The 137,858-nt window shown below is 33.2% G+C and overlaps 5 protein-coding genes and 1 long non-coding RNA gene across 15 annotated transcripts; 3 read left to right on the top strand and 3 right to left on the bottom strand.

Annotated features, from left to right (window-relative positions):
• Window positions 1-8,355: 8,355 nt before the first annotated feature.
• LOC126703258 (G-type lectin S-receptor-like serine/threonine-protein kinase LECRK4) lies at window positions 8,356-10,028 on the bottom strand. The gene has a single exon (XM_050402221.1). The coding sequence runs from the start codon at window positions 9,997-9,999 to the stop codon at window positions 8,635-8,637; it is 1,365 nt and encodes a 454-aa protein (XP_050258178.1). The 5' UTR covers window positions 10,000-10,028; the 3' UTR covers window positions 8,356-8,634.
• A 9,197-nt stretch (window positions 10,029-19,225) lies between these two features.
• Window positions 19,226-29,128, bottom strand: LOC126701581 (protein FAR1-RELATED SEQUENCE 5). 2 transcript variants are annotated; one of them, XM_050399780.1, is made up of 3 exons: window positions 28,995-29,128; window positions 27,047-27,609; window positions 19,226-19,434 (listed from the first exon to the last, which is right to left on the bottom strand). In XM_050399780.1, coding segments are annotated over exons 1-3 (642 nt in total). In that variant the 5' UTR covers window positions 28,996-29,128; the 3' UTR covers window positions 19,226-19,356. The 2 variants fall into 2 exon arrangements, with proteins under 2 accessions (XP_050255737.1, XP_050255736.1); XM_050399779.1 differs by lacking the exon at window positions 19,226-19,434 and adding an exon at window positions 19,685-20,321.
• A 153-nt stretch (window positions 29,129-29,281) lies between these two features.
• LOC126701580 (uncharacterized CRM domain-containing protein At3g25440, chloroplastic) lies at window positions 29,282-36,958 on the top strand. The gene is made up of 4 exons (XM_050399778.1): window positions 29,282-29,435; window positions 30,418-30,751; window positions 34,415-34,816; window positions 36,475-36,958. Exons 1-4 carry the CDS (start codon window positions 29,368-29,370, stop codon window positions 36,943-36,945), a joined length of 1,275 nt encoding a protein of 424 aa, XP_050255735.1. The 5' UTR covers window positions 29,282-29,367; the 3' UTR covers window positions 36,946-36,958.
• A 20,598-nt stretch (window positions 36,959-57,556) lies between these two features.
• LOC126701379 (fructokinase-2) lies at window positions 57,557-62,677 on the top strand. The gene is made up of 4 exons (XM_050399433.1): window positions 57,557-58,046; window positions 60,316-60,648; window positions 61,976-62,092; window positions 62,335-62,677. Exons 1-4 carry the CDS (start codon window positions 57,633-57,635, stop codon window positions 62,464-62,466), a joined length of 996 nt encoding a protein of 331 aa, XP_050255390.1. The 5' UTR covers window positions 57,557-57,632; the 3' UTR covers window positions 62,467-62,677.
• Window positions 62,678-64,271: 1,594 nt separating this feature from the next.
• On the bottom strand, window positions 64,272-137,044 carry LOC126701766 (uncharacterized). 9 transcript variants are annotated; one of them, XM_050400122.1, is made up of 7 exons: window positions 136,821-137,044; window positions 135,899-136,008; window positions 134,199-134,345; window positions 133,821-134,059; window positions 65,500-65,610; window positions 64,937-64,981; window positions 64,272-64,623 (listed from the first exon to the last, which is right to left on the bottom strand). In XM_050400122.1, exons 1-7 carry the CDS (start codon window positions 136,921-136,923, stop codon window positions 64,464-64,466), a joined length of 915 nt encoding a protein of 304 aa, XP_050256079.1. In that variant the 5' UTR covers window positions 136,924-137,044; the 3' UTR covers window positions 64,272-64,463. The 9 variants fall into 9 exon arrangements, with proteins under 9 accessions (XP_050256079.1, XP_050256076.1, XP_050256078.1 ...); XM_050400119.1 differs by having other exon boundaries at window positions 134,199-134,348; window positions 136,821-137,042; XM_050400121.1 differs by lacking the exons at window positions 133,821-134,059; window positions 134,199-134,345 and adding exons at window positions 67,662-67,900; window positions 68,006-68,152 and having other exon boundaries at window positions 136,821-137,023.
• LOC126701767 (uncharacterized) lies at window positions 118,766-121,911 on the top strand. Its single transcript, XR_007647481.1, has 4 exons — window positions 118,766-119,064; window positions 119,183-119,313; window positions 119,650-121,334; window positions 121,679-121,911. It is a non-coding gene; the product is annotated as an uncharacterized LOC126701767 (long non-coding RNA).
• Window positions 137,045-137,858: the final 814 nt, after the last annotated feature.

The following is a 137,858-nucleotide window of genomic DNA, read 5'->3' as shown; positions in this document are numbered from 1 at the left end:
ATTACCGTTCAAGTATTTTGACAAGAAAATTCATATCTTGATATTAACTTTAGTGAGAATTTTTCTAGTTTATTAAACCCTATGATGAACACACAAACTTGTTTTTCTTTTATAAACTCCTTCAATTAAAGAATTTGTTATTAATAGTTATTTGATGTGAATTTTCACAAAAGAAATGTTCGCCACATGATACAAACTCTATATTAGCACTTCATGAGCTATTAATTTTTATAAATAGATTATCAATTCAAAACACATTCTGTATATGTTTGTTAAGTCATTATTTCTTTCTGAATTGTGTCAAATGGTTGTTGGCAAGAATTAAAATAACAATGACCTACTATTTTGATGGTAAACCTCCATGAAAAGACTCTTCCAATGAACAAGAAGTTCAATGATCAACACGTCCTGTCATTAAAATAACGACTCCCAAGCTTGCCCTTATACAATACTACCAAGGTCCCTGGTTCTGATGACTTTTTTACGGGGGAGGGGGGGATTAGCTCTTTGAGACTGATCACCTCCCCACAATTGTGTTTTTTTTTTTTTTTTTTTTTCCTTTTATTTCTCATTAGCCAATTAGTGATATCAGGGCTGGAATGGTTTTTAGACTTTGATGGTGACAACATAGAGTGAGGAACTGACAACAGAGGTTGGATTGTGGAGGATAGTTTTTAAAATAAAAATAGACAAAAATTATCCAATGATGTGAAAATTATATATATATATATATATATATATGAAAAAAGCTACGTTTATAACATTTTCACAACAAATTCTAAGTAGTAAGTTATTACTAGTTCTAATTTAAACTCACCACTAAATTGTTGTGAACATAATATTTATCATATATATATATATATATATATATAAAAGAGGTCATTTTCAAGCTTAAATGTAAAATTTAAGAAAATGGACGGAAAAACTATTTTTAAAATGGCCTCAAACATGAGGGACAACAATGAAATGCTTTATACATGAGGAACCAAATGAAAGCACCCAAAAATTAAGGATCAAAAGTGTCATTGAGTATATAATTTAAAATTTAGCATTAATCATATGTGGGTTGTATTAAGTCTCCTAATAGAGATATTCTTTTGTTGTGCCCCCCCCCCCCCCCCCCCCTTTTGGTTTTGTACGTTTTAATCTTTTGATAATTCTGGTCTGTATTGTAACCGTGATTGTAATATTGGTACTTCTAATTTCTAATTTAACTTAAAGTAAATGAAAAATTCTAGCTAAGGTGATAGAGCTAAACTAAGGTGAACCTGATTCAAGCTATGAGTGGAAAGGGAAGAAAAAAGTGGTTGAACTTCTTAAATCTCTCATAAAATTTTTATTTTTTATGTGCACAACCAATAAATGGGAAAATTTTGTCATGTCAAAATTGAAGGATGTTACAATTGATTTTGTCAAGGTGAGTATTAATTTTAATTTATTTTCTTACAATGCTGCAACATAACCACATATAAAGTGAAGAGTTCAAGTGAATTTGTATTTGATTCCTAGAAATTTTGATGTTGTTGTTAACTCAAAGTTGCTTATTGGAAATTAAGATCATCTTATTGTAAATTTAATCATAATTCTAATACTTAGTTAATGGATACCAATTCAACATACAAGTATTCTCACAACAGAAATTTTTTTTTTTTTTTTTCTAAATTCATTTATGTTTTATTATAAACTTCAAAACTAACTATATTTATAAGATGGCCAATAGAAGTAGTCATAAACACTTCAAGTGTTTTGAGTTTATTTTATTTTTCTTAGTGCTTACAAATATTTATAAATAAATAAGAAACATTACTGTGTGCATAACATATGGCACTAACCATTTCTTCGGTTAGGGGAAGTACAGATAAATTACAAGAGAGAACATAAGTAAACAAAAAGTAACCCAAAAAAAAGGTGGAAAATGCAACATTTGATAACACACATACAATGTACTATGAAAGTGAAGCGCACATGAAACTTGACTACATTCATACCAAATATAAGGCTTTTACTTTGCTCAATTTTCCAAACCATTACTCTTTCTTCTCAAAACCTAAATCATAATAATTAAGAGTAGAACTAGGATTAGGAGGGATTGGAATTTCTCTAGTCCCTTCCAACATTAGTACAACTCTCTTCATTAGATGACGAAATGATGGCTCATCTAGAATGCACCAAAGTGTCACTTTAATCATTTTCTCCAATTGTCTCATTTCGACCCCTTTATCTTAGACAACTTTACCTAACTCACCACACTCAAAGCATCTATAAGCCTATTCTTTAAGAATAGCCTCTTCCTTAGGAAGATTACTATCCACACTCTTTTGGCAACATATAATCTCCAATAGGACTATTCCAAAGCCGTAGACATCTATTTTGACTGTCACAGAAGAGTTTCGACAATGCCATTCTGGTGCAACATATCCCCTTGTACCACTGAAGTCAGTGAAGGTTTTGCTTTGGTCTGGCTTAAAGAACTTTGCCAGTCCAAAATCAAAGATTTTTGCACACCTATTCTCATCCATTAGTATGTTTTGAGATAGGGGTGTGCAAAAAAATTGATAAACTGAAAAAACCAGCCGAAACTGACCGAACTGAGTCCAATTTTTTGGTTCGATTCAGTTCAGTTTGAATTTCTTGAAACAAAAATATTTTGGTTTCGTTTTCGATGCTAGATTTTTTCACCCAGAAATTGACCAAACTGACCCATATATATATATATATATATATATATATATATTTTTTTTTTTTTTTTTATTAGTGTAGTGACACGCGTGTTTCAGCCTTTTAATCTCAAGTTTGAGCCTTTGCGCTACCCTTTTTGAGTTTTTAAAATTTTTTTAAACCCTAGCATCTTATAAACTTATAACCCTAATAGTCATTCCAGCCGCCTCTCATTCCAGCCACCCTTCCTCAATTTTCTCTCCCTCTCACAAACATATACCTTGCATCTTTTTCTTTTTTTGATATCCACTGATCTTATTTTTCTTATTTCTTCCAACACCAATTCTCTCTCTTGGTTTCTTGCTACGGGTATGTCTTCTTGATTTTGTTTCTTCCAGCACCGATTCTCTCTCTTGGTTGCTTGCTGTGGGTATATCTTCTTGATTTTTTTTTTAAAGAAACTTTGTAGCTGCTACCTTTTGTTGGGGATGGTAGCTTAATTTTAGTTTGTGTTTTATGTTTTTAGCTGTGTTGCTCTGTATTTTGTGTTGAAAACAGGGTTTGTGTTGGTTTTGCTTTTCTTGTTAGTGTTGTACTATGATTGTGTTTCAATTATATCTCTATTTGATGAAAAAAAAAAATCTTCTTTTTTTTTTCAATTGCTTTTGTTTCACATCCCAAACACCAAAACCCGATCGAATGGAACCGAAACCAAATGCAATCAGTTGGTTTGGCATCCCTTCCTTACAAATCAATTTCATTGCTCAAAAATTCAAACCGAAATTTTCGATTCGGTGCAAAAATTGCATTCAACACCGACTGAAATTGTGAATGATTTGTGACATACACTCTTCATGGAGATAAAAAAATTCCTCTTGCAATGTTGCAAAGCAATTCCCATTCTTTCATTCTAAGAAAGTATTTTTTTCAAATGTGAAGAGTATATTTGCAAGTAACCCATTGCACATGTACTCATATACTAAAAGCCTATTCTGTCCATCGTGGCAATACCCGAGAAGAAAAATTAAATTTTTATGATGTGTCTTCCCAATAACTTTCATCTCAACTTGAAACTCTCTTTCTCGATCAACTAACAATTTCTCTAGTCTTTTCACAGCTACAATCTTCTAGTCATTGCCTATTGTCCCCTTATAAAATATGCGAAATGATCCTCTACCAAATTCTTCCTTGAAACCGTTCAGTGATTTTTTCAAGTTCTACATAAGTAAATGATTGTGGATGAACATCCTTATCGCTTAAGACAATTTTTCCCTTATTAGATATATTTTCATATGCAAAAATTGTTGGATAAAGCCTTGACTTAAAATTCAACAAAGTACTCACAAGAAAGTGAGGAATGAAAATTTTATTAGAGTACTTCAAACTCACAAACAAAGAGATTAGGCTACTGCCTTGAGAGCTCACTACAACTTTTTCTCTCACACACTTTCACATCATACATCCATCCCTTTTTATAGGGTGAAGTTACAAAAGCTGTCATTATTGCCATGACTCTTTGTTTCATAACAGAAAATTCTAGAATGTGGAAAACTCAAAGACACAAATGTTATGGAATGACAATAGACACAAATAGTTATGGCAAAAAAAAAGACACAAACAGTTATGAAATATCAAGAAGCACCTTTTGGTTTACCACTTCCAACACTCCCCCTTAAACCAAAAGCATCTTCACACCAAGTACTGTCCTCAATCTTCTGAATCTATCAACTAGTAAGGCTTTGGTAAAAATGTCTGCTACTTGCTCTTTTGTATTGCAATACTGGAGCTTCACAACTTTCTGTTTCACATAATCTCTTAAGAAATAATACTTCATGTCAATATATTTGCTCCTTCCATGTTGAACTGGATTTTTAGAAATTTTTATGGTAGATTTGTTATCCACATAAATAATTATGGATTCTTCTTGTGGATGATCAAATTCTTTTAATAAATTCTTCAACCATATTGTTTCACGAAGAGGATGCTGCCACATATTCAACTTCACATGTTGACAAAGCTACAATACTCTGCTTTTCGGACATCCAAGTGAAAGCTATTGATCCAAGATAGAAAACATATCCAGTAGTGTTTTTCCTTTCATCTTGATCACCTCCCCAATCACTATCTGAATATCCATATAATGCGGCATCATTATTATATGAATATAAAAGACCAAAATCCATGGTGCCTTTCATATATCTTAGGATCCTTTTTGCTGCAAGCCAATGAGATTCCTTTAGTTTCTCCATATATCTGCTCAGTTGACCAACACTATAAACAATGTCTAGCCTTGTGATTGAGAGTTACCTTAAACTTCCAATCAAACTCCTAAATAGAGTTGGATATAATTTTCCCTTCTCCTTCTCTTTTCAATTTTAGATCCACTGCAATAGGTGTATTGATAGCATTGCAATTTTTCATATTAAATTTGTCAAGCAATTCCTTTGCATATTTTTTCTGACATATGAAAATGTCATCTAGTTGCTGTCATACCTCAATCCCAAGGAAAAATGACATAAGTCCAAAGTTGGTCATCTCGAACTCCTTAAACATAGCTTGTTTAAACTCATGGAACATTTGCTGATTGTTTCCTATGAATAACAAATCATCAACATAAAGGCAAGCTATAAGAATTTCACCATGGGCATTCTTCTTAATGTAGATTGCGTGCTCATAAGGACACTTGACAAAACCACTTCCTTGAAAATAGCTGTCAATACAAGAATTCTAAGCTTGAGGAGCTTGCTTTAAACCATATAAAGCTTTCTTCAAACGATACACCTTGTCTTCTTCTCCTTCAACCACAAAACCTTCAAGCTGCTCTACATACACCTCTTCTTCAAGTTTGCCATTTAAAAATGTCGATTTGACATCTAGTTGGTATATTTTCCAACTATGATGTGCTGCAAGAGAAATCAACATCCTCACTGTGTGAAGTCTTGCTACTAGAGCAAAGACTTCTTCATAGTCTACCCCGTACTTTTGCTTGTAACCTTTAGCTACAAGTCTTACATTATAGCGCTCAATTCTCCTATTAGCTGTGTGTTTAATCTTATACACCCATTTCACACCAATGGTTCTTTGACCTAGAAGAAGTGGAGTCAATTCCCATGTGTTGTTTTTCTCAATGGCATAAATTTCTTCTTGCATTGCATTCCTCTAACAATTCTCTTTCACAACTTATTTGAAAGTAAAAGGCTCATAGTTTACATACAAACAAAAGAGATTTGTCTCTTTAGTTTGTGCATAGATATCTTCTAGGCCACTCATTTTGATTAATGTTGGAGATGGAGAAATGCTACCTGGGCTTCAGATTGATGAAGTGTTGATGATGCATAGTGGTGGGGTGTTGAGGAAGGTCTTTCTAAACCTTCATAATTCACATCTTCTTCTTGCCCTTCTAAATCAAGTGGCTTCTCTTTACTTGTGAGGTCATCATTCCATCCCCATGACTCTTCTTCACTAAAAATGACATCTCTACTCACCACTATTTTGTTGGTAAATGGATTGTAGAGTTTGTAAGCTTTCGACTCCTCACTATACCCAATGAAGATGCATTTCTCCCCATGATCATCCAACTTCTTTCTCTTAGTCTCAGGCACTTAAGCATATGCAATACACCAAAAAATTCTTAAGTGTGACACACTTGGTTTGTAGCCACTCCACGCCTCTTGTGGTGTCATAATCTCGACACTTTTTGAAGGGCATCAACTGAGTAAATAGGTTGTGCATGCTATTGCTTCTGCCCAAAAATTCTTTGGCAAACATTTTTCTTTAAACATGATCCTTGCCACATCAAGGATCGTTCGATTTTTCCTTTTTGCAATGCCATTTTGTTGTGGTGTGTATGCAATTGTAAACTATTGCTTGATGCCATTTTCCTGTAATAATCTCGAAATTCATTTGAGGTGTACTCACCACCTCTGTCAGATCTAAGTATTTTGATCTTACAACCACCTTCCAATTCAACGTGTGCCTTGAAACTTTTGAATATAGTGAAAGCTCCAATAGAAATTGGATCAAATGGACAGCAAATATCTGTGTGCACCAACTCTAATGGCTTAGGTGCTCTCCATGATCTCCCACTTGGAAAAGGACTTCTTTGTTGCTTGCTAAGAGTGCATACCTCACATACATATTCTGGCTTTTTAATATTAGGCAATCCATGCATCATGCTTGATGTGGATAATAGTTTGAAGCCCACTGAAGTTGAGATTCCCAAGGCGAAGATGCCACTTCTATGACTCATTTTTTACAAGCCCATGGAAACATTTCTCCATTGTTGAGTTAAGATGGAGTGGAAACATATGATTGTGACCCATTTGAACTTTTGCAACAAGCCTTCCTTCAGCATCCTTCAAAACGAGAGAGTTTCTCCATGTGTATAATATACCCGTTTTCTAGGAGTTGCCAAATACTAAGAATATTGTTTTTCATGTTGGGCACATAGTACACATTGCAGATAAATTGCAAAACACCATCTTTTGACATATTCTAATTTTTCCTTTACCTTTTATGGCCAATTTGGATGAGTCTCCCAAACAGACATCGCCTTGAACACCTTCAACAAGCTCAACAAAGAGCTCCTTTTTTCCATTCATGTGGTTGCTAGCTCTAGAATCAAAATACCACACCTCTTGCAAATTATTTGCCTCCTCTTGTGCAAAAAGAAGTGTACATTCTTCTTTTTCAATATTTGATGCCTCAACAAGATTAGATTGCTCATTGTGCTCCTCAAATTTATTGTACCGACAATCTAATGCATAATGTCCAAATTTGTTGCAATTGAAACATTGGACATTTCTATTACCTCCACATCCGCGAGCAGATCTACCTCTGAATGTTCCTCTTCCACGACCCTTGCCACAGTTGCTATTGGTATATCCTCCACGAAAGCCATTAGGCTTCTCCCCTCTTAGAGTCAATTTTGACTCTAATGCTTGCTCAATAATGACAACAGAGCTAGAATTCTTTTCCATACGCTGCTCATGCACTTAAAGAGATCCCATTAATTCATCAATTGAGAGAATCTCCAAATTTTTGGACTCTTCAATAACCACCACGACATGATCAAATTTATTTGCAAGAGATCTTAATATTTTCTCCACCACATGAACATCTTGAATACTCTCTCCATTACTTTTCAAATGATTAACAATTACAAGTAATTGTGAAAAATAATCAAAAATAGTTTCACCATCTTTCATGTGAGCAACTTCAAACTCAGCACAAACAGTTTGCAAACAAACTCTTTTCACACTATCGACACCCTTAAAAAAAAATGCCAAGAATCTCTCATGCTTCTTTACTTGATTATGCTTTGGAAATTTTCTAAAAAGTTGACTCATCCACCCCTTGATAGAGTAGAAACAATACCTTCTTGTCTTTCTTCCTCTGATCCTTGAGCAAATTTTTTTGCTTTGCGTTGTAGGTGTCTTCTTTCTCACTTGTGGGTTCTACATACAAACCAGTGACAAGCTCCTATAGCTCTTGTGATCCAAATAACACTTTCATTTGAATCTGCCAGCTCTCATAATTTTCTTTCGTCAATTTAGGAATTTGTGGTTGCACCATATTAGAAGACAGCTTCACTAATGGCGTACACAAAGAATCTAGGCTCTAAGAACTTGGCTCTAATACCACTTTGTTGGCTTTATAAAGCCTTGACTTAAAATTCAACAAAGTACTCACAAGAAAGAGAGGAATGAAAATTTTATTAGAGTACTTCAAACTTACAAACAAATAGATTAGGTTACTGCATGAAGCTCACTACAACTTATTCTCTCACACACTTTCACATCATACATCCATCCCCTTTTATAGGGTGAAGTTACAAGAGTTGTCATTATTGTCATGACGCTTTGTTTCATAACAGAAAATTCTAGAATGTGGAAGACTAAAAGACACAAATGTTATGGAATGACAATATACACAAACAATTATGGAAAAACAAAAGACACAAACTGTTATGAAATATCAAGAGGCAACTTTTGGTTTACCACAAAGACGGGATCTGTAAATGGCAATTCCAGAAATGGCCAACACAATGAATGCAAAACCAACTAATGAAATACTAATAATTAGGATGTCCACACGTACTTCTTTCTTCCTTTCTTTTGGCACAATTTTATCCGTAGAGGGTGTAGATGTAGGCAACTTAATGAGGGCTATGTTTGAGTCAGTTTGTTGTCTTCTCCCAAATCTCAAAGGAGGCCTTTGTTTGCTGCATGCCCCGTCTTTGAAGAGCGCAGCTTCGCAGTTACAGTCCTGCAAACATGCATTTTTGCACTCCTCTTTGGTTGGTAATAATAGTGGAAGAGAATAACTAACATTTTCCCACATGGTATTAGGCACTTCTTTCATGGTATTTATGCCTTCTTTGCAACGTTCCGTGGTGAAATTCCTTTCACAGCCCAAAGACCTTTTGCTCTCATCAATAAATGCAAATCCAGGAAGACATGTGCAATGAAAATCTTTACCATCATCTTCACAGAATGCATTGAGGCCACATAAACCCTTCGGTTCACACTTGTCAATGGCAGGTGACCATATAATTGACCAATTACCATTCTGATCCAGATCGTATGAGTATAGCCGCAAGAATCCATCATCATCCATTCTCAAACGGTAAATTGAACCTTTGGTAGAGTTTCCTGCTTCAGATATAGTCACTATGCCACTGCCATTGGCCAAGTAAAGATGACCATCATCATCAAGGTTTAGAGTGGCATTAAGTGGTGGTGCATTTATACCCATTGACCAATAACCATATTCAATAGAGTATGGGGTTCCAAGTGGGTAAAGCGCTAGATATCCATCTTGTTGCATAATGGCACGAAATCTACCCGTTGATTGGTTAGACTCTGACACACTAGAATCCAACACATCATCATAAAAGAGACGCTGAGTTGGTAAAAGAGTGTCTGTTGGATTTTGGAAACTCTCCCATATTGTATTGTTGGTTGAATTATAGACAACAAAGTTGCCTGTATCAAGCATGGAAGCTGAACTTGCAGAACTAAAATTTGCCACGCTTGTCTCTGCTCCTTGTGCTGATTGCAGAACCAATCGTCCATCACTTGTGAAACTCAATGTGGCTTCAGCAGAAACTGGAGGATTGTCTCGATTGGCTGTCCAAACTACAGTCTTTTGAGAAATCCTAGCAAGAAAAACTCCTACAGCAAAGCCACTGCCTTGCTTGTAGAATCCAAAGGCATATAGACCAGAAGGTGATGGCCATGAAGAGTTAGTGGTAGGTGTTAAAATAGAGCCTGGCTTCACAATGGATTGCCCTACTGTGAAAATGGCTGAGAGGAGAGAAAAAAGGAAGATAGGTGTCATCCTTGAAGAAGAGAAAAGATCTCAGTCTCTGTTTATCTTCCGTGAAGAATTAAGAAATCCAAATTCGCATATATAGTCAACAAAACAAGCAATGAAATTTTTTTTTTTTTTTTTTTTTTTTAGTCATTACAAAATAGTAACCATTACGCCAATTGCTTTCGTTCCAAAAAAAAAAAAAAAAAAAAAAGATAGGCCAATTTCTTTCTCAGGGTAAGAAGACAAGTCAGTGCTGACTAGTGGGGCTAAAATTTATTCTCAGTAACCAAAAGTTTTTAATTTGTTTTAGATTTGAATACTTTTTTTGGGGGTTTTAATAGAAGTCATTAATAACTTTTCTTTCTTTTTTTTTTTGATAGGAAGAAGTCATTAATAACTTGAATACTAATTAGAAATTTAGTGTCCAATTTAAGATTTGTAATGTAAACTGACAGTGCATTATGATTTTACAAATTTTTGATCAATATATACCATAATTATATATTAGTGTCTAAGGTTAGCATTAATTAAGTGCTTCGAAATTGGTTTCCTCTTTAAAAAAAAAAAAAGTATTCATAAACGAACCCAAAACAATAACTTAATCAATCTCAACATCTTTACGTTCCCTCAAAGAAATCTTGCACTACATGTTTTTACATTCTAGATTTTCCTCATGGAGTTGGTAGTAGTAGTGGTGGCAGGCTGGTGGCGTTTTTATGAAGAGTATTTATGAATTATGAAATTTAAACTTAAGATTTGGATGCTCTAGTGATCATGGACTCACTCCTAAGGGTTTGGGAGATGGAGGTCCAAGGTTTGAATCCTAGAATGGGAAGCGCCTGGAAAATAACTTTATGCTCTCGGTTCATGCTTACTAGCATTCTCGATGCGGTTGAGTGTACAACTATGACTCATTTAAATCCCCTACTCCCGTAAGGCCGAGCCTAGCAAGTAGAGTATCACTATGGTCATGCCTAAGTAGAAGAAACTAACTCAGGTCCCCCCACCCACCCTCTATCCATTTTTCTCCCATCAAAAAAGTGTAGGAAAATTAATATTGAGATAACATTTTTTTTTTTAAGAAACACACACACCAGGGAGAGTGTGAATAAGGTTCTGATATAAAGACACACTACTAAACATTTTAACCTAACCATTTTAATCAAACTTAATGTACTACACATAAGGAATTTATCCTAAATTTTTTCTTAACCAAAAGCAATAAAATTCCATAAATATAGATGCACATAGACATATGATTCTAAACACGTGTCAGTATCCTAACATGCCCAGTACACTGATGCATTGGACAAAGAAACACTTCTTACTATAATGAACTTATATGTGCAAACCAATGAATTATTTCATCAATTGTGTGTGTGTATTGAAATTTATGCATAATTATTGGTGATGACAATTTAAACCCGGCCCCATAGGTACTAGCCTCATCTGCCCTTCATAGTAGGTGGGACAGGGATAGGACTTAAATTTTTCCCTTGCACCCGTCTCATTTATGTTTTAAAAAAAATTATAGTATTTCTATAGATGTTTTATAAGGCTTAAATATATGTAATGTATTATTTTAGCTTTTTTTTTTTTTTTTTTTTTAAAAAGAAACTTATATTTTTTATGTTTTAAGACTCTTTTTTTTTTTTTTTAAATGTGAAAAATATAGGCTGACTCAACCTGACCCGCAATCCGATTAGCCTGATCAATTTTCAACCTGTTTAAAATATGGCCCTTTTTTACCCGGAATGTTCTAGCCCGCAACCTAATTGACCCGACCCAACCCAATTGTTTGCTATGTTTAGTTGTATTGTTAATTTTTTTTTTTTTTTGTGTTTTTGATACTTGGAAAGTTGGAATTATTGTATATATTGTTATGTTTTGTGATGTTAGAAGTTATTTTTTGATGTTTTATAAGTTTTAAATTTGTGATTGAGATTCGTACTGGGTACCCGCTAGAATGGGGCGGAGGAAAAAACTGCCCTCATTATTGAGTATTTATATTTATTACTCCTTAACATGTACTCTTAGTACACTTGTTAAAAATATTGCCTCATATGTTCTAAAAGAAAGAAAAAAAAAATTCCCCACATAAATTTACAGCATTTATTGAGAGCTTTTAATTTCTTTGTTGTCACCTGTCCCTACTTTTCTTCGAGACTTCAATTCATTTCTTAATTCTTATGTATAGAAAGTCTCTGGTGAAGCCATGAAGGTGAATTTTCTAGCAACTAACATTAAGCATAATGGCCCTTGATTGAAGGCCAAGACCGCCATTAATGGGAAGAACTTTCATTATAATGGGTCAAAAATGCCGGAAGGAACACATCTATCACCGTAAAGAGCACTAGCAATAGTGATACTAAATTGCTATATAGCTATTTTTAGCACCACTAAAACTCAAAATGTACCCTGCAATAGTGGAGCCAAAGCAATATTTTTTTGCTCATAGCTACAATATGCACAACTATAAGGTAAAAATAAAATAAAAAATAAAATTATTTTACGTTCACACTACTTTTCATATTTTTTATTCTTTCTTCTGCCTTTTATTTTGCGTTCACAATACTTTTCATATTTTTTATTCTTTCTTCTGTCTTTCATTTTGCATTCACACTACTTTTCCTCTCATATGTGGAGTGATTTCTATGCATTTTATTTTGCATTCACACTACTTTTTCTCTTTCCGTGTATCTGTGCAGTGATTTCAATGGCTTTGATAGTGGTTGTGGTTGTGGTTGTGTTTTGGTGATTGAATGAAATATTATTTTATTATAGTATTTATATTATTTTATTGTGTTAAAAATTAAAATAAAATCACTGCTGTGAAAATATAAAATAGATAAAATAACTTTTATAATACTAAAAAACTAAAAATTTGACTCTACTGTTGTAGATACTCTAAACACAGAAAGAGAATATTGATGTAGATACTCTAAACACAGAAAGAGAATACGACTATCCAAACTTATCCTAGGTCTGTAACACGCGTACAAAAAGTATAGTCCATGCATGAACCTTTACAGACGCTGGAACTTGGTGTCTGTCTTCAAAGTCTCTTACGAGTTCTGACAAGGTCTTTCATGTATATTCAGTGGGCATTACTCTGACAAGGTCAATGCATCTCTCTAACTTAACTTTCACGCTCAAAACTTTGACACCAAGGCAGTACTTTTTTTTTTTTTCTCTTTTTAACAAGTGGGGGACTATCCTCGAGTACAGAATCGAACAATGCCACTAATTCATAAAATTCTTAGCTATTCAAAGCAAAATTATTGGTCCATATTAAAAAATTCATATGGAATTTACACAACAGAATAAATTGATCATACCTTTAGTCATTATCATTCAAGTATTTTGACAAGAAAATCCATATCTTAATATTAACTTTAGTGAGAATTTTGACAAGAAAATCCATGTCTAGAAGTATTGTTATGTTTTTTTTTTTTTTTTTTTTTTGGTGTTTTTAATAATTGGAAAGTTGGAATTGTTGTTGTAAGGGCTCGATTTGTAACGACCCCAAACTGGTATTGGGTTCGTACGTTAAAAGCCCAAACAATAAAATTTGTAGAGCGTGGGCTTAAAGACTAGGCCTTGGTCACCGGACAGTGGATGGTCATGATGTTCATACAGAGGTGAACCATGTTTGCCCAAGAAGTCTTTCTCCTCGACACGGCCTGGGAGGCTCTGGTTCTTGGCCTTTTTTCCCAGCCACCTTTCTGGATTGCTTACTTCCCTTTTTATACTAGCCTTTACCCTCCCTCCAACGTCCACGTGTAGGCTCAACTTTCTAGGGCTAATACTTATCCTATCAGCCCATACCCAAAGTAGTTGGGGTGGTTGTAAAAGCTAAAAAGTATTGCTCTGTCAGGAGCAGAGTATTTAATTGCAGTAATGATAGTCTTTCCTTTGTCTTTTGTCACCATACTGTTTAGGGGTCCTTTCTCCATCAATGTGGAGGTGTTCAGCTTTTCCTTAAATTGTTCCTATACTGTACTTGCCCTTTCTTTCAGGAGCGTTTTAGGATGCCGAGGACAGAATCATCATCGGCTATATATCTCTAGGCCATTTGGACTTTCGCTGTATGTCCTCGGCAATGTCCCTCCTTGGCTCGGGCCTTGGGCCCTAACCTAAAGTGGGCCAGGGTCACAAGTTCTCTGGCCCCACAGTTGTATATATGGTTATGTTTTGTAATGTTAGAAGTTATTTTTTTGATGTTTTATAAGTTTTAAATTTGTGAATGACAAGAATGGGGTGGGAAAAAACTGCCCTCATTATTGAGTATTTATATTTATTACTCCTTAACATGTGCTATTATTACACTTGTTAAAAAGAAAGCCCTCATATGTCCTAAAAAGAAAGAGAGATACTACGTTTACAACATTTTCTTAATATTTTCACAATAAATCATAAATGGTCAGTTGTTATTGATACTCAGTTGTATTTTATTGGTGATTTCTATGCTTTTAATTTCTTTGTTGTCACCTGTCCCTACTTTTCTTCAAACTTCAATTCATTTCTTAATTCTTATGTATAGAAAGTTTCTGGTAGAGCCATGAAGGCATCTGCTGCTCCACATGCAAGTCAGGGTGGTCACAAAGGGAAATTATTATATACTCTCGGAGTACCATAAATGCATATTTATTCCTCTCACATGAATGGTGAGTTCCACTAATTAAATTCATGATGGGACCCACCTTTCATGTGAGAGGAGGAAGTACACATTTATGGTACTCTAGGAGTACCTAATAATTTTCTGATCACGTAACCATCCTGACTTGCAAAAAAAATGTATAAAGACATTTCTAAAAAAAATATTTTATGCTAAACTGACCTATTATGACTACTCTAATAAAAATGTTGAACACCCTGACTTGAAATTTACAAAAATTTGGGTTAAACAAAAATAATAGTAATGCTACATTCACAATAATTTCACAACAAATCCAATGTGGTAAATTGTTACTGATTCTAATTTGGGCCCAATACTGATATTATTTTTTTACCCACCAATAATAGTTTTTTGCATAAAATTTATTGTAAAAATATTATAGATGTAGCATTACTCCAAAATTAATTGTACCCCCAAAATAATCCTTAATCTCTTTTATAAAAAAAAAAATTTTAAAAAACTTAAATAACAATAATAAATATTAGCGGACAAAGTTAAGCTACAAAATTAATTGTAACCTTAGGCTACAACCTTACTCAATATTTTTTTATTGGAGATGAATTTTGACAAATCCATCATTGGATTACATCTAATTCTTATATTCTCCATGCTTGTAAAATTTCAAGAAATCAAAGATTAATAGCTATGTCATCAATAAATTGTTTAAATTGCAAATTTTTGTACTTTAAAATTATGCATGAAATATAAGCTTATTAATTATATACTAAATAATATCTGATTGACACAAAATTTGACGTGTATTAAGAGCGTAAAGAACATACAATTCAACGGTTAGATTTTCAAAATATGTAGTAATATATATTTTATTGAGTAAGGTTGTAACCTTAAACTACAACTAATTTTGTAGCTAAATTTTATCCAATATTAGCCCAAATAACAACAAACATAAACCCCAAAAAAAACAAAAAAGACCAAACAGCAAGTGAACAAATTATTCAATAAAAAGCCTATTATAAAACAAAAAGATAAAAATTGCTAATCATTCAAATTTTGTAACTCATTCAACCTATTCAATAAAAATAATCTTTAATTTCATTTTTTTTCTTAAAAAATTGTACCAAGAAAAATATTATGGTTATGAGTTTTCCTTGATGGTGACAACTATTATAATTTTTTTGGCTTTGCAGTCGCAACAATTTTACTTTCCTTAGTGACTCGCAATTGTAACAAATATTCAAGTTATCGTTTTATTAAATTTTGTATAATTTAAATTTCTTAGTGACCACCCTAAAAAACATTCCTAGAGCTGCCACTGCATGAAGGTGAATTTTCTAGCAACTAACATTAAAACATAATGGCTCTTGATTGAAGGCCAAGACCGCCATTAATGGGAAGACAGCAAGAAGCAAAGCCAATGAGCATAACTTCTTTGACAAGGTCCATGCATCTTTCTAACTTAACTTTCACGCTCAAAACTTTGACACCAAGGCAGTACCCCCTTTTTTTTTCTCTTTTTAACAAGTGAGGGACGATCCTCGAGTACAGAATTGAACAATGCCACTAAATCATAAAACTCTTAGCTATAAAAAGCAAAATTATTGGTCCATATTACAAAATTCATATGGAGTTTACACAACAGAATATTTTGATCATAGAAAATCCATAACTTAATATTAACTTTAGTGAGAATTTTTCTAGCTAGTTTATTAGGAGAAAATGGGCAAATGCTCCTTTCAAAAAAAAATCCAGCATTTTGCCCCCTTTTCCAAATTAATTAGGGAAATGCATTTCTTTTGAAACTCAATTTTCTCAAAATCGAGTTATAAAAAAATAAATAAATAAATAAAATAAAATAAAAATCTGGAACTCTATAGTGGCGTTTTAAAGAATCTATAGTAACATTTTAAGGACCTATAGTAGCGCTTTGTAACTCGATCTGCATGAAGTCGAGTTACATGCAATTTTTTTTCTTTTTTTTACCTATAACTCGAGTTCAAAGAGCTCGAGTTTCAAAACGCCCCTATATGTCCTTAAAACGTCACTATAGGCTCATTAAAAACGCCACTATAGTGTTTAACTTGATTTTGAGAAAATCGAATTTCAAAAAATGGACATTTCCCTAATTAGTTTGGAAAATGGGGTAAAATACTGAATTTTTTTTTTAAAAAGAGCAAAGGCCAATTTTTTCCTAGTTTATTAAACCCCCTATGACGAATACACAAACTTATTTAACAGCGAAGCAAGGGACCATCTCTGCTTGTTTTAATGTTTTTCTTTAATAAACTCCTTCGATTGAAGAATAAGTTATTAATAGTTATTGGATGTGAATTTTCACAAAAGAATTGTACGCCACATGATGTTCACAATTAGAATCATAAATCATTTTATGTGGAACTCATGTAAAGACCTATTTGATATGATGCATGAGATATATTGATGCTGGAAAATCTAACTCTTTTTGGGTTTCTCTCATAATCTTATATGACTCAATATTATTAAGCCTATATGTTAGAAAATCTAAGAATCGTGTTCGAGGCCAAAATGGCCCATTAGCATTATTTTTTGAAATATTTAGCAACAGAGCACTGTTTCGGAAATAATTAGGGAAATACCACTTTTTCTGGTACTCGAGCTTGGTGAGCTCGAGTACCATGTTTTTTTAATCCACTGTCGCCCCATATTCAAGGAGCCCTATAATGGCGTTTTTAAGCCCTATAGTGACGTTTTCGGGCCCTATAGCGGCGTTTTTAAACCCCCATACCAGGTTAAAGGGCCCTATAGTGACATTTTCGGGCCCTATAGCGGCGTTTTCCTGCAAAATTTTTTATAAGTCCCCATACAGGTTAAGGGGCCCTATAGTGGCGTTTTTAAGCCCTATAGTGACGTTTTCGGACCCTATAGCGGCGTTTTTTTTTTTTTTTGAGAAGATGTTTGACCAATGAAAAGATGGTACTCGAGCTCACCATGCTCGAGTACCAGAAAAAGTGGTATTTCCCTAATTATTTCCGAAACAGTGCTCTGTTGCTAAATATTTCAAAAATTAATGCTAATGGGCCATTTTGGCCCGTGTTCGAAGTTCAAACAGGGACAGGCCCAGGTTGGGACTGGAGGGGGCCAGCCTTTGATTAGTTCAAACTTCAAACGCTTCAGAAAAAAAATAATAAAAAATAAAATTGTGAGTTAATCTATAACTTGTAACTCTATGATCTAAATATGAAATCTTTTTAACATAAAACATTTTTTAAAAATCGTATTCTACGTTATTTGGTATTTTAAGTGACTATATTCCTTTAGGGAAAAAAATTAAATAAAAAATTTCTTAATAAAAAATTAAGGAATAAACCAAAAAATAAGAGACTATTCTTTAAGCAAACTTACTCTTTTATTTTTATCTTAAATTAGTTTCTTGCCTTATGTATGTGTGGATGCACGCACGTTTTCAAAACACATACTGTATATGGTTTTTAAATCATCATTTCTTTCTCAATTGTCAAATGGTTGGCAAGAATTAAAACAACAATAACCTACCATTTTGAGGGTGAACCTCCATGAAAACACTCTTCCAATGAGCAAGAATTTCAATGATCAACACGTCCTCACCTTAAAATAGCGACTCACAAGCCTCTTTAACAGAGTTTGCGCCCTTATCCTATACTACCAAGGTCCTTGGATCTCCTTGATTCTGATTCCTTTTGTACCGGGGGCAGGGGATTAGCTCTTTGAGAGTAATCACCTCCCCACAAATTTTTTTTTTTTTTCTCCCTTCATTTCTCGTTGGCCGATTAGTAATATCAGGGTTGGAATGATTTTTAGACTTTAATGGTGACAACATAGAGTGAGGAACTGACTATAGAGGTTGGATTGTGGAGGATAGTTTTTAAAATAAAAATAAACAAAAATTAGACAATGATGTGAAAATTTTATATAGAACATTGGCATGAAAATTGGCAAACATGTTAAGAACATATAGAACATGTAATTCAACTGTTGGATTTTTAAAATATGAATTTAATTACAAATAATTGGGTGATGTAACATTACTTAGAGTTACACCAAATATAACTTAAACCCAACCCCCACATATATATATATATATATATATAAGGTCATTTCCAAGCTTGCATGCAAGATTTGAGAAGATGGACGGAAAAACAACTTTTAAAATGGCATCAAACATGAGGGACAAAAATGAAAAGCTTTAAACATGAGGAACCAAATAAAAGCACTCCAAACATTAAGGATCAAAAGTGTAATTTAGTATATAATTTAAAATTTAGCATTAATCATAAATGGGTTGCATTAAGTCTCCTAATAGAGATATACTTCTGATGTCCTCCCCCCCCCCCCCCCCTCTCCTCATTTTTTTTCTCTTTTTTATCTTTTGATAATTTTGGTTAACTTTTTTGTTTTCTCTTTTTTATCTTTTGATAATTTTGGCCTGTGTTGTGACCGGGTTTGTAATATTGGTACTTCTAATTTCTAATTTTTAATGCTATCTAGCTTACCCATAAATAAATAAAAGATATATCTTACTCATCCCTACAATTTGGTGAGATTAACTCATTAAGGTGGTGTGTGCACGTGCTTGAGATGAATACATGTAGAATGGAATAAATGAACAACAATACTTCAGATGCAAGATTTTTTACAACTTGTTAGTTGGTAGATTGTGATTAGTACATCACTTTCATTGTATTAGGTTATATAATCATAGTAATGATCCAACAACCTACTAGTTCTTTTTATGAGGCACCCGCAGGAGAATTTATCTTGGAAGCGAGAATCATCATTAACCAGCTGTTTTCGCATAGCCTGCATACCTAGTTCATCACACAATCACAATAAGGGTCACTTGCTTCCAAGAAAATTAACATCATTTGAATCATTCATTTTGTTTCACGCTTATTGAAATAAGAGAAGGTGTTGGGAGCATTGAGTCTTTATTCAAAATTTGGCATGAATCCATTGATTCATTCTACCAAAAGATCAAAAAGAAGGTGAAAAAAAACCTTAACCCGACCTCCACCATAAAAGGAAACAAGAAAAGGGATATCAAAGATTGGAAAATCATTAACATAATACAATCCTTTGAATTGCTATACAAACATATCAAGTTCTACATGAAACACAATGGAAAAAAATTAACTTCCTAGGAATACCCTAACGCCCCAGTGAGTCGTTATATTGTAAGCACAACTTCACTAGGACGGGTTTCAAGGACTGTACATTGACTCACCTAGTTTCTCCTACCAATAATTTGCTCCAAACAACAATCGTACTACACAAATTATCCAATGAATTCCAATGAGCAGAATATTCCAAGATATAAAACTAACTAGATACCTAAAAACTGGAATGAAGCTCATAACTATGTATGCCAACATTAAAATCAAGACAATGCATATTTTCATCCAGCAATAACCTCCAAGCTATTTCTTGATTTTGTTTTGTCCCCCCCCCAAAAAAAAAAAAAAAAAAAGAGAGAAACAAAAACGAGCTTAAATTGCTTAAACTATCTTTGGTTTTGCTGTTCTTTGGTTTCCATCTCCTTGACATTGTCTACTATGTATTGGATCTTCTTTGATAGGCTCTCATTGTGCTCGTCAATGTGCTCAAATATCATTTCTAGATGCCTTTTATAGGTTGCAGCTCGCTTTTTCTCTATAGCCAGCTGCTGGGATAGTTCCCGAATCTTATCATGTTCGTTCTATAAAAGCAAAATATGAAAAAGGTTAGTTACAATAAATTAAACACTTGTGACATTAAGGAGAGAGATGAGATGCTTGGACATGACATGGAAATAGAAATTTCACCAAGTAAATAGCATTCAATGCATTTCACTCAAAATGAGTAACATGCATTCATGTTTTAATGGTTGTAACTGTTAAACTTCAACGTTAATATGAACTCAAATTTCTTATTCCCAATTGGGGAAACAACTTCATTTCAGGCATGGATTTGTACATTAAGAAGTTGAAATACCAACAAATGTTACAGAACACCATATGTAATAATATTTATTTAATTAAGGTTAAAGCCTTAGGCTACAACCAATTTTGTAACTATAGTTTGTCCTTTTAACATGATTCAACATATGTCATTGTTTCATATATGGTAAAATCTACAGCAAACTAATCTTTCTATGATATATATTGCCCTCACTTAAGAAACCCTAACCCAGTACATTGAAATTCCAAATATGCCCTTACTGAACTGCAGGGGCCTTCTCTCCCTGCACCCTCCAACCTATTAGTTGACCTTGGCATAAGAGACTTAAATTTAGCTGCAGTCATGGGTTGAGACAGTAACACCGGTCTCTCATATAGACACCTCATGAACAGAGAGAAGCCGCCATCTCTAACACTCCACAATTCAACAAAATAGGAATATGATCAAATGTAAATCAAGGAAATTAACAATGTACCGCATTAGAAGATAATTCCTCTCACCACACTAAAGCTAGAAAATGATCTAAGACAACAATGGAGGGTCTTGATTATTTGACCAAGTATATACAGTACCCTCTAAAAGAAAATCCACCCGATTTAAGTTTGCAATAAACTCCAAAAAATCCATCATCCTTCCACAGAATACATTGCAGTGCAACCTTTCTAAAGGAAATAGAAAAACATTGAAATCTCTAACCTAACACCAGGTTACCTCACTTAAAATAATCATTTTTTGCCAATTAATCTTACTTCAAATGGCACTTCCTCATCTCACACGTGTGGCTAAATTGTGAGGTTGTAGCTTCAAAATTCATTCTAGATGTTTAATTTCATCCCAAAGAGCATGTGAATCCCCATCCTTATTTGAAGTATACACTCCAATAAAAGCCTAAATGAATCTTTCCCTTACTTTTTTTTTTGGATAGATGAAAGGATGGAATAGTCTGTCAGAAGGTATCTTTCTCTATGTTGAAAAGACAAGAAACAGAATAATGACCAATATCCACATCAATCTTTTTCACAACCCACCATCCAACATGAGATGAACAGCCTAAGTAACACCATCATTTAACAAAATAGCCCAATCAATAAAAGCCTCTACCCCACCCAAAAAAAAAAAAAACAAAACTCCTAACAAGCTCCTTAGTCAAAGCTTTTTTTCATTTCTTGAAAAGCATACCACATCTCCCTTTGAATTACACATATAAATCCTCAAAATAGACCATTTTCAAAGATCATTCAAACCCCAGATATTTCAAGAAAAATCTTCATATTCATAACAAATGCTGAAGAACCTCAATGCTAGTCCTCCCTTCCCTTCTACCTAAACCATCCTTCTCTATATCAAAATCAATGGAAGAAGCCAAATTTTTTAACTACAGAAATCCTTTACTGCTATTATTACCCAGAACTCTGGACCTACCTGCAGAGGTTACACGTCCTTTTATTTTCTTTAATAGCAAAGAGCTTTACAACTAGCTCTTCAAAATCATTGATTCCTACACAGAAGAACTTACTAAAATTCTTCACCCCAAACTTACCAAAACTCTTTCATAATTAAACTCCTCACCACAACACACACCCCCCCCCCCCCCCCAAAAAAAAAAAAAAAAAAAAAAAGAAAAAAAAAATTACCCCAAGCCCCTTAACCTCTCAAGACTCCTTCAAGTTGAGTTGCTAGGTCGATTTAAATGAGTGGTTCATAGCTTATGCGGTTCAAGTATAGAGCATCATCATAAAGAACCATCTCCACTCTCAACCAAATATTCCACTATTCGACCCTCACTAAGCGACTAACAATTCAGGTTGCCCATCCTAATCCTCACTAAACCCCACACTCCCCAAATATACCAAAAGCCCCCCATATTTGTCTGCTCCACAATCAAAGGATTACTCAGACCCATATGATCCTTCTCTGCTCACAACATCAAGATACCAATAAAGAAAAAGGAGGGGAAGAATCTAGACTGTCACCTAGCACTAAGGAATAATTACCTTCTTTCAAAGAAAAAAACCACTGGATATCCCTCATTAACTCAATACCTTGCTGTACCAATTGCTACAAATTGAGGATTCGCCAATTTCAGAGTTCTTCTCTGGAAAGTTCAACATTTTTGAAAATATCACTCTTTTCTTTGACATTTTGGACCATTTAAAATTCAAGCTAGTTTGATGTGCCTTAGATGGACCAACTATTTCTCCCTTTGGAACCCAGACCCACAATTTTTTTAAATATATTTTATCAACCCAACATACATGCTGAACTAACTAGGCACAAAAATACCACAAGGTTTTTTTTTTGTGTGACATTTGAATGTTGTTGGTAATTAGAGACAATTCTTCTTCTATTATGCTTTTCCCCCCAATGCATGATCTGGTTCTTCCTAATATATCCTACTGGTGCATGAGAAGTGAGAACCACGCATCTCCAATCTTAGCTTGTTGGTCCAAAGTATAAACTCCACCCTTATGCATCATTTGAGATCCTATCTCCCCCGCTTGATATAAACCCTCCACATTGATAACCCTGCTGGTCAGCAAAAGCCACCAGCTAATACTGTAGTGTCAGCAACTCGAGACAACAGACCCTCAATGTTATTGCCAAGAATCTCCAGTCATCTTCCAATGGGATTGGTGACTCTACTTTGGAAGAATCTTATCCATGATTTTGACAAGGATTCATTGATTTCATTAGCTGTGTCCCCACAAAATTTTGCCCCAGAAATAGCCCTAAACTTCAAATTCAAAGACCTCACATCCATACAAATTTCTCCATTCTAGTATGCAAATAACCCCCTTCCTCACCCTAATATGAAATTCTAAAATCTCTATGAATCTTTCACTGCTTTTCTTTCTACAAACCATTTCAATAACCCAATCCTAGAAATGGTTGAAAAAAAATGTCTTCTATGATCTGATCTCACCTTCTCTAGTCAGCCCTCATTGATTTCAACCCTTCCAAACCCATATCGAAACCAAATAACCATGAAACCTTTCCTAGATACAAATCAAATCTAACATCATAAGCAAAGACAATAGTTTTTGAATCTATCCATAGCCCACCACTACCATTTACTCGGTTGCCTTGCTGGTTCATTCCTTCTTGGTGTCTTCTGGTTGGTAACTCAGATAGTAAAAATTTAGAGATTCCTGCAAGTTTTCCAACAAGGTTTGAGCTCCGGCAAGGCTGCAGAGAAGAATTAGGCTCAACATGGAACAGCACAGTGAACTATTGAAAAAAAAAATTTTTAAAAAAATTATAAAAAAAAAAAACCATTAAACTACAAATCCTTAGTGTTTCCCTAATCTCCAACCATTTCTTTCACTACATTATAGACTATGCTGTTCTCACATCTCACATCTCCAACTCAAATTCCCTTTTCTTTTTCTTTTTTTAAAATATCTCCAACCCAAATTCTTTTGACCTTCCTTTGGTCCATGCAGCCAAAGATCTTAACCTAGACTACTCCAACTAGTGAAATGTTAGGTAACACTTAAAAAGGCACCTTCACCAAATAGCCCCATATACACCATAAAAAGCCAAAATATTGTTCACAACCCTGAACAGCAACCAAATCCTTGATTTATTCCCTTTGTTTCATCTCCAAATCCTACTATTCATTTTCACCATTAGAAACCCTATATTTCTTTTTCTTTATCTTTTTCCAGCTTTTTTCCCACCAAACCCTTGCACTAATTCCTCAAAAAACAAAAAGTTATCCAAGAACTGCTAGACTTGACCCAGGAATTCCAAATCCAATTTGGTTTTCTTCCCTTCGTCCTACGTCACCCTATGGTAGTGGTTATATTGAATATTGATGTATTACAAATTTATAAAAATTTCAGTTTTCTACCTCTGAAATGATCTCCCATTCATATGTATTTCTTCCATTCCATCTGCTCAATTAATTTGTATTTCTTCATGTCATACTAAACAACTTCCTGCCTAAAATAGTAATCAACAACACCACCAAGTATGTGGAGTAAGAACACTCTCATTCTTAACTACAAGGAAATGTAGGATAAAAAATAGCCTCTTGAATTAAAATTCTGGATAGTAACACTCATATTTAGATATTTGTCGAATCCACCCTACACAGACTTTGTTACATCTTTTGAGAGAATGTGATTATAGTCAAAAGTGAATTATTAATAACTCTAGAATCGATAATGCACCCATGTCGTGATGATTATGGTCAAATGTGACTTATTGTTTCTATCATTTATATGTCGAAATAAAAACTGATCATATAATCCAACCAAATACTCATGGAAAAATTTAAACAAAAGAGTTCAAAAGCTTGCACTATATGGATCCAATCTCAAGTTATTAAAAGAAACAGAGTCAGATGATTAGAGATAGGGGGAAATGCTTAAGGCAGTTAGCTTTAATCTGAATCATTCTAAAACGCCTTTTGTAGCTATAATGTGTGATAATAAAAAAGAATATAAAAAGAAAAATTCATAGAGAATTTCTCGAATAAGTTTTTTTATAAATTTTGACATCATTTTGATTCTACTATTTGCAGACGATACTATCCTATTTTGTAGGCGGTAACAGGTTTGAAGGTTAATGTGCATAAGAGTGAAATGGTTCCAATAGGGGTGGTTGATGATGTGCATGCCCTTGCTGAAATTTTGGGTTGCAAAGTCAGAAAGTTACCTATGTCTTATCTTGGCATGCCTTTAGGGGCTTCACATAATTCCCCTTCAATTTGGAATCCTATTTTGGAAAAATTTGAGCAGAGATTAGCCGGGTGGAAGAAGCTGTATTTGTCTAAGGGGGGTCGATTGATGTTACTCAAGAGTACCTTATCTAGTCTTCCTACCTATTTTCTATCGCTATTCACAATTCCTACTCATGTGGCTAATAGAATTGAAAAGCTACAAAGGGATTTTCTTTGGGGTGATAGCAGAACTCATCTAGTAGGATGGGACAAAGTTTGTGCGCCTATAGCTAATGGTGGTTTGGGGATAAGGAAACTTACTACTTTCAATAAGGCCTTATTGGGGAAATGGTTGTGGCGGTTTGGGAAGGAATAGGATCGGCTATGGAGGAGGGTGGTGGCTTCAAAATATGGGGAAGAGTGGGGGGGTTGGACCTCAAAACTGGGTAGGGAAGTTCATGGGTGTGGTTTGTGGAGAGGCATTCGCATGGGATGGGAGGATTTTAGTAAAAATTGTCAATTTGTTGTTGGGTTGGGGAATAGAGTGAGGTTTTGGCGGGATGGGTGGTGTGGGGGTCAACCTTTTCACTTGGCCTTCCCAAGGTTGTATGGTATTGCTATTGATAAGGAGATATCTGTTGAAGCCTCCTTGTCAAGGCAAGGGGAGGAGGATAGACGAACTTGGGATGTTCGTTTTATTCAAGAATTTAATGATTGGGAGATGGAGGAAGGGCTGCATTTTCTTTGTATGTTGGGAGCTAATACTCCTCCTATGGATGTGGGAGACCGGATGAGGTGGAAGTTGAAGGTTAATGGGGATTTTGATATCCGGTCATATTATAACAAATTAAGGAATTCTCCTTCAATTGTTTTTCCGTGGAAAGCTATTTAGAAAGTAAAGGCCCCTAGGCGAGTCTCCTTTTTTGTTTGGTGTGTAGCTTGGAATAAGATCCTAACGGGTGATAACCTAAGATTGAGGAGACTGGTGCATTTTGTGGACTGGTGCATTATGTGTAGACATTGTGGAGAGTCGGTAGATCATTTACTTCTTCATTGTGAGATGGTTTATCGGTTATGGAGCTTTGTCTTTATAACTTTTGGCTTGTCTTGGGTTGTACCTAGTTCGATCCCAGATTTGCTTTTTGGCTGGTGGAATTGGTTGGGGAAACACTCGTCTCAGATATGGAATTTAGTTCCATTGTGCATCTTTTGGTGTATTTGGAAGGAACGGAATCGGCGGACTTTTGAGGATTTGATTAACTCCGGTGATCAAATGCTGGCTTCTTTTAGTGGGACTCTTTTTGATTGGTCTCAAGCTTGGGGACTCACGACTAGTGATTCTCTCCCTTCTTTCATTATCTCTCTTTCTCTTTGTAATTAATTTGTGGTTTGGTTTTCTTTTTTGCTTTTTCGTTGTTTCCTCCTTGTACTTTCTGGGTTTGCTCTATGTTTTTTTATGCATAGAGTAGCCATTCGTATATATAACATTCTTACTTATCAAAAAAAAAAAAAAAAGGTAAAAGGCAGAACAGTTCACAACTTTATGCAATCCTCTACTGAAAACTTGGCTCAATGTATAAGACCAAGACATCTCAAGAAAATCCAGTCATGCACTTACAATCCCCCAAAATTTCCATCTATGTCATCAAAAGCGTAATCAATTTAGAATACCCTTAAAAATAGTATATGCAAATGATTACAAAAGTTGGTCTCTCTATATATCAAGCATATGATTAAAATAACATCGGAGCATAGAAATGTCAATTATAAATAATGAAGGAACAAGAGCTATAAATAACGAAGGAAAAAGAGCTGACCGGATATTGATCATAAATGCAATCCCTTCGACCTTTTCCAGGTGTCAATGGATGAGTATGCTCCTTTACAAATTTTGTAACAACCCATTTACCAGAATTTACTTTCCTCACCAAAATCATTGCCCTACAACCAACTCTTGTCTCCGCCCTTTGCCTCACAATTTTTTCACGCTTATCAGGCATTCTATAGCCCTCCTTGTTACAAACTAGTGCCCGGCCAATAGCAGATCCATCACGCCTTGATCGTGAAAGTTTGCTTACACGGATGATGAAACCCACACGCGTGGCATATGCATTATAAAATGCATGTGCAGATGCTTCAGATTCGAACTCCTGACCCACATAGGGCTCATCTGATGGAATCATTGATACTGAAGGAATTGCATTAGGAACTATATCCATTCCAGAAAAATCTTGATTCATTTTATCATCCTGATCCTGTTGAAATGCCCCTTCAACAGAACTTCCACCAGTTTCATTTTCATCATTGACCCTATGATCCTCCACCTCAGCAGAATTTCCATCCACCTCGCCATTAAGATTGCCATCAACACTAAACTCCACTGCATAGGAAAACCTTATATGATTTTTCTACACAGATGATATTTCACAAACCAATAGAGAAAGCAGCTCCCACTCATGCATTTTCCGCAGTTTATGTTTCACCCCAAACAATAAAGGAAAAAAATAAATAAATAAATAAACTACTGTATTCATCTAAAGCAGAGCCTAGTAAATTTACAGGAATAAACAGATTTCTCTATTCAGATTTATTTTCCTTTGTGGCTGTTTGACTAGAGATATTTAAAGAGAAGGATTTGGATTTCAACTTTTAGTTCAAATGACTTGAATAGAACATAAAATGACAATTTATTGTTCCTATTGATAAAATTTATGGAGAGATTTGAGCTTTATCAAAGAGCAAATATTATTGTCCTTGTTTGATTGGATGCATGCTCTAGGCAACATCCCTTTGATGTCTCTTGCTGATTTTATTGACTCTCTTTTGAAGCAAGTTGTATTCTTTGAAAAGGGTTTGTGCACACATTATTATTTGACATCCTCTCTTTCATTTCTAATAAAACTTTTACTTACAAAAAAATGATTAGGTGCAATACATCATTTCAAATTCATAACATCACGAGCATTTTTTTTTTTTTTGGGGTAAAATCTCCAAAGTGTGAAATCATTATGAGTTGTTAAATTTATAACTGGCAATTTATACCAACAATTGTTCTTCAAACTCCCTTAATTTTAAATCCTCAAATTCAAACACAACTTTCAGATATTTACATTCAATAATTAAAGATACATAATTTGTACTCTCTTCTTTTCCTTTTTCTTTCTGATTACTTGAAAACAAATCCAAGTGTTTAATTCACAATATATGAGCCACCATATAAACAGGGGGGAAAAAAAAAACACAATGATATCTTATACATACAAAACCCTAATCACTAACTGATGATTGATAAAATCAAATTCGATATTAAATAAACACTATAAGTAGAAAACTTCAAATTTTAAGCCACAAAATTGAAAATTTCTATCAACATTTCTTTCCCTAAATTTTCTCAGCCACCAAACAGAGCATAAATTCAACTTTCCTGTAGACCCCACTTGTATTATACAATCCAAAACACCAAAAAACTGATCATACTTTAATATGAAAATTTGCCACCAAAAAAAAAAAAAAGGGAAACTATTTCAAGTTTTAGCCAGCTTTTCATTTCTTAAATTTTCTTGGCAAACAAACAGAGCATTAATTAAAAAAATTGGAAATTAAAAAACTGAATTAAACAATTGTGCCAATTTTCTCTGTAATTAGAACCAATTAAAACGAAAAAAATTTCAAAAAATAATTATAAAAAACAAAAGCAAAAACAAAATATGAACATATTGAATATAAACTATACAAAATTAATAATTAAATAAATTAAAAACTTACTGCAAGTTCTTGACGATTCGATGAGAGACAGAGAGAGAGCTTCGAAAGCCACACAGAGAGAGAGAGAGAGAGAGAGAAACAGAGAAAGGAAAGGTTCAGGTTTGTAAAATATGGGGGCTCAGGAGCCGATGACGTGGCGCAAAACGATTGGCTAGCATAGATAATAAAGAGTCAATGATTTAAGTCAAGACAATGATATTTCGACGGGTGGCAATTCGTGTGGACCTCGGCTCCTTAAGATCATAGCTCCGACCCTTTTAACCAAACCCGGTCCACCCACCCGTGTTTTTTTAAAACCCGGTTGTTTTTTTGTTTTTTTTCTAAACTCAAACAAAGTACTAGGTTCTTTTTCTCTGTGTCTCTCTCACTGTAAATGGCAAAGGTTTTGTTTCGTAATCTTCGTAGAGCTTCTTCACTTCTCAGATTCTCACTTCCTCTCAGGTACTCTTTCTCTCTCTTTTTGTTTTGTTTATGTATTTATGGTTTTTTTTTTTACTATTTCCACGCCATTTTTTTCTTCAACACCCAGGAATCAGGTTTTCTCAAAGAATCAAATTTTGTTTTTTGTTTCTTTGTTTTCTCATTCCAAATGCTGTATCTAGTTGTGCCCTTTGATGGGTTTTTGGAGAAAATTGATTTTTGGCTTGTGGGAAAGTTCACTTGGAAGATGGGAGGAATGGTGAGCAAAGAAATAGGGGAAATTTATGATGAGAATGAAAGATTACTATTATTAGTTTTCAATGCAATGCACACACATGCATAAACCCATTTGTATCCTAAACAAATATCATGTTTTATTACTATTGTTTCCCACTATTTTTACTATATTCCATGAATTTTCTCTCCATCCAAATGATTAATTCTAGCAACCCCCATCAATTAAATTTAGTTTTTAGTCCCTAAACTTTAGCCCATGAGCTCCAGATCGCATTTAGTCCCTTGGATGACATGGCCAAACAAAATATTGATCAAGGACCTCATCAAATTGAGCTCCTAATAAACTTAAAGTGATTGCTTTTATTCTGGCAAACTTAAAGTGAACTGTTTTTGTTTAAAAACTAAAAGAGTAAAAGTGATCACTTTAAGTTTATTAGGGACTAAAAATGATCACTTTAAAGTTCAAGAACTAAAATCGCTAATTAACTAAAGTTTAGGGACCAACAATGTGTTTTGGCCTTAAATTTAAAATCCATTAATGGATTATCCACAATGTGTGTGTGTGTGTTTATCAATCTGTATGAACCTCTGGGTTGTGAATGTTGGCCTGGAAAATAGGAATATGGTGGGGAACTTAGTAAAAAACAGAATTGTAACGAGGGAAGCTAAAAGAAAAGGGAAGACTTATTATATGAAGATATGAACACCTATTTCCTATGTACATAATAGTTTTACTCTTCCATGTTGATTTTTGTCTATTTTACAGGTCAAATTTCAAAGCCCAGGAATCGATTTTCACAATAACCAAGCACTTTCTACCACTCAACCAAACAAGCCCTTCGTGGGCTTTCAGAAACTTGAGCCATGGTTCGGTGAATCTTGTGATATCACAAGGAAAGCCTAAGTTTGAAACACATGAGGTGGATCCTCCCAAGAAGCACAAATGGCAGACCAAGAAGAGGCTGAAGATGCAGAGGAAGAAGGAGAAGCAGAAGAGAAAATCAGCCAATAAGAGGGACCCACGTTATCTTGGTGTCAAGGGGAAGAAGAAGCAGAAGTTTGCAAATGCCGAGGAGAGAATTAAGTACAAGCTTGAAAAGGTGATATATTGATAATTAAATAGTAATTTTTTGCTGCAAAAGCTTGTTTGATAAATTTTGGTTATATCAGTAGTAGATAAGGAAACCTACTTATCAAAAAAAAAAGATAAGGAAACCTGAATCATATGCTTGTGGTAACATTATAATTTTATATAATGTTGAATTTCTCTGCAAAATTGGTCCTTTCTTTACTTGATGTTATTCTTTTTAGTTCATGATTTTGCTTATAGACATGTCATGACTTTAGGGGGAAAGTGATAATGGCTTAGCCAAAATGTTGTGAGCAAGAATAATGGGGAAAGTGTGGAGTGCTCACTTTGCCTCGTCCTATAATAAGGAACTGTAAAATATAAAAATTTTAAAAAAATTATAAGTAGTTTCTGCGGTGAAGTTGGTGATGCCAAAGACGGTGAAAGACATGCTTCAATGTTGGCATTGCATTTCCAAGACCTTCCAGAACAGAGTTTGGAATGTTGCTCCCTCCTGTTTAATGTTACATGTTTGTAGAGAGAAAGGAATAGGAGGACTTTTGAGTATCAGGAACTGTCTGTAGGGAGATTTGAATCTTAGTTCCTGGGGGCATTATTCTATTAGCTGTCTTTGGACGCGAGTAGATCATCAACATTGCATGATGTTATTGACATATCATATTTTTAACTGTTTTTAAGGAAACATGGTTGTACGACCTGTAAACTCCATTAGTTTCCCATGTTCATTTTTTATTTTTAATAAAAATATTATTTCCTATCAAAATATGACATCTCAATTAAGAAATATAATAGAACTTTTTCTATGATAAGTTGTTTTCCAACACTTAGCAAAGGAGGTTAGGATAAGTATGTAGATGTAGGGTATTTGCATCCAAGAAAATAGAGATTATGTTTGGTGTAGGGCAAATTAGGGAATTTGTCTCCCCTTGATTAACACATTGGAGGCCCCTTCAAGATAAGAGCAATAAAAGTGGCATATAAAAAAATTTTGAACATACCTTGTTTATGAAGTGATGAAAAACAGGTATGATGTCTTCTTTCACAATATATCAACCAGCTTGGAGAGAAGGTCAATGAAAAGACATCTGGGTCAGTTGCTTTGTCCCCATTCATACTTTTAATTGCTGCCAATACTTCCCTTTCTTCACTCCCTTTCCAATCAACCTCGTCGTTTGCAAGATCTCTCATCTGAAGACCATCCAATAAACAATGTCATTCCATTATAAGTACAAGTCTTTGTAGTATTGGATGATACCTTCCTTGATTTCCTCCTGATACTCCATACCTCTGTAATAGCTCCCCCAAAGATAAGCTCCCAATGTAATCATTACATTGTTGTGAACTGGCCAATCAATGAAAAAACTTAGTATTTTTGCCTCCCTCCCTCAGCCAAAAATCCTTCTATTTCTATCTCTTGACTTCCTCCATTAGCATAAATTTTGCTGGTTCTTCTCTTTCCTCTTTTCTTCTGCATCTAGCCTCAGTAGATAAAACACTAGTTCCTCTCTGGATTTAGCCCCTGAATTTTCCGCACAAGTTTTTTTTTCTAGTTCTGACATCGCCAAACTCTTCTTTGGGTCCTCCTTCAATGCTCTCAAATTGTTGGCCAAAACAAAGTTTGGGTCCCCATCAAAATGATAGGATTCCCACCATTGCCTCACCTTCTCCCCAAAGCTATCTAGCTCCAACCAATATTCTCAAATTTGAAATGAACCATGAGCCTTGTAATTCAACTAGAAGGCATCCAGGGTTCAAATCCCTCCTCCCCCAACTATTGAATTATCAAAAATATATATAAATATATATATATATATATATATATATATTTTTTTTTTTTTTTTAATTTCAAATTTGCAATGGGTTTTTGTCTCCCTAGAGAATGGTCTGAATTGGTGCAAGGAAGCAAACTCTGAAGTTCATTGGGAAATTATTTCTCTCGCCCATGTGAAACAAGAAACTGATCCAGTCTTGAAATAATGACAACTCTTGATTGTTAGAGCAAGTAAATTTTCCTCCCCTTTGGGGCAGATCTATAAGGCTATTCTCCTAGATAAAATCCAAAAAATCCCACTTGGCTGGGGAAGTTCTCCCCACACCACTATTAGTCTTTCACTAGGAAAGCTGACTTCATTTAGTCTCCCACTATGCACTAAGGCAATCCCACCAGCTGTAAAATGACTAAATGCCCATCAGTTCTTCACACAGTAAACCTTTGTCATGATCTGAGTTGGAGCCATACATCCCCCAAGAAAAAACCCAATCAAAATTCCCAACCACACAACTAAACTTACATTTAATGGAGAATCCACCCTTTGCCACCTCAGTCTTCTCCACCACTCTTCTATCCCATAACAGCAGGATGCCACCCGATGCTCCTTTTGTCTACATGTGTTGTGGTAGGTTAAAGTTTAGCAGGATTTGTGAGTTGGAGTTTAGAGTTGTAGAAGAAAGGGTTAGTGCTCAAAATTGACTAGGGTTTGATGACTTTTTATGGCTATTTTGATAGAGAAAGTATATGGGTTCTTGTGGTTTTGATAGGCAAGAGGAAGGGCACTTGGGGTTGCAAGGAAAAAGAAAAAAGAGAAGGGAAAGAGCGAGAAAGAATGATAAGGATTAAGGTCAGCAAGCCTCAATACTAAAAAAAACACTCAATAATTATATTATTCAACCCCATCTTATTTGAGTATAATAAGACACTTACATAGTTCATACATCTAACCTTTTCTCATTGAACTGGCACTCCTCCTTTGACTAGTAAACCAAACAAGAGAGATCAAAAAATTCTAACAAGTTTGAAAAAGAAATAACAGCCACTAGCAACTATTCAATCTTAAAGGGTCTTCATTGGTAGTAGATTTAACTCTGAAGTTGTTTTTCACAATCTTTGAAACTCCATGCATTTGATGCTGTCTTAAACTCAATTATTAAGGTTAATTTCCAATTCTGAAAAATAAGTAACCAATTTAAATTGTTATAGTCTGTTTCTGGATTTCTATGTGTAAAATTGCATGCTAAATACATTTCCCCAGTTTTCAATTTTTTCCAGACACTGAAAATGTTGAAATCTTATCCACAAAGCATTTTATGACTAAAGGTTTCGGCTTAAATAAATAAGTATTTGAATTCTCTGAATCTGAGGATGTTTTGTTTGTATGGACTTTTAGGATGGCTAATACAAAGGTTGATATCCTAGCTTAGCAGAGAACTTCTTCCATAGGTATGTTTTTTGGGGAGATTTATCCTGTTTTAGCAGAAGCTTGTGCTATGTCTTCTGTCTCTGTCTTCTCTCTTTCAGCTCTTTCTTGGTTTTTCCATGTAAGGCGATCTCTTCCCCCCACTCATGCTGCCTCTTCTCTTAAGTGTCTTCTTTCTTATGAATAAAGAAAGAATAGGGAAATTCATTGGAAACTAAGTCGATTAGTTAAGGCAAAGATAATAATACCATCTTTTGTCAAATGGAAAATGCAAGGAGAAGAGGCAATATTGTCTCTGTTCATTGTGATTGCAAGAGATTGAAGACAAAGAAAGCATTACAGTTTAGAAATTCCAGGAACAACAACAGTTAGTAAGGGTATAAAATGATTCCTGATTTTCTTGCATGCTGTTTAAGCATTAAGCCTTGCTCTTTTCATTAGTCTTAATGTTATCCTTGGTTGATATCTTCTCACTTCAGGCCAAAATTAAGGAAGCTATGCTGATTGAAAGACTGAAGCGTTATGAAGTTCCCCAAGCTCAGGGTCCAGTGGTAAAGCCCCATGAGCTGACTGGGGAGGAGCGGTTTTATTTGAAAAAAATGGCCCAAAAGAGGTCTAATTATGCGCCAATCGGTAGAAGAGGAATATTTGGAGGTGTTATTCTTAATATGCATATGCATTGGAAGAAACATGAAACTGTTAAGGTCATTTGCAATTCTTGTAAACCTGGGCAAGCGCAGGAGTATGCACAAGAAATTGCTAGATTGAGCGGTGGGATCCCTATTCAGATTATTGGAGATGACGTCATAATATTTTATCGAGGAAAAGACTATGTCCAGCCAGAAGTTATGTCGCCTATAGATACATTATCCAAGAAAAGGGTGTGTTTTCCAACTTTCAATCTTTTCAGATAATTTATATTTTTATTTTCGTAAGTATATACTGTAGCACACTTTTAACTCTTATCCCTTGTAGTTCCAATCTGTGACCAGGAAACCCTGTTATAGTCAGTGGCAAAGCCACCAAAAATAAAAAGAGTTCAATGTTGCCAAGGTTATATGGTAATAATGAAAAATTTTAGAGTCATTAACTTATCTGAATAATAATATATCATGACAATTCACACTCTACTGACAAGACAATAAAAGTCACAAGTTGATTTGGCTCTATGTTTTTTTATAAGTACTTTGACTCTATGTATATATCATAAGGATGGAAAATTAATCAATACTGTCTTAATTAGTGTAGCTCACTAAGTAAGATCTACCATCGACATACATAAAGTATAAGTATACCATTGTCATTAATGTTACATTCACAAACTTTTTAAATAGCCTTGATCTCACTTTTATTGATATCTGTATTTTTAAAGGAAATGAATGATAAAAAAAGGAATTGTTAAAGGTATGTGAAGACGATATTTGGAGCTATAGAATTATAATTAAGTGGCTCTATGTCTATAAATTGATAGTCATATGACATAAATGACAAATTATGAACTATTAGTTTTATTAAAATTTTAGTTATAAATGACCAATACAAAATATAAGATATTATTAAACATTCAAGGGTGTCCCAAAAAAGACATTTTTTCCCCTAAATGGAGGTAGCCTTGAGAGAAAAAACACACAAACAAATTAACAGAAATTTTCATATTTATTTTTTAATTTAATTATAGAATGGAGGTAGTGCAAAATGATCTCAATATTAATTCATTGGAACTCAGCATTCATGAAAAGGAGATGATTGCTGCTGAAATGATGGTAATATGACTTGCACCATTCCTTGGTACCAATGAGCTAGTGTCTTGAATTGAGATTATGGACCCACTTGATGCATATATAACTTACCAATAAAAAAAAAAAAAAATATATATATATATATATATTCTTGGCTCATAACCTGTTATAACACTAGAAATATGTAGATACAAGTATAAGAAATCTTCCAAATTTTACATTGATATGAGCAGGCTTATTCTGGAGGCTTCAGAGAAATTCATTTGTGATTCATCTATACACTAAAATACAAGTTTATCAATCCATGGAAAAATGATTGATCTAATTTATAAAGCGTTCCCTTGCATTAGACACTCTCAGTGTCAGAAATCAGGTGGTGGCCACGAATCAATTCCTGCTGTAAGATGATGTCTAATACTGACCTAGAATTGAAACTACAGTATGTATTGTGGTGGTAATTTGAAATTATTTCAAATAAACCCTAATGCATAATATGTTGAAAGAACATAATGAATTGAAGATGAAAGTGAGTTTTAAGCTTTTTGGCCTTTGGATTGACTTTTGACTCTCTTTTTGGGCTATAGTCTTCCAAGATTCTATTGACAGATAAAATTAGCTACCACACATCAACATTAACAGGCTCTATCCCACTTCATTTTGGTGGTCTCATAATGTTACCAACTCTATTAACTTTTGTCCTGTTAATTTTCTGTTTGCTGTAAGGGCTTTTGTTATGAAGCATGTAAAAGTTATGGCTGATCCCAGATAGGCTGATTAAGTCTGTTTTCTCCCATTTACAGGCACTTGAAAAATCCAAGTATGAGCAATCACTTGAATCCGTGCGGCGCTTCATTGCTATTGCTGACAAGGAATTAGAGCTCTACTACAGGCACATTGCACTTTATGGTGACCCAAATGATAGGAATCCCATTTCCATCTTGGACGAGCCAAGAAAAGACTATAAGAAATCAGGGAAATATGAAAAGAAAAGCCTTGATTCAACTAGTGATTGCTTTCACACAGCCCTTTCAGATACAGAAGCAGATTCCACAGAGGTATCAGAAAGTGAAGATGAGGATTTATCTACAAGTGAATCATATTCTAATAATGACAGCATATTTTATTCTAATGATGAAGAAAAAGAACCAAGCTCTTCTATGTTGGAAGAGAGCTCCAATACAATATTAGGTTTGCCACCAATGTTTGAGAATAAATATGATTCTGATAATCAAAATTTCCTAAGAGAACACATTATAGACATGAAAAATTAAATTGAATTTCTTATTTCTCTCTCCCATTTTATGCAAAAAGCTGAGGCATACTTGGCTTGATAAGCATCAATATCATTTTTTAAAATTATCTTGTGGAAGATGCTTACTTTCCTAGCTTGTAAATATCATTTTTTTTTTTAATAATAATAATAATAATAATAATCTTGTGGAAGATGCTTACTAACTTAACTATAGATACAGGTTTTTATTTCAGTCATCTATTGGTATGGCATGGCTTAAAATGGGTAATTAGCCCTATTGTTAGCGTTGGAGTGGGCTAGTTGCATTAGATCAATTTTTGCAATGATATGAACCTGTAAAAATTATGTAGTACTCCCATTTTGTCTGGGACAGAGTGACTACTGACTAGTCTATCTTTAAGCCTTATGATCTTAATTGAAGGATTGAATAGACTTCTATCTTTAACGAGGACAAACTAATAACATAGGAGCATCTGCAATCTCCACTAGAAATCCTTTGCGCCATGTGTGTACTAGGCACCACTTTGGTTTTCTCCTTCCAAGGACTCTTAACCATTTTGTCTTGAGTGGTCCAGAAAAGGAGGCTCCTAGCTCAAGGCGCATGGGCTCAACATGTTCATCTTTACTACAATATTATGTTCTGTGGTAAAATCCATTCCAGCATGCTATGTGACATTTTTTGTAGTTTGGTTTGTTTCCATTCAACAATGGCCAAGGCTTCTACTTGAGCCAAACGTCATTCCACACCTTCAATGTATGTCCCATACAATCCTACTTTCTATATGAGAATGTGATTCGCCAATTAGGTGAGAATTCACATTTAATCCATATAAGATTTTGTATAAATTATATATTTGGTTCTCAATCTTTAACTTTTGTTTCAAAATTATCCTTGCACATTAAAATGTTTCACTAACTTTTGTTTCAAAATTATCCTTGCACATTAAAATGTTTCACTAACTTTTGTTTCAAAATTTTCCTTATACTTATCGCCTTTTACCTCAAAAAATAAAAAATAAAAATTTCTTATACTTTAAAATGTCTAACCACAATTTTTATACTTTCAAAATTACCTTATTATGGTAAACAGAATTTATGTCACATCATAGGCTTCACGTCATCAAAGTGATCTTAGGTTAGAACTCCATTTGTTATGTCAACATCTTTCTTTCATCAAACGTAAGACCCTTTGAAACATTTTTTGATTTTCAATAGTTAATTACCAAATATGTAATTTAATTTAAGATTGTAAATTTAATTGGTAAAGTCATTTGATATCATAGCAAAGATATAACATTTTTAGATCTTTAACTTAGTAAGTCCTTTCATACCTAAAAATTTTGAGATCGAATCTTATCCATTTTAAAAATGAAAATTTAAGAAATGATAGAGATAACCATTAAAAATAATAAATTAAAAAAAAAATGGGACTTCAAAAAATATGATGAACCTAACAATATAATTCAGGGTATATGTTCTCGAAAGAGATATATGTAATTGGGTTTGGGATGTACATGAGTACATCTTTTCTTTGTGCGATGGACTTGTCCACTAATTATGCAATCATGGAATCTGGTCCCTCTCACCATGTCAACGTCCTATTGCAGTTTGCAAGCAACTAAAACTCTTTTGACATCCATATGCATATGGTACATGAAAATGAATTCACGGAATTCCTTTTCTTCATCATAAAAAGGCTTTACTTCTTCCACCAAGTTACACTATCTAATTGGAATCAGTAGGAAAAAATGTTCTTTTGCACTTTGCTATTAAGATTGATATCTTGTCTTGTTTATAATATAGACTTCTTGGTACCTGGCTAGCCCTCCTTTTTAGCAGCTAAAAATCCTAGTAAACATCATTTCTCAACTTTAACGTGTAAACATCATTTCTCAACTTGATGAAGCGTGTCCAGCATCCAAGAACGAGAACTTCATAATTTCTGGGAATCAAGATTCTCCAAACTACTTTTCCCCCAAAGTTCAATCAATAATTGATAACACCTGTGTTGCATCATTTTCAAATCCTCAGTAGTACTCTCCAATTTGGTCACATATAACAGCTGTTAGTTGAGTAAGGGAACGCATTATTGTGTGCTATAGTACTTGTTTAGATGAGCTGCATAGTGAAATTAAGCTGCTTGTACAACTCTTTCAAAATTTTACTTCTTTTTTTTTTTTTTTTAATGTATAATTGTATTTTTATCCTGTTCATTTTTTTAAGCTCAATAAACCAACAAAAATTATCTCTTTCAAATAAATACAAAATAGTATGTACACAAGTGCACAAATTTCTAGCATAGATGCCTCTATTGGTGTTTTAGGTGTAGGTAGGAATTGAACAGTAATTATCTTATCCGACAACAAAAAATTTTACCAATTGAACTAACTAAAACCCGTTTGACAATATATACACAAGTGCACAAATTTCTAACATAAATGTCTCTGTTGGTATTTTTGGTGTAAATAAATAAAATAATGATTAAATCTCAAATATTTTATTGAACAACAAAAATTTTTATTAATTGAGCTAACTGAAACCCCATTTGATAATTTCTACACTAAAGTTGGGTAACAATGTGCAAGTGATTAGTGTCATGCAAATGTCCCCTAATTCTAGAGTTGTAAAATCCCATTCCAAGTTCAAGTTCCTAAAACAGTTCTTTGAAAGGCTAATAAAAGTTGTTGTCTCATACTCTCATTGAACCAAACAAAAGTACCAATAAATTTGGGCCCAAGTCACGTGCGTCCCAGCTGAGGCACGTGAAGTAGCTCCTGGACCCCTCACTTAGCACACAATTTGACATGATTATCCTTTGTTTTTTTCAAGGTCCTAATATTATATATATAATGGTGTCCTAATTCCAAGGATTTCTACACATTATTTTGTTGTCCTTACTTTAAGTTGAGTGGATTATAATTAAAAAATTTGTTTGTCGTTTCTCAACCAATGGAAATTATAATTATATGCACGGAACTGTTTCTCACCTTCTTTATTTTTATTTTTTTGGTTAATTTATATTGTTCTGAGTTCTTTTATTTGACTGGTGGCGCCACTGTTTTTTCTTAAGCTATATACGGCCCACAGCTAAAAATGATTAAAAGTTGCGGATATAAATTACAATTTTTATTTATTTTTTTATAAAAGTTACACTTTTGTTGACCAGTAATGAAAACCTTATTTTATTTCATTTTTCTTTTTGCTTAAAAGGAATTCGTCAATCTCTAACTATTCTCTTGGATTTATGTAATTTTTCATCCTATGTGTATTACATAATTATGTAAAAAAATACTTTGAAGTTGATGACTTTAAGATATTAATTAGAGATTATTTCAAACTCAATGCATCATAGATCTTATAAGGTCTTAGAAATCATTAAGTCAACCTTTATCTTCTTAAAACAAATATTTAAAAACAAAAAAAAGTAAGTCAAGCCCTTGGGATTGAAAATTTAATTTTATTTAGAAAGTGATGCTGCTAATTTATTTTGATCATATAATTCCATGGATGATGATAGCATTGAAGCTAATCTTATTGTATACTACGTAGAAATTACTATAATAATCAGTCATTTATTTACTTTCACCTTAATATGAATATATTCATAAAGTTTCTTTAAAAAAAACCTTAATATTCATAATAGAATTATCGTTTATGTTCATATCCAAATCATATCACTTTTTTTTTTTTTTATAAATTTGGAATATCATGTTAGTTATATTAATTCCAATAATATCTAACAATTACTTGTTTTTTTTTATGAGAACAATTACTTGTTTAATCATAATATTGCTGAAGACTTGAAGTACATACATTGGTTTGCTACAAGTCACCATTATAGAAAGTTAGATGTGATTTGTTTTTATTATCTTAGAGTAACCAACTAGTGGTTCACTAAAAGTAATTAATAATTTTTTGATGAGAAGAGTTTCTTTATCCCTAGTTAAAAATAAAATTAAGTTTCTTTCTCGCCAAAATCAAATAAAAATTCAACTTAAAAACCATATTATGATTGATCAAGCCCAGAGGTGGCCATAGCATGCCTTGGGGGGCCATGCTCCTCCCCAATTTTTTTTGTTCTAAATTTTCTAATTTTTTGTTTTTTTACAGTTTTTAAAATATTAAACCCAAAAATTAAGAGCCCCCAAAGAAAAAAAAGAATTGAAAAGCTAATAAATGGTCTAAAAACAATAGTTGTTAATTGCAACAAACTGTCTATTTTATAACCAAAAAGATAAAATTACTGCTAAAATAATGTTTCTCCTTTTTATTTTATTTTTTCCCTCTTATTTGATGAATTTTAGTTGTTGAGTTCAAATAGTGAGTATTTAATAAAAGTAATTTTCTCTTGAAGATTTTTTATTTATTTTTATTTTGGAGTAAGCTTTTAGTTTGTTGTTGTTGTAAATTAGACTCAAAATGTTAAATGAAAAAAAAGTCAAAAACTACCATAGGAGATTTAATTTTATGGCTGGGTGTGATATTACTCAAAATGGTCCGTGCTTTATTTTGATTTTTAAAAAAAAAATTAGAGGAGATTTAATGTCAGGAAGTTGTTTCAAAAAAAAAAATATTAGGAAGTGATAGTAGCCATAGGACTCAAAAAATGAAAATAAAATAATGGTGACTTTTTTTTTTTTTTTTTTGTAGATAGTAATTGCAAAGTAGGCAATTTGTGTACATTAAAATTAATAAAGACAATAAGTTCTCTTTCTATATATATAAATAAAAATTCTCCAAAATAATGCATTTATTTAGGAAGAAGTTCTCTCTATGGCAATGGAGGAGGAAGAGCAATGTAGGAGAAAGAGAGAGAAAAAATGTCAACTTTATGAATATATTCATATTAAGGTGAAGGTAAATAAATGAGTGATTATTATAGTAATTTCTATGTAGTATACAATAAGGTTATTATGAATATATTCATATTAAGGTGAAAGTAAATAAATGAGTGATTATATATTCATAATCACTCATTTATTTACTTTCACCTTAATATGAATATATTCATTTATTATCCCCTTTGCAAATGTATCTATATGTAATTCGGTCTTCCAAATCAAAATTTCTGACACCACCCTAATCAAAGTATCAAACCAACAACCATTGGAATAGATATCTAGCGCAGATAAGCTAGAGTACGGTTCTTCTATTGTATAACTAAAATAAAATATAAAACTGCCTTAGTTATTGACGCTGTTTTATTATTTTACTATTATAGTTATTTTGTAGATGCATTCATACATCTAGATTTGTTTATCAGTTGTTTTCATTAATGCAAACATTTATTCTAGCACCAACCCTATACATGAAGGTCCCAAGTAGTGGTTTTTTTTTTTTTGCCGCAAGGTCCCAAGTAGTGGTTAAACGTGCATATCTTCCATTCAAAGGCAAGCTATCCAGTACCATCAATCAGGCTCTTCTAATTAACTCCACATGCCCTTATCAATGGTTAGCTTTTTGTAGAACAATACTTCATTAGTTCATCATCTTAATACGTTCATCCCTTATGTTACTTAAAATGTTAATGCTCTTGTTTTAACTTTCACTAAATTTTTTCTTTTTTAACATTAGCTTGTCCATTGAATTTTTTAAAATTGTAGGAGTATTTATATTTTTTTTCAAGCTGGGAAAGTAGATTTTATCAAATTAGATGGTGAATACTAGTCAACCATTAATTTCTTAGCTTCCTTAATCCGTCGGTGACCCAAAAGACATTAATTATGGTAGAGGCTGGAGTGCTGACCCATTAATTGAAGGTGGGGCACCAAATTTCTAGCTAGACTTATAAAAAATTCTCAACTTAATTTATACTCAAAGGAAATTGAGCAACTTTTCCCCAAAAAAAAAAGGAAATTGAGCAAGACAGGCAAAGGAGAGCACTTTTTGTTTGAGAATACATCCTTAAGAATTGAGATTAAGGTTCCACAAATAATATATAATCTGTATTATTAGAATTTAGGAAGGTGTTCTTCTCAAAAAAAAAAAAAAATTAGGAAGGTGTCATGTTATTGAAGTAGGGAAAATACTCTTTATAAGATCTCAATATCCTATTTATTAGAATTTACTATTTACAATAGGTAAGATATAAGGCTGAGGCTGGGATATTGTTTACTCTATGTATATACTCTATCAGTCTATTATACTTGATTTCAAGTTTAATAAAGTTTCTCTTTGCTAAAAAAAATGAAAGAAAATATTGAGGCAATATTGTGAAAAAGAGAAAGGAGAAAATTATCTTAAAGTTTGGCAAGTTCTTGGCTCAATGTCACTTCTCAATTATAGTATCCTTTTAGCCACTAACTCATATTTATATGTCTCTATCTTTTTTTTAGTTTAATTGAATCTTTTAATTTGGTTAAAACAACCAACAATAAAAGGTTTTATTTATATATAAAATCGATAGTTATAATAAGAAAAGAAGATTTGAATCCTAGAAAACACTTTAAAATGTCAATTGAATTACAACTCTATTACAAAAATAAAAGATTTTTAAGAAAGCAAAAATGTAGGAAAGAGAAGGCATATTTGCAGGGCTAGGCTAGTATGTATTATTGAGGCAGTAAAGTTTTTTTTTTTTTTGAGAAAAGTAAAGTTGAATTGCCAATTTATATATAATAATAACAGTGTAAATGATTACACTAACATTGGTGGGTCATATTCTATCCAAAATAAATAAATAAATAAATCGGTGGGTCATTTGGTAGGCTAAATCAAATCTGAATGCCAACCCACCAGCTTGTAAAGTGACTTGACAGAGAAAAGAGATCGGTGGGGAAGAGAGGATAGGATAGAGGAATTTGATAGTTAGGTGGTTTTAGGTGGAAGGTATTGGGATTAAGATTTCAGATAATTTGATAACATTATTTTTTGATTTATCATTAATAATCTGTTACATCGCTAAATCCCAAAAAAAATTGTCAAATTCTTTAGACATTCACCTAAAATTTTTAAACCCTAATAAATATATGATTATATAGTACTTGGTGGATTCTCAAAAGAAAAAAAAAATAATACTTAGTTAATAAGTGTTGAAATGTGAAATTTTCAACCAAAAAAAAAAAAACAAATAAAATAAAATAAATGGTTACATAAAAAAAGTCCAAGCAAGATTTATCAAAGAATATAAGTTTTGAACAAATTTGTGGGTGACTCATTGGAGGACAAAGAATACGTGTTCTCTCCAAAATTAAAAAAGTTAATTGTTAAAAAAAGAACAGAAAAAAAAAAGTGTAAATAAAAATAGGCGTGAAATATTAAAAAAAAATTAAAAAGGAAAAAGAAAAAGAAAAAAGATAGATAAATACATCAACGAATCTACCAAACACCAAGCAACGTGTGAACAGTAAAAATCCTTACTGTAAACGTTGCTTGATATTTTGATGAATACACGTTGCCTTTCTTCTTTTTTTGATGAATACACGTTGCTTGATTTAAAGGGATTTTACGGTCCCTAAAATAGTGGTCGGTTGTTGCATTAAGGATTTGTTTGGATAGAACTTATTTTGCTGAAATTGAAAACTGAAAACTGAAAATACTGTAACAAAATAATTTTTAAATGTGTGAATAGTACCGTGAGACCCATTTTTAATGAAAAAGTTGCTGAAAAGTGTAATTTATGGGTCCATAAACAGTGCATACATGCACTGTTCACTGTAGAAAGTCAACATTTGCTGTTACTCCAAAACGTGCAATGTTCAGTGCATACAGTATATACATGCACTGTTCACTCCAAAAAGCGTGAAAAAAAAAAAAAAAAAAAAAAAAAAAAACAAAACGCAACGGAACTTATAAGTGAACCCAAACACACACTAAGGATCCCATAAGCAAACGTGATAAGGTTAACAAAAAATATATATAGGGCTTAAAGAAATTCTGATGCCACAAATCATCTCACTTCTGTTATCCAAAAATAATATATATATATATATATTGAAAACGTGAAAAGAGCAATAGAGCGAAGCAGCAAGTCGGTAAGAAAAGAAAGCTAGTGAAAATAGTTTTGTATGTGAGACTCCACCGGTCCTTTTTTTCACTAAATCTCTTTATCCTCTTCTCAAAAATGAAATTTTGTTTAGTAAAACAAATAAGATCGGTTTTCATGAGGAGTTCCCAACTTCATACATGGAATTTGAAGTCCAATTTTTCTCCAATGTCTTCTCAAAATTTAATGGAGTTTTTGACTCTACCATTTTAATTAATTCAATAATAATGTTAGAGACACAAATTATTTTACAAAATTTTTTTACAAATTGCTGATATGGTGAATAATTATTGGTAAATGAAAAAGTGATATTAATGGTGAGTTTAGATAAAAACCAATAAAAAGTTGGTCACGTCAACATTTTGTAAAATTGTTGTAAAATAGTTTGTGGCTGTAGAGACGCTGACACTACCAATTTAAACAAATTAATGGAGTTATTGACTCTACCACTATGAATGAATTCGATAGAGTCCTTAAATCTACCAATTTAAATATTAGAATTTTCACTACCATGCACTCTTGGTGTGTTAATCACTCGATAAATATAAGTGTTTGTGGAGTATGGAGGGTAAAGACCGGGATTCAAATATCTAGGAGAAAATTTCATACACATATACGCCTAAATTAGGCTGGAATAGAATTTCTGTCTTTAATCAATATATTAAGCCGTCTACTTTAAATAAAACTTCTAAATTTTAGCTAAATTTAAAAAAAAAAAAATAATAGTTTCTTTTTCACCACATTTCTCCACATCCTATAATATTAGGCACCACCTCTCATTATAGTTTCTCATAAAAATAACAAATAAAAAAAATGGAAATAAGGGATAGGGATAATGATATGTATTTTTTTAAATAAAATAAGGGATAAGGATAAAGATACCTATTTTTTTAATGTGAAAGACTTAGGTACAGTACTTAGGTACTATTCCTTAGGTTCCCTTCTTAAAATTTTGCTATGTGGATTTTCTCTCATGGGATGAAAGTGTATTTTTTAATTAAGTAGCTACATGGCTGAATTTTAAGAGGATAACCTAAGGAACAATACTTAAAGTACTATACCTAAGTTTTGTCATTTTTTAATTAATGTGGATTATATATATATATATATATATAGGAATCTGGGTTTTATTTATTTTGTTAGAAAATTGAAATGATCTTTTTTTCCCCCTTTTTAGGCTAGATATAGATTAAAAAATCGCAGGTTTACTTCTTTCTAAAATAAAATTCTTTTCATGTTGTTTTTTTCTTTTTTTATGGCTTATCTATCTAATCTATATCTATCATACTTCCTACTCACACGGTTGCTCAAAAAACTATTAACCTTTAAAAAAAAACAAAAACAAATACAACAACAACAACAAAAAGTCTCAGAGCATGCACATGAGCATGTACTCAAAGGCCAGTTTCTATGTGTGTATATATATATAAGATGAGTTCAAGTTACACTTAGTATAACTCTAAAGAGTTGCACATTTTTTAAGCCATTGGATTTAAGTAGATCCAACGATAAAAAAAAGACACTCATTAATGTTGATATTTTGATTAGGATTTCATTTATTATCCCTTATTTATAACATTCTATACTTATCTCTAAACCAAAAAAATGGTCTACATTTCTCTCTCTCTCTCTCTCTCTCTCTCTCTCTCCTCCATAATTCATGTTTTTCTCTGCTCTCTCTTTCTCCTCCATCGATTTTCCCCAAATCAATTCAATTTCCTTTCTCTTAATTCCATCTCACCACCATGCTCCTTGCCTTATTATTAAATGTATTTTGTGGTCCATCTAATAAAAAATTAAACCTTTTTATTAAATGTATTTTTCCCCAAAAGGTTTTGTTCTTATATTTATTTGTTCAAAGTTTAGACTTTGGCAACCCAAAAAATAAAAATAAAAAGGTTGGGAAAGTGTGACATATAGTATAACAACTCAAATAACGACTTAATTAGATGAGACACATAGCACAAAATTAAACTCCAATTGAAATCCAATTTGGAATTTAATTGGATTTAGACTCTTCGATTTTTCCACTTAATAATTCAATTAACACAAAATTTAAAAATTAGATGGGACACATAGCACAAAATTGGACTCCAATTTAGAATCTAATTGGATTTTCTTTCAGTTTTGGTTTTAATCTATACCATCTATAAGAGGATTTCTCTTTTTGAATTAGACTTTTATGTGATTCAAAAATATTCTCATTAATTAAGGGTAACTTCTCTTAGGAATAAGGTCATAAATGTTAAATACCAAATTTCATTTTGAATTCAAAAGGAGAATTCCTAAAATTTAAGATTTATTTTCCTTCGCATTCATCTTTTTAATCCTAATAAAAATAAAATGCCTCCAATTTAAAAATTAAAAAAAAAAATTAAGAGAACTCTTAAAATTTAGCCTTCTTTTTCCTCACGTTCTTCTTATTTTTCCTACTACATAAAATTTTCTCTCTATATCACTATATCACTGTACCACTTTCAAACACTAGTTCAAAAAAGAAATTATAGCTTATCTTTAAAATTTATCCTTTTTATTTGTTTATAAAAAAAATTATATATATATATATATATACATATTTCCAAATTATAATATATACAAATTATTAACCTTTATCCAAAAAAATAAAAGAGCGCCTCTGAGCATGCGCAACACACATGCTTAGAGGCTAGTTATATATATAGATTTAATGGAGTTCTTAACTCTACCAAATTAAATATTAATATCCTTGACTTTGCCATTATCCATTAATTTAATGAAACCCTTGACTCTACTAATTTAAATATTATAGTTCTTGACTCTACAAATCAATCTACCATTATGAATTAATTTAATGGAGTCATTGACTCTACCCATTTAAACATAAGAGTCTTTGACTCTATAAATCAAATAAATCCATGGAGTCCTTGACTCCACCATTATAATTTATTTTTAATGGAGGAAGTTTCTAATTGCTTCAAATTAATTCAAAGGGAGTCATTGACTCCACCAATTAAACAATTTGGAGTTTTTGACTTCACTAATTTAAAATAATATAATTCAATGGAGCCTTTGAGTCTTTGACCCCCCAAAATTATTTTAAATAGAGTGGAGTTCTAATTCTTTCAAACTAATTTAATGGAGTATTTAATTCCAATATGATTAATTCATTGGAATTCCTAATTCCTCAATCAAAATTGGAGTTTCTAATTCCCAAAATAAAATGATCACAAAATTGGTTTGAGAGAAATTTCAAATTCCTAATCTCTAAAATTGATCATAAAAATAAAATTGCTTCAAAGGAATTTCCAATACCTCAATTAATTTTAGAGACTTCAATCAAAACATCATTACTTGTTAAAATTCTTACAAAGAAGCAAATGAAAGAAAGAGAAATTTGTTTGGACATTCAATTCCTTAAAAAGAGCCTTTGGTTCAATTTCTATAAAAACATAGGTCCTTGACTCATCCTTGAGATTAAAATAAATTATCTCACCAAAAACAAAATGAAGTCAATGCTTAATTAAATACCAAGTATTTGACTTCAATTTCCATGATTTAATTAAAAGTCCTTAAGAAAGTATGACATAAACAAATTTGAGGAGTTTAATTAAATTTAAAACCTCAACTTAAGAACTATGATCCCCGCCAAGGGTACACATAGGCAACCTAAATACATTATTAGGTGCAACCACTAATAAATAAAAACACTTAGGGCCGTTTGGTAACATTGTTCTAGTAACATTATTTGTATTTTTTGAAAATATGTGTGGCTGAAAAAATATGTCGAAATGCGTGTAATGTTGATTAAAAACTGAAAACATATTGTTAAACTCCTCTACTAAATAGCCCTTATCCCCTTAAACACACAAAATAAATAATAATAATAAATAAATAAATAAATAAAATTTGTACAAAGGTGACATTGTTGGAATAAAAGAGTCTTCTCTTGAAATAAGGGATTGTTATTAAGGGATATGTTAACTTGAATGGACACTACTCACATCAATAAAAACTCATATGCCTAAATGCTTATGAGTGAAATTATGTTTGATGGATTTTACTCCAACTCAACAATTTTTGTCCAACAATAAGAAAGTAAAAAAATTGTAGTAGTTGTTGTGAATTGTGTCATCATTGTCCAGACCTGACAAATGGGTCGGAACTCGAAACGATCAAGCTCATGTTCGATTAAGTCATGTTTGGGTCAAGAATTTATTTGACTACAACAAATTATTATTCTCATGACCCTTACCCAGACTTTGTTGATCAGGTTAAACCAAAATGACCCATATAAAAAAATAAAATACAAAAGCCTTTAACATGCTTTCTAATATTATTATTTTTTAGTATTTCTTTCAATAAAAATAAAAGAATTTTAAAAAAATACACTCAAAGATAAATTTGAATAACAATAAATCATTAAGTTAGCACCTAGTAATTAATTCTAATAGGCTACGAGTCTAATAATTAACTCTAAAAAAGAATATAAAAAAGTGTGTATAAGTCCAGTTTTTTGTAGTGATATATGTTATACATGAAATATGAAATAAAATTAAAATCACCTATAAACTAAGTATTCCTTTTCATTAACTTCTTACTTAAAAATTATTTGTTTATTTGTTGAAAATCGGCAAAATAATAGCATACTTTTAAATTTTGATATTTTTGAAAACTTGTAAATAAGCAACTGATATCTTTGCTTAATAATAAAGAATAATATCATAAACTAGGCACTATAGATTCAAATTTATCATCAATAAAAAAAAAAATAATAAGGATAAGAAATGAGATAAATATCTCACCTCAGAAAGTATAGAGTTGCAACTTACAATTATGCCTTCATTTTTAATTTCTCTTCTAGACATTTTTAATTTCTCTTGGGGCATTTTTTTAGCCGCGTTTACTAAAAACGTTGCTATAGATGCCTTATAGCCGCATATTTCAAAAACGTTACCACAACAATAGAACTATAGCCGCGTTTATTAAACGCGGCTATAGATGAGATCTGTGGTTGCTTTTTTTTGGTTTTTTGAGGAACTAAAAGGAATTTGTATCATTTTATTTCTATTTTCTTTTTAATATTTCATTTATTTTGACATTAAGGTGTGACGAAATTAACTGCAACAAACATCATAACTCATAAGCGTCACAATCTTTTTTATTAAGAAAAAATCCCTATTTTAAAGGTAAATTACTGGAAAGGTGTCTTAAATTTCTCTAGAAAGATAAAACTATACTACCTATAAAAAAAAAAAAACAGTGACTAATATTTCAGTATTTATCAATAAAATTGCAAGCCATGCCATAAACCTATATTGCAAATTGTGGGGAAAAAGGGATGTGAAAGAGATGACTGTGAACCGTCATAATTTCTTGTTTTCTCGCCTATAGAATTATAAGGAAACCTGTCTAAAAAATCAAGAGGTATTTATTAATGGCCAAAATGCAAAAACATCCCTTGGGGTTTGAGTCAATTGCACAATGAAAAAATAACGTGATTATCACGTGTTTACGTTAAAAAGACTCAATTGATTATGCATCTTATGACATATTTCTGATTATTACATCCTTCTTAATCATGTTTTTAACGGATGTGACATTCTACCTAATTAGTTGTATTATGAGGCATTTCCAAACAAATCTTAAAAATTTCCGCTTAAGGGACATGTCACATCTTATTTAATGCAAAGTGATGTAATTGGAGGTAAAAAGGGTTCCCCTAGATTTTCCAAAAACTTTAATATTGAGGGTTTTTTGTTTGTTTTTTTTTTTTTTTTCATATATAAGTCATTAATTTTAGGAGCATTTAAAGCATAAGTTGTAAAAATATATAAGTAAATCTTTCTAGCAGAATATTTTTGTTGTTTTCCAAAAAAAATATTCATATGCATTTATATATATATATACATTGAGAATAACATATGTATTTATATTGAGAGAATTAAAACTATTAGAATATAATAATACTCTACGGTGCTTGACCCCTCTTGAGAAAATTTTCTAGATCCGTCACTCGTTGGAGGCACTAGTAACTAACCATATCTAATTATTCGTTCACCTTTTATTTTGAAGGGCAGTTTTGGGTAACAAACTTTCTATATAGGAGCGAGCAGATAATTCCGTTTTGACCTCCCACGAGGTATCAAATGTTGCAATGCACCCAAGAATTTCATTTGTTGTGACTTGTGAGACACTCCATTTCCATTCCATTGCCATAGATAATTTCCTCCACCACTATATGTAACTTTCGTTGTCACAATCGGGCTTTCCATTCATAGCGTATGCAGAAATTTTATACTTGCCACTTGCAAACTATTTCTTGTATTTATTTTGTATAAAATGGACAGAAAATACCATGCCCCCCTCAACTATTAGTTAAAAAAAAAAAAAAAAAAAAAAACATATCTATTAGTCATCTTATTCTTAATATTATATTTATTTATTTAATAGATGCAAAATCCACAACATTTTTGTATTTATTTTGTATAAAATGGACAGAAAGTACCATGCCCCCTCAACTATTAGTAAATATATATATATATATATTAGTCATCTTATTCTTAACATTATATTTATTTATTTAATAGATGCAAAATCTACAACATTTTTTTATGAGCAAGACTTAAGTACAATACTATTCTTTAGGTTCCTCTCTTAAGATTCTGTCATATGATTTTTTTTCTCATGAATGGAAGTATATTTTTTAAGTTAAATAGCAATATGACAGAATTTTAAAAGAAGAACTTAAGAAACAACACATGAGGTACTATACGTAAGTTTTGTTCATATAAATAAGCCTAGTGGATCTGTCATCTGTGTCATTACTCAAAAAAATTTCCCACCATATGGTTGTTGTCACTCTGTGATAGTGAGTTATGATGTTGGTTTTAAGCGTATTAATTTCAAGTAATGTTGTGGATTTAAATAAATAAAATATTTATAAGAAGTTAACTAAAAGATATGTTTTTTTTTTCCTTTCATTTTTTTACTAATAATTAAGGGGGCATGGTACTTTTTGTCCAGTTTATAAAAATAAATATAAAAATGTTGTGGATTTTGTATCTATTAAATAAATAAATAAAATATGAAGAATAAGATGACTAATAAATATATATATATATATATATATATATATTTATATTTATATTTTTTATTTTTACTAATAGTTGAGGGGGCATGGTACTTTTTGTCCATTTTATACAAAATAAATAGAAAAATGTCAAAATTTATTTCCAGTATCTTAGGTGCTATTTCTTAGAGTCCCTTTTTTTAGATTTTGCCATGTGGCTACTTGACTTAAAAAATACACTTCAATCCATAAGAAAAAAGTCACATGACAGATTTTGAAGAGAAAAACATAAGAAACATTACCTAAATATCGTACCTAAACCTTACTTTATTTATATTATACACTACTGCTCCAAGTATGAAACCTGTTCAATTTAGGGTGAGTTTGATTAAGCTTTTTGTAAAAGTGCATAATGAAAAAGTGAAGTTTTGTTAAAAGTGCATAATGAAAAAGTGGAGTTTCAAAAAACTGAGTGTTTGGTAAAAACTGTTAAAAAGTGCATAATGAAAAAGCTAAGTGTTTGGCTAACACTTATAAAAGTGGCAGTTTGAGGGATAAATTACTAAAAATGACAATGTATATCTAAGGGAATTTATTTCATACTTTTTTTTTTTTTTTTTTATGTGAGTTTGTTTCATACTTAAATCAATTACTTCATCATACTTAAATCAATTTTTCTCTTTCTAAAAAAATTATTTTTTTTCTCACCAATATTAGCTAATAATAATCTACCACTTAAGATTTATTATGAAAGTATTGTGAAAATATTGTGATACAAATTGATACTAATTTTAATTTTAACATACTATTAAAATTCAATTTTTCTCTTTCTAAAAAAATTATTTTTTTCTCACCAATATTAGCTAATAATAACCTACCTTAAGATTTATTGTGAAAATATTGTGATATAATTTCTTTTTTTTTTTCTCTCTTTTTTTCTCTCCACACACATGGGCTCTCCTTCCTTTTTTTTCTTTTTTTTTTCCCTCTTTTTTTCTCCTTCACACACGTACCCACACTCTTTTCTTTTCTTTTTTCCTTCTTTCCTCTTTTATTCCCTACCATACCACTTCCTCAGTCCAGAACATTCCACAAACAGCTCTCCTTCTTTTTTTTTTTTTTCCTCTTAGCACTTCAGTCCAGAACATTCCACAGACAGCTCTCCTTCTTCTTTTTTTTTTTTTTCCTCTTTGCACTTCAGTCCAGAACATTCCACAGACAGCTCTCCTTCTTTTTTTTTTTTTTTCCTCTTAGCACTTCAGTCCAGAACATTCCACAAACAGCTCTCCTTCTTCTTTTTTTTTTTTTCCTCTTAGCACTTCAAAACGAACAAAGGAATTTTTTTTTCCTCAGTCCTTTTCTTTCCAGAATTTTTTTTTCCTTCATTTGTTCCACAGTGAATTGAACCAAACTCAACCAACTCATCCAACTCCAGAACGTACCCTTAAGTGCTTGGATCGGGAAGATTGGATGATCAGAACCAACTCTAGAACTCATCCTTCTTCTTTTTCTATTTTTTTTTCTTGTTCTTGATTAGTTGTTGTTTCTGATTTTAGATTTGTCAGATCGGCTTCTATTTTTTTTTTCTCGATCTTTTGAAGCGAAGGCATTATTGAACGAAAGAGATGCCGGGTCGGTAAATCTGTATCCCATTCTTCAGGTATAGTCTTGTTTGATCACAGATCGGCAGATGATTCGTCCTTTCTCCCCCCCCCCCCCTTTTTTTTCGTCAGTCTTCTTGATTCGCCAGAGGGTCTTGATCTGCTGTTGTTCTAATTTTCTTGTTGTTGTTGTTGATCTGCTGTTGATCCGAAAGAGTTGTTGTTCTAATTTTTTTTTTCTGTTCTTGATCTGCTGTTGTTGTTGTTTTGATTTTAGATTTGTTGTTTAATAGAGGGTAATTTGGTAATTTCTTGTGAGCCCAACGGATATATCAAAACGCCCAATTCACGTTTTGATTTATGGACCTCAGGAGATCCATAAATTTTGCGCGTTTTGGACGCTATTTTTGCCTAAGTCCAAAACGCAGCTTTTATCAAAAAGTTGCGTTTTGGGCTGAGCCAAACACAATTTTTCTTCAACTTTTTCTAATATGCGCGTTTTCAGCTCCTAAAAGTGCAAACAAACGCACACTTAGTAAAAGTCGTCAATATATTCTAGCTTAGTACTAAAAGTTACCTGTTGTAAATGAAAGTGTAATAAATCTCTAAGCATTCTTTTTCAAAAGTAAAATGTCTAATCACTCTCTAATCCTGTGGCTCTTTATCACTCCAAAAAACAAAATAAAAAACCAAAAAAAAAAAAAAATCGCATTGTATTTTGGCTAAAATATCATCATCATCCCTCTAGTTTATACTAAGTTCTTTTTTTTTTTTTTTTTTTTTCGTCCCTAAACTTTAAAAGTTCGTCACTTTCTATCCTTGAATATATTTTAAAATTTTTCTTTTTTACAATTTCATTTTAATAAAGTTTAGGAACAAAAATAATATTTCTACCTTAAATTATTCAATAATATATGATACTGTAACATTTTTCCATCAATTTGAATAAAATGTATTTTCACTTTAACTCTCTATATAATATTTACATGCCATGGCTAAATAAATATTTATATTCATATAATATTTTGTAATAAACCGTAATCTATTACCTATCTATAACCTGAAATATATAAATTTAGTGAACTTTAAAATATTTTTCCACATAAACTTTTGAAGTCTCACAATTTACTCATTGTTACTCATTATTTTAATATATATTTTTAAATTAAATTTAGATTATAATCTATATTTAAACCTTCAAATTTTTTTAGAAGAATTTAAAGCCTCAATTAAAACTTGACCTATCATACTTTTTTTAAATTGTTTGATATATATATATATATATAATCGTAATAAATGTCTATCAATAATTTTCATAATTATTAATTTTATATTTAATTAGACAAAAATAAAAGAGAGAAAAATCATATTTGTTTAAACTTTTTTGTGCATTGCACTAATTGCACAAATTAATATAAAAAAACATATAAATTAATCAAAAGAACCAAGAGGATTTCTTTCTACTACATGCATTGCATATATAAATAAACAAAAAAACGTATATAAATTGTGAAATATATGAATATTATAATTGGAATTGAACAGTAAAATAGATAATAAAAATTAAAGAAAAAAAAACTTCAAAGTTAAAAGACTAAAAGCATATCATGCACAAACAAATTTTTATCAAATTAAAAAATTGTATTATATTATTAAAAATTTTAAAATTAAATAATGAATTTCATATTAACTTTTATTACACCCCCTCTTAATTTTGAGGTTTGAAGAAATTAATACTCCCCTCTTTTTTATTTATATTTGTAATGAAACATTATAAATTTTTACTAGAATCTCTTTATAAAAATTTAATCATTATTAGTAAAAAAAATAACTAATAAATTTAGAATAAAAATGCAAAATTTATCAATTACCAAAACACTTGCAATGACGAATCTCTCCATAATCTGTTGGAAAAAGAAAAAGAAAAAGAAAATTCATAGTTAATGTTTTAAAATACAATTTAATTAAAATTTTAAACTAATGGATTTTACTTAAGAAATAAGATCATTTTAGAAATTTGACATTAAGCAAAGGGCATATTAGTACACAATATTTTTAATATTAATTTAACAAAACTTAGTCAATCGGATATTAAGAGAAGAAAATGTTTTTTCCCTTATATTTTGAGGTAGAGTGTCATTTTTCCAAACCTCAAGGGAGAGGAGTGTAATTACTCCTAGTATTTTTTTATAAATTTATCAATATATTTTAATTATAACAACTAAGTTGCTCTTTATAATTTACTTATAAGGTGTCATATGAGACCAAAAAAAAAAAAAAAAAAAAGGTGTCATATGACAAAAGAAGAAAATTCCAATTGAGAGAGTGATTGCATAATTCCATAATTTAGGCAACGAATTAAATTAAAAATATACTTTAAGGTGCATGTAAGAAAAAACATTATATTATATTATTATAATGCCCTTATAAATTAAAGGCAAACATGTGTTCATTGGGCAAGAATTTAAAATAGAAAATTTAAAGAAATTTTCTTGAATTACCAAAATTATAGGTTTTCTATTGACTAATATAATTAGAGTATTAAAATCAGTGTATTGCACATTATTGGAATTGTAATTAATCGTGTAGATTCTAGTCAGCACAATTGGTAAATTTTCTTGTATTGAATTCATAGATATAAGGTAATATTGTTATTTACACCAAAATTAATTATTGTATTCACTATATTGTCCTGAATAAAATAGGATATGTTTGAAATAATATCTTATCTATATATAAAAAAAAAAGTAATAAATTATGTTTAAAACTAGTTAACCATCTTTATTAGGTCTTACTTACGGCCAAACAGATTTTTTCTCTCCCCATTCAAAATTTCTAAAACTAGTTTCTTAAAACCTATGGAATATTGGAAGACTAAAAATCTAATCTCTCTAGAATTTAACAACCAAGAATTTGAATTCATCACAAAAATCATAAAATTATAGTAATTAAAAATCTTACCAGATGGGTAAGTTTGGGTGGAAACACTACCTACTCTTATGGTCAATAAGAGAAATAAATTAAACGAAAGGGGTTAAATATTATTGGGCCATAAGGTTATTGTTGTGTTCTTAAAATGACTCAAAATCATATTTTGTTGAAAAGTGCATTGCACCCGTTATTGACTAATTTAATAAATACTCAAATAGATAGGATTTTTAAAAAAATTGTAATTTCAAAAACTTAAAAATGGAGATATCTAGATAACATTTAATAAAAATAATAATTAAATTACCTAAAAAGCCCAGAGGATATTAAGCTCACTAGAGCAACTCCAATCAATCTCTAACTATCTTCTTAGATATTTTGTTATAGATAAAGTTCATTGATTTTATTAAAGATAAGGATAAAGTGTTTTTATCCATAGTAGATAAAAAGTTGTTGTTTACAACTTAAACTCATCAACCAATTTTACCAATATCTGTAACCCATATTTGATAAAATAAAAGTTCCGATACATTGTAGACAAGACGTTATAAACTCATCAACTAATTTTACTAATTTCCGTAACTCATATATGAATACATTTCCCATCTAAATTTATCTTTACCTAATTCCTTTTTCTTTTTTTTTCTTTTTTTTTTTTGGTTATACAATAAAACACTTTTAAAAAAAATTTAATTTTCTTACACATTGTAGATAAGTTCAGTGAAATTATTATGGATAAGTATAAAGTTTTCTTTTCCAATTTGAAATATACTTTTGTAGATAAAATTTCACTGATTTCCATAACTCATTTTTCCAATAATTTATCTTCATTTAATTTAATTTTTTAACTTTTTTGATAAAGTAAAATATCCAATGAGTTGGCAGTGGGCCCTACATCAAGCCCACTGTTTTCACATTACCAAATACAATAGCCACGTCAGAAAATAGTAAAATAAATAAAAAAATCTATAAAAAAAATTAATTAAGATTTTATTATTTAATTTTATTAATTAATTTAATACACAAGCTCTTTTCTCCTTCTATAAATACGACCCTCCGTCTCTTTAATTTTCCTCTCTCATTCTCTCTCTCTCTAAAAGATATTTTTCCTTCACTTTCTCTCTCTAAAAAAAAGTCTCTCAGCGATGGCTCCCAATGGCGTTATTGAAAAGACCGGAGCCGGCTTGATCGTCTCGTTCGGCGAGATGCTCATCGACTTCGTCCCGACCGTGTCCGGCGTGTCGCTCGCCGAGGCTCCGGGATTCCTCAAGGCTCCCGGCGGCGCTCCGGCCAACGTGGCGATCGCCGTCTCGAGGCTCGGAGGGAAAGCGGCGTTCGTCGGGAAACTCGGCGACGACGAGTTCGGGCACATGCTGGCCGGAATTCTGAGGGAAAACGGCGTCGTCGACGAAGGGATCAACTTCGACAAGGGCGCGCGCACGGCGCTCGCGTTCGTGACTCTACGCGCCGACGGAGAGCGCGAGTTCATGTTTTACAGAAACCCTAGCGCCGATATGCTCCTCACTCCCGACGAACTCAATCTTGATCTCATTCGATCCGTAAGCTTCTCTCTCTAACTATTATCTTTCTCTCTGTGTTTTTTTTTTTTTTTTTTTTTTTTTTTTTTTGTGTGCGCTAATTTTGGGAATGGGGGAGCGAAGATCACGCGCGGTCAAGGGGTTGTGGGTTTTGGAAAATTCTACATTTGGGATCTGCCAGGTCAGCAAAAGTATATAATAGTGGCTACGGTGGGTCCCACGAGTAGATGTAGGCGGGGATCTCTTTTTTTCTTCCACTGTTTCTAGATTCTCGCTCCGTTCTCACGTGTTGTCGCGTGTAAAACGTGTCATCAATGGCGACCCAAGTGGGTCCTACTCGTGTTTGGAAATCTCCGCAGACCCAACAACAATTTTCTAAACCGTTGAATTACTCAATTTTTATTGGTTCATGTGCTGAAACTCTCTAAAAAATATAAATATATAAATATACCCAATTTTACAATTTGGATTTGTTGACTCGTGATGAAATATAAGGACCCAATACATTTTGTTAGATATATGCATACTATTGTTAGCCAATTGTGAAATATTCTCGACTTTTAGTAAAAAAAAAAAAAACCTAGGTAATAGTAAATAAAGGATATTTTTTTTAGAATAGTAAATAAAGGAGTTAGTAGTAGTAAAAAATCAAAATTTGATATTTTTTTTTCTTTCAAATGAGTCTAGTCAAACAATAAAGTTACAAATTTTTTTGGAGATGTGATGATGATGAGATGTGATATTGTGTAGTGTAGTAAGATGGATGTGACATTGTATGTCGTACCTTTTTCTTTTTTAGATTATCAAACATTTGTTTTGTTTTGTTGAAAAAATAAGAAATACTAACATAATGGGTGACTTTAAATACAAAATAAAATAATTTTTATGAATTTTTTTTATTATGGGGATAATGTGAAAATTTTGAACATTTATTAATAAAATATATAATAATTTTAGCATATTTTTAATGCTTTATTTTTTTTTTAATATTTCAAGATGACTTAATGTTATAGTGGAAGTCACGCGTTGTAAGGAAGAGTGGATTTGTTGGACTCTGGAACACTGTGACGTGTCGTGCATAGTATATCCATCTTTGACTTATAGTGCTTTTGTGAACTTCGTGAGAACATGACTTTTGACTGACAATCCACGCGCAGTGCCCACTCTCACGTTATCACACGCGCTTTCTTTCTTATTATTTGGGTTTCTTTCTTTAATTTGTGGGCTAAGTTCATGTCTCTCTTATTGGTCACGCAATTTTTGTTTTGACTTTTGAGGATATATTTTGGATCTGTGATCGTGTTTGATTGTGTTCCAGATTGAATTGCCTCTTGGGTCTAATTTTGGAAAATAAAATAAAATAAAATATTTAGTTTCCACTTTCCATGTGAACTTACGGCATGCTAAATTAATATGATCACATGTGTCCAAAAGGTAAGATTATACGTTTTTGGAAAAAATAAACAAACTTTTGAAAAATCAGACAAAAAGAGAAAGATTATAAATTTTTGAAAAATCAAACTTTTGGGTCTTTTTATTTTCTTCTGAAATTAAGTTAATTAGCAAGATTATTTTTTGCCTGTCACGCATTACAAAGATCTGAACTTTTTGTTATATAAGGATATAAATATATTGTGGGACCCATGTAGGTGGCTGGTTTGGTGGGAACATATTTTATGCAATTTTCACGATACAATGTGAGGAATATACGGTCCTCTATTTTTGCTTGTCTTTTAATCCTTTCCTTTCGTTCCATGTTTTTTTTGGCAATTTCATTTTTTAGAAAGGCAGTATTCTTTTACCTTGCTTTCTATATGTGTACAATTGGGGAGTATGATAAAATATTTAATGAATTATAATTTTTTTTATTTATGAAAAAAAGTTAATTAATGTTCTAAGAGTATTATTTTATAAAATATTTTTAAAAATTTTGTATAGAAAAAAAAAGGTAATTGATTTTTTTAAAATATTTTTCATAAAAGTAATATTAAAATTTTGTTAAAATGGATGTTAATAGGCACCCGTTAACTACCGACCATTTGTCAATTGGTAGGGGATACAAGCACCAGATATTGACTCACTACCTGCCCTTCAATTTTATTTTTTATTTTTCCAATAAAATATGTAGAACAAGCAGTTTTTGTTATCAGGGTTTACTTTGTTGAGTCCAATTATATTTGTACGTATCTACAGGCTGACGTTTTATAAATGATTATGGTTGGAGTTGATCAAGTCTTTTTTTGGTTGAGAAAAGTCCAATTAATATTAAATTTCTTATTATTTTATATAGGCCAAAGTTTTTCACTATGGATCCATAAGCTTGATTGTGGAGCCATGCAGAACAGCACACCTAAAGGCAATGGAGGTGGCCAAAGATGCTGGTCTCCTGCTCTCCTATGACCCCAACCTCCGGCTACCACTGTGGCCATCGCCGGAGGAGGCCCGTGTGCAGATTAAGAGCATTTGGGATAAGGCTGATTTGATCAAAGTTAGTGATGTGGAGCTTGAGTTCCTCACAGGGAGTAATAAGATTGATGACGAATCTGCAATGTCACTGTGGCACCCCAACTTGAAGCTCCTCCTTGTCACTCTTGGTGACTTGGGCTGCAGATACTATACCAAGGTATGTCGGTGTTGGGGGCTAACTTCATTTAATTTACTGCTTTATCTATTTTGTTCCTATTGAACTTTGACTGTTAGCTAGTGTCCAAAAAAAAAGTTAAATGGACTTTCTAGCTTGTTAGCTCTAATAATGGGTTGGTGATACCTTAATGGACGAAGTCATGAAACTTCCACGCGCAAATTGGCGTGTTGGTGGGGACATGGGAAACTCCGCCTTTAGGTGGAGCTTGTGAATTCTAACTGACTTGGGGTTCAGAGTCTTCAGACACCGTAAATTTTTTTTTTTTTTGTTTTTGTGGATCACACCCTACATAATTATTTGTGTTCAAAGTGCATCATATAAATTTCCGTTTGGTTTAACTTGAATTATCAGAACTCTAGTAATACAATACAATGTACACAGGCCCCTCATTTTTTAGGTCTTTGTTAGACTTAGATTTTAGTGCTGGTGGTTGGTTTTTGACCAAGCCTTTACAGCATATGAACTCTTGTAATCATGTTACATGTTTCTGTCTTCCCCATGTCATTCCAAATGCTGATCTGATTTTTGCTTTTTTTATAAGATGTCATTTAGCTACAACATTATAAAAATAGTAATGATAACTTTACTGGGTGGTATTTTTTTGGGGGTGGTATTTTGTAGACTAGCGGTTGTTAGAATAAATTAAAAAAGGTGACTAGATAAGCTTTACCAGTTTATACAAAAATTAAACACTAGATAAAATCTAGAGTTGGTTCAACCACTACCTGAATTTCTTCTAATCAATTCAACTTATTTTCTCTCATTTTGGCGAAGATTATAGACAGTCAATCATGGCCTCGGGCCTGGCCACTGCAAATTGCTTTCGTTCTTATCCTTTTCTGTCAGCTTTGTTTCCCTTTGTTGTACTGCAAGTGGGGATGGATGTTTATGATAGTGTCATCTAAAGCTCTTGAAAAATAATGTTACTGTGACCTAACTTTTTTTTTTTTGGTGCAAGTTACCTAACTATTTTATTCATAGGCCAACCCCTAACTTGTGAGTTTGACTCTTATTTTCCATCTGTGGGGGTCTAGCTGAATTCTTGATTTCTAATAATGGGGCTTTGCACTATTTAAATCAAAGCATGAAGGCTTCTGCGGTCATTATGCAGAATTTTTTTAAAATATTTTAATCAAAGTTTTATGTGTTATTTTAATGAACATAAGATAGGGGGCAATCAACTTTGATACTCACCTGAGCGTTAATATGAATTTTTATTGGAAGATTGAAATTGTACTAGATTGCTGAACCTGAAACTTATATTTGTCTTTAACACTTGGTGATATCTTTACTTGTTTGAACATAGAACTTCCATGGAGAGGTAGAGGCTTTCCGTGTCAACACAGTGGATACAACTGGTGCTGGAGATTCATTTGTTGGTGCCCTACTCTGCAAGATCGTTGATGACCAATCCATACTAGAAGTAAGTACTCGCTTGTTCAGTAATTGTACATTCAGATGGTGTTTAGCTCCCCATTTATTTTTTTTTTATGGTGTTACAAATTTGCATTCCTTAGATTTGAATTAAATATTTGATGTTTATGCATGCTTTCTTAAAATTCTAAATTAAAGGATCATCTTTAAAATTAGATTTTGTTTTTCTTTATACCTGTTTATTATAATCAAACCCACCCTTAATGTCTGTTTTCCATGCGTTGGTTGCAGGATGAACCAAGATTGAGGGCCGTTCTCAAATTTGCAAATGCATGTGGAGCCATTACAACTACCAAAAAGGGAGCAATCCCTGCCCTTCCAACCGAGTCTGATGCCCTCAGCCTGATTAAAGGAGGAGCTTAAAAGACTTGGTTGTGCTTCATTGTTCCAACCACTTTTTTCTTTGGAGCACTTTTTTTTTAATGCTTTTGTAATTTTTGCATAGGATTTGCTTTTTTCTGTTCAACTAAAAAGGGTTTGAAGTTTGAACCCGCTCATTTTTACTCCTTTTTCCCTGCCTGTAATGACGGGAAGGCTTGTGTTTCGAGGCATTAATAATAAACCTTTTTTTAAAGTTCTCTCTTTTGCTAGTCTTTGCATTGTTTTATTAGTTTATTCATCCAAAAGATGGGATCAAGCGTGGTTGACATGCCAGTCATTGCAAATGGCTTATTTTCTATGGACTTTCTAAGCAACCTGTTAGGAAAAAAAAAAAAAAAAAAAAAAAAAAAAATTCTAGGTTCGAGGTTAAAAAAGGTTGATTACAATGGGTGAAGGTTTCTCAGGGATATAAGGAGACAGGAGACCCGTGTGTGGCCTCATGAGATGAGTAGAATCTGGGGGCAGATGATATATATTCAAGAAGGACAGGGAATTTCTAAGAGCACTCAAGCGGTAAAGCTAAATAACTATATAACTATTTTAGTTTCACCAAAATACAAAAATAGCTCTACAGCAGTGAAAGATATAGCAAAAAATTTTAGTTTCAGAGCTACAGTACACAGCATACTGTAGCTTGAAGCTAAATTTTATTTTATTCTATTTATTACACTTCTCTCTTCTCTCATTAAACAAACATTTCCTATTCTCTCTCTCTCTCCGGCTTCTCTTCTTTCTTTCTCAATTTTTCTCTCTAGCTCACCGGCCAGCTCCCTCATCGCCAATCTGTTCTGCACCCACCCCAAGCCCCATCATCGATCTATTCCACCAACCTAGCTCGCTGACCCACCTCAAGCCCCATCGCCAATCTCCCCAAGCCTTATCATTGATATGTCCTGCCGATGTGTATTGTGTTGATTTTTGATTTTGTTTGTGATGGTGATTTTGTTTGCTCTAGGTTGAGGAAAAAGTTTAAGGATTTGGGTTGGTGGTTTTTTCTTTCCTGTGGTGGTGGTGGTGGTGGTGGTGGATGTTTGTGCTGTGCTGGTGTGTGTGTGTGTTTTTTTTTTTTTTAATTATTATTTTAATGAGTTATTTGTATTATTTTAATCAAATAACTAAAAATATAGCTTCATTGCTATTGGGTGTGAAAAAGTAAAATAAATAAAATGACTTTTGTAGTACCATTCATTGCTTCCTTTTTTTTCTAAATCAGATACCACTGGTTTGAGATGTTTGAGTCTGACTTGACGGCAAAGACATTGGAAGGACAGCAAATTGCTTTGCAACTTGCAATTCTTGAGATGGACACTATTATTAGATACAAGAAATAATATCTTCTCAATGAAAATCTGAACCTGACTGGATTTGTTTGACTGAGGATAAAATCTTCTCAAGGAAGATGTGACAATTCAAAAAGAAGCTGATTTCTCAACTTCAATGTCAAACATTTCGTGCCTGGAGCGTGCAATTTTTTTATTATATATTTAAAGGGAAAGGTGCTACATGAAAACTTGGTCGATAATCTTCTAGAATTAAGGTGGTAAGTTGTGATCAGTGAAAATAAAAGTTGTCAGCGAGTCCATGTGAAAGTGGTATTAGACTTGTCACCCACTGATGAGCTACTTCAATCAGTTGTGAAAAAGTGTGTACATACATAGTCTAACATTGAAACTTGTTCCATAATGTCTCGGATCAAATGAATAGGTCTTCTTAGAAAATTGAAGCCCTTCTCATAAATGAAATGATGGTGAAAAAAAAATGGATAAAGATGTACACTTCAAAGAAAATTGACAAATCAAATGCTATAAAACTCAAATTTCTTAATATCATGTTAGCCCCTCCACCAAAAAAATCAATACTTGAAGCAAGATTGATTTTTACATGGTCATTTAGTATTTCATAAATTACATTCTAAATCGGATTCCCTTCTTTATTTGAACTTTAGGGATGTTGGAAGGAGTGCAGGGTAGGGTATTTTATTACAAAACAATGGCTTGTGGATAGCATTCACTAACCTCCATCTGCAAAGAACTCCAAGCTGGCCTACATCTTTCCCACTTTTCCTGCATATGAGCCAGAAATGCCTCTGCCCATTGTTCCTTGCTCCCACCCATGCTTAGATCATAAGGCACCGAAAAACTATTCCAACAAATTACAGAAAAGCCAAAGGATCAACGTGTTGCTTATGAATGCATCATAATAGTAGCTATTACTATCATAATCATCATTAAGAACTATCACCTCGATGTATCTACCTAACATTAACCAACCCCAAAGTTTGAACTGCAAATCATTATCATCATAGTCATATTTACACTATACATGCACTAACTAAACATTACTCTCTCTCCCTAAACCTATAACTTGCCTTTCAGCCATAGACATTTTCCATTCTAGTTAGATCAGATTTCTACCAACTAAAATGATTAGCAAAAATCTAGTGGACTTTTACCTCAGCAGTTCTTCCAGCTGAGATCCTTTACTGTGGGCAGCATTCCTGCAAAAATTTAAACTTCAACATCAACACAACTTATGTCTCCTTCAATTAAATTAAACTGTACTTTTTTGGTTTTGTAGGAATAAAGAAAAATTATACAGCAGATGTAATAATGCACTTGACAGGAACTCTTTTTTTGGTTTTGTGATGATGCATTGCCCGATTCTCCCCATGGGGAGAAACTTGGGTGCCAGGAATTTATTTTCTCCAACTTAGACTCCCAAGTACTACCTTTACTTTCTCTCTTAGAGTGAACTCCTTGAAAATAATTTAAGATAATTTTTTGGGATTGTTGCAAAAAAAACTGTTTTACCGTGCAGCATGCAATGTTAATAGTACCAAGACTAACCAAAGAGAAAGAAAGAAAGGAAAAAAAGAATATGTATGCAATCCATCAACTATCTAATTGTGACCAGTAGAAATCATCCATCAAGTTGCAGCAGGACACAATATTAGACTCGTTTTTTTTATTATTTATTTTAGTAATAAATATGAGACTTGAATTGGGAACAACAAACCTGCAGACTAATATTTTGAAGATACGAAGAGACTTGGTGGAAAGATTATATATAGCATCGGCAATGTGCTCTGTGCTGAACAAGTACACTACTGGATAACCAAGAAGCCATCTGAAGCAAATCAGTTACCAGGGTTACTTTATATAAGAAGATGGAACTAACCAAAACGCCAATGAAATGATACTAGCATGTAGCATATATTACGATTAATCCTCAAGGAGAAAGACAATCATATGAGTTTATCTTTTGAGGATATAAGAATTTAGCTAACAGCTCTTACAAAGTGTTTTTTGAAAATTAATAAGTTTATTATAAGTCTATTCTTTGGAACATTCCCTAGTGTTAGTAATTTCAGTCACTTTCTCAACATTTGAAAGGGATAATTACTTCATAGACATTTAATGATGCAGCTATTTCAACCTAAAGAAGCACAAAAACTTTTAGTGTACAAAGTTGCACTAGCAATACATATGCATATAATATATTAGATCAAGAAACTAACTCAGAATAAAAACAAAAGAGCAATTTTGCTTGAAAAGACCCTTGATCTCTTATATCTTAGTTTGCCTTTAATTTTCTACTGATTACAAAAAGATTTATTATTTTTTTACTAAATAATTTTAGCTACATAAAACACACACACACACCAAAAATAAATAAATAAAAAAAGAAGTAAAATATAATTCAGCCACTGGTTAATGCATTTACTTCTTATGCCTTTACAAGATATCCAGATTTGCATTCTGGACAGAAATCCATTTTTTAGCAACTTGTACATAATTCTGAGGAAAAAATCTTACACCAATGATCCTAAATGTTGAAATTACAAGCAGAAACAGTGGGATGAAGGTTTCCCTGAACCATCGATCTTTAACTTCTTGCTTGTTTGTCATATTTCTCATGTCCTTTTGAAAATTAAAGAAACGTTTCAGAGAGTGATTAATAGTTAGAGCCAAACTTCTAAATTTCTAGATTCATAAGGTCTTCTCTCCATATAAACTTGCATTCATCCCAACAGATAAGTTGAAAAAATATAATGTTGTGAACTAACAGCATGTTTTAAGGTATGTCCACTTGATTCAAGCAAACACTTCTCCCAATGAGTAGAAAGCAAAGTTAAATGGTGTATTTGAGGCTCATGCCCGATTTAAGCATTCTTGAAAATAACAGCACGTATGGGGTAGTCCAACAATATTAAGACCAACTTTTCAAGCCAAATTAACTATTCAACTAGGAAGCACGGGCACCTCATTTGGGCTGCTGTGTCCAACACCTCTGAGACAAGCGGACTCCTCTGGGACACAGCTGCAATCATGTCCCAGCCCCTTTTTTTTTAAAAATATGATGGGACACAGCTGGGGTGTATTTTGGTTTTTGGATTTTTTTTTTTTTTATAGTATTATATCCATTATAGCCCTTAAATTGATATATGATTAACAATATATGAAAATTAATGCTTAACAAATAAAATATATATATATAAATAAAAACATCTTTAATAATTAATTAATTAATATGTATCCCTGTCATGTCCGAATTTTTCAGAAATTGTTGTATTTCCGTGTCATATCCATGTCTGTGCTTCCTAGCTATTCAACCACAAAGGGACCAGCAATTCAACTGTCTGGGCAGTTTAGGTAACACAGTCTGTACAATTTATATAAGAATTTGGTGAAGATTCACTTGACATTTAGAATTCCCCAAACATCACAAGCAATTCCTACTGTCAATGAAACTAAACCCACCCAGTTGCTTCCTAAAGCTGGGAAAATCAATTCTTTTCAAGAGGACATTACTAGATTAGGGGCCACTGCACAATTCATGTATATCACACGTGCATAAATGCCAAGGCAGGTGATGGCCCACAAAGATTTCCAAAATAACATAATTTTTTTTTTCTTTGCAATAAGAATCTCCTGATTCTCCACTGCAAATCAAATTATGCCACTTATACATACTATATTATTCAAATTGAGAGTTGGAGTTAACTTTTACTTGGGCCAAAGCCCAAAAATTTAATTGATCAACCAATGTGGGTAAAAATATTTTTAACACATTTGTAAAATATTCGTACGAAGCTGAGTTAGAAATATGTAGTTCCACCCATCTTCGTCACAAGAAGGATTTATGCATGTATTATAAAAGTGAGTTTAAAAAGTTACCCATTTAAAGTTGGCACAGTGACCAGTGTATCATGCATGCAGCTACTAAGATCAATAAATTCAGAAGACTGAGAAGTGACAAGCTCATGGGTAGAAGATGTGGCATCACCCATAGATTCTGTCCTGTGACATGACAAGAGATCATCTTTTATTCCATCTTGAGGAAATAGAGTAGAGAAAAACTTCTGAATTGATATAAGCTGCATTCCTACTGGGCTATTTTCTGCTTGTGTTATCATCTGTAACAAAGATGAGAAGAGGGCCTTCACCAAAGAGGAAAAGGAGAGAATGTCTGATATTGAACGTAAAGATTATGAAACATGTACCCTACAACAGGAACCAACCTTGGGAGGGTCATGTTCAAGGTCCACAAAAAGCAGAGGTGCTTCTAAGCTCAAGCTTGACCTAACATACTCAGAAAGCCCTTTCACATGAATTAGATATATCATATCTTCTATAACCATTACTTTCAGATGCTCAAAAATGGGTGACTGCTGCATATGTATATTCAAAATAAAGTATATTAATTATTAACAAACAAGATCCTCCTACTAAATAAAAGGAAAGAAGAACATGATCATTGCATCTAACAAAATTCCACCTATCTGAACTATGTTATGCTTAAAGAAAAAGTTTTCCAACCAGAACTGTGACTCCATTCTGATACAAATTTTATGGGGCAGAAAGAGAGTTAAAAGAGGCATTTCTTATTGGTAAATTATACAGGCATTCAATGGGTTTTGAATCCACAATCTCACTCCTGCCATTTGAACCAAAGCTCAATGGCAGTATGAACTTGTTTTTGATTGACTGCCCTTTTTTTTTTTGGATACGCAGAGAGGGGTTAAGTTCAAACCCCAGTACCCAGGCACCACACGAGATGCAGGAACCATAGGGTTATCCCCCAAATCCTTATTGGTTGCCACATTTTCCTTAAAGAAGCACATTCCCCTTCCTCCTGTGACAAGGGAAAATAACAAAGAAAAACTTGAGAATGTCCTTTTTGTCCTCTAGCATCTTAAAGATCTTTGTAGCTAATAACAAGGATTTTATAGGTAGCATCCCTTATGACACCAATCAGATATCATAGGTTACAGGTGTAACACGCTGAAGAATTACCTGAATATACTATATGCTCTCATTTATGATTACATGTTATTTAGTGAGTTTTCACTGCAAGCTGAGAACAAGAGATCCATAGAAAAGGGAAAAAAAAGTTTGAAAGATGACTCAGCAGAGTCAGCACTTGCTTCTGAACAGTGACAAAAAAGATTTGAAAGTATGCAAAATGGTATCACCAGGAGTCCTCTGTGTAAGTGGCTGTAGAAAAGGACCATTTTCCTTAAGTTCTGACTAGTTAAGAAATTTGAGGGGGCTCCGATCACTATTGTTTACTTTGAGATAGGATCCAGTCTTGTATGTGTGACATTTTTCTAAATCATATTTTCTTCTTTCCATGTTGACAAATCATCCCCATATGTGTACCTCCATACAAACAACTCAAATAAAAATAGTACTGCTTCAATATGCTGGTTCTTGATTCAGCACAGCACCAAAATTGATTTCAGAGTGCACAAATGAAAAGATGTCCAAAGCAAGGAAACACAATCAGTTTATGTTAGATCTAAGACATCAGATTACAACACAGAACTTTGAGATATAATGGCATATAACTCATAAAATTAAACTAATATTCAAACAAAAAATTGTAAGTTCTGCAGTTGATGATTAATTGAGAAAGAATTACAAATGAATCGAAGAAATTCAAAGCAGTGGCAGTAACTAGCAACACCAAGGCAGAATTTACCAACAAAAATTATTGAGTAAAACCTTTTGAATAAGTTTAATAAGTGCACATAGTCGTTCCTGCAGTTCAGGCATCTTTCCACCATAGTCTATCATTACAACCGGCCTCATTCCTGTACATAATGCCTGTATGTCTGCAAGAAAATATTCCAAAATCACAATTCAAACGGCACAAAAATAAATCACTCAAAATTGCATTTACCCTCTAATTAAAACCAAACAAGAAAAATAAATGTAAGGAAAGGAGCAAGTTCTACATGCTTCAGCAATAACAGCATACAAGAAAATGAGTCATAAGCTTCTAACACAAGAAAATTATCAGTGTATCAAACGTAATAGCATCGCAGACTCGCTGCACACCATATTGACTTGATCACAAATAACAATTCACCTTAATGGGACATAAGTCACATAACATCCATCAAAAAGGAAAAGAAACTAAAATTTTGGATCATAAGTCATGTTTAAGAAACCAACCACACATTTTCACATTAATTTTCCATTTCATTTCCCAATAAATGATAGCAGAAACTACAAATATATTCAATAACCAAACACAGCCTAGAGTTTTTCCAACAACTTGAACTATTAGGAAAAAGGTCACACCACAACATAGTTTAGTAAGAATCAACTAAAATGCCATATGGGTTAAATGGGGTTCCATGTTTTTCAAGCTAAAACAAAATAAGGTGTGAATTTCACTATTCAAACAAATAATATCAAAACCCAAAACCGAAATTGAGCCTCAAATTTGGAAAAGACACAAGATTAATAAAAACCCAGAAAGCAAAACAATATAATAACTAAGAAAAATGAATGTCTTAGGTGAAATAGAACGAAAAAGAAATTTTCAAAGTAATGAGGAATTTGAAGAAAAACACAAAGAGGGAAGTGAATAGAAAACGGACCTATTTCAAGTCGGCGCTTAGATTGAGATTTGAGGCGCCATTTGATGAGAGAAAGAGAAGAGTCCAACACTTTGAGTGCTTCATCCAATTCTGCTACCTCCATTCTCTACTCTCTCTCTCTCAGCTAAGAACACAATAAACAATAAAAATTCTGTCTTTCGTTTTTGTTTTCTTGAGAGCAATGATATCAAACTTTGTTTTATTTTTGTTTTCTTCAAATCACGAGCAATTTTTTATTTTTGTATGTTAATCCGAGATTAATTTACAGTGGCCATTTTTCTTAGTGAAATTGGTTTCTAAATTACCAAAAAAATACGTTTTTTTTTTTTTTGAGAAGCAATTAAATTTTAATTTTAGATATTGATGGTAGAGTTTTTTTTTTTTTTTTTTTTTTTTTTTTTTTTTTTTTTTTTTTTTTTAAGTACTTTATGAGTCCATGTGATATACTGATATCCCGTAATTTTCTATTGATTATTCGTTAACTGTGAGATAAAATAATAAAAATTATTGGGAAAATTAAAGCCTATTTGGTATGGCTGAAATTTAAATTGCTTACTTGTGGGTTAAAATTTGATATTTTATTTACATGAGTTTTGACTAAAATTTAAGTTGTCTACCTATGATTTGAAATCCCATAATGCAAGGTTCCTATAGAATTTTTTTTTTTTTTTTTATCTTATTTGATTTTGTATTTTTATGTTTTTTTGTATTTTTTGAGGAAAGAAACATAAAAATGAAATAAATTCATATATTTAGCCATGTTTTTAAGAGTTTTTTTTTTTTGAAAATCTTGTTTTTAAGAGGTTGGTTAAGGAAAACTAACTAAACTACCCTTAGATGGGTAAAATGTCAAAATTTAAATTATAAGTAGACAATTTAAATTTCGGTCAAATCAAATATGAATAAGTTATAATTTGCTCAAAATTATTTTATATTAAAAAAAGAAAAAGTAAAAAGCTTAGCCAAATGTGGAGGTATAAATGTATAATCCAAGAGTCTTTAAAGCATCTGTTCTAAACTATATTTAATTAAAATATCAAATTTTCTAAAAAAAATTTAATTGTTTATCTTTACTCACACACAACCACTACTATTTACTCTTTTTATTTATCTTGAGAATATGTAAAGAAAGAATAAAAAACTAAATACAAAATAAATAGTGCTCATGTGAATTTCCATAATTACCATAGCTTTGGATGGGTTTTACACAATTTTATCTATGTTGATAGGGATGATTAATGATTTTATGGTTAGTTGGGCACTATTGGAAAAAGATTTGTTGCAAACAAGTTACAGCAACTCTTGCAAAAATACATACATGTCAATACCTTAAATAGATACTTGTCTAGACTTATATTTAAATAAAAACTTCCTTGTCAAGATTGAATTTTTCATCAAATGACTACTTGACATGTGTGCAATTTAGTTTGTAGCAAATCCTTGCTCTTTGCACAAATTAATACAAATACTCTTATAGCTCAACTAGAGCATTTACAGCAAGAGAGCTAATAAATTTAGTTTTTAACATCTTAAAATTCTACTTTATCTATTTTAAGACTTTACTTTATAATATATATATATATATATATTTTTTACCACTTCATTTAAATATTCTTTTTTATTGTCCCTCTATATTGTTTTCTTTTTTCCCATTTGTGTCTCTCTCTTCTCCGAAGTAATCCAACCAACAAACTCACATATTTCTTCTCAACCCAGCAAACCCACACCCATACCCACTCCTACTGTCAAATGCCGCCAGCCACCAAAAAAAGAACCACCACCACCCACCATACCCCACTAGCTATAAAACCCACTCAACCACCACCACAGCCACGACAACCACTGTCGGTGTCGCCACCACCCATAATTACAATCCCTAATCACCAAAATCACAAACTCAAACCCACAATCGCATCACCACCAACAGTCGAAAAAAGAAAAAGAAAAAGAAAAACAACTGCCATAAAACACCACACGGCCAAAGAGAAAGAGAAAGACAATAGATCTAGAAAAAAAAAAAATTGATCTAAAAAACCCATCAAATTTAAGATCTTAAAAGAGAGAAAATCAAAGTTTGATCTCAAAAACCCAAACCACATCAGTGACTGAAGCTTGAGGAAGACAAAGATCCTCATTAGAGCTAATTGAAACAATGATTGGAATGAGAATGATGTGAGGGTGTCGTCCACCAAACCTTGCGTCGTTAGCAAGTACAAAGATGAGCTTGAACTGCCCTTGCCAAAGAAGGGGGGGGGGGGGGGGGGAGAGTGCAGGGGGAGGTCGACCAAAGAAGAGAGAGAGATGTTTGAAGAAAGAGAGAAGGTTTGGCTTACCTCTGGTACTTTTTTAACTAGAGGTCTCATTTTGTTTTAAATACATAATGGTAAGTAGTAGAAAAATTTAATCGACACATTTTATTTAGTTAATGGGTGATGTGATAGTTTTTCATTAAAATAAAAAAAGATTCCAGTTAAAAAAATACTAAAGATAAGCCAAACTATGATAAAATTGTTTAGATTTAGCAACTTTGATGTAGTGAGTTTTTTAGTGTTTTTGGTGCTAAAATAGCAATTCTCTCAAGTGTTCAAAACCCTCTTGTTAGACTTTAGTGGATGGAAGCCTTGGATTTGAACTTGAAATTTGTCTCAATTACAAACTTTGGCCGACTTTCCCCTCCAATATGGCAATTTCAGTGAGCAATTCTTGAACTACTTTCTTTGCCTTTTAGGTTTTAACATAACTTTACACGTGGGACTATGTCAGCAGCTTTCAGCTAGGCCTCACGAGCCGAGCTCATATCTTTTTTTTTTTTTTTTTTAACTTATTTTCTTTACTTATGGGCTGCTCAAAAAATAGACCGAAAAACTTCTTGTCCCTCTTTACTTGAATGTTGGCCCAATTAGTTCCATTATCCAAATTTGAACTAATTCAACCCTGAGAATTGTTTTAACCATTGGTATGGGTTACAGGCTTTGATAATTTGAGGGCTTTGTTTTGTGAATGGGCTTGGGCTGAAATTTGGGTTTTATTTTAATTTATACAATTTATGGGATTTAGTGGGCCTGATTTTAGTAAGAAGTGGTATCATTATGATTGCTAAGAAATTATAAGGTAACAGTTAATTTGGTTTCTATATTTTGGTAACAGTCAATTTGATCCTTGCTATTTTTAACTTACAATCAATTTGATCCTACCATTAAATCATTAACGAAAAATGTCCACGCGGCAAATGGTTTACACTTGACACTAATAAAAAAATAATAATAATAATGGTCATATCATATCATTAAATCATTGACTTGGGTTTTATGTTGTAAATTGCAAAAACCATGTCACTGTGAAAGATTGGAACCTTAATTATTTGATAAGAATGTAAGAACTGGGATTACTCAAGAAAGAATTAACGTTGCTTTGCACTTGTTAGAAATTTTTAATGGGTAGAAATCAAATCTTTATGATTGAAGCTTTGAGATACCAAATCAAATGCAACCATAGTTTTCAGAACCGGACCAGACTGGGAGGTTGGACCTTGAAAACCGGGAACCGGGATAAAAACCGGTTTTTAAGCCTAAAGAACCGGATTTTTTGTTAATTCCGTGAACCGCTAAAACCGGGGTTAGACCGCACGAACCGGTGAGAACTGTGTGGTCCAACCCCTTTGCAATTTTTTTTTTCAATTTTATTTTACTTAATTAAATTATTCATCTCTTACAATGAATAAAAAAAAATTATAATTAAAATCCTTCAAAGATATTCAAATTTACTTTAAAAATTAATCATAAATTTTAATGTTTTCATAGTTATTATTTTATTTTATTAACTTTCTTATTTAATTATTAAATATATGCTTGAAAATCATTAAATTTCCCTCACATATATCGATATATTGTCAATTTTGCTAGTTTTATAAATTTAATATCTATATTTAGGCTTTAATTGATTATTAAATTAATTATGACGTCATCACGGTTTGACCCTGGTTCAACCTCGGTTCGACCTCAAAAACCTTGAACCTCTCCCTTTTACGGTTCAATGAACGGTCCGGGTCTGAAAACCTTAAATGCAACATCAAAATTAAAACCTTATATCTTCTCTATTTACTTCTTTCTCACCACCCAAATATAAAATTTATCATAAAACTAAAATCCATCCCAACCCAAAGCAAACCCAGCAACCCAAATCCATCGCAACCCAGATCCACTCATGGTGCTATTGAGCCGAAACCCATACAACAAACCTCATCACTCCTAATCGTAACCTTCAGAACAAAACTGAAGCAATCTACCCACCTCCATTTCTTAAAGGGAGAGCACATATGAGAGAAACCAAAAATAGGAGGCTTAGTATAAGTTTGTGTCCCTGTAATAGCTGCGTTTTTTTCCCCCTGTTCTACCTATGTTTGAGCAGGGTAATACTTGGTTGTATATTGTTGGTTATATCAATTAAATCCTATCTTTTATCTCAAAAAACAAAAAAAAAAAACAAAAAAAAAAAAAAAGAAGAGAAAAGAAGAAAGAAATTAACTGAGAAATTTTGTGGTGTGGGTTGAAGATTAAAGGGTAGAAAAGATCAGACCATTATTGTTTTGTATGATTTGATTTTTGGGGATTTGGGTTGGAAAGAGATAATTGATTTACAGACCTATCTTGTTGAGGAAGGACCAATCAAAATAAGCAAACTGAGAGATGGTCATGGAGGTGGTGATCGGCAGGTCACAAAAGTTCAAGATTTTTTTTTTTTTTTTTTTATGTGTCTCGCTGTTTGATTACCAAGAAAGTTGGGAAAAAAAATTTCTTTACATTCATCCAAAAATTTAATTTTAATTTTAATTTTTTTTGACATGGATTTTTTATTGTTAAAGTAGCTTATGTGGCCTTTTTTTTATAACAATTAAATATTTTCTTATTATTTTATTAGTCACATGTGTGCCAGTGCAAACCGTTTGTTACGTAAATATTTTCTGTTAATGACTTAATGGTAGGAACTAAATTAATTGTAAGTTAAAAATAACAGAAATCAAATTACCTATTACTAAAATATAAAAACCAAATTGAATATAACTCCAAAATATAAAAACCAAAATAGTTTCTCACTTATATTTTGCTGAGAATAAGGAATAAATTAAAAGTGAAGCCAAAATAGTAATTTAACCTTTATTGATATGCAAAGGCCCTCATGCCAGAGCTATTCTTTTCTATCATAAATGCAGTACGAGAGTTTTGCCAGAGACAGCTAGCTAGCCGTTGTGCTTTCCATAGATGCAAAGGTGAATATAATGCCAGGAAGGACACATCTTTTTCCACGATCATATATATATATATATATATATATATACACATATAAACAAATTGTGAAAATGAGGGTGTCCCTAGCTTAACTTGCCTGGGAACGAGCTATTCTTTTCAGTAATAAATGCAATATTATATTTTCGCCTTTTATGGCTAGTTAATGCAATATTCCCCATTAACCAAAAAAAAAAAATGCAATATTATATTTTCTTTCAAAGATAGTTGGTTGTTGAACCTCACAAATACAATATAATTGTTTCTTTCAAAGGTTTATGTGTGAAAATGAGGGTGTCCCTAGCTTAACTTGCCTGGGAACGAGCTATTCTTTTCGGTGGTTGTTGCACTATCGTGCTTTGATACCTCAAAAATAAAACTAAAGCTATCATAACTAAATGTAGAAAAATATCTCGATCGATATCAATTTTCATGGAGTAATTATTGTGTAGTCAGAGCATTGCTCCCTCCTCTCAACATGGAGCCCAACCTTTTTATGTGTGAGGTGGGAGTAATGCTCCCGAACTACTTAATAAATTTCCATAATATCATTGGATGGATTCAAAACTAGACCACCTTTACCCAAACGACCAAGAGAATTCTAATTTTTATTGCAACTTCTTAACCCAACCTACTTCATAAAGTTTATATGTACAAATTAATTACAGTGATAGGAAAAGATATGATGTAAGGCTATTGAAGAAATAAAGCCTATTTGGTAGCGATGTTCAAACAACAGTTTTCAATATTTAAACAATAAAAATTGTAAGCAAAAAAAAAAAAAAAAAAAAAAATCTTGTTTGTAGTGATGTTTTATTTTGGGTGTTTGAGTTACAATTCTCAAATTAGAATACTTAAAACATGTACTTTGAAAACTCACCCATACTAGTTTTTAATTTTCAAGTAACGTGATTCTCAAAAAAAAAAAAAAAAAAAAAAAAAATTTCAAGTAACGTTATTGATTGGTCTTTTTGTAAATAAGATGAAAATCATGGGGTCCATTGACAAAACCAAACTTTTTTCTCTCTCTCTCTTTCTCCCACTAGCCTGCCTCTTTGTCATTCTCTCTTCTTTCTTTTTTTTTTTTTTTTCTTTTTCTCTCTCCTTAAATAAAATAGTATTCTTTTACTATACAATCATCACTTAAAAAAAAAAACACATACATATATTGAATATACAATTACGTTTCTTTTTTTTTTTTTTTTTTTTTTTTTACAGTTTAAAATATGTTATTTGAAATTCAGTGCTAATGATGCACAAAAATTGTCAATGAGTTAATCATCCACATGCGAACTAATTAGGGTACCTGAAGAACAAAGAACCAACAGAAAGCACCGGTGGGGTGCCGCTCAAAGACCCTCTAAAGGTTAAGTTAGCAATAGAAGAATCTCCCAGAACTCCAAAGTATGAGAGCTAGGAAATTTTACGTACCTTGGGGGAGAAGAGGTTTGATGCTTATATAGTGAGGTGGATTTAGTCGAGATCCCTTGAAACGCGAGGTCTTTCCTTGTAGAGAAGATCTTGGAGTTGAGGCTCTGAGATTCTAGGGATTTCCTTTTCATATCGGGAAGATACGAACGTGAATAGGGTCTTTGGATGTGGTGTGTAAGTTATTTCCATGTAGGGGTTTATGAGTGGAGAACCCGTAACGGTTTGTAGGGCCTAACATATTCAACCGTCGGGTTCATATAAATCCATCCATCGGTTTTGGCATCATCCCTCTATCATGCTATACTTTAAACCTTTAAACCTATCCGGACAAGTATTAGCCCTAAAAAGATGAACCTACACGTGAACGTTTGTGGGAGGGGAAAAAGCTAGTATAAAAGAAGGAAGAAGCAGTCCAGAAGGGGTGAACGGGGCCAAGTCCAAGAACTGGAGCCACCCAGGCCGTGCTGAGGAGAAAGTCTTCTTGGAAAGGCTTAGTTCATCTCTGTGCGATCATCTTGAACACCATGACTAACGACTGTCCGTTCACCAAGACCAGTCTTTTAGCCCACTCTCTACGAATTTATTGTTTGGGCCTTTAACGTTCGAACCCAATAAGAATTTGGGATCGTTACAAATTGAGTCCTTATAAATATTGTCTACAAAATTTAAAAATAAAAAATCAATAAGAAAAATATTAATTATATGGCTAATGACATGGTGGATGATGTGGCGCAACATGAGCTTAGCAACAATAAATACTACGCTTCAACTTTTAAATATATCCTATACTATATAATAAAAATTAGGCTTAAAAGTCATGGTTGCGCCAAGTGGGTATACTAAATTGCAAAAAAAAAAAAAAAAAAGATGTTAAGAAAAATAGGTATAATTTTTCTTCTTCTATAATTTCTAAGTTGATAAAAATATTAATTTGATTACAATCCAAATTCTTCGTCTAATCCTTTATTAAAAATCTTAATACTACACATTTTAGATTTAGATTTTAAAAAATAGATATAATTTTTTGTTCTTATCTTCTTCTCCTATAATTTTTAAATTGATAAAAATCTTAAATTGAGAATAAAAATACTAAAAAAAATGTACAAATAAATTCACAATAATTATGTTGAATCCACATACTAAATAATTGTGGAATTTCCATTTAGTGATTTATTAGATAAACATGTATAACTATACATTAAAAGAAAACAGCAAAAAAATATATATATATATATATATATTTATATATATATATATATATAAATAATACTACACGTAAAAAGAAACTTGCAAAAAAATAGCAATATAGTACATTTTAAAAAGGTCTTTTATAAAATTCTATTCAACTAACATTAGACTTTTTGTTCATATCAACTTTTTCAATGTGAAGTGTATATAAATCTCAAATAATTCATAATGAATACCTACAATATTGTTCTTTTTCTCTATTCATCTTTTTTTCTACCTACAACATTGAAAGTATGTATTTGTTTACTCTAATTTTTTCCCATCAAATCCTCATATAAATTTGATGATATATAAATTGTTCATAACAATTTGATTTTTTTTTTTTATCAATCATTAATTTTTCTATTAGAGAATTGTTACGGGTTGCAAACTTTTATTTTTGTTTGTATTTATTTTTTTACTATTAAGATATTAGTTTGATTGTTGAGAAAATATATAAGAAATTGACTAAGATTATGATTAGTCATAGTAATTGGCTAAGATTATGGACCATTCGAAAGTTCTTAATGTTTGAAACGTTAATTATGAAATAACTAAAGTAAATCTTGCATTACAAAGAAATTTTTTCTATGCTTTCGTATTGTATAATATGTATGATATTATTTATTTCAGTTTTTTAATTGCTTGTATGTATTATTTTTTTAATCTATTTTTCTAATACAATTTATTCATTTTTTTAAGTATAATAATTATTTATGTCGTTATTGTTTATCAAATAGAATATATATTATTTAAGTTTATGATAAAACTATGCATGACACCTGCCTTTAACTAGTATAGATATAAATTTGCTTTGGACATATGTTTTCTACGCTTCAGAGACAGCTGGCCGTTGTGACTTTCTATATGCAAAGGTGAATGGCCCGCCACTAATAACCCAATGCAAAGGTACCACCGAGCTATTGTTTTCAGTCAGAATTCATAAATGTAATATGAGATTCTTTTAGAGACAACTGACTGTTCTACCTTATACCAAAAAAAAAAAAAAAAAAATAGGTATTACAACTTTTACTGCAATTTTTTTTTTTTATTGAGAGTCCGTTTAGATATAACTTATTTTTGTTGAAATTGCAAACTGAAAACTGAAAATATTATAGTAAAATAATTTTTTAATGTATGAATAGTGCTGTGAGACACATGAACATAAACAGTAAATTTTGTCTTTGCACAATAAACCCATGTGATGTTACTATTCACGCATTGAGAAAAAAAAAAAGGTCAGAAAATGCAAACTTTAAACGCAAACGTATATCCAAACCCTCACTTAGCTAACTATGATCGGTAGAGAAAAATTATTTAGTTAAAAAAAATGTAATAAATAACTAATCTCAATTTATCAAATAAAATATTTACGGTAAATTTTATAGCAAAAATTGTGATTTATAATTATTGAAAAAAAAAAAAAAAACACAAAAGCTGTCAAAACCAACGGAAGAAAAATATTCAGAACTTGACAACCTTTACCCAAACGACCAAGAAAAGAGCATTCCATTTCCACCTTTTTAACCTAAAACGTGTTTCATGAAGTTTATATACGTAATATATGACGTAATGTTACTGAGAAATAGTGATGTAATATTTATGAGATATAGTTGTTGGCTTGTTGCCTTTTCTATATATACCCTCTTGGGTTTCGTTTGATTACCGTGAGAAGTGAGAACTTAGAAACAAAGATGATAGATCGCATGAGCTGTTGATCGTTAAGTTGTACTAAAAGCTTCGTTCTTTCAGCTGCCATTCATCAATAACTGAGGTAGGCTTTCGTAACATTTCCTACTCAAGTTCCTTTGTCTATTAATCTATTTATTTATTTATTTTCTCATTATTATCTTACGGAAATAACATTGCACATTGTCTACAACATTTAAAATTATATATAAACTAGATTGTAATTTATGTTTATGCACAAAAACGTTTACCAATAGTGATAAAGATGTGGTTTTATCTAGAAATTTGTTTGGAAGGAGAGAGGAGTAGAGGTTTAATGAACCTTGTTTTTATGTTTTTTAAGGTGGGAGGAGGAGGGATTTGGTGGGATGCATTTATAAGCCAACTTTTTTTTTTCCTATTATTTGCGAGTTTCATGAGAGCCACATATTCATTTTATTTAACTTTTATATTTTATTTACTGTATTTTTAGCAAAAAATTAAATATATTGTTCCCAATTGGACACTTATACGAATTTAAAGAGAGTATAAAGGAGGGGTTTCACTTATATTAAACAAATTTAATTCTCGATTATAATCTAATGAAGTCAATTTATATTTAATTTCTTAAAATGTGCTAGGACATGTCATTATATTATATAAATCTAAATTGTTAATTTATATCATATAAATTCCTTTAATATAAATAATTAATGCACAACTATAGATATTTAATATTGCATTTATGCCACTAATTAATCCAATGAACTAATACTTTTATATAAGTGTAAATTTTGTTGCAGTAGAAGCCTAAATAAGGAAAATCTTTAAAAATGCGCCTTGTGGCAAAACTCTACGCCCACTCGCATGAGATCTCTACTTATGTCCAATTTCTTCTCAAGCCTAAACCCACTTTATTTCCAACTCTTCTTGTATGTCGAAATGCAGCCTGCGAATCTGTTGTAGATGCTGTAATGATGTTTGCAATAGCAGATGAGGCCTCAGAGTCCCCTCGTAGAGCCAAGCAAACCATTAATTTTTTTCTATAGATTCAGGCAATGAATGTCGTCGTTGTCTTGTACAATACTATTTGTCTTTGGGAAACTAACTACATAAAATAAAAATTACGTTACATGAACCTTAGAATCTATCCGAGGAGAACTCTCCATTAACAATTGGATTAATTCCTAAACTGCATAGATTCCCAAGTCTGCTCTCAGATCCTTAGTACCAAAGGGATTGATGCAATATATAGCAATATGTTACCAAAAACATAATCGGAGTCCCTTTCTGCTCGGTTACCCCCTCGGATGAATTATTTAGAGTTTATCGTTCTCGGACGGTCTCCTCGCACTTATTACGGAATATTCAGCTGTTATCTCGGTTTCCTGCTCTAAGTATCATTGAAGAGAAACACATGGAGCACACCCATTCACAAAGTAGTTGTTGCAGAAAAAAGAAAAATATTCAGAACAAGTAAATAAATTCTTCTTTTATTAAGACAAAGAAATAGTACAGCGTACAATGAAAAGCTGGAATAAACTTATATTAAAGCTAACTACATAAGCGAAAAGAAAGATACAAGAGAATAAAGAGAGCCGATGAGGTAATACAGAGGAGAGGTTGGCTGCTGTTTCAAGACGTTATTCAAGGAAAACCATTCTTCAACACTTTTACATGCCTATAACTCAGGCAGCCAAAGAACCCAACTCGGGGCCTGCACCGTTGAAGAAAAGGCGTAGAGAGCCCGACTCCGGGCTAGCGGAGCTGAAAAAAAGGTGCAGGGAACCCAACTTGAGGCCAGCACCGTTGAAGAAAAGGTGCAGAGAGCCGGAAGTTGATGGGCCTCCACGGAACCACGCCTGCGGTATCGCAGACGGCGCTGATGGCGGAAAACCTTTCTTCTGACACACCAAAAATCTGGTGTGACTAGAACCTGCTCGGATTTTGACTGAAAGAGGGGAGGATACTGTTCCCCCCATATCCAAGCGGGAGGACACCTTGAATTTGTGCCTCCCCTGCCCAGACCACATCACTTTAAGTCTTGGAAGGGTCCGGTGCCTCTGCGGCGGGTGAAGTTCCTCCACCTCCACCCAAGCCTCAAACATGTGGCACTAAGGGAAGATGACACTGGAGGTGGGAACTGGTTAGGGACAAAGGGTTATGATTCTGAAGAGAGCAGAAGGGTTTATGTGCCAGGCGAACAACCACCTGCCCGACTTATATAAAGGGTAAGGAGGTGTCATTTAATTTAATTTGAGCAGATTCCCAAGACACGCTGCAGACAAGGCAGCTCTGGCACAATTTCCAACGCTATCCACCACCACAAGATTTAAAGGTCCTCGTGAAGGCGCGTCTCGAAGACTGAAATGACAAAGGGCACTGCGCGGATGAAGAATAAAGTAGTGCCTCTTAATTCGGCACATCTCCCATGCAAATGGAAGGACACAAGAAGCAATGAGGCACGGAACTTGAACAAGTCACGAGGTGGGCTCAGCATCACCAAAACCCTCATTCCCAACTAAAAAGTCGGGAAGCAGGATTTCGAGGGGCTATTGTGGGGCCTGAAATTTGGAATCCCGGCCCACTTCACATTAATGGCTCAAAGCCCAAGCCGAGGAGCTCTACTACCGAGGACGCGCGATGAAAGCTCCTTGAAGGCCGAAGGATGTGGCTGAGGACAATCTCACGCTCAACACCTCATAAAAACGCCTGAAGAAAAGGACAAACTCAGTACAAGAGCATTACAAGCTAGAAAGCTGCCAACACCATAACGTGGAGCCCAGCACCTGACAAGCCCATACCCCATACTATACTATCTAGCTTTTCCCAACCATTCTGACGTGAAGATTGATAGGACGAGTAACTGCCCCAAACAAGGAGAAACTGACGCGTAGAAGAAGAAGGAAAATCGAATATTAGTATAAAAGGGAGAGGCCCCGGGAAAAGAAAGGGGGAGAAGGAGGAATGGTGAGAATGTGATGCTCCTCGGACTAATTCCGAGGAGTCAAACCTTCCAAACTACACTGATGCAAGGCTCAGCTATACAGTCCAAACTCATCTTTGTATGATCGTTCACGAAACCAGGACCAAACCGAAACCCAGCGCCTAAAGGCAGGCCTTTCCAAACCCACTCTTTACAAATCATATTGTTCGGGCCCTTTACACACGAGCCCAACGTCAGCCTTGGGTCGTTAAAAATCGTGTCCCTACAATATATATATATATATATATATATATTTTTTTTTTTTTCAAATGGGGCATTCTTTTATTTGGAGGTCTTAGACAATTGCATTTATGGTTCAGTCGGCAATTGCATCTATTGCATCATTCTTGTGTTAATATGGACTTACTCAGGATTGTTTAATTCATTCATATTTTTTAGAAAATGATCCATGTATCTTAGGAATTCTCTTGACTTATTTAACGTATGTTGCTTCTGAACTGGTAGCAACAGTAAGGGATAAATCCGCCCAAAATCACCTCCCTTAGTCAAACCCAAATTGCAAACCCAAAATTACCGCTTTTTCTACCCAAAATCACCGCTTTAAAATGTGGTCATAATGCAAAAAATGTAGTTGGTACTATATTTCTAATAACATTTTTTCTAAAAGTGAAAAAATATATATAATTGTGCGATTGATTTGTGTATGTGTTTTTTTTTTTATTTTTTTTTTTTAAAGTGAGTTGTCATTTGACATATTCAATAGAATTGTTAATATTTTATTTGATGTGAGAGAAATTTTCTCACCTATTTGAAAGTTTTAATAGAGGGAATGGAAAGTCTATTCTCTTGTTTGAGAGTTTAAGTGGTAGAGAATGAAATGGATAAGAATGAATACACATTCTTCTCTATTTCCTTAAAATCTTAAATTTTCATTCCCCCGAAATTGTGAGAAATTTGTAAGAATGAAATTAGATTTAATGAATTTTTTTACTAAAACTTTCGAAATACCCTTATATATTCAACCATTTATTTTAAAATAGGGTCTAATAGTAATATTGTCATAAAATAATTCCACTCATTTCCCTTTATGTTACTCTTAAATAAGGTTACGTACATTCCATTCATTTGCATTCTTTTTCATTTTTTATTTAAAAATATCCAAATAAGATTAGTCAATTCCATTTCATTTATTTCTCTTACTTAAATACATTCCATTTCGTTGATTTCCTTTCCATAAGGTTTGTGATATCTCCATACTCTTTCTTTTCTTTTTAAATAGATTTCACATTTGGATCTATCGATATTATGAGAAGGGTTTTGTGAAATTTGTACAAAAATTCTAAACTCCAAGGGAAATTGCAACATGCATCATTGATAGTGTGTGATTGTAATTTACTTTAAAATATCGGATTATTATGATTTCTGATAAGACTCCACGATCTATCCCACCACAATCATTTTCATGGTTCTCACTCTTTAGGTTCATAATATCATACAGGGCCCTTTGTTATCATCTTAAAATCTAAGGATTTAAAGGTGATGCTCATAACAAAGTGCTTCCCACAAGATACAAAGAAGAGAGAGACCTGTATGGTTGTAGGTGTGAAAGAAAAAGGAAAGAGGGGAAAAGGAACAGGGGAAGAAAGAGAAAGAGAAAGAGAAGAGTCCCCCACTTAATAGTGTTTGGTCAAATCATCTTAGTCCCACAATTTTTAATATATTTACAACAATGTTATTTAGAATGATACTTAAAAATTAAAAACGGGTAGTTCTCAAATTACGGTGTTTAAGGGGTGTTTGACAGAATAATTTGAAAATTGTTGTTTAGAGTTTTTTGAAATACGTGTAAATGAAAAATTATATGAAAATATGTGTAATATTGTTTAAAATATGAAAATTGTTGTTTGAACTTGGTAGCCAAAACAGACCCTAAATATCCTAAATTAAAAACAGTAATTCAAACACTTTCAATCAAACTATTATCTGGGATCACATACCAACCAGGACACCGCCCATAATCAAACCAAATTGCAAAGAGGATGTTTAGAGAAAATAGAGAGAGTGTGTGTTAGGTGGACAGGTGTGAAATAATAATAAAAAGTGAGTAAAATATTATTTAAATAAAAGACAATATATAATAGATAATCTGATATTGGTGTTTTTGTAAAGTATATATGTAAAATATAAAAAATAAGTTGAATAACTAAAATTTGCCTCATCACACGCGCTTTGCGCCTTTGAGAAGACTCTTTTTTATTTTTTATTTTGGGTTTAATGGCATAATGTTTAAAAGTAAGATTGAGATAGTGTCACAATTTTTAGGATCTTTCTCTACGTAAGTTTCTTTTTTTCCTAATTAGTTATTTGTCTAAAAAAATGTATAATATAACCAAGATTTTTTTTTTTTAATTTTTTTAATTTATAAATTTAAGAAAGAGATAAGGTAATGTGGAATAATGTTTAAAAGTGAGATAAAGATAATGTCATAATTTTTAGGATCTTTCTCTACATGAGAGTTGATAAATGTTTGAAAATTTGAATTTAAAATAAAAGGTGGTAATTCAAATTGGAGAGGAGAAATAAAAAAGCCTAAAACTTAGGAACTTTTGTAAAAAATAGTAAATTACTCTTTTAATCTATTTATTTTTTTTTAATTTAAAATTATATAACTAAAAGATAAAGGTATTCTAGAGAGTTTAAGAATTTGTTTAATGATATTTTTGTAAGCAAAATTTTAAAACTCAAATAGAGAATCATGTTATTAATAATATAGATAGACAAAAAAATGTAGACAAATTAATGCGAATGCTTTCATAAATGCAATACAAGAAATTTTTTTTCGTACTATTCTCAAATCTAAATCCACACTATAAACCTATTGATTAGATTTTGGTACTTCTATATAAAGTCAATGAAGATTTTAAATCCTCATTCAGATTTAACATTTAAATAAAGTGTGAATTTAAATATGAAAATAAATGGTGTTAGACTGAAAACTCGTAGTGATCAGCTTTCTTTGTCTACCACGCTTGGGATGGACGAACCTTGCAACAAATAGCATTTAAAAGGTTATGGCTGAATATCGGTGGGGTGTTGGCCAAGAACTTTCCGTTGATTTTGCCAGTATTGATGAGACTAAGATATAGATTTAAAAGTACTCGAGTTGTCACAATATGGAGTGATGTTTTTTTTTTTTTTTTTTTTTTAGTTGAGTCTTTGTAGCTGATGGCTGCTAATCCCAGTGTGCATTTATGGGATTAGCCCAATGTTGAAATATATGAAGCTGCATTGGAGAGGTTATTGAGATCACGCACAGACAGACTGCAATACTGGAAATCAACACAGGCTTCGAATGCTCTTATGTTACAAGTTGTAAAGTATAAGTTGTGCATAAACTAGTTGTCGTTTAGTCTGTATTTAATTTTTTTTATTTGAGAAGAATAGTCTGTACTTAATTAGCAGTGCAGTTAGTGGTTAGTAACACGTGTCCTTAGTTGATTAGTCCTTGTTAGTTGGAAGTTAGTTTTATAACTCAGTTGTTCTTTCCTTATTTCCGCTTTCTAACCTGTCATATAAACAGTGTGTTTGTAATCAATTTATTCAATGAAGCATTTTCTTCACCATCACAAAAAGCTCTCTCTCTCTCTGTGAAACTCTTCCTCTTAGTTTTGCACCTCCATTGTTAAAGCTTTGAGCTTTGTTGATTTTGCGCATCTAACTCATTTACTACGGTAACAGTTATTCATCCATTAATCATTGTTGGTCTCTGGCCATTATTTTTTTTATTTTTTGATCAGAAACCAGTGAAATCATTTCATTTCTAATTCTCAAAGCTGGTTTACATCTGACATAACCTCAGAATATATCATATGTGGAGTTTCCTCCATCCTTGTGACAAAATCATTAATACATTGACCATATTTAGCTAGTCCATATGCTGCTTTATTTCCAACTCTTCTTGTATGTCGAAATGCAGCCTGGCGAATATGTTGTAGATGCTGTAAAGTGCCTGCAGCGATGTTTGCAATAGCAGGTGAGGCCTCAGAGTCCCCTCGTAAAGCCGAGCAAAAAAAGATAGTTCTGAAACCGATGATTATTTGAGAGAGAATTACAAATTTATCAATAAAATTTGAAACAGTGGCGGTAAACAACACCAAAGAGTATTGAGTAAAACCAACGCAAATAGTCGTTCCTGCAGTTCAGGCATCTTTCGTATGTCTATTATTACAACTGGCCTTAATTTCGTACGTAACGCTACTATGTCTGCAAGAAAATATTTCAATATGATGCGGAAGCAATAGCTGCTGTCCGAACCATCACTTTTGCCTCTGATCTGGGTTTCTCTAACATTATTGCATAACGGACTCAATAACTTAATAAGAGGCATTAGGCGAAAATTGTGTGTATAATCTTTTATATATTTAATTAGTAATTAAATAATATTAATTAGTTTTTTTATTTTTATTTAAAATTTATTTTTTATTTATTTCATAATTTAATAAATTAATATAAATAAGTTGATAGAATGTACATCAAATTATTAATTGATATAATAATTAATAATAACCAATAAAGTAAAATTTTGCACTAAAAATATATATATTAATTTGAGTGGGTATGTATTGGATTGGCCCGTGTGGGTGAATGGGGAAGTTTTTTTCTTTTCTCTTTGGGGAAGGGGATGGGTGAGGGAGTTTGTAGCCGTGTTGGTGGGACCTAAAATTGTTATTTACCTTTTTATATTACATATAAGGTGTGTTAACAGGTACAGTAAAATGTCTGTTAACAATAATATTTTTTATTTTTTCGGACAAAATTTTATGTCTTTACTTTACCTTTATGTCAAATTTTCAACTTTTTCTTTCTTTTGTTAGTACTACAGGGTGTTCATTTTGACGTTTTGACCAGTTTTTTTTTTTTTTTTTGTCTTTTTTCACTTTAACAAGTACCAGACCGGCGCTTGATAACAAATCCCTATAAAATATTATATACTCAACAACTGTGCAGTGTTAAGTCCTGTCGTTTTATCAAGCTTTGTGCAGTGTGTATTATACCCGTGCACTGACAACAATGCTATGGGGGTGTGAGCAGACTGTGCAAGTCTAAGAATAAACTCAACGTGTTGTCCTTGTCCTGTCAATCAAGTAGTTTTAAAAATATAACTTAAAATGATTGACTGAACTTATAGAAAAAGAACAAGAAACAAGACTCAGCGTGTTGTCTTTATCCTATCAATCAAGTAGATTAAAAAACATAACTTAAAATGAATAACTGAACTTATATAAAAAGATCAAAAATCAATATAAAGAAAGGATATGGATAAAGAGGCAAAGAGATAGAAAGATGAGAGATTTGTCCAGATAATTATGTTGTATTATTAATAAATTTGTCTAATATAAATTTTGATTTTAATATATTTTCAAAATGAGTTACTAAATTTGTCTTTTAAAATTTAATTTTGTTAGTTTAGATTTTTCTATTTTTGTTTTTTTTCCTATTTAATTTTATGATACAATGGAACTGTTTTAATACATTTTACTGACTAATAAAATAGTTAAAATATTTTTTTAATTAAAATATATAACTAAATATTACAAGCGCGCACACACACATATATATATATATATATATTTTTTTTTCAAATGGGGTCTTCTTTTATTTGGAGACCTTAGGCAATTGTATTTATGGTTCAGCTGGCAATTGCATCTATTGCATCATCCTAGTGTTAATATGGATTACCTCAGGATTGTTTAATTCATTCTTATATTTTAGAAAATGATCCATGTATCTTAGGAATGCTCTTGACTTATTTAACGTATGTTGCTTCTGAATTGGTAGCAACAGTAGGGGATAAATCTGCCCAAAATCACCTCCCTTAGTCAAACCCAAATTGCAAAGCTAAAATTACCGCTTTTTCTGCCCAAAATCACCACTTTTAAAAAGTGGTCATAATGCAAAAAATGTAGTCTTTGTATCTGTTGGCTGCTAATCCCTGTGTGCATTTATGGGATTAGCCCAATGTTGAAATATATGAAGCTGCATTGGAGAGGTTATTGAGATCAAGCACAGACAGACTGCAATACTGGAAATCAACATAGGCTTCTAATGTCTTATGTTACAAGTCGTAAAGTATAAGTTGTGCAAAAACTAGTTGTCGTTTAGTCTGTATTTAATTTTTTTTTATTTTTTACTGTATTTGAGAAGAATAGTCTGTGTTTAATTAGCAGTGTAGTTAGTGGTTAGTAACACGTGTCCTTAGTTGATTAGTTCCTTGTTAGTGGGAAGTTAGTTTTATAAATCAGTTGTTCTTTCCTTATTTCCGCTTTCTAACCTGATATATAAACAGTGTGTTTGTAATCAATTTATTCAATGAAGCATTTTCTTCACCATCACAAAAAGCTCTCTCTCTCTCTGAAACTCTTCCTCTTAGTTTTGCACCTTCATTGTTTTAAAGCTTTGAGCTTTGTTGATTTTTGCGCATCTAACTCATTTAGTACGGTAACAGTTATTCATCCGTTAATCAATGTTGGTCTCTGGCCATTATTTTTGGAGAATGTTAACCAGCACAGCTTGGCGGTGGTTAAGGACAGAAAAAAAAACAAAAAATATTTGTCAGAAAAAATAAAAAATATCTTAAAATAATACCTGTAAAATAAAAAAATAACATAAATTAAAAAAAAAAGATATAATTTTTTTTTTAGAAAAATGGGTGTTTAACGGGCACCGTGGGGTACCCGTTAAAAAAACTTTTTTTTTTTTTTTTTTTTTTTTTTTAATTTTTTGATCAGAAACCAGTAAAATCATTTCATTCCTAATTCTCAAAACTGGTTTACATCTGACATAACCTCAGAATATATCATATGTGGAGTTTCCTCCATCCATATGATAAAATCATTAATACATTGACCATATTCAGCTAGTCCACGTACTGCTTTATTTCCAACTCGTCTTGTATGTCGAAATGCAGCCTGGCGAATCTGTTGTAGATGCTGTAATGATGTTTGCAATAGCAGGCGAGGCCTCAGAGTCCCCTCGTAGAGCCGAGCAAATCATTATTTTTTGTCTATAAATTCAGGCAATGAATGTAGTCGTTGTCTTGAACCTATTTTGTCTTTGGACAGATATATTTTTAACACTTCAGAGACAGCTGACCGTTGCGCCTTTCTATGCAAAGGTAAATGGCCCGCCACTAATAATGCAAACGTGAATGGCTGGCCCGTGACTAAATAATGCAAAGTACCGAGCTATTCTTTTCAGAGACAGCTGGCTGTTAAACCTTCCAAAAACATAAAAAACAAAAAACAAAAGCTGTCAGAACCAACGGAAGAAACATATATCAGATTTTTTATTGCATTCCTTTCCACCTTCTTAACCCAAAACGTGTTTCATGAAGTTTGTATACGTACAAATTATTATTGTGACAAGAAAATATATGACGTAATGCCAATGAGAAATAGTGACGTAATAATTGTGAGAATCTCGTTGTAGTCTTTTTTTATATATACTCTCCTTTGGTTGCTGTGAGCAGTGAGAACTTAGAAACAAAGTAAATTGCATGAGCTGTTGATAGTTAAGTTGAACCTTTTTTTGACTGAAAGTCGAGTTGAACTTTTAAAGCGTCGTTCTTTCAGCTGCTACACATTAATAACTGAGGTAGGTTTTGGTAACCTTTCCTACTCAAGTCCCTTTGTCTATCAAATTTATTTATAGTTTCTCAAAAAAAAAAAATCAATTTATTTTTTTTTCATAATATTATTTTACCGAAATAACACTGTCTACAAATATAAAATTATGGGATTAAATTTTATAAACACTTGGTGTAAAATTTTTAGTTTACATCTTACAATAAAGACATGCTAGTATATACGTGTATATATACATACACACTTTTTTTCTTTTCTTTTTGAGAACTCTCTCTCTCCCTCTCCCCAATTTCATTCTAACAAATTTTACTGCACCTTTAGAGAATTCATATTGGTATGGATATAATAGAAAAAATGTGTTAAATTTACACTTAAAAGTTTAAAATTACTAACATCAGTTAAGTTAAAATGGTGTAAATATCTATAGTTGTTACAATACCCATGTATATTTACACAGTGGCTATTCATTTGTATATTACATTTTTCAAAGACTTGATTTATCACTTTTCAAAGATGTAACCCCTAATTTGAGTATGTTTGTTTGTGTTATTATTTTTCGAAGACTTGAGTTATCACTTTTCTGAGCGTGCTTTGTGTTTATTTTTATTATACTCTTTACAAACAGGCATTATAGTTAGTTTGATTCATTATTTTAGTGTGCTCTAAGTGTGATTTGTATCTACCCTGTTCTATTCATTGTTTTGTTTGTTTGTTTGTTTTTTTTGTTTGTTTTTTTTTTTATGTTTTTATTTTTATTTTTATTTTTTTATGATTAATATACTTGTATCTTCACTGTAAAAAAAAAGAATATGAACTCCTATTTTAACAAGATGAAATCCAAACACATTTTTATTTTCTTATCTGCCTGTCTTATTCCTTGATTTTTTTTTCTATGATCTATATACTTGTATCCATACCACTTTTTTTCTTTTCTTTTTGAGAACTCTCTCTCTCCCTCTCCCCAATTTCATTCTAACAAATTTTACTGCACCTTTAGAGAATTCATATTGGTATGGATATAATAGAAAAAATGTGTTAAATTTACACTTAAAAGTTTAAAATTACTAACATCAGTTAAGTTAAAATGGTGTAAATATCTATAGTTGTTACAATACCCATGTATATTTACACAGTGGCTATTCATTTGTATATTACATTTTTCAAAGACTTGATTTATCACTTTTCAAAGATGTAACCCCTAATTTGAGTATGTTTGTTTGTGTTATTATTTTTCGAAGACTTGAGTTATCACTTTTCTGAGCGTGCTTTGTGTTTATTTTTATTATACTCTTTACAAACAGGCATTATAGTTAGTTTGATTCATTATTTTAGTGTGCTCTAAGTGTGATTTGTATCTACCCTGTTCTATTCATTGTTTTGTTTGTTTGTTTGTTTTTTTTGTTTGTTTTTTTTTTTTTTATGTTTTTATTTTTATTTTTATTTTTTTATGATTAATATACTTGTATCTTCACTGTAAAAAAAAAGAATATGAACTCCTATTTTAACAAGATGAAATCCAAACACATTTTTATTTTCTTATCTGCCTGTCTTATTCCTTGATTTTTTTTTCTATGATCTATATACTTGTATCTTCACTATAAAAAGAAGAAGAAGATGAACCCCTATTTTAAAAAGATTAAATCCAAACACGTTCTTATTTTCCTATCTAATTGTATTTTATTGCTCATTTGATTGATTCATTTTGCTTTCCTAACTTAAAATTTTGAAATCCTAATTTTATACAGGAGTTGAGAGTTGTTCAAGTAGGCTTTTTGCTTCATTTTTAAGGTTGAATCCCTAACAGCTAAGTGTTCTCTGAGGTATCATATCTCTCTTTTAACTTCTTGTTATTGTTTGTATGTTACTTTTGTCGTTGTTTTTGTTGTCGCTTTGACTTGTTGTTGTTGATTTTTCGTTCTTTTAAAATAAAATACTTAGATAAAATTTCATTAATTACTAGTGAATATGGTGATCTTATATTTACATGTTTTCCCTAGCTTAGCTAGAATATTATACGTTGAAAAATTTTATAATGTACTGCACAATAACTAATACAAGATCAATGATTAATATGGATCCCTTCTCAATCAAAGTTCTTTACTGCATTAGGAAAGCTATTTTTTGGAAATACTTATATTATTTCATAATTGTAACTAATTATATATATTGCTGGGAATATTGCCTACTGCCTTGGTGGTTTACTGTCTTATTGACTTGTGCAGTAACTGCCTTCTTTGCTGCCTCCATGGCTTACTATATATATATATATATATATTTATGTATGGAATTATGAAGATGCTATAGTATTTGTAGCAATGCTTGCTGCTGTGTGGTTTTGGAACCTTACTTGATGTGTGGAATGGTTGACAGGTTTAACATGTTTAGAATCTAAACTTTAAATTGACTTTTATATGCTTGAGTTTTTTTGGGGCAATTTTGAGGTACTGCCCAATGCCCAGGCCTTTAGGCTTAGGCAATTTGGAAAATATTTGTCGTAATGTATGAATGATTAACAGGTGATAAAAAAAGGGAGTTTTTGCATTTTTATTTGTTGGATTAATGCCTAGGTTTTACATGCTATTGATGTTTAGCATGTGGTAAAAAATGGTATTTTGTGTGTTATTATTTGTTTGCTATTGTGTCCAGGTTTTACTTTGTATTTTTTTTGTTCCCAAATGTCAATATGTGGGATCTGGGAAGTATAGATTTGGACTGATTATGTTCAAGCAGACCTTGAAGGCCTATTTTAAAGGGTATTGGCCCATTTTAAAAGAAATGATGTAAAAGAGGCCCAATCTGATATGACAAAATTTAGAAAGCCCAATAATTTTAGTCAAAAAGGCCCAAAAAAATTAAATCCATGAAAATCTACAAATTTGGTCCAAACCTGCCAAACCGTTTAATCCGACCTGCCCCAACCGATGACCCTACTTGGTGGATTCGACCCGTATTTCGGGTGAGTGCGGGTCAATTTTTCAGTGACCTGATCCAATCGGGTCAAGTGCGGGTTTGGCCTACACCTGGGCCGACCTGACCCGTGGACAACCCTATCAGAGACTACTAGCTGTTGCACCTTCCTGCTTTAGTACTTCAGATATGACAGTACTTCAAATATTATGATAATTATCTATTATTTACTATTCAATTAATAAACTTAATTTTTATACATAATTTTAAACTACAAAACTTGAAATCATGATTTTTAGACTCAGACTGTTTAAAGAATCGGTAAAGGAAGAGGTTCAAAGTTTTTAAGGTTGGACAGAGGTTCGATCGAGGTCGTATGGTGATGATGTCATAATTAATTTAGTAATTAATAAAAATAAAAATAATTGTACTAAATTTGTAAATATTGACAAGATTGACTAAAAATATCTAAACAAAATTGAAACAGAATTTCAAAAAAAAATCTATGATTTTATAAGGTTAGTAGAAAATAATACAACATAATAAGCATGGAAATAATTTTGTGTAATTATACTTCAAGTATAAATCATTTTGATTATGAAAGTTCAAATAGTGTAAAAACACCCTTGAACGTTTAGACCCCCAATTTACAAATTAACCAATTCAAGTTTTATGTCAAACAACTAGTGTGCGGAAAATGAGCAAAAGCTATAATATAGAATTGAAAAAACTATCTAAGCCAAATTAAAATCACAACCCACAACAGATAATAAAGAGGCAAAGATAAAAGGGAAGAAAGATGCAAACACAAAGACAATACGCGATGTGTTATCGAAGAGGAAACCGAAACCCTCGGTGTAAAATCTCTCCGCTGCCCTCCAAGCGGTAAACAATCCATTAGAAAATGTAGTTGGGATACATGGACAGCAATAGACCCTCAAAGCCTAATCTACCCAGTGCACCTAAGCCCTCCAAGTTTCTTGCTCCAACGAGGTTGCGCTAAACCTTTTTCTTTTCTAGATTCCCAGATTCCGCTACTAGATCGTAGCATCAACCAATGTAGAATGGTTCCTTCTTAACTGCTTCCCAGAACACCAAACAACCCTCTCACAGTGATGAATATGGTGAGAACAAGGTTTTGGTAAAATGCCTCTCAAGGGTTTGACAATGGAGAGGAAGAGAGTTGAGGAATTTGAAGAGACTTTAATGTATAGATTGTAGGTGAATCAATCATGTTTTACTCTAAGGTTTCTCTCTCAAAATTCTCTTTGGAAGCTCTCATTCATTTGTGGGTATAAGGGGTATATATACTAGGATGAGAGAGGAATGTGAAACGTCAGGTTTTTCAAAACAGGGCTGGCTCGCAGCTTGACCTCGCGACTTGACTGAGTCGTGAGATCCAGTCGCGAGATAACCGTATGGCCAGTTGTACTATTTTGTCCTGTTGTGCTCCATCTAGCATGACTGTTCACCTTCTGGCATGCTTGGCACGTGTGGTGCATCTGGCGGCTTGCAACCGCGAGTCACACGCGAGATCCAGCCGCGAGACTCTGTTTTCTTGCACACTCTTGAGCATTCTATACTCTATCTTACTCACTACCCTTACAACAAACCCACCTAAATACAGGGTTACTAAATGCTGAAATATAAACAAATTTGGCACGGAATAAAATCAATAAGATGGTTGATTAAATTCAACCTTACAGATTAAATAAAAAAATCAATTTTAATTAATTTAGTAAATTTCCATGCAAATGAATTATTATTAAATCACAAGTAAATTTATCAAAGAAAAAAAATTAGTAATATTTAATATATTGAGAGAGAGGTGATATAATAAGTTGAAAAATTATAAATCATGTAAGTATAAAATAAATATAATAATAGATTACGTTTAAATGCAAGGAGTCCAAGTGCTCTGATGGTTAAATTTTATCTTTATGTTAATTTATATGACCATTTTCCTCCCATGCCCTTTTCCTTATTTAATTTTTAAACAATTGTCAAATGGTTGGGATATATTCATATATCTTTTCCTTTTTTTTCCATAATTAAAAAAAAAAAAAAAATTCAAACAAGGTGATTGAATAACAATTCCCCTCCTATCTCTTCTCATTTCCCCTTACTTTTTACATTACTATCCCTCCAAACTTCCAAAAACAAAAATGTGGGTGAAGCCTTAGCTTTTACGCTAAATATTATGAATGAGTCACTTGACGCTAAATATTATACACTAAGATTTTTTTTTGAGAGATAATTACAATATACTGCTAACCCCGCAGCTCGAATCCTTTCCCCCCTAAACCCCCAAGTACTTTGTGTATGGGGAGGTGTCAATTCAGATATAAGGTCTTTAGCTATTATACACTAAGATTAATAAAATTCAAACTGACACTTTGCTTGAAATTATAATACAATTAGAAACTAATTTGGATTCTTGTTATACTTCAACTTCAATAAGTAATGGATTGTACATATTTATAGTATTATATAAACGTATAATTAATTCAAATTGAGTCTTCTTATATTCTTTAAGTTTAGATACATGAATTTGCATATTAATATAATTAACACATAATTAGAATTATATTGAAAATGACACTTAGTATGAAATCAAAGTCCATTTAATATCTAGAGAGACATTTGGATAAAATAATAAGACAATTAGAATTGACACTTGGCATCATAGTTTTTTGTATCGTACAATACGCAATACATATCGTATTGTGTACAAAAAGTTCTGTATCATAAGTACTTATGAATTATTTGATACATAAGTATATATCGTATAAGTCATATTGTATTGTACATATTGTACGATACATAAACATGTGGATTTTTTAATAAGTTTATTTTTGGGTTAAAATTTGTGGTTTTATTTTATTTAAACAAGTTCTTAGACATTTTTTTAACATAATATTATTGAAAAAATAATTAAGTCCAATAAAATTACACGTCCATGTGTTTTGTCCTACTCTTTTATTTCTCCTACAAAATTTGGACTACACACTTGCCATAATTAGAATCTAATTTAGAGTCTTTATTGAATTTTCTATGTTGCAAATGTGTTAAATCACCAATTATAGATTAATCTCCCATAATAGTTTGAGATTTTAATATTTATAAACCGATATCTTACAAAGTCACACACCAAATAATATGTCTCTCTCTCTCAAAAACAAATAATAAAATTAAAAATTAGATTACAACTTTACTTAACTATGCATTGTCATATACCCAAAATAAAGTATCTTTTTAATCATAAAATATTTTTATTTCTTTTTATTAAAATATATGATTCGACAATGATATTCAATTCTCTATATGAAATTAACATTAGTTAAGTTGGTATTATTCATCAAATTATGTAATTAATTTATCAAATTAACCTAAATTTGATTAGAATTAAATAATTTTATTTAATTAATATCTACATAAATAAAAGGTCCCACGTGAATTCTAGCCCCAAATTATGTTAAGCTGCCATTGGCATTATGAGTACTCACCTAGCTAGTTTATCCACATTTTTTAAATATTTTTTTACAAGTATCACCTAATATTTCTAATGCTAGTGGGTTTTGTGTTTGTCCTAAGGAAATTTGAGGAAGACAATTGGGAGACGGAAGAATCAGCTAGCACGAAAATTCAACTAGCAATTGCTTCAATGAATGACAAAGATCAAAATACTCGAAAGGAAGCAAACATTTTAGGTGGAAATAGAAATAAAAATGACGAGTTGGTAATTGAAATTAAAAAAATCCTCAAAAGGCCGGAGATTCAGTCATCAACTCAGTGTCTTATCTACAAGGTTCCACGCCACATTCGAAAATGGAAGGAAGAAGCCTACACTCCTCAGGTAGTTTCAATTGGCCCGCTTCACCATAAAAACAAAAGATTGAAAGCCATGGAAGAGTATAAAGAGGGATACTTCACGAGTTTCGTGCAAAAGAATATGATGGACTCGGAGTTCTTAGTAGGCACTATAAGGAATATGGAAGAAAGCATTCGTGCGTGTTATGCGGAGACTATTGACCTTTCCAGTGATAGGTTTGTGAAAATGATATTGGTGGATGCGTGCTTCATTCTTGAGCTTTTAATCAGAGTTCGTTCAAGAAGGAAAAGAAATGATCCTGTGTTTGTGAAACCAAGGTATAGTGCTCTAAGGCATGACTTGCTATTACTTGAAAATCAGCTTCCATTCTTTGTAATTGAGGAACTATTCCACCTTGCATTTCCATCTCCCTCAGATTATAATTTATTTACGCTTTTGCATTCCTACTTTGGGTGCTTCAAGATGGAGTCCGCACAGGCCCATCCCAATGTGAAAATAGAACACTTCACCGATCTTATTAGAACCTTCCAGATACCTCCACTAGAGAAGCGACCAAGAAGAGGTAAACAAGAGAATGACCTTTTGTACACTGCAACACAACTCCACGAGGCAGGAGTAACGTTCGAGGTTGTTGAAAGTGAATGCCGTTTTGACGTAAAATTTGAAGAAAAAGGAGTGTTGAAAATCCCCAAGTTAAAATTAGACGATTGGACTGAAATTGTTACTCGAAACATTATGGCATTGGAGCAAATTCGCTATACACAAGATACATATTTTACTGATTACTTTTTTTTGATGGATTCACTTATAAATACTAAAAAAGATGTGGATTTTCTTTGTGAAAAAAAAATCTTGGTCAATTACCTTGGCGACAACAATGCACCAAATTCTATGATTAACAATCTTAACAAAGGAATCCAATGGACAACGGTAAGAGGTGATTACATTGATCTCTATTATAAATTGAATGGTTTCTATGAGAATCGTTGGCACAGATGGAAGGCAACATTAAAACGTGAATATTTTAGCACCCCTTGGAGAGGCACTTCAACAGTGGCTGCTATTCTTCTTCTGGTACTTACTTTTATACAAACAGTATGTTCTATCTTCAAGTAGCATGGGTTCAAAGGCTATATAATTTAGATGGCTGTTCCTTAATTGTTGGATGGAAAATGATCTTGCCTATGTAAAATAAACAAATTATGTATTTCTTTCTTTGTTATTATTGTTAATGTAATTGATATTGCCTGTGTAAAATACACGATTGTTGTGTTTCAGCATCCTTTGTAGAGTACTAGTTTTGTATCTGCACTCTAAAATTTATTGTACAAAATGCTTGGAAGTTTGTAAACCAGCCATCAATAAATATATATTTCATTGGACGTGTTGAAAAATACGTAAGTCTGATAGAGTACTAATTGGTGTGGAAGCTTATCAATCTTTAAAAAGCATTCTATACTAGTTATGATGATCAAGATTGTGTTAATACTCATGCTAAACAGAGATTGTAAACTCCCTTGGGTGATAAAATGGATGTTATGAAAGAATATTTCTTCAGTAGTGCACTGATGATTTCTTACACAATTTTGTACTTATATGACTAGGCAATTTTATCATTAATATACACATGTAACACACTGATTTTTATGTGTAAAAGCTTGCAGAATGATCATGACGTCGTTCCATATGGACTTTTTGGGTAATTGGTTACTTGATTAGCATGTATATATAACATTTTCTTGCCCTTCGTTTTTTGTCAATTAGCCAGTTGGTCATGAGGCTTTCCTCGCTAGAATAAGGCAAAAGGGATAACGCATGGATTTGGAAGAGGCCAGACGTAGTTGCCATCTATGTAACAATACTTTATGTGAACTTAAAAAGTATAATCATGGAACGCTTTATTATCCTTTTAATATATATATTTGCTCCAATCCAACCAATTCAAATATTAAGATCAAACTTCAATAAACAGCCAAATCTAGCAACAAACTTGATAAATATTTGACTGAATAAGAACATAATTACATATGATTTGTAGAAGGCTAAATACTTCATCAAACTTGATATATAAACACACCAGAGAACTTTTGAGATCATTTATACTTTGAATTTTAGGAAATCTAGTAGTTCTTATAATTTGTAGAAGGCTATATGCTTGTAAGTTGTTTCCGTTGTAATTGTGATCTTATTTAATTAAGTATTTTTCAAGTTTAATTCAGTATATAGATGATTGTTCATATTTGATTTGATTACGTACTTTCTTTGAATCAATTTATTAATAGAATGATGATTTAGGCTTTAATTTATTGTGATTGCTGTAATTTACTTTACTTTGAGATTATTCACTTTAATCTGACTTTGAGATGATGCTCTTTTAATCAATTTAGTTCGGTTATATTTACTCGAATCAAAGCACTTCGATCTAGTATGTTTGGATTTCAATCACTTTGAATCACTTTAATTTACTTCAAATCAATGGCAATAGAGGCAACTTAGGATTAAACGTTCAATTTTGTCTTTTAAAAACTATAGTCATTTAGAATTTCTCAAACTTCACTTTGAGTGACATGGAAACATTAAGAAACTAAAATTAAATAAAAATTAGTTTTTACTAAAACACGACAAAATGAAAATATCCATATCTACAACTCGATTCTCTCATTGGCAGGTTCCAAAAAACTGGGCCAATTATACTATCTAGGGTAAATTCCACAAACCACTCCTGAGGTTTGGGTTAATACCAACTAGGTCCAAGACATTCCAAAATTGACCAATTTGGGCCGTAAAGACTATTTTGTTCCTAAAGGTCACTAACATCGTCTGTGCACCGTTTTATTAAACAATTTTTCTTTTCTTTTCTTCATCTCACCCACGCCGAGCTCTCCCTTCTCTCTGTCTTTCCGATCTGGAGCTTTCTCCAAAAACCAAAAACCAACCATGGTCGAGCCTCTATGACTCTATCTTCGATCAGCCTAAGTCTAAGCCTTCTCAACCATCAACTCCCCTCACTGAAAATCGCTCTCTTCCCTCTTCGATCTCATCGATCAAAATGGAGTAGAGCCTCCATGCTCCTCCATAGTGAACCTCAACCAACACCACCACAAAACCCCAAACCCCAAACCCACCCACTGAAAATCACTCTCTTCCCTATCTGATTCTCATTCCCTCAAAAGCCCAAACCCACTCTTCGATATATAAGCCAGAGGGCCCTAGATGACGTGTGGATTTTGGTGTGGATCGGCGTTGGAGTCTTTCCCTTCTTTCTCTCTCGTGGTCTTTGCGGCGGCGCCGTGGTGTGGGTAAGTGGTGATTCGTGGGTTTTGGTGTGGATCAACATTGAAGGGTTTGGGTTTTCTCTCTCGTGGTGTTTGTGGCAGTGCCGTGGTGTGGGTTAGGGATGGTTAGGTTTCGATTGGCAGTGGTGGGTTTTCTGTAGGGGTGGTTGGTGGTGGAAGGTCACAAAGCCACAGGGAGGAGCAAAAAAAATTTCTTGCTGAGGCCTATGAATTTGGGGGTTTTCTTAAGAGGATGTTTTGATTGATTGGGTTTTGGTTTTAGATTAGGATTTTGAGTTGAGAGGGTTCTTGATTCTTGATTGCATGTTCTGTGGTTTGGGTTTAAATTTGTTGTGTTTTCCTCCTCATTCAAAGAAAGTGAGTTTTGATTGTTGGTTTCATTCAAGCATTTTTGTTGTTGTTTGTTTACTAAGAAACAGAAGAGAGAGAGAGAGACGATGTAGTTAGTGAGTTAGAGAACGGGATGAGAGGTGAGTTAACAGGGTTAGGGATTAAAATGTCTTCAGGGACAAATTTGTCTTTTTAGGATGAAATTGGTAGGTTTTAAAATGTTTTGGACTAAGGCATCTCCAGTAGCTTCTCCAAATTTTTGTACAGTTTGGAGAATGAACAGTGACATTTAACTTTTACCTACCCACTTTTTCAAATGCACTTTCCAACAGATTCTCTATCCCATTCTCTATCTCATTTAAATATTATTTTTTCATTCATTCTTTATTCTTTTTTTATCATCATTTATTCTTTCTATATTCATTCCCAACAATTATATTTTTCAATGAAAAGTGTTATATTCACAACATTTTTCGCAATACTTTCACAAGAATCATATCAAAATCTTATGTGAAAAATTGTTACTAGTTCTAATTTGTCCCACTGTTGAAATTATATTTTTACTTACCAATATTAGCTAATAACAATATGTTACTTAAAATTTATTGTGAAAATATTGTGGTAGAATTTCTAAATTGTCATTTTTTTTTTATATATTATTTTTCCTTTCTTTTTTTTCTATCATCCATACATTTTTTTTTTCTCTTGATTTTTCCCCACCACACACGTATACCCATATATCCCTATCCTCTCCCTTCTTTTTTTCTCTACTTTCCACTTTCCAGAACCTCCCTCTCTCTTTCTTTCTCCAGCTCTCTTTCTCAAAATTTTTTTTTCCCATTTTCTACTTGATTCCAACACATTATCCAGCTTTCTCTGTAATAAGAAACGGAGAAAGAGGTAGAGAGAGAAAGAACAGATGGGTTAGATGGCTCCGTTTCGTCGCGCCTTCCGCTTCGCTGCTGTTGCTCGTCTTCCGCCCCACCGCCGCTCGTCGTCCTCCCCACCACCAGGCTAGGTCAGATCGGCTTGTTCTTTTTTTCTTTTTCTTTTTTTTTTCTTTTTTTTCTCATATTTGCTTGTTTTGATTCAACTTTATTTTAAGAATTGGATTTTGTTTTGTGTTTTGTGTTTGGATTATGTGAGAAATGGAGAGAATGAGAGAAAAAAAAATTCAGGGGAGAGAGAAAGAATTGATATAATAGTAGCTGGGATAATTTTTTAAGCAGAAAAATTGATTTGGAGTTGCTATAGTGTTCTCTAAATTAAGAGAAGTACTGTAGCAACTTCAAAAAAAAAGTTGGAGAATCTGTGTGTTTAGAGAATCGGTTGGAGTGTGAATAGTAGCATTTTATTTGCTAAAAATAGAGATACAGTGACTGTTGAAGATGCTCTTAGTTGGATATTATCACAAACCTTGGGTGGTTTGTGGAATTTACCCTATAATCTATAATGCAAAGGCCCCTAATAACTGAGCTATCCTTTTTAATCATAGATGCAATACGAGATTTTTTCAGAGACAACTAGATGTTGTAACTTTCTATAATCTATATGCAAACTGCAAAGGCCCCTAAATCTAATGACTGGGCTATTCTTTTAAGTCATTAATGCAATACTAGATTTTTTCAGAGGCAACTTGCTGTTTTGCTTTTGTGCTTTAAATTTAATACTTCCAAAAAGAGAAAACACTTTCAACACCAATCGAAGAAAAATATCTCGATATCTATTCTCTCCTGGCAGGATTAACTGTTTAGGTCAGGGCTTGACTTAAATTGTTTCGTAAAGTTTCGTTTTAGTTTAGGCCATAACTTCATGATATATTGTCAAAATAGTTATGCTTTTAAGTGATGAATAGAAAAAACTACTGTTAGATTCTAAGGATTTAGGATCTAAATGTATTAGAACTTCAATGTGTAATGTTGGCAAACCATGATCAAAACTTAAAGTCTAGAATTAGGCTACTCAAAGTATGATTGTTGTGAAGTTGGAATCGAGTAATTGTAGAAAATTACTATTCACTTTCTGCAAAACTCAATCGATCAAAAATTAGACTCGATCGATCCAAGCTCATGCAGATTGTTTTTCTGCAGAATTTTCCAACTCAGCCCAATCCCATATGACGTGTAGGGTTTTATGTTTTGCCTTAAGTATAAAAGGAAAAACTCTAACCACGTTTTTATGTTGTTGTTTATGCTCTGTGTGTGAATCTCTTATGAGATCTAGAGGTGTTTACCTTCATAAATAATTAAGGTTATCAGGATCAAGATTGATGTCGAGAGTTTGGTGATCGCTTCAGTTGCTGCATAAAGAGCTTAAAGAAAAACACAAGTGGGAGTACTTGTGGTTGCGATGAATCCAAGAAAGAAGTAGTCCGTGGACTCGAAGCTATCACGTGGTCGTGGTAGTAAGTTTTCTACTTGAGGTAGTAATAGGATGTTAGTGGTCTAAGTCGCTATTGTAAAACTTCAATTCTTTCATAGTGAATCTGTTTTACCTTGAGGATAGTTAGGTTAAATCCTTCCTAGGTTTTTTACCGGTTTGATTTTCCTAGATTATCATATTGTTGTGTTCTTTATTTTCCGCATTGTTGACATGATATGATATGATGGGATAGCAAAAATTGTTTATCTCTGGTTCGTCCATATGGGTCGTCCGTGAGCCAAAGGCTAAATATTCAGGAAGGTCGTCTATGGACAAAGGAGTTGTCCATAGGCAAAGCGCATGGACAACCACATAACACTTAGGAAATTCTCAAAGAATGGATTTACTCACATGTCTTGAGGATTTGAACCATGGAATTCTGGAGTGGGAACCAAACTCGTATTCATCGCCACATATTCCTCACAAATGCTTAACTTCCCTCAGCGATTGTAACTTCTATAGCCGTTGAGGAAGTTATGTCAAAATTCACTAATTTCCACAAATCCTAGGGAAGTTACTAAATCAATAACTGCTCCAAGGTTCTCTATATAAAGACTGGCCGGTATCAAATAAAGGCAAGTTTTTCCTGACATTACTCCCTAGAAGTTGGAACTTGATTTTCGAGAGAGAAACTAACTTAGCCATCGGAGAGGACTTGGCCGGTCAACCCCGGTCGCCTTTTTGATAAGTGTGTTCATCCTTGCAGGCCTTCGCAACAACCATTAGCCCATTGAAGTCGGAGCATTCAGCCTACTGATTCTGTGCAGCATCAGTTAGCGCTGTCTATAGGGAGAAGTCTGATTGTCTTGCAATTTGTCTTTCTACGACAAAAGGCTGAATGGTTCAAACCAGATCGAGGGCTACTAGCCTGGGCCATCAGGAGTGTAGGAATGCTTCAAGCAATCCCCATCGCGATCGTCAATCAGCCCCAGTGATGCAATAGTCCTCTGTTCAACACATGTAGTCTATGGCAGCTACCATGGCAGAGTTAACTTGTCAGAATCAGGAATTGACCAGGGAGATTAATTTGAAGAAGCAACGCTACAAGGAGTACACTGAAGGTCAAGCCCAAAATCAGGAAGATAGGGGAAACGCTGAACCTGAAAGCCAATCAAAGGGTACCACGTTAAGAAGGGTGCCACATTTGGAGAAGGAAATGGACCAGATGAGGAAGGTTATGGTGGAGATGAGGGAGAACATGAAAAGGAAAAATCCAATAGAGGATCTAGTCCACCGAACAGATTCCCCTTTCACGGCTTCCATCAACGGTCACCCCTTGCCTCCGAAGTTCAAGATGCCTTCATTGGATTTGTACGATGGAACACGTGACCCATTTGATCATATTGCTAATTTTAAGACTACCATGCACCTTCAAGGAGTCTCGAATGAGATTATGTGTAGAGCCTTCCCTACCACTCTCAAAGGATCGGCACGAGTGTGGTCAACAAAATACCCCCAAATACAATGAGTTCTTTTGAAGAATTGAGTAAGTTGTTTGTCAATAATTTCATCGGAGGGCAAAGGCACAAACGTTCTTCGTCCAGCCTGTTAACCATAGAACAAGTGGAGAATGAAAGCCTATGCTCCTTCACCACTCATTTCAACAGGGAAGCCCTAACCGTGAATGAGGTAAATGACAAGCTACTATTGGCGGCCTTCCATAATGGGGTTAATTCTGATTTATTCATCCACAAGCTTTATGAGAAGGAGCCTTAATCCATGGCTGAACTCATCCATTCGGCCAAAAACTTTATGAATGCAGAGGACGCAATCATAGCTAAGAAGAGGAAGAGAGTTGACAGAATGGAAGCAAACCCCGCACGCCACTCTAAGCAAGGTCCTTGTCCAAAGAAAGGAAGTAAGGAAGATAAGAAGGACCGAGATAATAGGAAGACGGGCTCGTCCTCAGGAAGAAGTCAGAACTACACACCCTTAAATGCTTCACTTGATCAGGTGCTCATGCAAATCAAAGATCACCCTTCCTTAAAGTGGCCGGAGAAAATGAAGGGAGACCCCAACAAGCGAAATAAGAACAAATATTGCCGCTTCCATAGAGATCATGGACACGACACAGATGAGTGTTATGACTTGAAGCAACAGATAGAGAATCTTATTAGACAAGGAAAGTTAAGGCATTTCATAGGAAGGGATCATAAAGATGAGAAATTGAAGGGAAAGGTGGAGGAATCATCACGGCCCCCACTTGGAGAGATAAGGGTTATCATTGGAGGAACTTCAGCAGGGCAGTCTTCCAAGTCAAAGAAGACGTATCTCAAAGTGGTTTAGAACGTCTAACTCTCTGGATGATTTCCAAGGACGAGAGGGACAGAAGAGCCAGCTATTTCTTTCACGAACGAGGAATTCGAAAGAATCCATCACCCACATGACGATGCAATTGTCATTACTTTACTCATCGCGGATTACACAACTAGACTAGTGTTGGTGGATAATGGAAGTTCAGCAGATATATTGTATTACCCCGCCTTTCAACAGATGAGGCTGGGACAAGATCAACTTCATCTAGTATGTTCACCATTGATAGAATTTGGAGGAATGAAGGTGCTGCCTGTAGGCACCATTACATTATCTGTAGTGGTGGGATCATATCCACAACAGATAACCAAGGAAGTGAATTTCCTTGTGGTGAATTGTTCGTCCTCATACAATGCCATCATTGGAAGGCCAATCCTAAACAGTTGGAAAGCAGTAACATCTATCTACCATCTCTCAGTTAAATTCCCTATGGAGTACGGGATAGGACAAGCGCAAGGAGATCAGTTGGCAGCTAGAGAATGTTACTTGGCCATGTTGGCTTTGGATGAGCATGTGCAAACAATGAGTATTGAAGAAAAGAGGGTTGTTGTAGAGCCCATGGAGGTACTAGAAGATGTTCTTTTACAACAAGATGATCCTGAAAAACTTACCAGAATTGGAACAAGCATGAAGGAGAAGACGAAGGAAGGCCTCGTCTAGTTTTTGAAGATATGCCAGGAATTGACCCGAGTGTAATTACTCACCAACTGAATGTATACCCTTCTTCCAAACCTATTCGTCAAAAGGAGAAGGTGTTTGCTTTAGAGCATGATAATGCTATCAAGGAAGAGGTTCAGAAGTTGATCACAGCACAATTCATTCGGGAAGTTTATTACCCAGATTGGTTAGCCAATGTGGTGATGGTTAAGAAGGCGAATGGCAAGTGGAGGATGTGCGTGGACTTCACTGACTTAAACAAAGCTTACCCTAAGGATAGTTATCTTTTACTACGCATTGACCAATTGGTAGATTCCACAGCAGGTCATCAGTTGCTAAGCTTCATGGACGCCTTCTCATGATATAACCAGATAAAGATGGATGAGATAGACCAAGAAAAGACATCTTTCTTTACCAGTCAGGGTTTATTTTGCTATAAGGTGATGCCCTTTGGTCTGAAGAACACGGGGGCAACTTTTCAAAGATTGGTTAATCACATGTTCCGTCCACAAATAGGGCGGAATGTAGAGGTGTATGTGGTTGATATGCTTGTAAAGAGCTTGGATGAAGAAAGACACCTGGAAGATCTTCATGAAACCTTTGAGACGCTCAGACGATACAAAATGAAGTTGAATCCAAGTAAATGTGCATTTGGGGTGTCGTCGGGAAAGTTTCTAGGATTCATGGTTTCACAAAGAGGGATTGAAGCGAACCCAGATAAGATCCAAGTCATATTGAACATGGAACCTCCAAAGAACATCAAAGAAGTCCAGTCCCTCACTGGAAGAGTTGTAGCTCTGAACAGGTTTGTCTCAAAAGCCACAGATAAGTGTTTACCCTTCTTCAAAGTTCTTAAGAAGGCGTTCGAGTGGACAGATGAGTGTCAAAATGCCTTCTAGGATCTCAAAGACTATCTTACCACAGGTCCATTGCTAAGCCCATCTGTACAAGGACAAGAATTGTATTTGTACTTAGTAGTATCCCTACCTGCCGTAAGTTCAGCATTGATTAGGGAAGAAGGGAAGGTGCAGAAGCCTGTGTATTATACAAGTCGAGCACTTAGGGGAGCAGAAGGACGTTATCCATTGATGGAAAAATTGGCCTTTGCGTTAATAACAGTTTCCAGAAAGTTGAGACATTACTTCCAAGCCTATGTCATCAATGTCATGACGGATCACCCACTCAAGAAGGCAATGAACAAGTTGGAAGCCGCGGGATGATTGATTCAATGGGCCGTTGAGCTTAGTGAGACGTAAGGTACTAACTAAGAAATGTAATAAAGGCTCAAGCTCTAGCAGATTTCATTGTGGAATTCACTCCAAGTTATGATAGCTTAGACGAGGTGAAATGCCTTAATAAGTGGACGAATCCCACAAACCACAAAAATAGTGTGGATGATATAAGATAAAATTCATTCATAAAAGCTCAACATGTTCAAACACAATGAAGGATGAAAATGAAAAACATTCATTCATTCAAATTAAAGAAGGGTAGACGACCACCGTCCAAAAACCCTTAAAATTAATTTAAAGCCAATAAGTGATTGTGTATAAAGCTCGTCCATAAACTTGGACGAGAGAATTGTACTTAGATAAATTTTGAAAAAGAAAAAGTAAAGCCCAAAACAATGGGCATTTCCAACAAAACTAAATGATAAATTTTCAAAGGGAAAAGTAAAATTCACTTGGCTGAACTAGTGGGAGTGCCTCCAGACTTTGGATCGTCCTAGGTTACTTCGTTATTGGAGTCGTCCACCACGTTGACGTCCTTAGAACTCATTGCAAGCAAGGAACTCTCTATGGCGAGGGGGATCTTGAAGGTATCAAAGTTTAGATCAGGGAAAGCCTCCTTGGCGTCAGCTCGAAAGTCCTCGTAGCCAGTTGCATAATGACTGTTTAGACGATTCTTATACTCGTCAGACTTCTTAAAAGCTGCAACGGCTTCTTCACAAGCTTTCTCTAAGGACAAGGCAAACCCAGAGACTTGTACCTCTAGATGGGCAATGCGAGTTTCTTTCTCAATAGCATCCACCTTAAGTTCCTCAACCTCGTTCTTCAGCTTCATCTCAATTCCTTGCAAATGATTAAGATCTTCAGTCAGTCTGATCACCTCCCCCTTTTTCAATAAAACTTCAGTATTTAGCTCTTTAGCCTTCTCCTTAGCCGTCTTGGCTTCCCCACAAAGTTCCTTCGCCTGGCAGGACGCTGTGTAAAACTTTGACATGGCCTTTGAATGGACGAAGGAGAGTTAAAAATTTTATTCAAAACCTGAAGAAAACAAAACAAAGACAAGTGAAATTTATATACCTTAAAGAGGTCATGAATGGCAGAACGTTCAAAATCTTTCACTAATATGTTATAGCACGAGTTTACTTCGTTCTCAGTGATTATTCCCTTGAACGTCCTCCATGCATAACTCTCGTCCAGCACCAGATTGGGAGGACGCACAAATGACTCTGAGGGATGAGGCTTGCGAGGAGCTTTGGCTAGAGGGGGAGGATCAGTCTAGACGGGTGGGACTATTTGGACAGGCACCACATTAACCACAATATCGTCCAGGTCCACCGTCGGAGTAAATTTTGGAACCTTAGGAAGAGAAGCTTTACCAGATTTTTGCTTCTTAGGACCTCAACGACTTGGAAGGTTGTCCAGATTTACTGAGCTGAATATGGACTTAGGCTTTCTCTTCCCTGTTTGGACGGTAGGTTTCTGGACGGTAGAAGGTGCAATGGTATCTTCATCACCACTTGCAACCTTTTCTCTATTCTCTTTCATGGTAGCTATTCCTACAACGAGGAAGATAAAGTTAAAAAAAATATATATATATGAGAGAAAAAAGTAAGAATAAGGAGAATAGACGATGCTTACTTCGACGAATGGTTTCCTCGTGACTGAGGTTTTCAACAGTAGATACTAGGCCAAGGCCCCACGTAGCTAGACGACTAAAAGTCATTAGATCGTGAAAAGTTCTCCCATGGAGGCACGAACTTGATTAATTCGATCCAAAGAAAATTTGTTCAAGCGTGGACGAAGAACAACTGCATCAATAAAGAAAAAGGGTTGGACGACTAAAGGTTATAAAATAGATAATAAAAAAAAAAAGCATAAAATAAAATGGAAAGGAGACATACCCTCAGGACGAAGGCGACCTAGAGGGCTGGTAAAAGGTGGAAAGGGGGCATTACCCACATCAATTGGGTTACCAGCCTAATTTCTGGAAATATAAAAAATTCTGATTTCCAAAGCTTGTCAAACAAACTATGGCCCTTTATCAAACTATAGTGAGCGCCTCTGGACGAGAACTAGTAAAAACCAGCAGACTTCATTATCTCTGAAGGCTTATAACAATAGAGGAATTCGTCTACTGTGATAGGACGGTCCCCTTCCAATGCCTCACGCCATAGCACTTGCATGGCAACTATCGTCCTCCATCCATTGGGGTTGAGCTGGTTAGGTCCAATATCCAACCTATGGAGAAGACCTCTACAAAAAGAGTTTAAGGGAAATCTAAGGCCAGCTAAAAGGTAAGATGTAATACCCCAATTTTGTTTTTTATGATTATCACCGCACCTTGTCATTTTTAATATAGAGTTGAGGTATTTTATGTGTGTGCACAGTAAGCTGGGAGTAGACAATTTTGTGGTGCTACAAATAGGTGAGAAAAAATTAAAGTTTTAGTGCATACAATTTAGTGTGGCAATTAAACTAATAAATAAATAAAAGATGAAGATGTTTTATGGGCTTCTTGTAGACTAAAGAGATAAGCTCAAGTGGATTTTAAACTCCAGCCCACTACCCCACCAAGCCCACATCTCTGATGTGTTAAAATATAAGGTGGAGGAAAAGATAAATTAGGGTTTTCATTGAAAGGGTTTTATCAAAGAGGCTAAGAGGTGTTTTCCTTGGAGTCTAGAGCACATACTAGTGAAGAGACAATCAGATTTTTCAAGGTATGACTTCTCACCGCTAGAAACAAAGAGTTAAGGAGTTAGAATTTTATCATGGAAAACTTTAGTGATGTGTAGATTGTTAAAAATTAAAAAAGGGTTCTTTTAGAATTGTGGTTTACACTATTAAACCTTGGTTTGACCGCTGTCCAGTATGTGGGTTCTTGAATAGATTCATGGAATTTCAATTCCTAATTCAAGAACACGGCTGTAAAGCTTCAACTGTGGTTAACATATATTTATATATATATTATAGGATGGCTTTAATGTTAGGATGGCTTTAAGCCTTTAACGTTGTTTCGTTGGGATATATATATATATATATATATAATCCAAAAGTTGAGCCACTGAATTTCAAGGATCTATGGTTATTAGGGGTGTCCAGAAGACCCGGTGACCCACTCAATCCGACCAACCCGCCCGATTCCAACCCGCCACCCCCGATCCGACGACTCCGGCGGTCGGATGCGGGTTCCGAACTGTCAAACCCGACCTTCGGCTGGTCGGTTGGCGGTTTTGCATTTCAAAACCCGTGAAACTCAACCCAAACCGATACCTTTAACGTTTCCGGCGAAATATTACGCAACCCAAACCAATCTCCGATACCTTTAAACGTTTCCAGCGAAATATTAAGCAACCCAGACCAAATCTCCAATACCTTTAACTTTTTCGGCGAAATATTCAGCATACCAGATCAAATACGGCGAGATCATGACGTTATCCGACGAAATCTAGGCCAGATCTCGACGGATCCGGCCAAATTTTGGCCAGATCTCGTCGGATCTAGCCAGATTTCGGCCAGATATCGCCGGATCCGGCCAGATTTCGGCTAGATCTCACCGGATCGGCCAGATTTCGGCCTCGGCGATGAGACCCGAAACTGACAAGACCCGAACCGAAAAATCCGGCCAGTCGTCCGGGTCGGTTTCGGGTCATATTTTAATCCACCCGACTAAGTCGGGTCGGTTCCGGGTTGGGCACAAACCCGACCCGGTCCAACCCGTGGACACCCCTAATGGTTATGGCATATGTCTTACAACGGACATGTACATATATAATATATTTGAAGTCAATGATATTGCCACTGTGTGTACCCACGAAAATAGACATGGATCAAAATATTATTAATGAACATGGCCTTCACATTTTTCATCGGAGTTATATAATTAAATCCTACATTGGCCACTGTGTGTCTCTAGAACAAGCCATGGATTACAAATATCTATTCAGGTATATGGCTCCTACTTTTTCATTGGGGTTTTATATTAAATCTTAGGTCAATGATATTTTTGGCTACTGCCTTCCTCGTGGCAATATGAGTTTCGATTAATATAAGAGAATATTATTGGTTAGAGCATCATTGGATTAGAGAAACTTTAACTTAGTTTTAAAAGTGTTATTAGTTCAGCAAAATATAATCCTAGTGAGTCCATTTGTATAGTTCTATAAGCTTTATATTTTTGTAGAAGATATTAAGTATATTTTCATGATTGATTATAGGTTCTATTTAAGAGTGTTTTGAGACTATTTGGAGGATGTTTTAGCTGGACTTTCAAAGTGATTCAAGTACAGTAAGTAATTATGCATAATATGCACAAGTTTTATTCTTTAGGTTCTTAAGATTTTCAAAAGTTATGTTTTAAAAGTTTACGTTTTCTAAAGTTTATCGAAAGCATTATTTTTACATCGTTGAAAGAGAAATTTCGACTTTTAGACAATGTTTTGAAGAGAAACTTCAAATTTTAAATAATGTTTTGAATGTCCAAATCTCATTAAAAGATGATTTCTAAACTAAACTAAACTATTTTCAAAAAATGATTGAATTTCAAAAGTAAGTTTTCTAAAAAGGTCCTTGTTCTTTAAGTTTGTTTAAAATCAAGTGATTTCAAAGTCATAATCTTATTTTTCAAATGGTATTTAAGACATCTCTTTTAGCAAATTGGGTATTCAAACTTACTCAAGAATTGTAAAAATATTTATATGAACTCTTCAATTCTTACTCATTCCCTAAGAGGGCCAAGCATCCTTTGATTTATGTTATATTTGATATTATGATCTTTGATATGCCTCTGTATTTGAAAAGAAATTATTAATATCAAGTAAATTATTATATTTTGTATAAACTTTGCTTTGTGATATGTGACTCAAAATAAGCGTTTTTAGAATTGATCAGATATATCAGAGATATATGTGTAAATCCACTCACAGGATTGTATGTGAGAATATGTGTTGATCCCTCACCAGCAAGGGTTAGATGTTGGTATCCGCTCACAGGATTGTATGTGAGAATATGTGATGTGTATATGTGACACTGTGCTCTGATAAATTATATGTATGTGATTTCAAATGACTTTAAGATGCGATTACATATGTATTAAGTGATTCATTATATGTTTTGGAACAATTATTTTTGATATCATTGAATGAGTTTGTGTAAAATCAACATACTCATGCTTTGCTTGACTCTATTCCGTTGTGTATTCTGTATAATTACTTAATGGATGTGTGGCTCACCCCATCAATTACAATTTTCAGATTAAAGTTTAGTTGGGGAACAGAACCTTTGGATTGCTTCGTAAGGTACAAGGTAGAGCGTGGGAGTTTTAGGCGAAGTCAATAATACTTGAAGTCTTAAAAGATTATTAGTTTTTTTTTTTTTTTTTCGCGGTAGATTTCACTGTATTTTGGAGATTATTCTAAATTCATGGAGTTTGGATTTTTGTAAGAGGTTTTTAAGAGTATTGCTTCTTTGGAGTTTTAATTTATTTTGGATTAATTATGTTTAGTAAGTTATATAAGTTCAGCAAGTTAGTCATGTATCTAAATTCATGTTCCATGGATTTGGGTCGTGACATAAGACGTATATACTCCCAAACCAGAAGAAGGAGAACAACACCATTCTCCTTCCATGGGTAGACGAGGGTTGAACTCCCTAGGGAGCTGGTATCTATCTACAAGGGTTTTCAATTTAAGGGCATCTAGGGTGGATGCTACCTCGGGGGCACAGCTATAGATCATATTCTCTTCTTCCTCCTCGTCTTGAGAAGGGCTACGTGGCCCTCTGGATGAGCTAGTCCCAGCTCCAGAGGTCATCCTACGTTGCATCTCTTGGAATTTTTCTAAGGGAATACCAAGAACCCCAGATGAATAGTCCTCGTCCGAGGAACTACTACTGTAGCTCATGCTATCCTCACCACTCTCATAAATCCCAGAAGAAACGTCCTGATACTCCTTTATCTCTCTCTCTAAACTACTACTAGACGAAGACATGACTAAAATAAAGAAAGATTAAGACGAAAACCTAAAAAGGAAGAGGAAATACCTGACAGAACTAAGATGAGAGCTAGACGAGGCCCTTGGACAAGATGGTAGAGGGGAGATTATGAGAAAGGTGAAGGGAAAGAAAGAGAATGTACCTATTTATAAGGCCTAGAAGTTGGGTCAGCGAAGTGATGCCAACCATTAAGAAGGCGACATGTGGCAGTCCCTTTGAAAAACGCAATTGACGCAACACGTCAACCAAGAAAATCATGACACGTGGCCTCATTAAAAAAAAAAAAGAAGAAGAAGAAGAAGTTAGGTCAGGACCATAAAGGTGTAAATTAAATCCCAACAATATCCTTGGACGACCCCTGGACAAGGGGGCAACTAATGGGATAGCAAAAATTGTTTATCTCTGGTTCGTCCATATGGGTCGTTTGTGAGCCAAGGGCCAAACATTCAGGAAGGTCGTTTATGGACAAAGGAGTCGTCCATAGGTAAAGCACACAGATGACCACATGACACTTAGGAAATTCTCAAAGAATGGATTTACTCACATGTCTTGAGGATTTGAACCACGGAATTTTGGAGTGGGAACCAAACCCGTATTCATCGCCACAAATTCCTCACAAATGCTTAACTTCCCTCAACAATTGTAACTTCTATAGTCGTTGAGGAAGTTATGTCAGAATTCACTAATTTCCACAAATCCTGGGGAAGTTATTAAATCAATAACTGCTCCAAGGTTCTCTATATAAAGACCGACTGGTATCAAATAAAGGCAAGTTTCTCCTGACATTACTCCCCAGAAGTTGGAACTTGATTTTCGAGAGAGAAACTAACTTAGCCATCAGAGAGGACTTGGCTGGTCAACCCCGGTCGCCTTTTTGATAAGTGTGTTCATCCTTGCAGGCCTTCGCAACAACCATTAGCTCATTGAAGCTGGAGCATTCAGCCTACTGATTTTGTGCAGCATGAATTTCAATTAACTAAAAACGACTTTTAAAATAAATTCATAAATTGCATAGGTATTATTCTTAAACAAAAAGTTAATTTAGTGATATTTAATATGTTGAGAAAGATGACATAGAAGTTTAGAAACTATAAATCATGTAAATTTAATAATATTGCATATTAGCTCCAAAGAAGAGCACTTGGTCCATTGGTCATGGCTTCAGTCTTGCTTACAAGGTGTGAGATCTCAGGTTCGAATCCTGGTAGTTGTAGTTGACAAAGACGAAGATGTTGATTAGTGCTTCTAGAAGATTTTCTCATGCCTTTGATTATGAATTCTATTTGCCTTTTTTTTTTTTTTAACTAATGTGGTGGTGGTACACGTGGCAATGATTTCCTTAAATCCTAACCACTTTTTAATGATTTTTTTTTTTTTTTGCTATTGCTTTTTAATGATTTAATAGTCTTGATTTTACCATGTCAGCACTCCACTAACAATATTCTTAAAATAATAAAATAATGTTGCAAACAAAACAATTAAGATTATTGTTAGTGGAATGCTCACATGCATGGTTTTGAAACCCAGACCGTTCAATGAACCATAAAATGGAGAGATTCAAGGTTTTTGAGGTTGGACTGGGGTCGAACCATGATGATGTCATAATTAATTTAATAATTAAATAAAAAAATATATTTTAAATATATAAATAGTTTCAAAATTGACTAAAAATATCTAAAAATAATTGAAACATAATTTAAAATAAAATTTATTGATATTATAAGGTTAATATAAAATAGTACGACATAAATAAGCATAAAAAATATTTCATAATAATCCTGCAAGTCTAAATTATTTTGATTAAATAAAAAAAATTACTTTTGATTATTTTAGTAAATTCACATGCAATTGCATTATTCTTTAATCAAAATTGAATAAATCAAAGGAAATAAATTTAGTAATATTTAATAAATTGAGAGAGATGTGATAGAATAAGTTGAAAAATTAAAATTGACATAAATTTATAATAAATATAATACACTTCATAGTTTTTTTTTTTTTTTTTTTTGGTAAACCATGCAAATATTATACAACTAAGGCACCACAAGCCTATTACAAAAATGGCCAACTTTATCACTAGCCAGGAGGTCTTCCACCATAGGCGGTGGATTATAAAAAATAAGGTGGTCTGAATGCAGCTCAGTCCCCAACCTAGCTAATCTATCAGCACACCTATTCGCCTCCCTATATACATGCGCTACAGTACAATTAAGGAACGTCTTCATTAGGTTCCTGCAATCGGAAAGTAAAGGTTCAAGACTAAGGTTAACCACAAAAGTATTATTAAGCAAATAAACAAGGTAATCAGCATCCATATCCACACAAATATTATCTAAACTAAGCTGTTTTGCCAAAAGAAGCCCATCTCTAAGCGCCCACAACTCAGCCATTGTACAAGACATGTTCCCAAGTTTCCTTAAGCAACCTGTAACCCATTCCCCATTACTACCTCTGATCACCACTCCTCTACCAGCCTTCTTCGAGTTCCCTAACACTGATCCATCCGAGTTCAACTTCACCCATCCCTCTTGGGGTTTAGTCCAATACACTCGAGTCAACACTCTATTCGGTTTAATGGGGTTTTCAGGCACAATAGAAAAAAACTCAGCTCATTTCTTAATGCAATGACCAGCTAAATTCAAATCAAAATTTCCATTACGAAAAATTACCTTGTTTCGTTGGAGCCATATAAGCCAAAGAGCCTGAGGGAATAACACTTTCCAAGGAATACGAGGCCAAGAAAAAATATGGACCGAGTAGTAGTTGCTCTTCAGCCATTCCGGTAAAGGGAGATTATAGAACTCTTGATTTGTACACTGGATGCCCAACTCAGCCCACACTCTTTTCGCCCCTGGATAGTCACGCAATGCATGGATAATAGATTCATCTGAGAGCCCACACACTTCACAAGTTAAACACAGGTTAAAACCCCTTGAACCAAGCACTACACGAGTAGGAATACTATTCCGAGAAACAAGCCATAAAAGGAATTTGATCCTTGGAGTAGTGTAAGCATCCCAGACCCACCTACAAGGATGAGAAGCAAGGTTCAAAGGATTTAAACCTTTGGCAAGGAGATAAGCAAACTTTAAGGAGAAAGATCCATCCTTTGAATATGCCCAAATAAGCCTATCCTTCACTTCAGGACACGAAGCTAACGGGATACCTTGAATGTCCTTTAAAATGGTATCAGGAAAATTGAAGGAAAGCACATTGGGGTTAGATAAGAACATCTTAACTGACAAACTATTTTCCCCCACAGCAAGGGGACCCTCAATCTGCTTCCTTAAAGGACCTAAAGGAACCAAAAATCATCCCAAAATCCCACCTCTTCTCCATTTGCAACTGCCCATTTCAAACCTTTATTAAAAATAATTCCTCCTTCTTTACAAGTAGCCCAGATTTTTGAAACAGGGAGCTTTATTCCTCCATCACTAAGTCTAGTAGCAGTTAAATATTTACTTATTAGCATTTGTGCCCAAGGGTAGTCTTGGCTAGAAGCAATCCTCCAGCAAAGCTTTGCCAATAGAGTAATATTTCGAGCTTTCATTTGGAAAATATCCAATCCCCCAAGATCTTGAGGCATCATTACATGACTCCATCCAACCATATGCATCTTCCTCTTCTCCACCGTCGACCCCCATAAAAAATCCCTAACAAGCTTATCAACTTCCTCACAGATTCTAACTGGTATTTTATAGCATTGCATAGTATATTCTGGAATGGCAGTCACCGCTGCCTTTATAAGCACTAACCGACCTGCAGGAGATAGACATTTGGTTTTCCATCCTGCCAATTTCACTTAAACTCTTTCCACCACATATTGGAAGTCATTTTGGCGTCTCCCTTTATGCAACATAGGGAATCCGAGATATTTACCTAGATTAGAAGTTTTATTAATCCCCAACAACTGCACTAAATCATCCTTTGTTTCTTCAGACGTATTTGGGGAGAAAAACACTTTGGACTTAACCTTGCTAATCTTCTGCCCCGTGAGCTCACAAAATTCCTCCAACACATCAACTATTGCTTCACAATTACCCCTATCGGCTTTGGTATAAAGAAGCAAATCATCAGCAAAAAACGAATGAGAAAACCCAGGTCCACCACATGAAGCCTTCACTTTAATCCACTTACCCTCTTCACACTTCTTATTAATGAGGGAGCTTAAGAATTCCATACAAAGTATGAAGATATAGGGGGATATTGGGTCGCCTTGTCTCAACCCCCTAGATGGTTCAAATGAATCAAGCTGGCTCCCATTAACCAACAAAGAGGCTGAACTGGAGGAAATGCAACTCATAACCAGCTCAACCATGTCTTCATGGAACCCAAAACTGAACAACATGCTTCTCACAAAGCTCCATTCCAATCCATCATACGCTTTCTCAAGATCTAACTTTATCACCATAAATCCAGCTTTCCCTCTTTTCTTTTCTAAAGTATACACAAGTTCTTGAGCAACAATGACGTTATCCGTACCTCTTAGTTGTTCACAAGCAACATGTGTGGTGTGTTGGTCATGATGCTGGACTTGATTCTTAAATAAGGCATGGGTCTCAAGTTCTAACCTCCACGGCTCCCTTTTCTCTATTTTAAAAAAATAAGGTCAACTCTTTGATCGGTTGAACCGGCCCACAGTTTGGCCGGTTTTTCGAGTTGAACCCTAGTTCAAGAGGTTCACTCAAAATAATTAAATGCCTGATTTTCACATATAAAAAACCAGATTTGTGACCGGTTCATGAGTAACCCAGTCCGACCGGTCGGTTCGGTCCGTTTCTGATAATCTTGGTGGTAGAATCTAGATCATTAAATCATTAAAAAATGGGTAAAATTTAAGGAAATCTATTTGGTAGAGTACCTTAAAAAATCTAGAAGATCTGAATCCCAAATATGGAGTTATTATTTTATTATTTTTACTCTATCACTCACAAGTCACAACTTACCATGTAGATAAATTGTGATGAAAATTGTAATTTTAATTGTAGTTCTAGCCTTACTAATTAATCTATATATATATATATATATATAAAACCGAAGCCTCTGCTCTTTCCACAATTTTCCACATCAGCATTTTTTCAATAAAAAAAATAATTAATAAACTATTAATTAATTATCTAATAGTGGGCCGTGGCTTCAAGTTTATCAGGTATTGTACCGTAGCTTCATGTTGATCAGGACACAATATGAGACTTGATTTTAAAATTAAAAAACTAATTAAAAAACCTATCTTTCTTCCCCAAAGGCAAACCCGATAGAACTCCTGAAACAAACCTAATTAAAAAACCTCTCTTTCTTCCCCAAAAGCAAACCCATTAAAACTCCTTAAACAAACCTATTTTGCTAGCAGACTAAAGAATCAACAAAGAAACAACAAATCAAGCAAAAGATTGTTATCTATCCTCTCTCAAACGCTGACCCAAGCACGACCATGGGTGTTCCTCTCTCAAACGCAGACCCAAGCTCAACCATGGGTGCCAACGTTTTCAATCTCCGACCCGGCCGTTCTCTCTGGGTATTTCTCAATTAATCTATGACTAATCTCTTTTCCTACTGTCTTCAATTAGGTTTTCTGTCAATTTAGGGATTTCAATTCCTAACCCTTTTTTCCTCTCTATTCTTTTTTGTTGAAGTCAGGGAAACACTAATAGAAAATTAAATTCTACAAGTTTTGTAAGAAAATATTGTGGATATGAATGGGTTTCGTAGTGGAGATAGTATTGAAGAGCCTCCCAACCCTCAAAATCTATCAACAATCCTACAGGTTTTGCTTTATCTTCAAGTTTTGCTTTATTTGCTATTTACGTTTTTTTAGCATATCCGATTTACCTTAGCTTAATCGTCTGTTTGGTTGAATAATTATTTGGCATAATAGGGAATTAAAAATGTGTTGATGAAATTTTTATTTCTTGCTTTATAATTAATTCTTAATTTGGTTTGTATTCTAGAGTTGATTGTATTTTGTAGTTTATAATTTTGAATTTGGTTGGATAATTTTATTATTATTTGTGAATTTGAAATTTAAAGTAGTTGAGTATGAGCATATTTGTAAACCTGTAGTTTGGCTTTGTGTGTGGTTCTAATATATATCAAATTTCAGGAAGGGGTTACTCAATATGTGGTTTGACCTATAAAACTTCAATGCTGCTCCATGATGGTCCTCTCAGGTTCTCACATTTTCTTATTTTGTATTTTAATTCCTTTTTCTATTTGGTTGGAGATTTTTATTTTTATTTTTCTTTTTTTTTTTGTTATTATTAGTAGCCTTGGTTGGAGTTTCTTAATTCCTATAAGATATTGTTTGAAATATAAAGTATTTTGGCTGAATTATTATGTAAGCCTCCAATTAAGAAGTTGTATAACTGACTGGAAACTCAGATTCAGTTTGTTATTTTCTATTTGATTATTGAATTCCCTGTAGATTTTTTGTTTAGGGCAGGGTTGGAGTAGACTGTGTGTATCTGTGGGAGTCTGTTTTATATCATTATCGGTTTATTAAGTTTAATCTAAACTGTATATGCAATATTGTGGCTCTATTTGGATTTTGAAGTTTATTTTATATTAGAAGTATTTGCCATATAAAATATTAGTAGTAAATAGTGTTAGGGTATGAAAATATCAGAACACAAGTACCGTTTTACATATAATATACCCGGCTGGCTCTGGTAATTTAGTCTTTGCACATTTGTGATATCATTATAACTACGGCGTGTAGCTCTGGACAGGTGCTTCCAATAATTGGGTTATTGGATTTAATTTTGTGAATTCTTATCTGGGTTCATGTATGGCTGCCAATGTCTGAATTCTCATTGTAATTTTTGCACGATTGGGTGTTGGTTACTTGAGATTTTAAGTTTATTTTAGGTTTCTAATTGTGATGGGAATGCCCTGTTTTAAACATATTGTCTTTCATTTCTATTTGCTGGGAAATCTAACTAAATATCCAACACAAACTTTGTGATATTGATGGCTGACAGATCGTTATTATTCTACTGTTATAAGTATGAATATTTGATCTAAATTCAATGTGTTTCAAATCCTACTGTAGTTGCATGAGCCCTTTGTTGCATGCCATAAATGACCTACGAAAATCTTAGATTAAAATGAGAGGTAGCTAACCTAACTTCTAGCTAGCACTTCAATTCTTCAAGAGACAATGGATCCTCTGTAAATAAATTGAATCTATAAATATTGAAGTTGTAATGTCATGTGTTCTGTGCATTGTCCATACCCTCCTTGCTTAAGAAGTGTCCAACAATTACATGTGATAGGAGGGTCCCTTGAAGGGCCTGAAATTAACAATCTCAATTCTCCGGTTCATCTTTTCAATTTCAACGTTGACCATTACATTTTATGCATGAATGGCCTTTTTGTGATGGTACGAAAGTGTTTAATAAGGTCAGTTTAATTGGCTCTGCTAGCCCTGAGATGCAGTGTGTTTACATTGGAAGAAAGAAAGGGCCACTGCATTTCAAGCTGAATGCTAAATTGTACAATGTCATATATACATCATAGTATTCATTATTGTACCATAGATATAAGTTTATATATAGATAATTGTTTTTTTTTTTAATGAATCCCGTGCATTGCAGGAGAGTATAACTTATTGTCAACAATACTATGTCTACTATCTTTATGTAATATAATAGGCTGGTGGAGAATAACCAACCAATAGTACAAATGCCAAAGCAATTCAAAGCACAAGTGACAATTCAAGAAGAGATGAACATCAATAGAAGAACCATAAGTGAAATAACAAAAGTTATGTGGGACTCTGGTAATGAGGTAAGAAAAAAGAAAACCTTGAACAATATAGACCTGCTTTTACAAAAATTAACTATAAAATTATGAATTGATTGATATCAAATTCAATTTCTAGGAAACTATCTTTACCTGTTAGGAAAAGATTATAAACATTAAGATAGATAATTCTGGTTGGTATATTATCTGTTGCAAAGTATGTCGTAAAAAGGTAAAATCAAGAGATGAATTTTTATGGTGCGACAATTGCAACAAAAAGGCATGCTTCCCAATCCCAATGTATACAAAATGAAAATGTTTACTTTTTATATTAAAATACACAATAACTAATATGATATTAACATTATATATGTCATTTCTCTTATCAGGTATAGAATTCAAGAGCAATGTGCAACTCACACTAACATTTGTACTCAAGGAAAACTAAAGGACATATTCAGTGACTATTATGAAGCAACAAAGGAAGAAAATACAAAAAACGCTTTAAAGTTGTCTTTCAATTTATTTTAAATATTGATTAAGTAGTTCTTTAAATTTGTGTTTCATACATTTTATGGATAATTGAGGATGTTAAAGATTTAATTCTTCATTTTATTTTAAACTTATGTTTGATTTCTATTTTTTATTATGTAAATTAATGTTTCATATCAAGATTAATATTTCATATCAAGGATAGGAATCTATAAAAGTGGAATCCTAATGTACAAGCAAAGAGGAAGAGAAAAAGAATAGCTTACATCTTTATACACTAGCTTTCCCGTGCATCGCACGGGTTAGCGACTAGTTATATATACTCTCATGGTTTCATTACTTGAAATGGTAGTTGTGAGAACTATAGATAGCATGAGTTGTTGATAGCTAAGTTGAACTTGAAGGGTTGTTCTTTTAGCTGCTACAAATTAATAACTAAGGTAAGCTTTCATAACATTTCCTACTCAAGGTCCTTTTTCTGACAATCTATTTATTTATTTTCTCATTATTGTCCTACACATTTAAAATTATATACAAATTAGATTGAAATCACTATTTATGAACAAATCCATTAGTGATAATGAGGTGGTTTTTCCTAGAAGCTTGTTTGGATGGTGAGAGGAGTAGAGAGAAAGGATGGTGGTTAGGTTTAATGAACCTTGTTTTGATGTTTTTTAGGGTGGGAGAAGATGGGATTTGGAGGGTATCCTAACCCCACTCACGTAGAGGAATTTGGAAGGGAGTAGAAGGAAGGGGATTCACTTATATAAACAATTTCAATTGCTAATTAGAGCCTAATGATGTCAATTTATATCTAGTTCCTCAAAATTAGCAAGTAAGGGTCATTATATTAGTAAAATTCAAATTGTCAATTTAATCCTTATGTCAATTTATCTAACCATTCGCCTTCTATGTTCTCTCCTCATTTTAATTTTTAAACATCCAAACAAAGGGTAGATAGATATACATTCCCCCTACTTAATTTTAAAAAAAATCTTAACAAGGGGATTGAAATTGAATAACAACTCCTCTCATCTCTTCTCTCATTTCCCCTTACTTTCTACATTCCTCTCCTTCCAAACTTCCAAAAACAAAAAAGGTGGGTGAACTGTGAAGTGGTTACCTTAGTTTTCACGTTAAATATTATGAATGAGTTACTTAACACTAAAATTAAGAAAACTAAAACAGACATTGTGCTTAAAATTAGACTACAATTAAAAGCTAATTTGTATTTGATTTGGATTCTGGTTATACTTCGACTTTAATATATTACTAGCTTATAAGTTATAAGTTATAACCCTATATGTGTGTGCGTGTAAGTTTCCACTTTATAAGTAATATATTGTATGTATTTATCATATTATATACACTATATAATTCATTAGAATTGAGTCTTTTTTTTTTAATTTATATTCTCTAAGTTTAGATACATGAATTTGCATGTATATAAGTGACACATAATCTATATATATATATATATATATAAAACCGAAACCTCTGCTAGCACCACAATTTTCCACGTCAGCACAATATTTAAAAAATAAAAAATAAAAATAAAAACATTATAACACCTCAAAACCCTAGCAACCTTACCCCTCTCTCAAGTTAAGAAATATAAAGCCATCGTTTCTGCAAACTTTCTCTCTCCAAACGTAAATATCAAATTCAACCCCTTTAATTTCTCTTTATATTTTTGAGGCACCACAATTTTCCACGTCAGCACAATATTTAAAAAATAAAAAATAAAAATAAAAACATTATAACACCTCAAAACCCTAGCAACCTTACCCCTCTCTCAAGTTAAGAAATATAAAGCCATCGTTTCTGCAAACTTTCTCTCTCCAAACGTAAATATCAAATTCAACCCCTTTAATTTCTCTTTATATTTTTGAGGCACCACAATTTTCCACGTCAGCACAATATTTAAAAAATAAAAAATAAAAATAAAAATATTATAACACCTCAAAACCCTAGCAACCTTACCCCTCTCTCAAGTTAAGAAATATAAAGCCATAGTTTCTACAAACTTTCTCTCTCCAAACATAAATATCAAATTCAACCCCTTTAATTTCTCTTTATATTTTTGAGGCTTCTATAGAGTTATAGTGAGTTATGCTGATTTTGTTTTTTGTGTGTGTGTATAGATGGTCATAATATTCCGATATTCCAAGAGAAGTTTGTGTTTTCGTTAATTGAAGGCCTTAGAGAGATAAGTGTTGCAATTTGGAACATCAATACAAAAGACGATTTCATTGGGAGCGGAAAGTAATTACTTTGTCTCATATTTTTGTTTTTTGAATTGATTTTGTGCGCTTTTTAGACCCTTTTGGATCAATTTTGTTAATTGGGTGTTTTTTTTTTTTTTTTGATAGGGTCCAATTGGGGAACGTTCTTTCAAAGGGTTACGACGACCGCACTTGGTGTCTGTATACTAATAGTGGGGGGTAAGTGCTATAAATTACTAACCCTTTTAAGTGTATAATCTGTTTCTAAAATTATCTATAATATTTTGTCCTCCGAAAATTTTATCTCTTTAATTTTAGTATATTGTGTTTCTTAAGCTATAGACAGATTTTCTTTGTTTCTTATTTTCAATAATAAATCATTTTATTACAATACTAGTAATTGTTTGAAAAATCCAATATGTTCATATTTCTATAAAATAGAGAATAGTAGAAGCCAATTTTATTACAACTACTTAAATTGAGTTGACTTAATTCCGTATAATTACAAAGTATAGCATGAAAGATAATGGAATTAATTGTACCAATAAAAGTGAATGTGTATAAATTTTGTTTAATTATCCCGTGCATCGCACGGGTTAGCGACTAGTTAGAATTATATTGGAATGGACACTTTTAGAGTGAATTGGAGACCATTTTATATCTAGAATCACTTGAAGTAAAATTGGAAATGCAATTAAAATCTAATTTAGAATCTTTGATATTTATTAAAATTTATCTTAGCTTCCACTTTCATATATTATACTATATGATATATGACTATTTAAAATTCTATTATCCTATTTGAGACTCCTAAGTCACACAACTTGGTCCATCACTCAAAATTTATGGGTTCAATCAATGTGAAATTTTCCAACTCATTCACGTGCTTCATCATAACGTTGTCCTCTACCAATATTCCTTAGTTAACTAGTGTAACCATCCTCCCGGTGTAGCATACACTATTTGGTCATTGGCGTAGCCATTCTTTGGCATTTGTAGTTGTCTCCTGACAATTATCCGTCGTCGTTATACACGATCATCTTCAGTATTTTGCACGATTTATTCCTCATTATGCTTAACCCATTTTACATCTAATCCAATCATTCATGGTCATCTTCAAGGCACCTTCACGAGCTTATATTCTAAAATTATGGCATCATCAGACTTCTACCGTGATTTTGAGGGGTATATCATGCATATCAAGAAACATTAATTGTCCTTGAGTCTTCTTATATTCTCTAAGATTAGAAACTTGAATTTGCATGCAATAATTTTGGCGCATCAAAACAAAGGCATAAAGGACAAAATGTAAATAAAAAAAGGAGAAGAAGTTTGTGTATGAGATACTCGCATCGTAGTGGTGGAGATCTTTATCGGCGACCCACTAACAAACACTTTCCAAAGTCTTAGACCCACTAACAAAAACTTTCATTCATCTTCTCCCACAACACACTCCTATATCAGCTGCCACTACAAAAAAAAGTGGGCTATAGTGACAAAATCTAATGAGAAAAAACTAAATTCATCACTATATGATAACATTCGGTGAGGTAAACAAAAATTCATCGCCGATTTTGATAAAATATTTTACTATGGTGACGAAATCAATATTTCGTCACTAAAGATATTAATATTGGTGACGAAATAGGTTTTTTGTCTCTATAGCTCATGAAATAAAAAGGCCCCATTGAGTTTTTTTGGGTGTAGGCTGTACTGTTGTCAGTGGCGACTCCAGGAAATCTTTTCAGGGTGTTCCTCAAAAAGCATAAATTACACAATCTAATAAAAAAAAATTTTATATATTGACAACAACAACAATCAAAAAATACACAAATACATAGAATTTACAATTGCTTTCTACGAGTTTTCATATTTTGAAATCGTTGCATAATAGTCTCATTATCAATGCTACAAGCTACATCTTTTTCAATATACACAATCAAGCAATCATTCATCCATTGATCTCCCATTCGATTGCGCAATTCATTCTTTACATATTTCATTGCTGAAAAACTTCTTTCTACTGTTGCAGTAGCAACTGGAAGGGTCAAATCTAGCTTCACTAGCAAATAGACTAATGAATAAGTCTCATGTTTTCTTGTGCTCACTAACTTTTTAGCAAGTTCACTAACTCCTTGAAGCCCTAAAAAGAAGTCATTGCTGCGCATATCAAAAATATAATTCTACAGTTGAGAGTCAAGTGCCAAAATATCTGTCCCAAGAAAATCAGAGGGATAGAACTTAGCTAGACGTATCAACTTTTCCTTATCGAAAGCCACAAATGAATTACTTGGATTCAAGCAAGCCATACAAAGTAGCAAATCAGTATTCGCCTCAGAAAAAAGGTTGTTAAGCTCTTGAAGTTGCATATCTATGACTGTGTAGAATAGCTCAACACGATAATGATGTAAATTTGTATTTTGTTAGGTGTTGCGTCGCGGCCTCCCACTAACTACAAATATCGCTTCCATGTCCAAGATAGGAATATCATGTGAGGTACAAAATAAAGATACTTCAGCCAATAAAGATGCCCATCCATCATCTCTCATCACTTGCAACCGTTGCTTAGACACTTTAACAAGATCCATAGCATTTACTATATCTTGATTTTTTTTTTTTTGTAATGCTATTGACAACTCATTTGTGATCCCTAAAATATTTTCATCAAGTGTAGAGCAAAGACAAATTCAAAAGAAAGAATTGACCTCATAATAGATCGAGCTTCAACTTTTTGGTCGGAGAGGCCATCTTCTTCAATAATCTCTAGTATATCAACAACAGCAGAGAACATCAAAATCAAACTGAGAATGGTCCCATAATATGATCTCCAACGTGTATCACCAGGACGTTTAAGATTTGTCTCTTGATTCAAACCTTGCCCACTTCTACGTACACCATTCTCTAAATCTTCTTTAATTTTGGCAAATTGTGTATCTCGAAGAGCATCTCGTCTCTTACAAGAGCCTCCAACAACAGTTACTAAATTACTAACCACATAAAAAAATTCAGCAATGTTAATGTGATTTTTAGCAACAGCAACAAGTGTCAATTGAAGTTGATGAGCAAAACAATGGACATAAAATGCTGACTTGTTCTCTTTCAAAATTAAAGTTTTGAGACCATTAATATCACCTTGCATATTACTAGCCCCGTCATAACCTTGCCCACGTAGGTTCGATAAACTCAAATTATGTTCACAAAGTAAACATTCAATAGCATGCTTGAGTGACAAAGCGGTAGTACTTGCTACATGTACAATACCAAGGAATCGCTCTATAATAATTCCTTCTTTGTTCACATAACGAAGAACGAGGGCCATTTGTTCTTTCACTAAGATATCACGTGACTCATCAACTAATATTGAAAAGAACCCATTGTCAAGATCCTTGATAATGGCTTTGGATGTTTCACGTGCAATTGCATTCACAATATCTTTTTGAATGTCAGGGTGGGTAAGCTTGCAATTTTTCGAAACTTTTTGCAACACTTCATTGATAGATTCATTGTGATCCCCCAAAAATTGTACAAGCTCAAGGAAATTTCCTTTATCACTTGAACCTTGAGATTCATCGTGACCACGAAAAGCTAATCCCCGGCATAAAAGGAATCTTATGCAATCAACTATTGCATTTAATTGAATCCGATAGTCAATTTTATCTTGATTTGATTGCTTAACAAAAACACTTTGAATGTGTTGCTTTTCCTTCAACAAATCATTACCCTTCTGGACAGCTTGGTAATGAGCACTATTAACTCCTCCAACATGGGAATTTAACTTATCTTTCTGGTTCCAAAGTTTGAATCCCTTCGTTACAAAAGTGTCACCTCCCCCTTGCTTACCAACATCTTGTCCAAATAGGTAGCAATAAAAACAGAATATTGCATCTTTGTCTATACTATATTCCAATCAGTATCTATCTTTATACCATTTGGATAAAAATCGACGGGGCTTTCCAGAAAAATAAGATATAGGGTAATCATCACTGTGTAAAACAAGTTGACAAGGGCCTTTTGTTAAATAATATCTTCTTATTTCATAATGATGATTAGGATGATAAGATGATATTTTTTCTCGTAGCCCAGGATCTGAAGGAAGATTCTCTAAGTTAAAGTCAACACGAATTCGCTTAGAAGATGAAGATGAAGATGAATCTTGTGCAGGAGCTGAATCTTGGGTACGTGGTTTTCTTATCAAATATTTGTCCATAATTATAACAAAAGAATAAACAAAAAACTATAAGTTTATTTGAAATATTAATAAAATTATTAATTATTGTTGTTTAGTTGTTTTATTAATTTGTTTGTTTTTTATAAACTATAATTTGTTACATTATTGTTTCATTAATTATAAAATTATTAATTATTATTTAGCCTAACATAATTTAATTTATTTGTCTTTTATAATGCATTGATTAATTATACTGTTTTAATTATTATTGTTTAGCGTAACAATAAACTATATTACTTTAATTTATTTGTTATTAATTATATTACTTTAATTTGTTATATTGTTTAATTCTTTGTGCACATACACTAAAAGAGCTAAACATTATACATCTCATGTGCAGCATAATAAAAGCAGTGTAATGTGCAACACATTATACTGCTTTAATTATCATTTACTGCCCAGCCCTATGTGCCCACTGCCCATCAGCCCATTTATCCCTACCCCACTCAACAGACAAGCACAAATCATCCCCCAATCACAACCTGCCAATTAGAAAATTTCACAATCATAATACATATTACTAATCAACAACACACTGAGTCACTGCCCAACAGACAAAAGCAACGAATAAAGCTATATGATAAAGCCAAAAAAACAGACAAAAAAACAAAATAAAGTTAAAAGTAAAGATTGGTTCCAAAAAAAAATAAAAAATAAAAGAAAGAGTAAAGATTCGGCACAGCCAGCCAATCAGATTATTCCAGTTCAAATTTCAAAAGAGAGAGAGAGAGAGTTAATGACTTAAAGACTAGAATAAAAAGAGAGAGAGGCATCAGACTTTTGCATTTCATCATTTCATGGTTTTCATTTCAGTATGAGAGAGAGAGAGAGAGAGAGAGAGAGAGAGAGAGTTAGAGAGAAAAAGGGGGAGAAATACCTTGAGGCCGACAGGCCAAGCACCGGAACAGCTGAGACGGTGAGACCATTATGATCTGCGACGATGGGCAAGCGACGACGGGCCAGCGACGAGCGACGACGGCAGGCGACAAGCGACGACGACTAGACGAGGAGCGGCGGAGGTCACGGAGCGAGCTGCGCCTGCGAGCAGTGGCGGCGCCACCGTGGGTTTGGTTTGCTCTGGGTTTGGGGTTTCTTTTTTGCTCTGTATTTTGTTTCTCTTTTGCTCTGTATTTGGTTTCTTTCTTTTTTTTTTGATAAACGCCTCTGTATTGCAGTGTTGGGTAATGGGGTTTGATTTGTTTTTGCTTTGTATAGAGTATAGACTGTCTTGATCTCTGCCAACGACGTGACCATGGTTTGATTTCTGATTTGCTCTGTTATTATTTTTTTTTTTTGGGTGAGAATTCATGGGTTTTGCTACCTCCGTATTATGTTGGGCTTTCCGGGTTTGCCGTGGGCTTGGCTTGCCGTGGGCAATGGGCTTGGTTCTGTTAACATTTTTTTTTTTTTTTTTTTTTTCAGATTTTAGTTCAAAATTTTTTTTTGGGTTTTTTTTTTTTTGGCTTGAAAGTAGGACAAATAATTTTTTTTTAATTATTTAATTTGAGGGTATTCCTAATTTTTTGATTCAGGGTGTTCCTAATTTTGGGATGAGGGTGTTCCTAGCATAGATTAAATATAATTTTTTTTTTTAATTTTTTTCAAGTCAGGGTGTTCCTGGGAACACCCTGACCTGTACGTGGCGCCGCCACTGACTGTTGTCTATGGTGAACACCCTGACCTGTACGCGGCGCCGCCACTGACTGTTGTCTATGGTGACAAACATTTTTGTCACCAAAAGTGAGATCTTTGGTGACGAAAGGTTTGCATCACCAAATACAAACAATAGATGATATTTACCAAAAAAAAAAAAAACACAATAGATGACGAAATTAATACTAATCTCGTCACCTAATATATAAGATTTAGATTTCATTGGTGACGAAATAAGTTTTTGTCACTATTAGTAAAAAAATTAGGTTTCATTAGTGACAAAATAAGGTTTTGTCATTGCTAGCAAAAAAATTAAGGCGCGCGTTATGTATTTTGGGCGCCAGAGTACTTAATTTCTTTTCTTTTAATTTTTTTTGTTGTAAAAAATCAAATTACGCCTGTCACTCGCCCTCTCATCAACAACCTCAACAACCCAACAAAAACCCAACAGGAATCAACCTCCAACAAAGAGAACCCCAGGCATATTGCAGGATCGAGCAGTGTCGCCTTCATCGTTGAAAGCCTTGGTCACTTCAAGAAGGCCTGGGTACGAAAACGTCGGAAAGAAAATCAGAACCTGAATGAGGTTTTGAGAGAGAATGAAAGCGATGTCCCCTTTGGAGAGTCCGATAATAGACTGAAGATAAGAGGACAGAGCTCGGGTTTTGCGAGTGAACTCAAGAGTAGGACAGGCGTTGACCAGTTGATGAGAGCAAGTGAGTCAGATTGAGGGTAGGTGGGCGAGTTAAGTCGTCGAACTGAAAAAGCGTAATCAGCATGTTGTCACAATGTGGAGTGGTGTTTTCTTTTATAGTTGAGTCTTTGTAGCTATTGGCTGTTAATCCTACTAATGGTGTGCATTTATGGGATCAGCGCAATGTTGAAATATATGAAGCTGCATTGGTGAGGTTACTAAGATCAAGCACAGATTGCAATACTGGGAATATACATAGGCTTCGAATGCTCTTATGTTACAAGTCGTATAGTATATAAGTTGTGCATAAACTAGTTGTCGTTTAGTTTGCATTTAATTAGCAGTGTATTTACTTGTTAGTAACATGTGTCCTTAGTTGTTTTGTGCCTTGTTAGTTGGAAGTTAGTTTTATAAAAATCACTTATTTCTTTCCTTATTTCCCGCTTTCTAACTAATAAGATGATGCCATCTATGTAAATATATGTGCAAGTTTACTAATCAGTACAAGGAATAAAAAATAAAAATTACTAGATGATGTCCTATTTGCATAGATAACAATATTTTATTGGTTGGGTGGTCAGGGAGGACCACGTTAACAATTCTCTGGTGGACCTAATAATTTCTCGTTAAATAAGAAATTATTATTTATACCGGGAGGACTGTTGATGTGGTCCTCCCTAACTAATAAGATGATGTCATCTATGTAAATATGTGTGAGTTTACTAATCAGCACAATGAATAAAAAATACCACATGATGTCATATTTGCATAAATTGAAAGCTCGATTTTGTGTGAAAACACGAGCTGTTTAGACCCCCAAATTAAAAATTACGACTCGGTTGATTTTATTCTAACTTAAACTAACCACAGAATAGAGTAAATGTGAGCGAATAAACAATAAACTACTCTAAGTCATATTCATCAATTCAGAGCAGTAAAATTAAAGCTAAAAGAGTAGGGAAAAAGAATGCAAACAGAAGATAACATGCCGATGTGTTATCGAAGAGGAAATCGAAGACCTCGGTGAAAAACCTCTCCGCCGCTCTCTAAGCAGTAAATCGATTCACTAAAGAATAAAATGGAGTACACGAATAGGGAAGAACTGCTCTTACAAGGTGTTTTTTGAAAATTAATAAGTTTATTATAAGTCTATTCTTTAGAACATTCCCTAGAGTGTTGGTAATTTCAGTCACTTTCTCAACATTTGAAAGTGATAATTACTTCATAGACATTTAATGATGTAGCTATTTCAACCTAAAAAAGCACAAAAACTTTTAGATCAAGAAACTTTTAGTGTACAAAGTTGCACTAGCAATACATACTAACATACGCATATAATATATTAGATCAAGAAACTAACTCAGAATAAAAACAAAAGAGCAATTTTGCTTGAAAAGACTCTTGATATCTTATATCTTAGTTTGCCTTTAATTTTCTACTGATTACAAAAAGATTTTTTATATTTTTTTACTAAATAATTTTAGCTACATAAAACACACACCAAAAATAAATAAATAAATATAAAAAGAAGTAAAATATAATTCAGCCACTGGTTAATGCATTTACTTCTTATGCCTCTACAAGACATCCAGATTTGCATTCTGGACAGAAACCCACTTTTTTAGCAAATTGCACATAATTCTGAGGAAAAAACTCTTACACCAATGATCCTAAACAGTGAAATTACAAGCAGAAACAGTGGGATGAAGGTTTCCCTGAACCATTGATCTTTTAACTTCTTGCTTGTTTGTCATATTTCTCATGTCCTTTCGAAAATTAAAGAAACGTTTCAGAGAGTGATTAATTGTTAGAGCCAAACTTCTAAATTTCTAGACTCATAAGGTCTTCTCTCCATATAAACTTGCATTCATCCCAACAGATAAGTTGAAAAAATATAATGTTCTGAACTAAGTCAACTAACAGCATGTTTTAAGGTATGTCCACTTGATTCAAGCAAACACTTCTCCCGATGAGTAGAAAGCAATGTTAAATACTAGCCTCATACGCTCATCCTCGTAACGTATCAGTTATCACCCGTTTCATATATACTAGCCTCATACGCTATTATTTTTTTTTCTTTTTTTTTTTAAGTTAATAATTTGCATCAACTACAAATTGGGATTACTACATTTTTCAATCACAAAAATACTTAGGGGTGTATTTGAGGCTCATGCCCGATTTAAGAATTCTTGAAAATAACAGCATGTATGGGGTAGTCCAACAATATTAAGACCAACTTTTCAAGCCGAAGGAACTATTCAACTAGGAAGCATGGGCACCTCATTTGGGCTGCCGTGTCCAACACCTCTGAGATAAGCGGACTCCTCTGGGACACAGCTACAGGCATGTCCCTGCCTTTTTTTTTTTTTTTTTTTTAATATGATGGGACATAGGTGGGGTGTATTTTGGTTTATGTAATTCTTTTTTAATATTATTATATCCATTATTGCCCTTAAATTGATATATGATTAACAATATATGAAAATGAATGCTTAACAAATATAAAAATATATATAAATAAAAGCATATTTAATAATTAATTAATTAATTAATATGTATCCCCGCCATGTCGTGTCCTAATTTTTCAGAAATTGTTGTATCTCCGTGTCATATCCGTGTCCGTGCTTCCTAGCTATTCAACCACAAAGGGGCCAGCAATTCAACTGTCTGGGCCACAAAGGGGCCAGCAATTCAACATGTCTGGGCAGTTTAGGTAACACAGTCTGTACAATTTATATAAGAATTTGGTGAAGATTCACTTGACATTTAGAATTCCCCAAACATCACAAGCAATTCCTACTGTCAATGAAACTAAACCCACCCAGTTGCTTCCTAAAAGCTGGGAAAATCAATTCTTTTCAACAGGACATTACTAGATTAGGGGCCACTGCACAATTCATGTATATCACACGTGCATAAATGCCAAGGCAGGCAATGGCCCACAAAGATTTCCAAAATAACATAATTTTTTTTTTCTTCGCAATAAGAATCTCCTGATTCTCCACTGCGAATCAAATGATGCCACTTATACATACTATATTATTCAAATTGAGAGTTGGAATTAACTTTTACTTGGGCCAAAGCCCAAAACTTTAATTGATTGACCAATGTGGCTAGAAATATTTTTAACACATTTGTAAAATATTTGTATGAAGCTGAGTTTAAAATATGTAGTTCCACCCATCCTCATCACAAGAAGGGTTTATGCATGTATTATTAAAGTGAGTTTAAAAAGTTACCCATTTAAAGTTGGCACAGTGACCAGTGTATCGTGCATGCAGCTACTAAGATCAATAAATTCAGAAAACTGAGAAGGGACAAGCTCATGGGTAGAAGATGTGGCATCACCCATAGATTCTGTCCTGTGACATGGCAGGAGATCATCTTTTATTCCATCTTGAGGAAATAGCGTAGAGAAAAACTTCTGAACTGATATAAGCTGCATTCCTACTGGGCTATTTTCTGCATGTGTTATCATCTGCAACAAAGATGAGAAGAGGGCCTTCACCAAAGAGGAAAAGGAGAGAATGTCTGATATATTTTTTTTGATAAATAGAGAGAATGTCTGATAGTGAAGGTAGAGATTATGAAACATGTACCCTACAACAGGAACCAACCTTAGGAGGGTCATGTTCAAGGTCCACAAAAGGCAGAGGTACTTCTAAGCTCAAGCTTGACCTAATATACTCAGAAAGCCCTTTCACATGAATTAGATATATCATATCTTCTATAACCATTACTTTCAGATGCTCAAAAATGGGTGACTGCTGCATATATGTATATTCAAAATAAAGTATATTAATTATTAACAAACAAGATCGTCCTACTAAATAGAAGGAAAGAACATGATTATTGCATCTAACAAAATTCCACCTATATGAACTATGTTATGATTAAAGAAAAAGTTTTCCAACCAAATTTTATGGGGCAGAAAGAGAGTTAAAAGAGGCATGTGAAATTATATAAAACCAGAAAACAACTTTGCTTACCAATCCAATCAAGCTCAAGTCGATATGGAGACCCAAATTGAGTTTAGTTTGATTAATTTCTGGAGGCCATGTCACAGACTCCCCAATCCCCATCAACCCCCCCCCCCCCCCCCCCCCCCTCTTCTTTTGGCCCCTGCTATGTGCATTCCTCCTCTCTCTCTCTCTCTCAAACACGAAAAGAAGGGGAAAAATATTTTTTCTTATTGGTAAATTATATATGCATTCAATGGGTTTTGAACCCACAATCTCACTCTTGCCATTTGAACCAAAGCTCAATGGCAGAATGAACTTGTTTTTGATGGACTGCCTTTTTTTTTTTTTGATAGGCAGAGGGGAGGTTAAGTTCAAACCCCAGTACCCAGGCACCACACGAGAGATGCAGGAACCATAGGGATATCCCTCAAACTCTTATTGATTGCCACATTTTCCTTCAAGAAGCACATTCCCCTTCCTCCTGTGACAAGGAAAAATAACTAAGAAAAACGTGAGAAGGTCCATTTTGTCCTCTGGCATCTTAAAGATCTTTGTAGCTAATAACAAGGATTTTATAGCTAGCATCCCTTATGACACCAATCAGATATCATAGGTTACAGGTGTAACATGCTGAAGAATTACCTGAATATACTATATGCTCTCATTTATGATTACATGTTATTTAGTGAGTTTTCGCTGCAAGCTGAGAACAAGAGATCCATAGAAAAGGGAAAAAAATAGTTTGAAGGATGACTCAGCAGAGTCAGCACTTGCTTCTGAACAGTGACAAAAAAGATTTGAAGTATGCAAAATGGTATCACCAGGAGTCCTCTGTGTAAGTGGCTGTAGAAAAGGACCATTTTCCTTAAGTTCTAACTAGTTAAGAAATTTGAGGGGGCTCTGATCACTATTGTTTACTTTGAGATAGGATCCAGTTTTGTATGTGTGACATTTTTCTAAATCATATTTTCTTCTTTCCATGTTGACAAATCATCCCCAAATGTGTACCTCCATACAAACAACTCAAATAAAAGTAATACAAGTTCAATATGCTGGTCCTTGATTCAGCACAGCACCAAAATTGATTTCAGAGTGCACAAATAAAAAGATGTCCAAAGCAAGGAAACACAATCAGTTTATGTTAGATCTAAGACATCAGATTACAACACAGAACTTTGAGATATAATGACATATAACTAATAAAATTAAACTAATATTCAAAAAAAAAAAAATGTAAGTTCTGCAATTGATGATTAATTGAGAAAGAATTACAAATGAATCAATGAAATTCAAAGCAGTGGCAGTAACTAGCAACACCAAGGCAGAATTTACCAACAAAAAGTATTGAGTAAAACCTTTTGAATAAGTTTAATAAGTGCACATAGTCGTTCCTGCAGTTCAGGCATCTTTCCACCATAGTCTATCATTACAACCGGCCTCATTCCTGTACATAATGCCAGTATGTCTGCAAGAAGATATTCCAAAATCACAATTTAAACAGCACAAAAAGAAATAACTCAAAATTGCATTTACCCTTTAATTAAAACCAAACAAGAAAAATAAATGTAAGGAAAGGAGCAAGTTCTACATGCTTCAGCAATAATGGCATACAAGAGAATGAGTCATAAGCTTCTAACACATGAAAACTATCAGTGTACCAAATGTAATAGCATCGCAGACTCACTGCACACCATATTGACTTGATCAAAAATAACAATTCACCTTAATGGGACATAACATCCATCAAAAAGGAAAAGAAACTAAAATTCTGGATCATAAGTCATGTTTAGTTCTGAAAAAGTTTTAGCATTTTCATTTCCTGGAAAAATGATAAATTTCTTAACCAACCACACATTTTCACATTAATTTTCCATTTCATTTCCCAATAAATGATAGCAGAAACTACAAACATATTCAATAACCAAACACAGCCTAGAGCTTTTCCAACAACTTGAACTATTAGGAAAAGTCACACCACAACATAATTCAGTAACACTCAACTACAATGCCTTACGGGTTAAATGCGGTTCCATATTTTTCAAGCTAAAACAAAATAAGGTGTGAATTTCACTATTCAAACAAATAATATCAAAACCCAAAACCGAAATGGAGCCTCAAATTTGGAAAAGACACAAAATTAATAAAAACCCAGAAAGCAAAACAATATAATAACTAAGAAAAATGAATGTCTTAGGTGAAATAGAACGAAAAAGAAATTTTCAAAGTAATGAGGAATTTGAAGAAAAACACAAAGAGGGAAGTGAATAGAAAACGGACCTATTTCAGGTCGGCGCCTAGATTGAGATTTGAGGCGCCATTTGATGAGAGAAAGAGAAGAGTCCAACACTTTGAGTGCTTCATCCAATTCTGCTACCTCCATTCTCTACTCTCTCTCTCTCAGCTAACAACACAATAAACAATAAACAATAAAAATTCTGTCTTTCGTCTTTGTTTTCTTGAGAGCAATGATATCAAACTTTGTTTTATTTTTGTTTTCTTCAAATCACGAGCAATTTTTTTTTTTTGGGTATGTTATTCCGTCTTTTTTTTTTTTTTGGGGGTATGTTAATCTGAGATTAATTTACAGTGGCCATTTTTATTAGTGAAATTAGTTTCTAAATTACCAAATAAATACGTAAATTTCTCTCAAAAAAAAAAACGTAAATTAAAATTTTTTTTGAGAAGCAATTAAATTTTAATTTTAGTTATTGATGGTAGAATTTTTTTTTTTTTTTTAAGTACTTACTCTATGAGTCCATGTGATATTCCGTAATTTTCTATAAATGATTTGTTAACTGTGAGATAAAATTATAAAAATTATTTTATGTTAACAAATAAGAAGTAAAAAACTTAGCCAAAAAAAAATTTATTTAATTATAATCTTTAAAGCATCTATTCTAAACTATATTAAAGTAAAATATCAAAATTTTGAATTCTTTTCAATTTTTCCTTCTTATTCGCATGCTACAACCACTATTTACTGTTTTTATTTATCTTGGAATATGTAAAAAAAAAAAATACAAAATGAATAATATTTATATAAATTTTTATAAGGGTAAAACTGATGTACAGTATCTTATGTACTATTCATTAGGTTATTCTCTTAAAAATTTTTCATGTGTCTACTTAACTTAAAAAATACACTTCCATTTATGAGAAAAAAGCCACATAACAAAATTTTAAAAGAAAAACCTAAGAAACGGCACCTAAGAACTGTAACTAAGTTTTGCTCCTTCCATAATTACCATAGCTTTGGATGAGTTTTGCACAAATTTCCCTATGTTGATATGGATGGTTTTGTGGTTAGTTGGTCAC

Source organism: Quercus robur, chromosome 10 (assembly GCF_932294415.1).
Source record: "Quercus robur chromosome 10, dhQueRobu3.1, whole genome shotgun sequence".
NCBI classification, from domain to species: domain Eukaryota; kingdom Viridiplantae; phylum Streptophyta; class Magnoliopsida; order Fagales; family Fagaceae; genus Quercus; species Quercus robur.
This window is presented reverse-complemented; position numbering and strand designations above follow the sequence as displayed.

What these genes read in the sequence shown, in the direction of transcription:
- LOC126703258 (XM_050402221.1), bottom strand. Translation starts at nt 9,999, where the DNA reads ATGACACCTATCTTCCTTTTTTCTCTCCTCTCAGCCATTTTCACAGTA.
- LOC126701581 (XM_050399779.1), bottom strand. An exon ending in GCATTTATGATCAATATCCG is followed by an intron (nt 20,322 to 27,046) that starts GTCAGCTCTTTT and finishes TTGCTTTTATAG; the next exon opens with AACGAACATGATAAGATTCG.
- LOC126701580 (XM_050399778.1), top strand. Translation starts at nt 29,368, where the DNA reads ATGGCAAAGGTTTTGTTTCGTAATCTTCGTAGAGCTTCTTCACTTCTC. An exon ending in AGATTCTCACTTCCTCTCAG is followed by an intron (nt 29,436 to 30,417) that starts GTACTCTTTCTC and finishes TCTATTTTACAG; the next exon opens with GTCAAATTTCAAAGCCCAGG. An exon ending in ATACATTATCCAAGAAAAGG is followed by an intron (nt 34,817 to 36,474) that starts GTGTGTTTTCCA and finishes TCCCATTTACAG; the next exon opens with GCACTTGAAAAATCCAAGTA.
- LOC126701379 (XM_050399433.1), top strand. Translation starts at nt 57,633, where the DNA reads ATGGCTCCCAATGGCGTTATTGAAAAGACCGGAGCCGGCTTGATCGTC. An exon ending in GCTGCAGATACTATACCAAG is followed by an intron (nt 60,649 to 61,975) that starts GTATGTCGGTGT and finishes GTTTGAACATAG; the next exon opens with AACTTCCATGGAGAGGTAGA. An exon ending in ATGACCAATCCATACTAGAA is followed by an intron (nt 62,093 to 62,334) that starts GTAAGTACTCGC and finishes CGTTGGTTGCAG; the next exon opens with GATGAACCAAGATTGAGGGC.
- LOC126701766 (XM_050400119.1), bottom strand. Translation starts at nt 136,923, where the DNA reads ATGGAGGTAGCAGAATTGGATGAAGCACTCAAAGTGTTGGACTCTTCT. An exon ending in TTATTAAACTTATTCAAAAG is followed by an intron (nt 134,349 to 135,898) that starts GTTTTACTCAAT and finishes ACATATATGCAG; the next exon opens with CAGTCACCCATTTTTGAGCA. An exon ending in TTGAACATGACCCTCCTAAG is followed by an intron (nt 134,060 to 134,198) that starts GTTGGTTCCTGT and finishes TCTTTGTTGCAG; the next exon opens with ATGATAACACATGCAGAAAA.